Source organism: Carya illinoinensis, chromosome 4, assembly GCF_018687715.1.
Source record: "Carya illinoinensis cultivar Pawnee chromosome 4, C.illinoinensisPawnee_v1, whole genome shotgun sequence".
NCBI lineage: Eukaryota > Viridiplantae > Streptophyta > Magnoliopsida > Fagales > Juglandaceae > Carya > Carya illinoinensis.
This window is the reverse complement of record NC_056755.1, coordinates 6,446,988-6,556,714: the sequence shown is the minus strand read 5'-3', so window position 1 is coordinate 6,556,714 and position 109,727 is coordinate 6,446,988. Positions and strand designations below refer to the sequence as shown.

Below are 109,727 nucleotides of genomic sequence, written 5' to 3'. Positions count from 1 at the left end.
TATAAAAATCAGTCCTGAAGTTCATCCAATCCGCATCAAGTTTTCTTCTCATCTCTATAACTCATCTGCATTCCTTCAACATTCTCGTTTTAAATCTTCTATTCTTTTCTCAATGGCTCATTCTTCTAACATTTCTCTAGATCCATCCATGAGGCATTCTGCATCTCAATCTCCTGTCCTTTCTGCGGCTGCCATTGGTGCCATGTTGCAGCAGGAAAATAATAATCTGACTAATAAGTCAGATTCTGATGCTATTTATGACTTGGTGAGTCTTGGGATTCGCTACTCTTCCTCTATTGTTGCTTTTTCTCAGCGGCTACAAGCCAAAAATCATGAAGTTGAAAAGCTCAAAGAACAAATTGTTGTATTTCAACGAATTGTTCAAGAGTCTCACACAAGGGAATGAATCATTCGGCAGAAAAATAAACAGTTGAAATCTTTATTAGATTCTTCATTCCGCTTGCCGGTTCCCATGAATAAGAATGACATGATATTGTATGAAGAGAATGAGCGTTTCAAACATGAGGCTAAGAATCTCAAGTTTATGTAAAAGTATTTAAAAAATCTATCTCTATTTTTATTGACTCTAGTATATCTTTTAAGAGATATTTATAGCATGCATCATACCTATTTCTCTTCTGATCATACGTAATCTATCTTCTGGTAAAGGTTTTGTGAAAATATCTGCTAACTGATCGTGTGTGTTTGTGAATTCTAGTAGTATATCGCCTTTCTGCACATGATCTCGAAGAAAATGATATCTTATTTCAATATACTTAGTTCTAGAATGTTGTATTGGGTTCTTTGAAAGATTTATAGCACTTGTATTATCACATTTGATTGGAATGTGATTATACATGAGTTTAAAATCTTCAAGTTGTTGCTTCATGTAGAGAACTTGAGCACAACAACTACTCGCAGCAACATATTCTGCCTCAGCAGTAGATAGTGCAACATAATTTTATTTTTTACTAAACCAGGAAACTAGTGCATGACCTAAGAAATGACATGCTCCACTAGTGCTTTTTCGATCTCTTTTACAGCCAGCATAATTTGCATCTGTGTAGCTGATTAGATCGAAAGATGTGTGCTTAGGATACCATAACTCTAGGTTAATTGTACCACTAAGATATCTAAAAATGCGTTTAACTGCAATTAAATGTGATTCTTTTGGAGATGATTGAAAGCGTGCACATAAGCACACACTAAACATAATATCTGGTCTACTGGCTGTTAAATATAATAAGCTACTAATCATACCTCGATATATCTTCGAGTCAACTGGCTTACCGGATTCATCTTTATCAAGTTTAGTTGATGGGCTCATTAGTGTTCCAATTTCCTTAGCATTTTCCATCCCAAACTTTTTTCAGTAATTCCTTAATATATTTTGATTGATTGATGAATGTCCCACTTTTTACTTGCTTAATTTGCAATCCGAGAAAGAATGTAAGTTCTCCCATCATGCTCATTTCAAATTCTTCCTGCATAGTTTTAGTAAAAACTTGAGACATATTTTCATTAGTAGCACCGAATATTATATCATCAACATAAATCTGAATTAAAAGAATATCATCATTTTCATATTTAATGAAAAGAGTTGTGTCGATTTTTCCTCTTGAAAAACAATTTTCAACCAAGAAACTACTGATTCTCTCGTACCAAGCTCTAGGAGCTTGTTTAAGTCCATATAGTGCTTTTGTGAGTTTGAAAACATGATTTGGAGAAATATGATTTTCAAAACCTGGAGGTTGCTCAACATATACCTCTTCATTTATAAAACTATTTAAGAAAGCACTTTTAACATCCATTTGAAAAAGTTTGAAATCTTTATAACAAGCATATGCAAGTAGTATTCGAATAGCTTCTAATCTTGCGACAGGTGCATATGTCTCATCATAATTGATTCTTTCTTCTTGATTAAAATCTTGGGCTACAAGTCAAGACTTAATTTCTAGTAATGATTTCGAACTCATTTTTCTTATTTTTAAAAATCCATTTTGTTCCAATAATAGTATAATTTTTGGGTTTAGGAACAAGTGTCCAAACATCATTTCTTTCAAATTGATTCAACTCTTCTTGCATAGCTAGAATTCAAGATTCATCAAGAAGTGTGTCATCAATATTTTTGGGTTCAATTTGAGATAGAAAAGCAGTATAATTGCAAATATTTCTAAGAGATGATCGAGTACTTACATCTTGTGAAGGTTCTCCCAAAATTTGTTCCACTGGATGATTTTTCACAAATTTTCACTGTTTGGTTGCATCTTGTATTAAATTTTGATAATCTTTCCTGATGGCTCCATGTTGAATTTCCTCTATTGTTTTCTCTTTGTTGAGATTGAGACTTTCCGTGTTATTTATACCTCTTGTTTCTTTATCAATAGATTTCTTGGAGAGTGGAGAATTAGATTCATCAAATACTACATGCATAGATTCTTGTACAGTCAAAATCTTTTTATTGAATACTCTATAAGCTTTACTATTAGTAGAATACCCGAAAAAGATACCTTCATCAGATTTTACATCAAACTTGTCTAAATTATCTCTGTCATTTAAAATAAAACATTTGCATCCAAATACATGAAAGTAACCAATGTTGGGCTTTTTCTCATGTCAAAGCTCATAGGGGGTTTTATCTAACTTAGACCTTAGTATAACTCTATTTATAACATAACATGCAGTACTTACCGCTTTGGCCTAAAAATAACTAGACAAGTTGTTCTCATTGAGTATTGTTCTTGCCATCTCTTGAAGAGATCTATTTTTCCTCTCTACTACCCAATTTTGTTGAGGAGTTCGAGGAGCAGAAAAATTATACACAAAACCATTTTCATCACAAAATGTTTCAATATTTTTATTAACAAACTCTTTTCCCCTATCACTTCGAATACTTGAAATAGTATAACCCTTTTCATTTTGAATTCTCTTGCATAACTTGGTAAAAGCATTATGTGCCTCATCTTTATGAGTAAGAAAGATGACCCAAGTATATCAAGAGAAATCATCAATAATAACAAATGCATAATATTTTCCTCCTAGACTTGCAACTCTATTTGGTCCAAAAAGATCCATGTGTATTAGTTGCAATGGTCTAGTAGTAGAAATATGTTTCTTAGTTTTAAAAGAAGTTTTTTTTGTTTACCAAATTGACATGCATCACAAATTTTGTCTTTAAGAAAATTTGTTTTTGGTAAACCTCTCACAAGATCATTTTTTGAAAGTTTGGAAAAAAGTTCCATGTTGGCATGACCTAATCTTCTATGCCATAACCAACTAGTTTCATTTTGAGCTGAAAAGCAAATAGCATCTTGTGAGGTAATTTCTTCCAAATCGATTGTATAAACATTATTGTTTCTAAAAGTAATAAAACAAATATTACAATAATGATCATTCAAAATAATGCACTTATCCATTTTGAAAGTAACTGTAAATCTTTTATCACATAATTGACTTATGCTCAAAAGATTATGTTTTAGACATTCAACAAGTAGAACATATTCAATTATGAGAGAAGATTTATTACCAATTTTACCTATTCCCACGATCTTTCCTTTCGAGTTGTCTCCAAATGTCACGTGTCCTTCTTCTTTAAATTTAAGATCAAAGAACTTAGTCTTGTGTCCCATCATGTGTCTTGAACATTCACTATCTAAAAACCACTTGTTTTTGCTTGTGGATGACTTCATGCATACCTATAAAAACAATTAAAATGATTTTTCTTGGTACCCAAGTTCTTTGGGTCATTTATTTATTAGTATTAGAAGAAACAAGATTTTTAGGTACCCATATGACCCTAATAGTCATTGTATGATTTCTACTAATAGGACAAGGATGATAATTATGACCATTTCTATTACAGAAATTGCAAATAGCATGTGACATATATGAAGAACTTGAATGATTATAATAATATCTTTTTTTGACAAAATTATTTTTATGAAAAGAATTTTGATTATTGGTCTTTGATATAGAAGGATTATCAAAAATTTTTTTATAAGGTTTGTATTTTTGTTTTGGCATATATCCCAAGTCTGCCTTGTCAAAAACACATCTTTGACTACTAATAAGTTTTTCAAAATTTCTTTTTCCATTCGTAAAGTTTTCAACAATATTTTCTAAATCGGTTTTCTTCTTATTCAATTCAATATTTTCATCTTTCAAAATGATATTTTCTTTTCTTAAAATATCAATTTCATTTGTTAAAGAAAAATTTTTCTTTTTCAAAGCAGTATATTTGATACCCAATTTTTCAAATTCCTCATAAACCTCTTTTAAAACATTTTGCAATTCTTCATATGAAGGATCTTCAATATTATCAAGATTTGTTACCTCAATGTCATCTTTATCATAAGACAAAGATTTGCTGATTCTCCATTGCTTGCTTCACTATCTGAGCTACTTGAATTATCATCCCATGTAGCTTTCATTACTTTCTTGCCATTGTTTCGATCTTTCTTTAGCAGAGGACAATCTGGCTTGATATGACCAGACTTATTACATTTATAACAAATTAAAGTGTCATTTTTACCTAAATCTTTCTTGAAAAAATTTTTGAAGGATTTCTTCGAATGAATTTTATTTTTATTTAAGAACTTCTGAATTCTTCTTGTTATCATCGCAACTTCTTCATCTTTGTCTTCATTTTCTTTATCTTCATCACTTTCACTTTCATGAGAAATAGCTTTAAGTGTCAAGCTCTTTTTTGGCTTTCCTTCTTCTTCTGCTCTTTTCAATATGTACTCATAGGTGATAAGTGACCCGATGAGTTCATTCACTTCGAGCTTCTTGAGGTCTCTAACTTCAAGAATCGTTGTCACTTTTGATTCCCAGCATTTTGGTAGAGAGTTGAGAATTTTTCTTACTATCTCCACCTTGGAATAAACTTTGCCAAGAGCTGTCAAGCTGTTTATGATGTTAGTAAAACGAGTGTACATACTAGAAATAGATTCATCATCATTCATCTTAAACATTTCATATTCATGAGTAAGAATATAAATTTTTGATTCCTTGACTTGAGAAATTCCTTCATAAGTAACTTTCAAATTATCCCAAATTTCTTTTACCGTAGTACAAGTCATTATTTTATTAAACTCATTTCCATTGAGAGCATTAAATAATAAATTCATAGCAATTAAATTCAAAGTATAAAGTCTATCGTCTTCACGATCAAACTCTTCTTCTTCCTTTTTAACATTTACTCCATCAACCACTTTTGTTGGAATATAAGGTCCATTTACAATACATTTCCAGATTTCTCGACCTTGAGCCTGAATGAATATTCTCATTCTAACTTTCCAGAATGAGTAATTATCTCCACAAAAGAGTGGAGGCCGACTGCTAGATTGACCTTCACCAAATGAAACTGAAATGTTAGCCATAAGATCTTAACTCAAAAGATAGTTAATCTTATAATAGAACTCTTAACTCTGATACCAATTGTTGCCCAGATGACTAACACAAGAGGGGGGGTGAATTGAGTTGTATTAAAAAAATAACAATTATAAATCAAATATATAATATAAAATATAAACAAAATATGAAATAACAATAAATATAAAGAGTAAGGGTAAGAGAGAAGCAAACTCAGTATGTTAACGAGGTTCGACCCCACTGCCTACGTCCTCGCCTCAAGCTACCCCTCGAGAATTCCCAAATTCACTATTCAACCTCCTTTAGGTGGAGATAGAAACCTATTACATGTTTGAACAACACCGCTACAAAGGATCCGTGTAGAACACCCTCTACATTTGCAATCACCTTACACGTAGTGATTCAACTATTCCCTGTGTAGAATACTTTCTACACGCACAAGGGTTATACACACCCTTTTTCTGATATAAGAGCTGATAGTGGGTAGGTTATCAGAAAACACTCCTTAATGAGTGAAATAAGAATAATACAGCGCAAACTATATCTCTCAAAATGAACAAGGATTAAGGCTCAATGCTTAGAGAAGAGAGAATGGAAGCTTTGAATGAATGTTATATGCTCTTGGTGTTGTGAATGTGAAGCTCTCAAATGATCTATTTATAGGCATATGAGACTTCATATTCAAATTAAAAAATATTCACATGTCAAAAACAACATCATTCATTTTTTCAAAAAATTCAAATAAAAGGTTCTTCTTTTTCAATTGTCAAAAACAACATCATTAATTTTTTTTTAAAAAAAATCAAACCTAATATTTTACTTTTGACATATGACAAAAGGAGCACACTTTCATTTTCAAAAAATTCAAACCTAATCTTTTACTTTTTGCATATGACAAAAGGAGCACACTTTCCTTTTTAAAAAATTCAAACCTAATCTTTTACTTTTTGTATATGACAAAAGGAGCACACTTTACTTTTCAAATTTTTCAAAACAAAATCATCTACCTTTTGTATAAGTCTAAAAAAGCATCAATCACTTTTGAAAATATTCAAATAAAACATGCACATGTGAAAGATGACAATCAATCATCAAAGTTCAACCCTTTAATCAAGGCATGCACATGTAAAAAATGACAATCAATCATCTTTCAAAATTTTCAAATTTAATTTTCAAAAATATTAATGCACATGTGGAAAATGTATTTTAATGCTTTATGATAAAATATTAATTTTGAGCATTAATCATAATTTCGAATTTTAAGAGATTTACAACATTACTCTATGACTTTAATGTGAACTTATTTCCTTCTTGCTCATGCTTGGTTCTTTGATGTGCTTGACTCCATTATGTAGACAACTTGAGTTTGAAACTCCTTTATTCTTTGAATTCATTTGTTATCATCAAAATCCATGTGTAGATTTATAATCACATGAAACTTGAAACCTTGGGTTTAACAGTGTAGTCTGAATGGTTATTTCTGAGCTTGACCACCATAACTAAACTATGTAGCTGGGCGTGGTGGAAAACAGAGGGTCTCTAGTGTGGGCGGAGTCCGGGCGTTTTATTGTAAGAAGAGTTTGGTTTGCTTGCAAGATTGGTGTAATCCCATGGAGTTTAAGGTGTTCTGTTCCATCCGTGGAAAACAGAGGTGTTTCGGGATTCATGCTGAGGTGTGATGACTCGCTTTTACGTGTATTTTCACTGAATGGTTGTTTTTAATTTAATTAATATAGTGGTTTGTTTATTTTAAATTATTGCGTTTTAAATTGGTTTTTAATTTATTTGATATTGTGTTTAATTTATTTAATCGTTTTACGGTTTTTAATCTTGTTTTCAGCGGATATGTTTTGGTTTCTGGAGTGAAGACTGGATCTCATTTCTTTCCTCCATCTTTTCTTTTCTCTTTTTCCCTTTTCTCTTTTTCTCTTTTCTTTCTTTTTCTTTTTCTTTCTTTTTCCCTCCCATTTCTCTTTCTTTCTCCCTCCCCTTTCTTTCCCGTGCGTTTTCCCTCTTCCCTGTGCGTTTTTCTTTTTCTCTCTCCTCTCCTTCACACCGAAAGCTCCAACCACCTAGACCCACCACCGCCAGCCACCGTGTGGCACACCACCACCACCAATCTCTTCCCCTCCCTCCGGTGAACCACTCCACAACTTTCCACCGCCAACGGAGCCGCCGTTTAGCCGGAAAACTATCTTCAAGCCGAATGAATTTTGCTCCATTTTGCCGCCGTTGCTCCACCTCCGGCCACCACCTCTTCACCACTTCATCACTAACTCCTTGTCTTCTTAACCCACTCATTTCCGACCTCGATCCGTCGCTGGAACAGTCCCCACGAGCTAGCTTTTCGATTTGGGTATTTTGGCCTTCTTTCGCTGTTTTCGCCGCCACCCACGGCCAAACTCCACTTCCTTTAACTTCATAAACATCCTTAGGTCATTCCCTATCAATCCAGAGCTTTGGTTTGTCCATGTTCAAAAGTGGGTATTTTACAACCCACGGCCACAGTGAAATTTCATTGTTACGTTGCTTTTCTTCCGCCGTTTGCAACTCCGCGAGCTTTTAAAAAATACCATATAGCGCTGTAAGTATTTTTCAAACCCTACTTTTAGATTTAAATATATTTTGCTCATTCAATAAATATTTATTTGTTGGTTGGCTGATTCTTGACTGAATCCGAGGAGTTCGGGGGTCGGATGGTTTGAGGACGGAGTGCTTGGTTTTGGTTGTTTGTGATTACTTGATTATTTTTGCCATGAGGCGTGCGTTACATATTGCATACATGTGTATTTTATTTTACTTGAGAAAATCGTGTTTTGTTGGCGTAAATGGTTTTCGGGTGCATGTGTCTCACGAGCCCAAGTCGGGATGAGTTATTATCTCGGTGGAGCTCTTCTGGTCATTTGGGAGTGGATAATACTGAGTGACATTCCCTGGGTTGTCGCAGGGCGACGACTGGATCGCACGATACGGTAACGCTGTCGTGTTGACTCTGTGGTCCCTAGAGTGGTGGGGACTAGAGGATGGTCTGGCCAGGTATGCGCTGGGCGCGAATCTGGGCATCGCTCGTTTAGGTGTCACATGCGTAGTCGTTACCTGTGGTGTGGCACAGAGACTGGGTGTGTGGATGATCCCTAGGGGAGATCATGGTGCATGTATAATTGGATTGTTTTTATGGTTTTCGGATACAGGCCATTTTCTGAGAAAATGGTGAGGATGTGTTGAGGCTTTTGATCCATTTTCTGAGAAAATGGTGGTTTGGGCCATTATCTGGGATAATGACGAGACTTGGTTTTGAGCGATATGTTTTTGTGGGCCAAATGTGTTTTTGGCGTGTGTGGAAAAATTATGGTTTTATGGGACATGTGCACTGCATTCTTTCATACATATTATTTGAGTTAATATGTTTTTATCTATTGGTGTTTAGATTTTACTTACCTGCGGCACCATTTTTGGTTTCGTAGATTTTGGTGCAGGGTTTGAGGAGGAGGAGGAGGCTGAGCCCGAGGATGCGGCTCCGCTGGAGTTCTAAGTGGGTTATGTTTTGTTTCGGCTTTGAAAATATATTTGTGTTTTGTAATATTTTATTATGTATGTTTTAAACAGCTTTGTATTAAGAAAAATTCTAGTACTTAGTTATTGACTTTGCTTTTCGCTGCGTGTTTTTCGTGCACATTCGTTGCTCATGTACACACTTGGCACTCGTCGATAGGGTGATGACCCGTAATGTCATCATCCGGACGTCTCGATTTCCCCGTGTCTGTGCGTGGGGATTTGGGGGCGTCACATGAGGTGCATGGGAGGATAAGGTGATCTTCTGGGGTGGTGTCTGAACGTAACTCAGGGTGGAGATTCTCTTGGATGGCGGCCGGAGCGAGGGTGACGCAGCTTTTTGAGGTTTTGTTGGTTTCGATTATAGTTTTTTCGTCTCTGGAAATAAAGTTCTTAGTGTGCTTGGTCTCTGGTTTTGTCTATGTTTCCATCTCTTCTAGTCGAAGTGGAGTATGGTTTTATTTTGGTGGTTATGGACTGGCGACAATGACGATGATGGAGCTGGGGACGGTGAGAAGCCCATGTGCAGAAAGTGGTTATGTTTTGGTTGGTTTGCTGTCAGAAAATCCATGTGCAGGAAGTGTGTGGTGAAGCTACTTGCTGCATTGCAGGCTACCATCGTAGGTGCTAATAGAAACCCATGTGTAGAAAGTGGTTGGATGAAAGGTTAGTGGAGAGCATAGTGTGTTATCAGTTTGTTTTTTTCAGTGGTCTGTTAGGGTTGTTTTTATTTTAAGTTCTAATAAATATATTTTTGAAATAGGCAAGTACCTCTCATCTTTTGAGGATGATGGTTGTGAGTTTTCTTCTCTTATAAAGGGTGAATGTTGGGTAGTTTCTCTTCTGCCATGGAGGGTGGTGATGTATTGTGTTGTTTTCTCGCAGATAAGTCGAGATGGACACTTCTATTCAACAGAGTCTCACATCTTAGTATGATGTTGTCATTGGAGAGTTTATAAGTTTTAGACATAGTCCGGCGCAATGAAAGTTGTGCGCAGGGGAGCGTATAACTGATGAATAGTTAGCTTGTAATCGGAGCTTGTTAGCCGTAATTATTGGTCACAGCTTTTTGAGACATCAAAATATATAATAACTAGATTAATATTGAAAAATAATATAACTTTTTGAGATTTTTCATTAAATAGTACTATATATATATTCAATTATCAAGGTCGATCGAGATAGTTCTTAATTTCGAGTTCAAAAGGACCCACATTATGATCCAATGATCGATGAAAATTAATACACATGTCTAAGACGTTCCTGCTCATGATCATATTAATTATTATTGTTAATTTCTTGTTAAATTTATTGCATCTGAAATAAATACAATAAAACTTAATTTATATGTTTATTTTTCTTCCACTCTAAATTTAAAAGAATTATAATCTTATATAAAATTGCGACCTCACAACGAGTTCTAAATTTGGTTAATTAAACAACGCACGCAGAAGTACTAGCTAGGGAATTAAGCATCATATATATATAATATAGTGGACATATTGCATGAGGAGCCATACATCATGACTTCCCATGATATCCTTAGCAATGGCTTAATAAATTATATTTTAATATCCCAAGTTGTTCATACCCTGTTTTGGGAAAATATAAAATGTCAATTCTCACCTACTGGATCATATTGCCTCGATCTTCCTCCTTTCCTGTATCAATATCCAGCCATAATCTCTCTCTCCTTTCCATTATATATTAATTTCAAACCCAATTATCCTTCTTTTACCAAACTCCCACGTCTCCTTCCTCCCACCACTACCGTTTTAGAAAATTTGCATGCATATATTTATATATATAATTACAATTTACAAATGTCCAAAACCATTGGCAAATACTAATCATATATAAATCCCGGAAGCTGAGAAAGAAAGAAAGAAAGAGAGAGAGAGTCTTTCACAAGTCTTAGCGATATTGGCCATGGCTAGCTCTAACCAAGCGCCATATCATCCCACCGCCAAGCTCCCCAAGCCCACCAGTACCATCGCCTCTTTCTTCTCCTCATGGAAGATAACCAATCTCTACTCTCTAGTTGCCTGCCTCTGCGTCATCTCTTACTTCCTCGGTGTCTGGAAACGCGGCGGCACCTCCAATATCCCAATGATCATCACCAACAATAATTTAGTCTCAAAAGCATGCGCACCCGCGAACGACACCAACCTCGATTTCAACGCTCACCACAATCTCAACGAGGCAGGCCCCAGAGGTACTTTGAATACCCGTACATCCTACCCTCCATGCGATGTGAGTTACAGCGAGTATACTCCATGCCAGGACGCGAAGAGATCGCTTAGGTTTAGCAGAGAGAGGGTCATATATAGGGAGAGACACTGCCCCAAGAAGAGTGAGCTCTTGAAGTGCCGTGTGCCGGCCCCTTATGGGTACAAGAATCCGTTCAGGTGGCCGACTAGCAGGGATCTTGCGTGGTACGCTAACGTGCCGCATAAGGAGTTGACGGTGGAGAAGGCGGTGCAGAATTGGATCATATATGAAGGGGACAAGTTTAAGTTTCCGGGAGGGGGTACTATGTTCCCAAATGGAGCTGATGCTTACATTGATGATATTGGAAAATTGATCAATCTCAAAGATGGGTCTATTCGGACCGCCATTGATACAGGCTGTGGGGTAAGCTTTCTTGAATCTCTTTGTTAATTTGTTCCTTAATTTTCCTTTATTAAATATTGATCTTTTCTTGATTTTCTAGCTATATATATATTAACATATAGGAGTCAAAAGTCTTGATTTTCTTGATCTTTTCTTGATTTCCTCTGTGTTCAAGAATATTAATGTTTTGCGATATATATATTCAGATTAATACTCGTGCAAGTTTGTACAAAATCTAGTGGATTTTAACATTAGTTCTCATGTTCATGGTCAAATTTGTCATGTACTCGTTAATTTGGTAAGAAAATCCAAGTTAATTAAAACGGGTTGCTAAAGTTAATGGGATTCTATGATATACGTACCCACAGAATCTGGCCCATATTGTTTGATACCATGTAATATAATTAAGTTATATTTCATAATTCTTTGAAACAACAGGCTATCCCTTTCCTAGTTGTCCCATTTTCTGGTCACGGCAATTATTTCCATGCTGCGTTGATCATGCGAAGACGGTTCGGTTTGGTAATAAGATGAGAATTTTAAATTTTAAAATAAAATATTATTATTATTTTAAAATTTAAAAAAATTAAATTATTTATTATAATTTATATAAACATTTAAAAAAAATTATAATGATAAAATTAAAATTTTAATTTTGAAATGAGAATTTTAAACCACCAAACCAAACCAAATTAAGATTTTAAGATTTTAAGTCGTTCTTTTTAATGCTCTGACAGTTTGGACTCATCACCGCCGGACTTCATTGACAAATATAATATAAAGTTTTTTCTTTTTTTTTTTTTTAATTTTTTTGAAAGGAAATCTCTTTCACAACAATTTACAAGGTTAAAGACTCATCCCAACTTATAATATTATCTCTGTTCCTCTTATTTAATTAATATTGATTCCTAAATAGATGATAATCAAAAGTAGGAATAATAATACGTGATACAATCTGTTAATCTAATATAAACATGACACCATAATAATAGGTTTGAGTTTAATCTTAACGAATTCGGGTTAAAACAAGTTGATCCGTTAAGATATGATTATTTAACTGATTGATAACGGGTCGACCCATTTTGATACGTTATAACTCATTAAGAAAGTTAAAGTTATAATTATACCTTTATACCTAAAATTAACATTTTTAGGATTTAATTTCAATATTTTTATTATTTGAATTGTAATTTTAGATTTATAGTTAGTTTTATAATTTTTATGGATATTTTGATTTTAACATTTATATAAAATTATACTAAATTTAATCAGATTAAACCAATTAATTTTGGATCTATTTAATCCATTTACATAAATAGGTTGACACAATATGACTCGTTATGTTAATAAGTCGTATTAAAATTTGTCAAATTTTGACACGATAAATTTAACAAATCAAGATCGGGTTTATCCATATGATATAATATACATGATGTTTAGACATGACACGAGTAGAATCTGTTAACACGATTTGACAACCCTAATTAAAAGCCAATTGTTAGAGATTTTTATCTATTAAAAGAAATGATTTTTTCATCAAATACGAAATTTCTTAAAAGAACATTAAACAGTAAATTCAAATTTTTCAAAATTTGAAACAGCATCCTAATAATTATCTAATGATCGTCATCTTGCAGGTTGCAAGTTGGGGGGCATATCTTCTCTCCCGTGACATCCTGCCAATGTCGTTTGCACCAAGGGACACCCACGAAGCCCAAGTGCAATTTGCTCTGGAGCGAGGTGTTCCTGCTTTGATTGGAATTATTGCCTCCAAGCGACTTCCTTACCCGTCCAGAGCTTTTGACATGGCGCATTGCTCTCGCTGCCTCATTCCATGGGGAAATTATGGTACTAAAAAATAGCGAAACATTACAGTACGTGTTGATCATTTGATTTAAGTCATGTGCTTGGTAACCTTTTCCCGATTTGTTCTGTCATAGGAGGGCTCTACTTGATTGAAGTTGATCGCGTCCTACGCCCCGGGGGATACTGGATTTTGTCTGGTCCACCAATCCACTGGGAGAAACATTGGAAAGGCTGGGAAAGAACAAAGGAGGATTTGAATGCTGAACAGACAACCATTGAGAATGTTGCTAAAAGCCTTTGCTGGAAAAAGCTCATAGAGAAGGATGATATTGCTATATGGCAAAAGCCCTCCAACCACTTGAACTGCAAAGTCAACCGTAAACTCACCCAAAACACACCTTTCTGCCCGGCCGAAGATCCTGACAAGGCCTGGTTCGTGCTTTGATCTGAACTTTCTGAGATATTATTATAAGATTTTAACACCGATGCTAGCTGTCATTTTAGTTGATCATTTGTGTTCATTTTGACCATTTTCAGGTACACAGAAATGGAGACATGTCTGACACCCTTGCCTGAAGTTTCCAACGTGCAAGAAATAGCAGGTGGAGAGCTGGCAAAATGGCCTGAAAGACTACATGCGATACCACCTAGGATTAGTAGGAGAACTGTGAAAGGGATTACAGCTGATATTTTCCAACAAGATGTAGAACTATGGAAGAAGAGGGTGTCACATTATAAGAAGGTAAACGGTCAATTAGGACAAGCTGGGAGGTACCGCAACGTTTTAGACATGAATGCTTACTTGGGTGGATTTGCTGCTGCTCTTATTGATTACCCACTTTGGGTGATGAACGTTGTTCCTGTTGAGGCAAAGGTCAACACTCTTGGAGTTATATATGAAAGGGGATTGATTGGAACATATCAGAATTGGTAAAATTACTTAAACCCCCTATATATTTTCGTTTTGTTAGATTAAATCTTGCTTGCATGAGGCTGATCTATTAGTTTTGGTATTGCAGGTGTGAGGCCATGTCTACTTATCCAAGAACTTACGATCTTATCCACGCTGACTCGGTGTTTAGTCTCTACCAGGACAGGTAAACGTCTAAAATAATCAAGTATTATTATTACTACTTAAAATTTGCTTTTACATACTTACTAGGAAATAGTTTAGTGTTTTGACCTGCAATTTTTTTTTTTGGTGTGTTGCAGATGTGAAATGGAAGACATTCTACTGGAAATGGACAGAATTTTGAGGCCAGAAGGAAGTGTCATCCTTAGGGATGATGTTGATATGGTGATAAAGATCAAGAGTATTGCTGATGGATTGGAGTGGGACAGTCGAATTGTTGACCATGAAGATGGGCCTCATGAGAGGGAGAAACTTTTAGTTGCAGTGAAAAAATATTGGACAGCTCCTGCTTCTTCTGGGCGAGAAGAATCCCGAAAACATTCTTAATTAATTAAGGCTTACTTCTGTTCAATGTTCTTCTGCTTACTCTTTTTCTTTCCATTTTTTATTTACTAATTCTTTTTTTCCCTGGTTGGTTAGTACTTGATTTTTGGAATTGTAATGTTGAAGTAATGAAGTAATCAAAAAAAGGAAGAACTTCGATCGATGCCTTGCTATTCATGAATAAGTTGGTTAAGAAAGGTTACTATTTTCTACCCCTGGCTGGGAGATGTATTGGTAGGGCTGAGTACTGACTTTTCGAAGTCGGATTTGGTCTCTTCCGACTGTGACTCCAACTTTGTCGGAGGCCGAATTCGACCTCCGACTCTGATTGCACCCCACTCCGCTCCAACTCCGACTCCAACTCGTTGGAGCGGAGTCGGAGTGGAGTCAGAATTGAGCTTTTTTGTTGGGCCTTTTTATTGGGCTTTGTTTTTAGACTTTTTTCCTTGACCCAATTAACATTTCAATTTTACAATTTGCAATTCTAATCGGATTTGAACTTTTATATCAATTTTTTTAAAAAATATAATTTGAGATTTCTAATTTATCTAATCAAAATTATCACATTAGAAAATAAAACTAAATTCAAAATCCATCACTATAAAAAATAAAACTAAATTGAAATGTGCAATCAAAATTAAAAACTAAGTTAAAACTAAATACACATTAAAATTATATAACCAAAATTATAACCTAAAATTAAAAATATATAACCAAAATTAAAACTTAAAATTAAAAATACATAACCAAAGGTCCAAAATTACAACCTAAAATTAAAAATACATAACTAAAATTACAACATAAAATTAAAAATACATAACCAAAATTACAACCTAAAATCATTCATTTAAAATTACAAGTTAAAAAAACACAACCAAATCTAGCATCCCCATGCTATTGTCATTTCAACAACAACAACAAACAAAATAATATAGAGCCAAAAACACCAATCATCTAACCCATCCAGATTCCATCATCTATCCTCCCAAATTATCCAATCAACTCATGTCTCATCATCCATCAACAAGTTCTAATTCCAACATCAATAAGTTACAATTTACAACTTGCAATAATAGAACCAATACAAATTACAAAAAATGTCATTTTTCAACTTGTGCCTGAAAAAAAAAAGAACAAAATTAGTAAGGAAATAAGATACTATATAAATTTATAAAAATAAAGAAAGCAAAATTGAAATAAGATACCATAAATAACTAAACAAGATTGTCAATCATTTTCACGAAGTATGTTGGTCATAGAATTTGCTAATTCTGCATTAAGATGTTAAAGTATAGAAAATTAGTATTACAAAATGTTAAAATCAACTTATATAATAACTTAAAAAATCTCTAAGTACATTACCTGAATCTAACTTATAGCTCTCTGCATCATCAATGGCTTTCGAATAATTTTAACTCAAGCATATAGGAGTAGACTTCAACCAGTTTTGCGAGCACACAAGAGCTTCTACAGTAGGAGTCAAAGAACTCCTAAACGGATCCAGGACACGGCCTCCTGTACTAAATGCTGACTTAGATGCAACGGTGGTGATAGAAATGACCAAGATATCTCTTGCCATTAGAGCAAGAACTGGATTCTTGGTGGAGTTGACTATCTACCAAATTAAAATTTCGAAACTCCCCGTAGGAATCTCAATGTTCTTCGACAAATACCGCTCTAACTCTGACTTACAATCCATCAAGGATACTGTATGCTCTTTATGGAATTCTATAAAAAAATCCAAGGGATCATAATCTGTAACAGTACTACTACGCCCAATTGATGCACTAGCTTCACCGCTCTGAGTTTTGTTAGCACTAGTTACGCACCCACCACCAAACTCTACATATGCCTCATACAAATATTCCTTATCCCTCTTGAGAAGTGCAACAAATTCCTCACCCTTCTCTTCAACCAATGTTTTCTTGAACCAATATGCTTGAGTAATCAATTTGAACCACGGATCAAGAATAGCAGCAATAAACAACAACCAATTTATTTTTTCAAGATCACCCCAATATTTATTATACTTTGTCTTCATTCTGAAAGCCATTGAACTCAAACATCGATTACTATTGTCACAAAAATTATTTAAGTGTTTATGAATGACAATAAACTCTTGGACATAAATATTTGATATGACATATAGTGTATCAGAAATGTGCAATGTAACACCATAAAATATTTGAAGAAACTTAGAAAAGTTTCTTATGGTCTCCCAATCATCTAGCCCAGGAGCTCCTAGACCCTTTTTCCCATGTCCATCCTCAGACAAATAAACTCGTGAGTAGGGATCTTCATCAAGCAAAAGTTGGAAGATTTTTTGATACTTTTCAGCCACGTCCAACATAAAAAAAGTTGAATTCCATCTAGTAGGCATGTCAACAGTCAAAAAATTAGAGCATTGAACTTTTGACCTATCAACACAAGATTTGAAAATGGCAAGTCTTTGGGGAGAAGACTTCACATACTTAATCAAATTTCGAACCCTTACAATTGAGTCATCAACATCTTTCAAACCTTCACTCACAATAAGGTTTAAGATGTGTGCCGTATACCTCATGTGAATAAACTTGTAACTTGCAACAGAATTCGCAATTCCTATTTCCCTTGTTCTCAACCAATCAATAGTGGAATCGTTAGAGATAACATTACCCACTGTAATTGTGAGGATTTTGTTAATGTCCCAATCAAGCATACACTCCTCCAACTCCCTCCCAATCGTTGCCCCCTTATGGTCACTAATTCGAACAAATGAAATGATCCGCTTATGCAACTTCCAATTATTATTAATGAAGTGAGCGGTCACACACATGTAATTAATATTTTGGATAGAAGTCCAAGTGTCGGTGGTCAAACATACTCTTTGTTTGGTGGTCAAAAACATTTTCTTCAAACTATCATTCTCTCTCAAGAATACCCTTATACAGTCACGCATTACAGTAAATCGAGAAGTAATAGGAAGCCTTGGATCAAGGGCTTTAACAAATTCCCGAAACCCTTATCCCTCAACACATCTAAATGGTAGCTCATCCACTATCACCATCCTAGTAAGGGCAGCTCGAATTTTTTTCTCATTATATTTGGCCATCCCTAAGGTCTTCTCCCCTTCCCCTCCTTCACTTCTTACTTCCGGTACCAAGAATGTTTGACTCTTGTCCAACTTACTCTTACGATTTTTGGGGCAAAGTTGAATGTGTGTTCTCATAGCAGAAGTGCCTTGCCTTTTGAGATGGCATTTTCATTGCCTATGACAATGATTACAAGTAGCCACAGGCTCTTCAGAATCACAATCGTGCACTCTTGTGAAGTGGGACCATATTTCAGACCTATTCTTAGGATTTTTACTACCAGGTGGAGGACGAGAGGTAGAATGGAAGACACTAGGAGTGCCTACCGAAGAGTCTATTGATTCGCTAGAGTCATCAATTATTGGATTGAGAATATCAATCGGTTGTTCTGGGGTTGGGATGCCGAGACAAGATGCACCTATAGATGTAGGAGTGTTTATGCCTTCCATATCCATGATTTAATAACTAAAACTGTAAAACACAACAAAATATCCATTTAGCACAGCCTCACTTCATTATAGATATTCCAAAGCATCCTATACATAATATTTTATTTTCACAAATAGTATACTAATTAACAAACAGAACTAGTTTCACAAAATATATGCCATATAAAATAAATTGCATTAAACACAAAAATAATATCTATATGAACTTAGGCTTATTCACAATTCAAACTTCATTAGCATTATCATAAACAATGAAAAATCTAATACATCAACAAACAAACAAACTAATTAACAACGAAATCTGCCCATTCATAATATAAAAAAAAAAAACAAATCAACAACCAAATCTAAGTAATTCATTCATTCACTACCTGCCCATTCAAAAAAAAAAAAAAAAAAGGTTTTGTACAGGTTTTGAAGCTGTGAGATCAGGACCACATAATATAATTTCTTTCACACTATTTTTTGTCATTTTCAATATACTTGACCTTTGAAAACTTGATTAGTTATTAGAAAATGATATCTCTTGCACACATCTATGTGTCTAGTTTTCTATTCACACCACAAATGATAAGAGGTCATTTAGAGGTCTACAACTTTGCCGATAAAAAAAAAAAAAATGAAGATCAAGAAGAAGAGAGCTATAGTACATTAGCATTGATCAGCATGTCTGAGTTCCATAAAGACAAGGAAAGAAATTCATGTAATTAGGTTGTCCCAAGCATATATATATATTGATGAAAATCCGACATGTTTTCTTAATTATTGTATAATATAATATATATGGGCAGACGACACTTTGGGTCTTATATAAGAGAAATTTTAGTTCAAATAAATAAGCTTAACTCAAGTACACAGAATATATACAAATAAGAAACACATACTTACAAGCTAAAACAGAAAAATAACTAAAGCAAAACATTACAATCATTCCAGTTCCTTACAAGATTTTTGTTAAGGCTTTACTTCAACACAACATCCAAACTTACCGAAATGCACAACGAGAAGTGGGGAAAATTTATTTCATAGGTTCTATCCACCACAAATCAGCACACAACAATCCTAAAATCCATAACTATCCAGCGATTCCAGCACACAAATAATCCTAACATCTACAACTATCCAGCAATTTCAGCACACAAACAAGCTTAATATCCACAATTATCAAGAAAATGAACAAAAATAATGCAAAAATAGTTAAGATATAAAAAGTAGAGAGAGAGAGAGAGAGAGAGAGAGAGAGAGAGAGAGAGGCACGTCGGTTTTGCAAAGAATGGGCTTTCAGAGGGGCGACAGAGGTCGGAGGGGCGACGGCACGACAATGGGTTACGGGATGTCAGCCTGTTGCGTACAGTTCAGATGAGAGGTGAGAGTTCTGATTTCTGAAGAGTGAAGACTGAGATGAAAGGTGAGAGAGAGCGATTTGGCGAAGGGGAAGGGGAGGAAATTGGGGGGGAAGGCTAAAGGAGGAGGGAAACCTAATACAAAGCACTGAAACGGCCCCATTTGGGGTAATTTTAACCCTAAACGGCGCCGTTTCAGTGACAGATATTTGAAAAAAAATAAAGAGTTGCATGAAAACCCAGTTTCTAATAATGGCGCCGTTTACCACTTTCTATTTCTAAATTCTACTTCTAAACAATAAAAATAAATTAATAAGTAAGTAAAAATATATTTAAGTTAGTTAAAATAAAATTAAGTAACACTTTAATGTGTATTATTTAATTAACTCACTAAAAAAATCACTAGTTAATTGTTACTTTATTAATTATTACTAACTTAGAGAGTTAGTTATATATTAGAAATTTGACAATTTTTTTTTTATTGTTTTTATATCCAAGGGAATATATTTAATACTTATGTAATTATATTGTGATATTAATTTAATATATATATATAACTAATAGTATACTATTATATATATTATATTAGTAATATACTAATACTAATACTATTAGTCTATTAATATATAGTAAATTAGTAATATTTATTAACTTATTTACTATAGTCTAATAACTAGATAGTCTAGATGTAATAACTAGTAACTAATAATATGTAATAACACTAGTTACACTAGTACTAATAGATAATAACTTAAAGATATTAATTTAATATATATTAACTAATACTATACTATTATATATATTATATGTTAGTAATACACTAATACTAATACTATTAGTCTATTAATATATAGTAAATTAGTAATATTTATTAACTTATTTACTATAGTCTAATAACTAGATAGTCTAGATGTAATAACTAGTAACTAATAATATGTGATAACACTAGTTACACTAGTACTAATAGATAATAACTTAAAGATATTAATTTAATATATATAACTAATAGTATACTATTATATATATTAGTAATTTACTATATACTAATAGTCTAATACTATTAGTCTATTAGTATATAGTAAATTAGTAATATTTATTAACTTATTTACAATAAGTTTATAACTAATAACTAGTGCTAATTACTAGTATATTATTGAATTTAACTAATGATGTTACTACATAAGATATAGTTATATAAAATCTATATAATCAATTTTAATTTTTATACATTAGTATTACATGCTATTATAAATTTATTATTTATATATTAGTGTTATATGTTATATTATACATTAGTATTACAATGTTACATATTATTAAGCATTTTAGTATTTATACATTAATATTACATGTTATTATATTTATATTTATATGACTAATATATAGAAAAACACATATATATTTTATAAAATATGTACATTAGTGGAGTGAAGTTGGAGTCAGAGTCAGATTTTCAGATTTTTGCTCAATCCTATATATTAGCATCATTGATCCCCTTCAAACAAAAATCAAATTATCTTCTTTTATCTCATTTCGTATAATTATTATAATTTTTTTTTAATTTTCATATAAAATATAATAAATAATTTAAAATTTTTAAATAAAATTAATATTAAAAAATTATATCATAAAAATATTTTATTTAATTTTAATCTAACAAAATACGCTTTTGTCGGGTTGGGTGAAAACACCATGCAAGAGAAAAGATAAGTCAAACAAGAGGAAAAATTGTATGGTACTCAAGTCTCAGAGTAGGGGCGGGGGCGGGGTACTTTTCCCCCAAATTGAAAATTCGTCCGACATAATTTATAAATTTATAATTTGCCACATATCTTTAGAATATTGAAAAAGTACATACTTTTACATGTTCGAGAAACACACGTACAGGGCCAAATTTGACATTTGCTTTAAATCCAAGCTGCTAATGATCCCACGTAAACCTGCAGGTCAGGATCAGTAATTGTATGGGAATTGAAGGGGTTGATTTTGTTAATAATATGAATATCTCCTCATACAATATTAATCATGAATTCCATTGATTTGAGTCATACCAAAAGTACTTTTACTCCTAATTAATATAACGCATAACCCCAAGAGCATGGCGAACCTAATATATTGCAAATTAGGCGACTCATGCATGTAATGCCTCACCTTTTACCCTTCTTCAACACTTTAAGAGTACTATAAAATGGACCTAATACCCTAAAAACATTAAACGTAGAATCTAAAGAACATAGTGCTTGTAGTTGTCAAGAAGGCAAAAGTGATCAGTTATGGCAGTAGTCCTCAAGTCCCTCGTCTCTCTCAGCTCTCTGGTTGCAGTTCTGATGCTCGTGGCACTTGCTGTGCAGACCCAGACAGCTCAGGCACAGACGAGCTGCTCTGCTGAGCTAAGCAACCTCAACGTGTGCGCACCCTATGTGGTGCCAGGTGCAGCCAACGTGGTTCCTAGTTCTGACTGCTGCAGTGCACTCCAATCAGTGCAACACGACTGCCTCTGCAGCACTCTGAGGATCGCTTCCCAGCTTCCGGCTCAATGCAATGTCCCTGCCGTCTCTTGTGGTACGTACTAATTGATGATCTCCCAATAATTTCTTTCATATATATGCGGTTTCATAATCGACACACACTTCATACATATATTCTACATTTGATCCAAAATGCAGGTATAAACTAGAGAATTGGGTGCATGGACGCGAGACTTGAACGTCATCGATGGAATAATGTTGAAGTTTAACCATCTTGCCTTTATTTTCCTTTTTGTTTCTTTTTTCCTCTTTGTCCCTAGCTAGTGATGCCTTCTGACCAGCTTAATTGGATCACTCATCATCAGTCAGAAGCTGTATGGGCATCCAACAGATGATCAGAACTATGGCATTATAATGAAATAAAGAATTATATATACTTTTGCTTAAGAGGAATCATGAATTAATACTTTTTATTTTTTTATTTATAATTACCAATCAGGCGATCAGGGGGAAATTAAAAATACTAGTTGATTAATTATTATTTAATTCCGAGTAATAACTTAAAATAGTAAATAAACTATTGTCACGTTAGATAAATCAACAGCTAGCAGCAGCGTACGTATCTCATGATATGTTAGCACATAAGACCAGAAATTAAAAACCACAAACAAATGCAAAAGAGAAAAGAAAGGAAAAGAAAATGTGTACGCACAATTAATAAGTTTCTCGATCGTAGGTGTGAAAGCAAACTAGAATTACGAGACTTGAAGATCATATATATCGTCTACACGTACGGACTGCCTCTTATATTTTCTCCATATCTATGACTTCATTGATTGGATTGGCCCTACAATAAACGTAAGTAGTAATTATATGTATTGACATATATGATATATGAGAAATGATTCAATAGAGAAGTTTTATATAAATTTTTGTAAAAAAAGTACACTACTTAAAATAAAATATATAAATTTTATTTATTTATTAATGAGACTACTTTTTTTATAAAAAAATTTATATAGAATTTATGTATTTGAAACTTATATCTACCATTACTTATAATATATATATATATATACACATCCATGCACGCGGTATCTTAATTTTAAAATCACATGAACATTTTCCAAAAGTTCCAAATTCCGAGGGGCTTGATCCACGAGTAGGAATGTGAGAATTTCCTCGCAAACAAATTCAAAGGAATCCTGCGTATCTATGTGATCTGTCCGTGGGTTTGGAATCTTGGAGGTGAAGAAAACAGGAGATGGAAAAACAACTCGATCTTTCTCTGTGATGGGAAGAAAACATAAATTAATTAGTTGGTGGATGCGAATGGAAGTCATCCTTGCTTGCATAGGCTACGTGTGGATAAGAAAAAAGGATCGAAAATGACGTACGCGGCTACGTACGTGCCGAGTTTACAAGTAAAGTTTAGCAGTTGAAAATAGTCAACCAACAGTACCCTTCTGTTTTGACAGTCAACCTTCGATGCCGACCTCTGCCACCACGCCCGTCTTTCTTTGCCCTCGTCGGCAGGCAATTCCTTTTATGCTTTGATGTCGCTCGTCCCTTGTATTCATCGAGTCATGACTCATTACCCAATCAATTCCATCACCATCACCTTTCGCTCATATGATGTTGTGTATTAGAATATTTTCAAAATATTCTATTATTATTAATTATTAATTATTAATTATTTTATTATTGTTGGGAATGGACCGAATAAACAAAGGCTAAGTTGAAGCAAACAATAGCGGAAGCAACAAAAGAAATGACAATCACACAAAGAACACCAAGATTTAAGTGGTTCAGCTCAATGTGAGCCTACGTCCACTGTCGGGGTCGGTTTCAAACGATTTCACTATGAACAAAAGATGGAGTACAAGAGTATTGATCACACAAAATCCTTAATCCTAAAGCCCCAATACACTCAATGGACTCTTAGGATTGTATACAAAAGGATTCTCAAAACTCTCTCAAGCTGGCTGCTGAAGGGCTCTTCAAAATGAAGAGAAAATGATGTATTTATAGGACAAGGCGCTAGTCAGAATATTCGCTTGAGCGGACGTCGAGCGGAGTGTCGAGCGCACGTTAGGGTTGCATTCTCGCTCGAGCGGACAGTCGAGCGGAGGTCGAGCGAAACTCTCTGGAAGATTTCGCTCGAGCGGACTGTCGAGCGGAGGTCGAGCGGAACTCTCTGGATGAGTTCGCTCGAGCGTCGCTCGAGCGGAAGTCGAGCGGCACTGTAGCGGCACTGTAGCAAACCTCAAAAAACACATTTTCAACAGGAAATCAAGCCAAACTCAACAATTATTATTATTATTTATAAAATACCTCAAGTTATCTCACTACCCAGACGAAGGTGGGATCAACATTTGTAGCAAGGGATTGACAAGATTTGACTGACAATCAACTAAGTTTCAAATTCAATGTGACACTTAAATCCAACATGCAATATCCATTATTCACTGCACTGGAAACTGGTGCGCGTGCTACCCAACTCTTGAATCGCGCGTCTGTCGACCTCGTTACATCTCCCACTACCCCACTCGATGAGTACTATAAGCCGAGCCCAACTCTCAGAACTTGGTTGCCTTGCAGTCGTAAGCTACTTCCCCAATACTCGCCGTCTTCTTCTTCCTTAACGCCTTTTTCTCTTTGCTTTTGTATTAAGAACCAACTTCCCATATAAACCCCATGCTCTCTACTCCCATACCTTCGAAGCTCTGATCCCAAACCACCCCCCTTCCAAATGGGCTTTCTCCGACAACTCTTCGGCTTCCGCACCAGAAATCCCAAGAAGGAAAAGAAGAGGCGGAGCTTCAGCGTCGGATCCCCAGACCACGGTAATACCCAAGCGACGCCGTCTCGAATATATCTCGACTCTTCTTCCACCGACCTGGACCCCAACAAGCACGCCATAGCCGTTGCCGCAGCCACTGCTGCGGTGGCGGAGGCTGCGCTCGCGGCCGCCCATGCGGCAGCAGAGGTCGTCAGGCTTACAAGAACCACTAGCTCCGTCGGTTGTGGGAGTCGTCGGCGGTGGACGGAGGACTTTGCGGCCGTTAAGATACAATCAGCTTTCCGTGGCTATCTGGTTAGTAATCGTTTGCTTCTTTCCGTTTCGAATTGGTTTCATTATTTTCCTACTTTCGATTGAAAAAAAAAAACTGGTTTTAATTTTCCTCCCTGATTCTCTAATCAGCCAAACACGGATCAGGAAATATTTTTTGGAAGCTTCGTGCGCATTAGAGGAAATTTACTTAAAACAAATAAAAAATAAAATAAAAAGATGATAGAAATATTGGCATGGCATGTGGGCACAAGAGTTTTGCCGATAGATAGCAGTGGACGAGTCATTTCGCTATCAGACATGAGGATCCACTCTGTGCTTTACCGTCTTACATGAAGTGTACTTCGGTGAAGCTCAAATTTCGGGAGTTGTACGTGTGACCTTTTCTCACACGTGTGTACTCGGCCTTTTGTCCTGTTCGTCCATCTCACCCTAGTACCTTCCTAGGGCTGGACTCGTGGACGATTCAAATCTCTCATGTTACTTGCAGGTATTGTGTGTAAAAAAGCAGAGATCAAAATTATTGAGGTGCCGGTTTTGTTTTTTGGATTCTATCTCTGGGAGGCAGAGAATGTCTGTTACCTTAGAAAAGGTTGTCCCTGGTCCTGTACGTGAAAGTGTCTCATGCTCTTATCCCATCAATTCCAGCTTGGCTGATGGGCCTAGTGCTCAGTATATAAGAAGTGCAACGAGTAACACTTGTACTACTAGGAATGATTCCTTCGTTTTTTCATGTTTAGTTTTTGAATGTCAAGTTTACAATCAATTCTTTGTATTAAGCCCTAAATTCAAAGTTAGAACTTGACCTAGCTCGGTGTTGAATTTTGTGACCTATGACTTTACATCCATTTTTAAAAAGTGCGTTGGAATTAGAGTAATCATATGGCCTTTTTCCCGGTGTTTCTTTTCGTGGCTTGACGTTTCATTTACTTATTTATTTTTGGGTATGATTTTCCAATTGGATAAAGAGACTTGGTAGGTAATGCTTGAATAGTCGGTGGGCTTAGGGGTATTGATCAAGGTCCCTGAAATTTTTGGTGTTATTGCCTATGGTTTTGGATCACAAAATCGAAATACTAATTCCACTAGATTCTTCACTTTAGCTGTTAGCACTGCTGGCTCTTGCTGTGGATGTCACCTTGTGATCAGAGCTGATTTATAATAAATGCTTACTTTTAGCGAGGGTGTGTCCCCAAGAGAGAAAAGAGAGAGAGAATGATTTCATTCACAATACTCTGCCCTTTTAAATTTACGTGCTACTCTGGTTCAAGCTAGCCTTTTTCAAGTTTCTACTCTCCCGCCCCACCATTGCTTGACTTTGGAAGCTTTCCAGGCTTTTTTTTAATATATTTAATTGAGTGAGCGTTTTCAAGGGGAGAAAGAGAAGGAAATCTGAATCCCCAATAATTTTGTTACTTTTTTGAGGTTTGAATCTTTTACCAATCCCTAATAAAATGGTCACTGAGTTTTATTATTATGCATCATAGAGGTTTGATTTATTTAGTTTGGGGTGGTAGGTAATTAAGCTTTAGTTGTTGACTTTTGAGGAATTTGAAGGCAAGGAGGGCACTCAAGGCACTGAAAGCATTGGTGAAACTTCAAGCATTAGTAAGAGGGCACATGGTGAGAAAGCAAACTGCTGACATGCTGAAGCGCATGCAGACATTGGTCCGAGTGCAGGCCCGAGCACGTGCAAGTCGCGCACACCTGTCAGAATCCTTGCATTCTAGCAGCAAGTCCTCCCTCTTGCGGCGCCCTGTAAGTAAGCTTTTCATTCAGTTATTAGACTATAATAGAGAAATTTTGTTTATATGCTTCTCATGGGCTTACATCAGAGTTTCACATTTTGCAATAATTCATGGCATCTTTCAAACTGCAAATCCAGTTGAATTTGAAAATCTAATCAACTAGGATTCCATGAAAATAAAATAAAAAAAGACGAAAAAAATCCAAGAATGAATCAGTTTGTCCTCAGAATTTCATCTTTTGCAATTAATCATATCACTGATTTTGGATTGAAAGGGGAGCTTTCCAAAGAATATGGGGACAAATACTTGTATTTTTTTGAAAAAAGGAAAGGAATACGAGGATGGTTCTGTGCCTCTGGTCAACAGAAAGGTGCAAGTCAAATTGAGCATCAATCATGCTCATGCAATTAAAAATTCCTTTTGTTAGGTTAAAATTGATCAAATGAATTGTTTAGTGATTTGTACAAGTTCTTCAGAGCAAAATTAGTTGCTGACACTTGTGCATGTAAAAGTTGAGCATATCAGATCCATACTTATGAACATAGATAATGAAAGTAAAGATAAAGTTTCTGTACTCTTTCCACTGAATTATGAACATAGATAATGAAAGTAAAGATAAAGTTTCTGTAGCTCTTTCCACTGAAAGGAGTAATGTTTTCACTAGTAAATGTCAGGATTTGATTTCTGTGTGGTTTTAGGTGATGTTCATTTTCTGTTACATCTGTTTTCAGGTTCCTGCAACTCCTGACTTGAATGGTGGTCCCCTTCGTGCTTATAGTAGCAAATTTGATGGCTCGTCAATCTTTAAGGTATTTGGTTTGTGTAACAAATCTTGTAAAGACATCTGATGCTCTCCTATTAAATGTTTTTTTTAAGAGCAATTTCAAGACATTGTGAATTCAAATTACCATTATTTCCCTTCTATGAATTGGGACTTTCAGAATCAACAAAATTTTTATGTTTTGTTCCCCAAAGATTATTGCTCTTTTTGGCTCTGTGTTGATCTCGGTAATGATGAACGTAAGGGAAGAAAATATCATTACATTGCTCAAGAAATTACTCTTTTAGATTTTCTTTTAACAATACATAATACACATATATTTATATGTTGTTATCTTTATGCACTATTTCTGAACTCTAAATGGAGCTTAGCTTATCCTTGAGGGCAAGTATTGGATGACCAGCTTTGTATTGGAACAATTTTTAACTGTGAACTTTCCCAGGGTTTCTTTAGGGAAAAATTTGAAACTTGATGTTCAAATGGATACAATAGTTATAAAATTCTAGCATGAAGATTCAGTTTGGAATACTCTTGACTTTGCTTTTAATGATGGTCTGGATGGCTATAAAGCTTCTATCGCACTGAAAATTAATTGCACTCTTCTGTTCTACCCACACAGAGATGTAGTTCGAATTCAAACTTCAGGGACGTCATCGACCCAGACAAACCACATGTTGGTTCGAACTGGTTGGACCGTTGGATGGAAGAAAGCTTACGGAACAACCGTCGAGACATTTCATTAAGAAATGGGCATACTGATGATGAGAAGAGTGACAAGATTCTTGAAGTAGATACTTGGAAGCCGCATTTGAACTCCCAAAAAAGTAACAGAAACTTTCAGACATCACAGCATGCTTTTGCTTCTGATTTAAACAAAGACAGGTTTATGAGATACGACTCTCCATCAAAATACTCAACAAAAGCTTCAAACTCAGTTCCTTTTCAGGCTACAGGGGAGTTTATGTCTCTGAGCTCACTAAAAATAGGAAAAGACGGAGCAACAATAAGAACTGCTGAGAACAGCCCACAGGTGTATTCTGCGTCATCTAGGCCTGGACATAATGCCAGAAGAGGTCCTTTCACACCCACGAGGAGTGAGTGCGCGTGGGGCTTTTTTAGTGGGTACTCGGGTCATCCAAACTACATGGCAAATACAGAATCATCTCGGGCTAAAGTTAGATCACAGAGTGCCCCAAGGCAAAGGCTCGAGTTTGAAAATTTTGGTTCAACCAGGAGTTCTGTTCAGGGGTTTTGGGATGCAGGGAGTAACTCAGATAGAGCCTTTTCCCACCAAACTGACTACAGGAACAAAACTTATCCAGATTCTAGCCGCTTGAGCAGACTTTGGAGTTCTAATTTAAGGTGATGCCACATATTTCATAAATTTTTTGTTCAGTCGATGTATGGTCGAAATAACTAGATTTGTAACTGTGCGAACATGAGCTTGTATCTGTTCTTGCACGATCAAACATGTGGACGCTCAATGTTCTTACCTATGTATTCAAACATAATCTTAGCTGTGCTCCAACTTGTATACTTATTAATCTGTGCAATGAATGCTCTTTTCTTTTTTATATGTAAATATTGCCTCTAGAAATGCTAGCCTACTTGGAGACGTTTAATGTGTTCCAGACGGCTCTAACATTGTGGTTCTAACTTAAAATGCCTCTGGGATCACTACACCACTTTCCATTTCAGGCAATGACTGCTTTCTATCCATGTTTGTGATATCAATTCTGCTTCGATCACCAACTCAAGGTTTTTATTAAAGTTGCTTCAAATTCCTAGTTTTTATGTTGGCATGGAGGAAAGATTTTCCTTGTTCCATAAGTACTTTGGTATTTTCTCAATCAGAAATAAAAATTGGAGCTTATAAGCAATTGAAGATTATGCTAGTATTCTTGGCGCATAGGCACCGTAACTCATTTCTTTTGTTAAAGGGTGCAGTGATGCATTTAATCTAGGGGTGAGGAAGGGTTTAGCTAAGATGTAGACAAGGATCAAAGCGAGCTGGACGTGGGAGGGAAAAGAAAACTTTGTTTGGCTGACTAGAAACTCACACAGTCGTACATCAATCAAATAAGTAGTTGAAAGTAAGCATCGTACCTTACAGTGGTTTAAAACATCGTCGTACCTTACAGAGATGTTAAAGCCAGGAACTTCAGAAGACCAATGTTTTTGCATGTGGTAGCTAGGAATCCACGAGGAGAGCATATTTTTCATAAATTCTTCGGCCAATCCGTTCTGTTTTGTTGTTTTCCTGTTGTCCCATCTCATCAATTTAACGTCTGGAATGTGGGTACCACTTAGACTGAAACACACCATCAACGTCAGTATGTAATCAAATGATTATAAAGTTTTGAAACTTTACAAACATTTTTAGTATCGTTCCTTGAATTAAAGCTTTTTTTACTTAAATATTTTTTATTTATTTTTTTCATTTTTAATCCAATTTGCATTGGACCCCATTCTGATTTCATGAAGATTATATCCTCTCACCAATTTACTTTCGGTGGCCTATGTGGTTACTTGCCCCCATCACTAGTTTGTCCTGAATATAGCTAAACAGAGGGACAAGAAATTGCATTCCATTATAAGGACAACATTAATGTTGCAATATTTCTAGTGCGCAGATCGAAACAAATGCAACCTTGGATACTCGCTACAAGCCATACAGTTTTAAACTAATGATCTGGCTTGCTCATGAGAGTGATGTAGAAAGAAAAATTTAGGTACATCCCAAAACTGCGAAACATTGAGCGATGTTGCATGTATATTATATATATATATATATATATAATTATATTATACCCTTGTTGGCTCCTTCTGACTGCAATTTTGGCCCCTTTCAATTATAATAAAAAAAAAAAAAAAAAAAAAAAAAAAAAGCATATAGCTTTGCCTGTAGTGTTTGGATCACGTGAAAAATCAAAACTTTATTGGGTAACCTTAAGTTTGATGTTTTTTACTTCAAATTTGATTTGATATATCAGAATAGCATAATTGCTTATATGTCCCAAGATCACTTCACTTTTGCAATAATAATGAATTGAATCACTAAGCTTTAGAACTGTTTCCCATTATTTCTTGAAAGCAAACAGTTGAATTGGTTTTTTATTATTAGACGCAGATCGAGATAAGACCATGATGTTGTGCAATGTGGGTGGGGGGGCCAGCACGTACCGAATTGATTAGGATTGAGCTTGAGCCCAATTATCATTTTGTATAAAAGCTTGTTGGCATGGGTTCATGAATCAAACTCATGCACTTGTAAATTTGATTCTTTCGCAGTTAATCATATGTATTGTGATGAAGTCTAGCTATAATAATAAACTTTTACGAGACTTGCGTAAATATAATATTTCAATCTATAAAGCAGAAGGGTTACATAAGATCATGACCATATCATCAAATTCGCCATTTATACAAGCATGTCCTAGCAGCTGGTACATTACATAAGGCTACAAGCATCACTTATTATTTCAATCACTAACAGACGAGAAAATGAATAATCCTTCCTCTCTTCTTTCTTTCTATGCAGCTGAAGACAGCATTCCTTATTTGGTGTCTTCAGCATATTCTTCGATCCCACTTCATTTTTTATAACCACAAATCAAGGTACGCTGCATTATTCATGTAAGAAGCTAGCGTTAGAAACCCTTCAATAATAATAAGAAAATAATGCATTAAATGGCCTAGCTAGCAGTACAATTTATAAAATCATTTCCTTTTCTTTATATTGTCAAATTACTGTTGTCTGCTTACTTAATTGGTGCAGCAGTTATGGGCCAAAAGGTCAGACAGTGAGTGCATGCATGCACGTACGTACGTAAGTGTGTGCGTGCTCTGTGAGAGTGAAAGAAGAGAACAGATCAAGAGAGAAAAATCACAAGCTGCAATCGGTATTTGGATCGATTGTGAAGCCCAGAGAGACTCCGCAAGAGCCAGACAAGGTGGCAATAGCTGTGGCATTGGGATTGTAGGTGGTAATGAGGCCCATCATGCACCTACAAATCAATCTTCGATTATCCGTAGAGTCAGCAATCACGTTCAGGCTCATCATGGCATCGCAACATGGCGATCCAGGAAATGGGTCTGGAGAACCATAAGTCATGAAAGTAGAGCAAGATGAGGCTAGTCCTGTCACAGCTGAGCACTCAGACGTTGCAGCAGATACTGCTGATATTGCCAATGATATCACCATTAATAGCAACATAATCGCTTGTGCTTTTGGGCTAACCATTTGATTGATTCCCATGATCACTTTTCCGACTTGCTTTTACTGTATATTACTCATAAGTAATTGAGAATCCCAGAAAAATATAGAATGCTTCTTTATAGGAGAAATTGAAGATGTTGGGTGGTTGTGCAACGAAGAGTGCGTGCTCTTCATCAAGTTGGTGTGATTTCATCTATTGGTAAAAATTGTTATAATTGCAAATCCTGGCCCTGACACAGATATGGTGTCGTGGTGTAGTTGGTTATCACGTCAGTCTAACACACTGAAGGTCTCCCGTTCGAGTCCGGGCGACGCCATCTTTTTATTAAAAAATATTTCTGTTATTTCTAATACATACAGATGACGATTGGATGAACTAATGATGGCACAATCCAAATGTTGTGAGTAGAAGCACATAGAGGAATGACCAATTTCTACAACAGTCATGCATTTACAAAGGAGGACAAGCTTAATTTTCTCCACAATTCCGTCTACAGGTCTGGACACAGGACACGCAGTGACACCAATGGCAATTGTCATTCCCATTCTCTCCTCCCGGAAAAGCATCACCAATGCAACTCCAAACCTGCATCACTTTACGAACAGAAACAATTCAAGTTGGTTTTTGTTCAGTTCATCATAACTGACATTGATAATTGACAACAGAGAAGCCTTAAGAAAGAAAGAAGTTCAAGAACAGAGTTGACATGCAGAAATTCAAGAAATAGCAGCTCTTAGAAACAAAAGAAGAAGATTTTATTGAAAAAATAAAAATAAAAAATAAGAGAACACTTGTGTGAAAGAAGAATAGCAAGCAGAGAAACAGAGAGATGAGAGACTCAGAATCCTTTGACATTTGATCGAACATGCACCGGGCAAGCAAGACCACGTAAAGCCAGAAGATAAAATCTCCCAGCTGCATCCAACACACAATACGCCACCACATCTCTTTAGAGATCAAAAACCAGAAGCATCACTGACAAACGCAATAGCGAAAACAACAGAAACCTTTTCTAGTCATCAAGAACTCATCTACGGGTTAATCAATACCAAAAATTGCAGCGAACCAATTAGCTTGCCTCATTTACCTGAAGCAGCTTGCCCAGGGCCTCCACGTTATCTAGGTGACAACTTGGACATGCACATCTCCTCTGCAACTCCTCACCGAGGGAAGCACACGTGACTTCCAGTTCAGAAGTCTGCCTGGTCATGTCATGCAATGTTTTCGTTACTTCCAGTATTACTTCCATCAGAGATACCTTCTTCTCGTGATCAACCAACTCCTGCTGGAACTTCTTTTGAAGATCCTGCTCCGCTTGGTATTCTTCTTCCTCTTTACTTATTTGAGAGATTGTATGGGACAGTGTATCCTCCATAGTTTTTAAAGCAACTTCAGTGACTTCCTCCGCATGTTTGTGTTCTGCTTCTGCTGCAGTTCCAACATGATTTTCATAGTGAAAATTACAAGCAATTGTCTCTTGGAATTTCCTTATCATAGTGTTAAGCTTACACATTTGTCCTATAAACTCATCTCGCGAAGCTCCTTCTTTAACCTTAAGAGCATCTAGATCAGATCCAACAGAGGATATCTCGTCCTGAATCAGACATATTCTAGCGTCTAGGGTCTGAATCGAATGATCGTTCAAAGCATTTTCAACTTCGTAGCCTCTAAGCTCTTGCTCAACGGTTTCTTTCGCACGCTTGGCGTCTTCAAGCTCTGCATTTGCTACGTCGAGCTCAGAGCGAACCTCTTCGATTCGCTTCTTTAAGCCAATAACTCTTCTCTCTCCTTGCGATTTTTCAGTGGCAAAGTCTCGGATTAGAGTTAGGAGTTGCTTCCGAGTGTCGCCTCCCGCCATGGCTTTTGAGAGGTCAAGAAACAGAGTCGGGGGAGAGAGATTGCCGAGAGACGAAACGAAAATGGGGTGAAATTGGTACGGATGAGCTCTATTTATAGAAGAGCTAAAGCTAACTGCGATAGATTAAGTGATGGTCTGGTTTTACTGGAAGGAAAAAGGAGCAGGGCAACGATGGCGATGAAGAGAATTCTCGGTTATTTCATTACATTGCCTTCTTCGTAATCTGTACAGTAGCCTATACATACAAGAGAAATAAATCAACTGACTATACAATATTGCCCCCAATCATTTACACAGCCCAAAATATCACTATCTTGGGCATGTAGTGGTGTTGCGCTCTCTGTTCTATTCTTTTTGTGAAGCAGCTGATGTAGTGGTGTTGCGTTCTCTGTTCTGCTCTATTTGTGTGGCAGCTGATGTAGTGGTGTTGCTCTCTCAGTTTTGCTCTTTTTGTGTGGCAGCTGACTCATCATTTATCAATATCCCACGCATGATGGAGAATAGATGTTTTCTATTCCCATCTTGGACAAAAGAAAGCCAAGTTGAGTGGAAGGGAGTGCCTTGGCGAAGACATTTGCAAGTTGAAGTGAAGAATGAATATGGCAAATGCGTAAAAAATCAGATTGAATTTTGCCACGAATGAGATAACAATCGATCTCGATGTGTTTAGTATGCTTGTGAAACACCGGATTTGCTGCAATATGTATGGCAGCCTAATCGCAATAGAGATCAACTGGAAGAGAGATCAAGATGTGCAAGTCTTGTAAAATGTAAGAGAGCCATTGCAGTTCACAAGAAGTAGTTGTCATGACTCAATACTCAACTTCAGCATAGGAGCAAGAGACCACAATTTGCTTCTTTAAATGCCATGAGATCAATGAGGAGCCAAGGAAGATACAAAAGCCCGTGATGGAGTGGTGAGAATCGAGACAGGAGGCCCAATCTGAGTCGGTATATCCTTGGAGGATGAAAGGAGGAGCTGGAGGGAAAAAGGAGTCCCTGACCAGGTCTATTCTTGAGGTAGCGAAGAACCTAGTGAGTTGCATGTTGATGTGAGGAAATAGGAGAAGTCATAAATTGACTTAAAATGTGGACAATGTAGCTTATATATGGGCGAGTAATTGTGAGATAAATTAATCGGCCAATCAAACGTCGATAAGGGAGAGGATCCGAGAAAGGCTTTCCATCATCCATTCGAAGCTTCAAATTTTGTTTCATTGGCAACTTGAGTGATTGAGTATTGAGAACACCAGCATCATATAATATATCAAGAATATACTGCCGTTAACAAATATATATACCCTTGGAAGAACGAGCCACTTCAATTTCAAGGAAATAACGAAGATTACCAAGACATTTAATTCGAAAATGCTCACGGAGAAATGACTGAAGAGCAGCAATGCAGTCCATGTTTGAGCTGGCCACAATGATGTCATCAACATAGACGAGAAGTGCAATGAAAGAGCCATTTTGTAGCCGAGTAAAGAGGCTGTGATCAGCCTTAGATTGCTGGAATCCAAAAGTGAGTAAGGCTTGAGAAAACTTGGAATATAATTGTTGTGGGGCTTGTTTTAAGTCATAAAAACTCTTGTGTAAGTGGCACACCTGATTTGGGGATCCTTTGAAATAACCAAGGGGTTTGCGCATAAAAACTTCTTCTTCCAAATCACCATAGAGGAAGGCATTTTGAACATCAAATTGCCTAAGAAACCAGCCTTTGATAGAGGTAACTGCTAACAATTGGGAAAGGTAGCCTACTGCACATTCTCTATTATTTACACACAGAAGATATTTCACCTCAAGCTTTAGTCCATACTTTTTCACAGCATTTTATGGTTCCAAATATTTCAGCTTCGGTTCAACCACTCAACAATGCTCATAATTTATGACACTGTAGATTAGGTCACCCTTCCCATTCTCACATGTTACACATACATGATACCAATGTAACTACTCATATGAATATCAATGAAAATTTACCTTGTCTTACTTGTCCTCTTGCCAAACAAACACGGCTCTTATTTCCTTCTCGCACTAATTCTACTTGCTTTGATATTGTTCACTGTGATTTACAGGGACCACACCACATTTCATACCACAATGGTTCTTCATTTTTCCTCACAATTGTTGACGACTTCTCTCATTGCACTTGGGCGTATATTCTGAAAAATAAATATGATGCGCGTCCTTGTTTGAAATCATTTTGTAATCTGATTGTCACTCAATTTAATACAAGAATTTAAATCTTGCATAGTGACAATGGCCTGGAATTTTCCATGACTGACTTCTATTCTGAATATAACATAATTCATCAAACCTCTCGTGTCGAGACCCCCCAACATCAAAAGAAAGCATCGCCATGTCCTTCAAGTGGCTTGTGCATTGCGTTTCCAATCAAGAATACCATTAGAATTCTGGTTTGCTTGTGTTCTTACAGCCACCTACTTAATAAATCGTATTCCCACCCCTCTTCTTCACAACAAGACTCCTTATGAAGTCATATTCAATAAACGTCCCTCCTACTCACATCTTCATGTCTTTGGGTGTCTTGCCTTTGCTTCCACCACCTCCCACCATCATCATAAATTCGATCCTCGTAGTCGACATTGTGTCTTTATTGGCTATCCTTTTGGTGTAAAAGGGTATCGGCTCCTTGACCTCCGGCTACTTGACCTCAACACCCATAAAATTTTCATTTTAAGGGACGTTATCTTTCATGAAACTCTATTTCCTTTCCAAACTCTCTCTTTACTTCCCACGTCATCCACTCCCTCCCCTTCTTCCTTTTTCCCCAATTTTCAATTACTTGATCCAGACTCAATACCAGCAAACTCTCGACCCACTCAACAACACACAGCCACTCATACACCTGCTTCATCTCTCATTGACACATCCACAACACCCCATCCTCCTTCAATTCGTAGGTCTACTCGCTCTCATTGCCCTCCCCCTCATTTAAGTGACTTTATATGCTCTCCACCAATGGTCCCCCCACTTCCCAAACAATGTAGCTTAACTCAATGTCAAAGACATGTAACAATGCTGCCTCCTCATCTTTGTCCACGACAAGGCCCTGCAACTCATGTAAACCATTTCCTCTATCTTCTTCTATTTTCTTTCATAAACTTTCTTCATCTTATCATTCTTTTATTTCTACTTTGTCTGCCACACCTGAACCCATGTCTTATGGAGAAGCTGCCAAGTGTCCTCATTGGTGTGAGGCTATGAATTCTAAAATATCTGCCCTTGAACTCAATCACACTTGGTCACTTGTGAGAAAGGCCATGTATAAAGCAAACATTAGAGAAAAACATGAGACAACAATTCACTTGTTTGGCAAGTTTAGCCATACACAACAAACTAAAATAGAAATTGGGAGCACATAAAACGTCATGAAAGAGAAGAGTTGTTGTCACTTGCACGGTACCAATGTGAGTAACAGTAGCTACTTCACCATTTGGGAGTTTAACAAAATTGGACATGGTGGATGTTATTGTGGTGAAGAAGGAGGGCTTGCAGATCATATGGTCTGTAGCCCCCATGTCAATGATCCAAGGTTGAGAAGTAGAGGAAAAAGAAGACAAACACAAAAAGATACCAGCAGCTGATGAAATATAGTGTTGATTTAGAGGAGCTGTTTGAAGTTGGTTTACAGATGGAGAAGCAGTCGAGCTCTTATTGTGTAGCAAGGTTATAAACTCTTGATATTGCTCTTTAGTCAACACCATGTTTGGGTCATTGTTGGGTTGCCGAAGAAGGTGCTTCCTTGGAGACAGCATTGAGACGTGGCTTGTGATACTTGTGTCCAGGCGGATAGCCATGAAGCTTGTAGCAACGCTCGGCAGTGTGTCCAATCATCTCACAATGAGTACAGATGGAGGCTGTGGCATTTCTAGATTTGAAGCATTGGGCCAAAGTATGGCCTGTGATTTTACAATGAGTGCAGTAAGGCTTGTTTCGCTTGGGAGAAAATGGAAATGTTCTATGAGCAACCAACGCAATATTCTCAACTGGAGGAGCAGAAGTGATGAGATGATGACGCTCTTGTTGTAGAATGTAGGAAAATACCTTGTTGACAGGTGGTAGAGGTTCAATTATAATAATCTAGTCACGAACATTTGTAAACGAGTCATGGAGACCCATTAGAAATTGGATCACACAATCTCGTTGCTATCGTCAGAAATGACTTCCGTTGAGACACACAAGCAAATAGGTAGGGGCTCATAAAGGGAGAGTTCATCTCAGATGGATTTAAGTTTGCCATAGTAGGTGTTGACCGTATCTGTTTCTTGCTACAAATTGGCAAGGGTTTTCTTCAATTCATAGATACGAGAACCATTTTGAGGGGAGAAACGCTCTTGCAGTTGAAGCCACAATTCATATGCATCATCAACAAATGCAACCGATGGACAAAGGGGTAGACTGATAGCATTGTGAAGCTAGGGCACAAGCATATTGTTCCCACAATGAGAGAAGGATTGCAAAGGTAGAGGGAGGTTTGGCAATGGTTCCATCAAGAAATCCGAGTTTATTCTTTGCTCGAAGTGCTTGTTGAATGGATCTGGACCAAGTGGAGTAATTCTCGGTAGTGAGGTGTTTCATGACCAGAAAAGTACTTGGATTATCAGAGGTTTCTAGTCAGTATGGTTTGTTTGGGTTGCTGAAATCGGTAAGGTTGAGAGTGGAAGTTTTGCCCTGGGGCTCTGATGCCATGATAGATTAAGTGAAAGTCTGGTTTTACAGTAAGGAAAAAGGAGTAGAGCAACGATGGTGATGAAGAGAATTCTCTGTTATTTCATTACACTGCCTTCTTTGTAATCTGTACAATAGCCTATATAAACAAGAGAAATAATAACAATCTATACATGAAAATCAACTGAATATACAATATTGCCCCCAAGCATTTATACAACCCAAAATATCACTATCCTTCTGTTGAGAATCTATTGGGCATGTAGTGGTTTTGTGCTCTCTGTTTTGCTCTTTTTGTGTGGCAGCTGACTCATCATTCATCAATAAACTGACTAACGAATTATACAACCAAACCAACAAACTTTACAGCTAATAGCTTGAAGCAAAGATAATAATGGCAGCTCTATTATTCCCCGTTATCGTTAGACAACAAAGTAGATTATCGTATCTATACGCTTTATAGTTTTTATTAATCATATCTTATAAGCTCAAATTTGAATTTTTGAATCATATTATTAAAATTTGATTGCATATCTGTCTTCTTTTTCAATTCAATTTCTGGCATTACTTTTTGATTTTGCGTCCGATTCAATTCCTGATTAGGCTACTTTATCACCTGGGAAATATATGTCTCTGAGCTCCAAAACTAGTTCCTGTTTAGGAGGTCTATCCCACAAAAAGATCAAGATCTTAAACCAAACAAGCAGATACAACAAAAATGGCTGACACTCGGATAACGATTCCATAAACCATGCCACAATACAAATGTTGAGTAGAAGCATATATATTACACTCTTTAATGCCCAAGGTGCTATGAAGTATACATAGAGGAAAGATCAATTTCTAAAACAGCTATGCATTTACTTTACATAAGAGGAAGAAAGGCCCCATAGGAGGGGGAAGGCCATCCTAAGAAGCTTAATTTTCTCCACAATTCCATCTGGAGGTCGGGACACAGGACAAGTAGTGACACCAGTGGCAATGATCATTCCCATTCTCACCCCGGAAAAGCATCACCAATGCGACTGCAAACCTGCATCATTTAAGAACACAAACAGTTCAAGTTGGTTCAACATAACTACCATTGATGGTTGATAACATTGAAAAATGAAAGTAAAGTCCTGGCTACTTTTTGTCCTATTATTTTTAGTTTTTATGTATAATTGGATTACATAGCTAGGTAAGCCCAGAATAAAATGTGAGCTCCTACAAAAATATAAAAGGAACAGTCAACAGAGTATCGAATGAATGGTTAGCAGAATGGAATAGCTTCTGTCTTTGTGATCCCCTATTGCCACCCAAAACACCAATATTCAATGAGATGATTAGCTTCTAATGGAAGTGCACATTCAGATGATATGGTCAAAAGTCTTTTATCTTTCATTTCCCCACATCCTCAAAACCTTACGAATTGATAAGTATCAATTATTTTAATTATTGGAAGAATAACTTACCCAACAATCAGTAGAGCAAGGGAAATAAGCCACAATACATATTGGTAAGCCTTGTATTTGGATTTGACATGAAGATTCCGCTGCTCTAACCACCCAAACTGAGGACGAGGAAGCAATACAAAGCCAAGGAGGAAACCTGACAGAAATCCACCGATGTGCGCGTAATTATCAACATGTGGCAATATCCCAATGCCAAGGTTGATGACAATGATGACCAGAAGTGTGATCAGCGCTGCAGCCTATAGAAGAACTTAAGTAGGGAGAATTAGAAAGAGAAACTGAACATGATTACTTGAACAAAGATGCAAAGCCATTAGCCCTTTCAAGCTAGGTTCAAAGTATGCCAGCTTGCTAGTAACATCTAGCAAAGGCCAAATATTATGGAAAAATTTGAAAGCATAACCATGACTAACTTAGATCTTGTATGTAACCAGCTCTGCAATATACAGGAGCAATTGGCTAACCTTGTTGCTATAAATAGTCCAGTTTGTAATAAGTTCAGAGAGCATCGCTCCAAGAAGCCCAAAAAGAGCGCCAGAGGCACCAACAGAGATGTTGTTTCTAATGAATAGAGAAGAAATTATGCTCCCACCAAAACCTGATAACATGTAAACTATTCCGATCCGAACTGCCAATTCCAAAACAATATATCAGCAGTCATTGGATTGTTGAAAAAACAATAAATAAAAAAAATACTTATAAGGTTGGATAAACTCCTTCCTGTAAATAACTTTAAGAGCGCATATACATCAAGGGCAAGACCTTATTTAACGAATACCATATTTGCAAAATCAATTCTGTAGATTTTAATGGAAAAGCAAATGAAAAAGGAACAAATAAGAAGCAAAAAAGCATTCGTCTTGGATGGGTGGTCTAATATAAAAGATAATGGATTGCTTTGGTGACATAAGCTATTGATAATCACACAATGTTTTCGGAATTTAATTTACTCTCCGGTAGTCAGCAATAATATGTTACTTATGTAAAAGCCTCAGCATTAATTTAAAACACAATAATGAGCAACATACCAAACCCAAATTGTTGTTCTAGGCGTATGCCAATGAACACCAGGCTCAACATGTTTGCAACCAGATGAATAACACCAGCATGCAACCAGATGCAGGTGACAAGTCTCCATCCTTGATGTTTCTGGACGACCCTAGTCCACTTAAGTGCCCCCATCTTCTCCAATCTTCAAGAATTAGAAAGAGTAAAAGGGCAAAAAAAAAAAGGTTCAGCTGAACCATTTTCTTCCCAAATGAAGGAAAGAACATGGAGATAATTGAAAATGTCAGTATTTTGATCAGAAATTCTATCTAATGCAACCAAAATCTCATCCGTGGTTCTTTGAAGATTGAAACTTCCACCTCACGATGCACAAGAATATGATTTACTGCTTGAAAATATAGAGGAAAAGAAAACATCCTGCAAATTATTTCAATCAGAAATTCTATCTAGTAATACCCAAAACTTCCTGTAACCCACAAAGAAATTGCATAACAGTGATTCTACCGCAGAGGAGTCAAGGAGAGCCGTTGCTGTGAAGTCAGCAAATTTCCATCCAAATCATTTAACCAAATCATAGACGCTTACAGTTTAAGCAGGTAAGGGATCATACGGTATTGAGAAAACAAGGAGATTTGAGTACCAATGTATTACCAAAACACAACTGCACAAGATTCCACTAACTCCACCAAAAGTTTCACATTTTCACGAACAAAAGTCAAAACAGTAAAAAACCTTTGAAAATGGCACTCCAAGTCCAAGTAATTTAAATTCACGCCACATAGACGGAATTAAACTAAAAAATCCTGAAAGAACAAACATCTATAAAAAAAAAAGGCGGACAGAGCTACCGGTAGCCACCGAAGATCACTTCATTAAAGAAGAGACACAGTTTACTGTTCGGTCAAAAATCGAAAAGACTAACAAGCACTAACAATCCCAATTTCATTCCAGAGCAATCCCCAATATACAAATATCAGAAACTGAAACAAAAATATAGATTTTATCAATAAAAACCAGAAAATCTGTCATGGGTTAGAAGCATCAGCAGGAGAAGAGAACCTATTCTATAACTTCACCCTAATACAGCGCCCCCCCCCCCAAAACCCCAACCACACCACCACCCACCCAAGTTGATCGATCACACACAGCAGGAGTGTCAATTTTTTAGCAGAATGACAACCCATGCGGAAAAAACCAGAAATTCAGAGTTGGGTGACAAAAAATAGATCACAAAATCACGCTCATACAAACAAACTAAGATATGATTTTTTTTTTTTTTTTTTAAGAAATTACATCCTTACGTTGCAGAAGAAGGTCCAAATAACGGATTCTCCTTGATAGGCTGGAACGAGAAGCGCCCAAGAAACCTGGCCACGCACTTCCCCTGAAAGCCAAGATTGTGCTTGGGACAATTGTTTATGTACATGACCACAAGGAACATGGCCACGTTCGCCACCACAAACATGGGGATCAGCCAAGAGGTCCATTGGGTCTCCGAATCATCAATCAGAAAGGAAGAAGAAGGGGCTGAGTAGCCGCTGTCGTTTACTCTGCTTTTCACTTCCCCAGTTCGTCCTCCTCCTCTGTTTTCAGGATCTTCACCACGCATTCTCTCTCTCTCTCTCTCTCTCTCTCTCTCTCTCTCTCTCTCTCTACAATTCTGCGTCAGGAGTGTGGGTTCGAGAATATTGGAGAGGTTGGATGGAGTTGGTGTGAAGGGTTTAATGGAGGAGTTGGAGATGTGTGAGTGGGCGAGGAATTTCTGGTTTTCTTAACCGTTACTGTTAGTGGGAGGAGCTGCTTATATTTGCTTTGGCATGGGAACAAGCTGTCATACTCTCTCGGTCTTATAACTTTTTTATTTAAATATTTTTTACAATTTAAACAAATTTATGAGGAACTAATATCAAATAAAATTTAATATTATTTTCTAATTTAAAAAAGATTAATAATAGGATTAAGAGTTACACACAATTAGCATCGAAAATTAAAATTTTCACTTATTAGCTATTAATTATTTTAAAAAATATTATTTTTTTTTTAAATTTTAGCTGTATATATAAATCTATAATTTTTTTTTAATAAAAAATATTTGTTTGGAACCTTTTTAATAGCTGGCAACAAATAATGTGATAATACATGCAAAGTGACGTGCGGTTGGCATTAATGTTATTCCTTTTCAGGGACAAATGGACTGCCACGCAAACTATGTATTATATTGTATATCGAAGTTAATTCCATTCTCAAGGAATAACATGCTTTTCCTTTTTCCAAATCTCATTGGAAATTCCTCTATAAATTCCTATAAGAACTGCTCTTTCTTGATGCCTAACTATTGCACTATAATATCAGCATATGCTCCTCCCAAACTTGCACAAAAATGGACAATTCCGGATTTTATTCTCTCTTTGTTTCATCTTTCTTTGTAATAATATCTTTTACGCATTTTTTTTTTTTATGAAATATCAGTATAGATGTGCTCCACATCATTGATATGACATAATTTAATTTATAAGATAAGTTTAATTAGTTGTATCGACTTGCAAGTAGAAAGATTCCAGGCATAAATTGATCTCACTAAAAACTCAAAACCCTTATTCTTTTGAACCCATTAACCTTTACTCTTTTGAAATAGCTAGCTGCGTGCTGCATGCTTCTCTTTCCTATTGGTGACATGAACCCATGAGTTGAGAGTATATTTATTCTTGGGTGCATTTATGTGATTTGCCTAAACCAAGAAACGTTGATAATTAATGATGGATGTTGGACATGCCAAATTACGGAATCATGCGCGCATCTTCCTCCATTTTCCTTTAGGGTGTGCTTAGTTAGTAGGCAAGAATATTTCAAGTAATTGGGAGGCATCACTAAACCGTGATTTTCGATCAACTGAAAACAAACGCAATATTATTACAGAAATTCGTAATATATATATATATTAAAAGTAAAATAGACTAAAATATATAGAAAAAAAATCAAATAATATGTTAAGATGACCTTTAAAAGAAGAGAAAATAAATCATAGAAAATTGTAAAATTATTCCGATTGCATTTTCTCAAATGTCTCATCTCAATTTAATCTAATTATTTTAAATTAAGTCTAACATCTAAACACACAACTCTTAAATAACTAAAATCATCTCAACTTAAAATTTCTTTATACATGGGACCTAAAACATTTTTCAACTAAACATATCTTTATATGTAGGACCTATAATATCATTTTTCAACTTTTTATAAATACATTTAAATTCATCTTAACATCCAAACACATTTAAACTCATCTTAAGTGGACTCCATAAATTCACTTTACCATCTCAACTCATCACTATTTATAAAGAACTCAACTCATTTCAACTCAGCTTAATATCCAAACGAAGCTATCACGTAAATAATATTCTATTTAATTACTATATTTCTAACTCTTCCTCAATCATGCAAGAAATGATGTAGAATAAAGTGAGAAAGCAAATATTGGTTCAATGAAAGCTAGAATAACAATATTACATGCATGAAAGCTTTTATTTTTTGAAAAAGAAGGTAGACTTTCTTTTATTTATCAATGCATGAGTTTCCTAATATTTATCATTATAATAGGAATACATGAATAACTTTTATCCTCAGCTACTTAGGGGATCTTTTTCACTTCTTTTTATTTTTCTCAAATTAAAACATTTACCATTTTAAAGGCTTTGAACTTTGGGAATTACAGACTATGATAATTTGAGTGGGCTATATATATCTATGATAACGAATATTATTATATATTATCTCATATATTTTATCCTTAAAAATCACTAAATTAATTAAACTTTCCACCGATCATAAGGATATGTTATAGGTTTTACTTCATTCATAAAAGCTAAGGACGTTTTTTATATCGAGAAATCATCTAGATATCATCTCTAAATAGACAAGTTTTGAGTAGGTTCTTTGTAAATAAGTTGATCCCAATAACAAAAAACTATTTTTTTAAATATAATTTACATTTTTACAAAAACTTACATGAGATTTATCTATTTAAGATTTGTACTAATTAAAATAAAAACCATAAGGGAAGATGACAGAATTTACGTGTGTTTAGGCGGGCTTCATTAACTTCCGACAATCTGTGGAAATTGAGGGTCATGATGCGTACAGTTTTTGTTTTGTTTTTTTTTTTTTTTCGGCATCCAAACAAAGAATGCGTGTAAATTAACCTTTTCTACCTTCTAAGTAGTAGTTGTTTCTGCCATGAGGGTGGAGTAGTACTAGTACTCGATCGGCCGATTGTTGGTTGAGATGGCCGTTGGGTTAGTTATGTCTGTTGCTTTTAAGTAACTCTCCTATCTTGCCACGTGGAAATTAACTACCGTTTGTTGTCACCTGGCCTCCCCATTACCAGCTAGCTGCATCTTGTTAAATTGTCTTTGCGGCTTTGCCTCTCTCTGGCTTGCATGGGAATTATAATCACATGTATGTCTCACATAAGATTTTCGATAACTCTTAGATATTAAATTCATAAATTTTTTTTTTTTTTTGTGCATATAGGTAAGATATATAGAATAATTATGTTGCATGTTGACAAGGTGACGCCAGCTATCATATATACTAAGATTGAACTCTGAGAATTATTAAAAAAAAATTAAAAAATAAAAAAGGTAAGAGAGAGAGAGAATAATTAAAACTCTGATATTTCATGCCCTACCTAACATATATATATATTTTTTATATCGATCCATGCCGACATGGTCAATGCCGTTTATATCAAGCTGTTTGAGGAATTAACATTTACATTTACCTAACAAGATGATGATATGTCCTTTTCAAGTTTTTGCCTCCAAATTCATGAATCAGACCGTCTCTAATTCCTTGCCTGTATACCTTCATTTGTTTTCAAAAAAGAAAAAAGAAAAGATGACATGGCCGGAAGTAGTGCTAGCATATATATTCATTTATTTCCATACAAAATTTAAAAAAATAATAATAAAAAAGTTATGTCCTCTTGGCCGGATATGTATAGACTTTTTATTTAATTTAAAATTTAAGAAGATCACAAAGAAGGTGGAAATTCCAATATCCTATTAAACAGCCATTTTGGTTTTGAGTTTGTGAGTTTAAAGAAAGATTATATTAGTCATGATATGTTTTATAAATTTATAAAAAAAAAAAAATATTTTAAGTGGAAAAGTACTAAATCTGGTTCTTTCTCGGTCAGAAATGCATATCATCTTCAAATGAAGAGTTAGCGTTGGAGATGGTGGTAGTTCTTCCACCATTTGAAGTAGTACCTATTGGCACACAATTTGGAATTTGGATGATCCTGATACAGTTAAAAACTTTTATCTGGAAGTCTATGGATGACATTCTGCCTACTCTAAATCTCTTTCTATGGATGAAATATTTTGCAAACCTCTATACACTTGTGGATGCTGACTGTAACTCTATTTAATTAATGCTAATATATGTCTGTTTAAAAATAAAAATAAAAATAAAGCAAAACTATGGATATTGCCAATAATCGTATAATCATTTTGAAAAAGAATAAGATTTATTATTAAAAAATTAATTTTTATATATAAAATTTATATTTATTTATTTTTTAAAATAATTATATGATATTTATACATTCACAATTATAACTATTATTTCTCTATTTATTAAGGATAAATCACTTGTGTTCAAGGACAGACCTGGGCTAACCCACCCACCTTTGAGTTTACGTGTTTGGATAAGGGCCCGATATTATGGGCTTATACAAAATTTTCTGTGAGCTTCCCTTATTGTCCTTTATATGTTCAGTTGTGTTTTTAGATTTTTCATTTATTTATAAGAGTTTTATTATATATAAGCATAAGTTTTAATTTATATATTTAATTTATTTATATTTAAAATTTAAATTAATATTATTTTTAATAAAATTTACTTTTTAACCAATTTAATATATAGATTAGTATATAATTATATTTGTAACTATATTTTTCTAATTTATAATTAACCATTTAATTCTTATTAGTCGAATGTTTTCTTGATTGACTAATCAAATACCAAATAATTTAAACCGAAAAAACTCTGATTTCGCCCGCCCCGTCGACCGTCGTACGTCATTTCTCTCTGCAAAAATCCATAAACCCTAAAACCCTACCCATATAACCCACAGCCCCAAAAAAATGCTCCTCCTAATCGGTCCTTTCAAACACAAAACCCCAACCATCAAAACCCTAGCATCTCTCCTTTTAAATCTCTCGTCCGCCAGATCATTGTCCCATTCCACCTCCATCCCCAAAAAGCAGCAACGCGTACGCGACCATGGCTACGACAACTACATGGAAATCGAGAAGAAGACCCGCAAGGTCCTCAAGTTCCAGGACCTCATCCTATCCCAGCCCAACCAAACCCTCCCCGTCTCTCGCCTGGATCTCCTCGCTCGCCGCCTCGGCTTCAAACAACACGAATCCGGCGCTTTCGTTCTCAAATTCCCTCACGTTTTCGATATTTACGAGCACCCGGTTCAAAGAATACTCTACATTCGATTATCCCGGAAAGCCCTTTTGCAAATTGAGCAAGAAAAGCAAGCTCTCGATGCTCAAATCCCCGACGCCGTGATCCGCCTCCGGAAGCTTGTAATGATGTCGAGTACGGGTCGGATCCGCCTCGAGCACGTGCGTATTGCGAGGAAAGAGTTTGGCTTGCCTGAAGATTTCGAGTACTCGGTAATTCTCAAATACCCCCAATACTTTCGATTATTCGATGCTAAGGAGACTAGGAATAAGTACATTGCGATTGTTGAGAGGGATGAGAGTTTAGCGGTGTGTGCTATAGAGAAAGCTAGGGAGAGAGAATATAGGGAAAAGGGGATTGATGCCGAGGATATAAGGTTTTCTTTTATCGTGAATTTCCCACCTGGATTTAAGATCGGCAAGTATTACAGGATTGCAGTGTGGAAATGGCAACGAGTTCCGTATTGGTCGCCTTATGAGGATGTGTCGGGTTACGATTTAAGGTCGCTGGAGGCCCAGAAGCGGATGGAAAAGAGGGCGGTGGCAGCAATTCATGAATTGTTGTCATTGACTGTGGAGAAGAAAATCACGTTGGAAAGGATTGCACATTTCAGGTTGGCGATGAATTTGCCAAAGAGATTGAAGGAGTTTCTTCTTCAGCATCAGGGGATATTTTATATTTCAACGAGAGGTAATCAAGGGAAGCTGCATACGGTTTTTCTTAGGGAGGCATATAAGAGGGGTGATTTGATAGAGCCAAATGATTTGTATTTGGCAAGGAGGAAGTTGGCTGATTTAGTCTTGTTGAGCCCTAGGAAGGCAAATGTGGATCGGGAATTGGTTAATTATAGGAGAGATAGAGAAGATCATGAAACAGGGCGCTTTAGAACTGAGTTTGTGGATGATGATTTTCATAATTCTGCAGTTGAGGATAATGTTGGGAAAGATAGGGAGGGGGGGGATAATTTGGACTCCGATATGGGTTGTGATGATGGCTCTGATTTTCTAGATGAGAATGATGATTGCCTTGAAACTCCAGAGGATATCCATGTAGATGAGAGAGCGAACTAAAACCAGTGGCCTGAGGCTAATTTCAGATGTTATTGGCCAATGAAGAAGTGATGCACTACAGAACAAAAGCACTGTCTCGAAAGACGAATGATTTATATTAATGGGCTAGAAGCACCTCTCCTATAGGAATTAGTTTTTGGAGAAGATCTAATGCTTTGGAGTACGTTGTTTCGACTCGAGAGGGTTTATTTGCTTTCTCCATGGAATGAAATTGAGGCCCCTTTAGTTTGAATGCGGGGTTAACAGATACCAGTTTGGAATAAATGATTGGCATATAAGTTCCAAGCGATTGAAGAAATTAAGCATGAAGTTTCAAGCTTATGGAAAAGAGTTGCTTCAGTTTAACCACTCATGCCGTGATGTCACTTTACCCTGATGATCGTCCTCATTCAGATTGTCTAGACTTTCTGATTTGGGAATGTTGAGCTGCAATGAAGCTTCAATCCATGGGATTCTTCCTTCATATCCATTCACTTGATCAAATATATCTGAGAAAATCAGCAAAATAGATGTTATCATCATGTTGGTTGGCTTGGTTGTCTCCATGAGTTTACATTCCAATGTTAAGCGGTGTTGCTCTCCCTGCTGCACTTACATATATGTCCAATTTTCGAATACAATTGTGATGGTTGCCATTTTTCCAGGCTTCCTTTTGATGGTTATTTATTTAATTTAAAACCCTTTAACTTCTTTTCATCTGCATCTAACTCATTCCCTCTGACCACTTTTGTCTCCTTACCAATAACATGAAGTCCCTACTAAGAAATAAACAATAAATTTATGTTGCTTAGGCTAAGCAGCACATCACCTGCTGCTAAACTCGATTGCAAACTGGCTTTGATATTTTAATTGCTTATGAGATAATACTGTTAACGTAAAGTGAGAGATAAAATGAGATTCTAGGTAAACCTAGGTGTGAAGAATCACAGCGTTTCAAGTGAAAGCATCAACTTAGATCATTTCCCAACCATCCGATGATGTTTGAAGATAACTGCGGGACTTCCCATGCTCTGACTGGTTCCATTCCTGGGCCACTGCCCATGTCCCACGTTTCATATTTCCGATGATCGCAATATACCATTATCCAAGATGTCTGCTGGCCTTTATTACTTTATGGTGGGGCAATGGGCACATGATTATCGTGATATTTTTTGACGTTGAAAAGTTGGACTCTGTGGGTCCTAGCATCAATTACCAACGGTCCCTTGCCTTCAGAGTGGGTGATGATCACCAATGTCCCATTTTAAAAGTAATTATTATTGACTCGCTATATAAAACATATTTAATAAAATAATTATATGATATAATTATATTTTTTATAAATGAAATTTTACTATCCATTACCTATCAACTTGAAAATAAAATAATAACTCTTTACAGTCTTAGTTACACGTATCTTTTTTTATAATAAAGTTTATAAATTTGATATTCATATAAAAATTAATTAATTTTTAATGAAAAATCCAATTTTAAAAAGAAATATGTAAATTTAGTCATGTTATCTCTAATTGGATGAAGGATGAGCATTGAGACGAGACATTGGAAACTTAGCACTTTCATATTTCATATTCACATTCAAAAGTAACATGTCAAATTCATGCTTTGTTTTCAAATTCAAGTTAGACATCAATTCAATCAATATCTCATTTTCTGTTTAGCGGTTTGTTCTGCGTACTAACACTTACAAAATTAGAAACAAAAAAAAAGAAAAATGGGTTAAAGCAAGTTGTGCCACTCTGGATTCTCTACCTCACTAAGCCCCATGCTCATCGAACTTTATGCGTTCCACTTTCTCTTGTTCAAAAAAAGGATAAGTATAATTATAAATACGTAAGTATCGAATAATTATTTTTAAAAAAAATAAAATTTATTATTAAAAAATAATTTTTTTATATAAATATTATATTTACTCAATTTTAAAAATACACAAGATTTATATAATTTAAAATTGTATTTAACAACTAAAAAATGAAACTTAAATCCTAGGTAGAAACTTGTAAGAACAGCACATTCCTAAAACATAATACCCAAACCAAGAAAGGAAAAGTACCAAGAGTTTTTTTCGGCTGCATTGGCAATATATATAGAGCTTGTCCTTCGGGACTTCGCACCAAGGCACCAGTTCTCTCTCTCTCTCTCTTCCTTCTTCTTTTGTATCCTTCAAACCATAACAATAATCGCCGCAGCATAAATCCACAAGAACACAAAAGCAGCTCATCCGGGTGCCACGTCATCATGTCCTGCTCCCCACTTCAATCTGAAAATCTGGTGTGTTGTGCCTCCCGTTGAATTTCTTAGATGCTGTCTTTGAATCTGTGCTACGACGGTTGACCTATATATAGTCGTTACCATACGACGCTGTACATACAAAGAAGCTAAAGTGAGAGAAAGAGAGACCGACGGAAATGGGTAATTCGTTTGGGTGCTCTGCGTCCGGTGAGAGGCTGGTATCTGCCGCTCGAGACGGGGACTTGATCGAGGCCAAAATGCTATTGGAATGCAATCCATGTCTAGCCAAGTACTCCACCTTCGGGGGCCTTAATTCCCCTCTCCATTTTGCCGCCGCCAAGGGCCACAAAGAGGTCCGTTTTCTTCTTCTTTTTCATTTTTTTTTTTTTTTTTTGTTTTGTTTTGTTTTGTTATTTTCATCTAGCAGCTACCTATCGATTCCTTTTTCTTTTTCCTTACTTTTTTTTTTTTCTTTTCTTTTTGCATTCTTCTGTGTTGGTTTTAAATAGATTGTGGCGTTGTTACTTGAGAATGGAGGTGATGTCAATTCGAGGAATTACTGTGGGCAGGTATGAGATTTGGTGGTTTTCTCATCTGGGTTCTGTTTGTCGCTGATTCTCTATTAGATAACACTTGTTTTCGTATTTACGGATTGGGTTCTCATTTTGGTATTGAACGCAATTTCGGAGATGGGTATGAATTTTCTTGATTGCCTTCAATTTTCTGGCTTTGATGGTTCTTGGACTTTGAAATTCGAAGTGGAAGCCTTGGATAGATTTGAGATGAATTTAAGTTTAGCAGTCGGAGACCCGCACATATAATACCGCTCTAGCTTTTTTCCCCCTCCTCTGATTTGTCTAATTCAGAACTTAGGATTGGATAAAATTGTGTGCAAGCAAACGCTGCCTTTTGAAACCCGTAGCTTGCTCTTCAATACGTAACATATTACTGGATCTTTGTTGAATCTCATCGATTAAGAGCGTTTAATATGAAATGCTGCTGAATCAATTAAGAATAAATTTTAGCAGTCCCGTAATCTAAACTGATGTGATTAATAATGCCACTTATCTTGTTGAAATGACTAACTAATGTGATCAATAATGCCACTGATCTTGTTGAAATGACTTGTGTCACTGCCATGACTATTGTTTGCATTTGTATTTGAAGACGGCTCTAATGCAAGCATGCAGATATGGGCACTGGGAAGTTGTGCAGACTCTTCTTCTCTTCAGATGCAATGTGAGTTTAGTTTGTACTTTTAAACTTAGAACTATATCAGAGCTTTCGAAAATTTTCCGTTTCGTTAATTTGCTAGTGTAATCCTAAGCCCATGGGGCTGGTCAAAGCTTCGATATGGGATTTAATGATTTTATCCTTAAAAGTTGTGTTCTTTTCTGCTCATATTTGCCGCCATTCATCAAGAATAAATTGACTTTGAAACATTGTTTTGAACTGTCACTTATTACAGGTGACAAGGTCAGACTATCTCAGTGGGAGGACAGCTCTCCATTTTGCTGCTGTAAGTGGCCATGCAAGATGCATAAGACTTGTTGTGGCCGACTTTGTTCCAAGTGCTCCTTATGAAGCAATAAATGCACAGACAGACAGTGATAGAGGTGACGGCACAGATGTCAAGAACAAATATGACCAAAGGTGTGGGGCTTGAACTGATTCATTATATATATAGATATTGCTGAGGATTTTAAAACTGCAATTGGTAATAAAATGAGTTTCTTTCTGTTTGTAAAGATTTTTGAAAGCTTAGCAGCAATAGAAGACTACCCACTGAACAAGAAAATACCCGAGGCATGCCCTTATCTGAATTCCTACTGGAAGCTTTTATCGCATAGATTTATTGAATGGGATTTTGTAATATTGCTTTTTGTTTCTATGGTTTTTCATGTCTGATCCTGTACAACCTTTAATATCACCAATTTTCCCATTGTTCAAGCTATCATCAGATAAGATCTCTCTGGCCATTCATGATTATTATGGATGCTATAGACTCGTTCTGCTGTAGCTTTTATTCCTACTATTTATTTATTTTTGTCCTCTGCAGTGCTTTATCAAAGTTTGTAAATAAGGCAGCTGATGGTGGTATCACCGGTCTTCACATGGCTGCATTGAATGGGTATTTCGATTGTGTACAACTCCTTCTCGACCTTCATGCAAATGTTTCAGCTGTGACATGTCATTATGGAACGTCCATGGATTTGATAGGTAGGTATGCCCTGTGCTGAATTTTAGTACCTTATATCTCTGTGGTTTCTTCTTGTCCATGCTTCAAACTGAAGTAGAAGTACATATTTCCAGGAGCCGGAAGCACTCCATTGCACTATGCTGCTTGTGGGGGAAATTTGAAATGCTGTCAGGCAAGATTATAATAGCCTTGATGGTTACTTATTTGTGGTCTCTCTTGAATTTCAATGATGTTGTTCTCTCTCTTCTGCAGGTCCTCCTTGCAAGAGGTGCCAGTAGGATTACCTTGAATTGCAATGGGTATAATTTCTGAGCTGGGTCTTCTGGTGTTTAGTCTTAGTGTTATGTAGTCTATACGATCTGAATGAAGGAAACTTATCTATTCTTTCAGATGGCTTCCTATTGACGTCGCCAGGATGTGGGGGCGTCATTGGCTTGAACCTCTACTGGCACCTGATTCTAACTTGATAGTACCAACATTCCCTTCTTCTATATACCTATCCTTGCCTCTCTCGAGTGTACTTAACATAGCAAGGTAATATTGCAATTCGATATACCTATGGATGCATCTCATGACTTGGAAAGGTGCTGTATTATAATTTATGTGAACAAATTGTGGAGTTTGGCATTGAATAATCCACTTTATAGAGGTTTCTTTGGTTTTAGCTGGATGTCATTCATGGTCTTCAATGGGTAATTGGTAGCTGACAATGAGGTATTTAGCTCTGGGTGGAATTCTTCTTTATGTCAGTAGTATAAGACATATATGATGGTAGCAGGGAAGTCCCTTGTCTTCAAATCATGAAAGTTTGAAGATTAGGAATCTTCCTTCATTTGCAGATATTAGATGAATCTCATTGTGTGCCTGCAGATAATGCTAATTGGTTCTGCAGCTTAGACGGGTCCAATAATCTTTCTAACTGATCTAACCAGAAAATCTGAAAACAGTTGACCTTATTTTTTGTTTTTGTTTTTTCTTTTTTCTTTTTGGTTTTTTCAAATGGTAACTAAAAAGAATGTCTGGGAAGCTTTACCAAATTCGAATACTTGAAATTGGCATACGTAAGCTCATAGTATCTGAGGTGTTGTTTGGACTTCTATCTGTTGGAAAATTGTATATCTTATAATCACTTTGTGGGGATTTTTTTTCCTGTTTTTTGTTTGTGTGGGGGGGGGGGGGGGGGGGGGGGGGGGGGGGGGGGGGTTGGTGTAATTATAGACCACATCTTTTGTTTCCTGGCAACTAACAAGAAAGCAACCTGCTCTTCACCACTGAGACGCCAATATTATGATGTTGAAGATTCACTGATCAATAATGAAATTAAGATGATACCTTCTGAATCCTCTGCAGAGAGTGTGGATTGCAGTCCTCAACAACCTCCTCTGATGACACTGATGTCTGTGCTGTCTGCTTGGAGAGAGCATGTTCTGTGGCTGCCGAAGGTCTGTTTCCTTTTCTCCTTGTCCTTCTTCTTTATTATTCTTTTAAATGCACACCCATACATTGAATACTAAGTCATATAAGTATGAAACTATAGAAGTTGTTGATCTGAGGTAGGAAAATTAGAATTTCCACCTTGGTCCTTTCACTCTTTTGCTTGGAGCTGAAGCCCTTCTCAGCTACTTTGAGGATATATTATGATGGAAAAGGATAGTAATACAGATTCATCTTGCAGCTTCTATTTATTCAGAATACGCAACAAATTATAGTTAAATCTTTTAAGATAGATGAGTGAGTTTATCATCAAGGTTGGCTAATCTCTAGCTGGCCAACTGATTGTTGGTTTGATCGTATAACTGTGATCAGATCAATGCAAAATATTTAATTGGTTAAAGCAGTGAGGAAGATCTCATTAAAGAATTTTATATATATATATATATATATATATATATATTTTATATCTCTTCCTAAGAAGGTATACCTAATGCCTATTGTGCCTTCCACTATCATTGATATCGTTTGTGATTTAGAGAAGTGAAATCAAATTTCTTTTACATATGATTTTCCAAATCTGTGTTGGGACTAACTATTAAAATGTCGAAACATGCAGTTCTTTCAGTCCATAAGGTCAAATATTAACCAGCTAAGATAAATTAATCCTATCAATTACTTTGTGGCACTTGCACTTAATTATTGGTGGATGTAAAATTTCAGGATGTGGACATGAGCTTTGTGTGAAATGCGCTCTCTATCTTTGCTCGACATGCAACATTCCTTCTGAATTGGTGGGCCCACCTGGGTCCATTCCTTGCCCTCTCTGTAGATATGGAATTATCTCTTTCAACAAATTGCCAGGTTCCCCACCAAAAGAAAATAAACTACATATTTCCCTTGGCCTCTGTAACCCATGCATGCTTCCCTCTCGTGACCCTGACTGTCAATCTCCAGTTCGTACACCGGAGATCCGAAAAAACCGTGTGGCTTCAGTTTCTTCAGATCTATTATGTCCAGTCACTTGTAGCCCATTTCCTTCTGTTGCCATTCCTTTATGTACCTGCAATGATGGTCCATGCCCATCATTTGAACCGCGGGAGGTGGAAACACAAGATCAATCGCCCCATCGTTCACAAGCAATGTCAATGGATCAAGAAAAGATGGATGGGTCAAGATTGCAGAGAACTAGTTGTTCAAGCATGTTTTGGGGTAGAAGAAGCTGTAGCAGAGAGCATCAGTGCAACTCTGAAATTAATGCTTGACAAGTTCAGTTGTTGGAGGATGGTCCATACTCATGGATAGATTTTTTTTTTAAAACATAATTTGCAGTGGTGCAATCCAAGGTTGTGTCTGATCTCATCTGTCCCAAAAATGATGATTATACATAAATCCATGTTTGCATCCGGTATTTGTTCGGTTGGCTACATGGTGACAGATGGGTCTTGCATCATTGTCTTTTTTACCACATTTTGGGATTGCTTCTTTTTAGTGGAGGGGTTGTGAAAATTATACGTTGGAATTGTAATCGAGTGTAATTGAATGTCATGGAAGAACAGAAATGATTTTCTTACCAAAAGAAATTACGTTACAATCAACATTTGTTTTTGTCAAACAAGGTAATTACGAGCAGTTGATTTCATTATCTCCATTGCTATTTAATTTGAAGCATTTTTCCTTTGAACTGGACTCCTCAACACTCAGATTATTGATCAATACTCACTTGCTTTGTTCAATTCTATTGAAATCGAAGTAATTCCAGCATCCTCTGGAATTTGGTGCTGAAGCTTTTACACAACTAAAATAGTAAAATGCACCAACACCTGTGTATTATTCCTCAAAGGAATTTTGTTCGAGTTTTTGAGGTCATAGAATCTAATAAAACCATAACAATTAAAAAAAAAAAATCATTTCAAAAACTTAAATATTTTAAGGGAAAAAAAAAACCAAAATTGTCTGCTTATCGCAATATTTTCTTTTATTTCTCATGTAACATTCCGAATATACGAGGAATAATAAAAAAAATAAATCAAATAAAGAAAAAGATCAAAAAAGAAAATAGAGAAGAAGATCCTCTGCTCTGACGATACAATCGAGTTGGGTCCAACATTACGAAATAACTTCTCTTTCCAACAAATACTTGAAATGTTGTTTTAAAAAAAGAATATTAGTTACAATTTTAAAATGTGTAAGTCAGTATATTTATTTAAAAAAATAATTTATTATCAAAAGAATAATTTTTTTATGTGAATTTCAGATTTATCCATTTTTTTCAAAAGAAATATGAAGAATTGCATACTCTTTTACTGCTATTATCATTTTTCTTTTTCTTTTTTTTAAAAAAAACCCTTTAAGAACCACCAAAACTTTGACACAAAGCAATGAGATCTTTCTTTCTTTTTTTCTTTTTTACATGACATCTAATTAAAGCAGGTCTTATGGAATCATGGCTACTAAGTAAATTTGGATAAAAGATTTCACCCATTAGATTATTTTTCTAATGTTTTGTCCACGACCAATCGAGAAGTGCTACAAATTTAAAGAAATTTTATAAAATTAAATTTAAACATTAACACAATTTTATGTAAACTCGTTAGAAATATTTTATAATAAAAATAATTTTATAATATAATATACTGTTAAGACACGTTAATTTATAAAAGAAAAAAAATGTGCGATTGAGTTATAGTTAAAGTATTTCTCCAACCGATATTTAAAGTGGCTTCAAATTATGTAGCATAATTGATAAATTTTTGCTCGAATACAGCTAAAAAATTTCGTGTGATGTCATATTTCTGTAGACGATTGGTAACGAGTACCTTAAAATTCTCGTTTCAGATCAAAGCAAGTAATGATATAGCATAATTAGAACGCACCAATTCATGCCACGTGCCCGCTACCTTCAACAGTTTGATGTCAGACTTTTGTTACATATAAATACAGTCGCGCACTAATCTTTGTACCAATACTGATTTATTCATACTTAAAATTTAAATCAACACCGTTTTCAATAAAATTTACTTTTTGACCAACTACATCATATTAGCATATAAATTAGTACATAATTATACTTATAATTATATTTTTCCTTGATACCATCTCTGATCAAACTTTATAAGCGATGGATCATAAACTCACAAAAATCTAAGTAGCAGAGAAAAAAAAAATAGAGAAAGAGATAAAAATTCTAGATGTATAGGTCTCACGCGGATTCTTTATAAAAAAGTAAATCGTATTTTTCTTAATAAGACCTACATTTTTGTAAAATATTTGTACAAAATTTAAATAAAAAATAGAGAAATATATATAAGTTCTAGATGTATAAATCTCACGCCAACTCTTTATTAAAAAAGTAAATCATACCATAAAAAAGTATAAGACAGCAGCACTATATATATACCTCGTGCCAGACTCTGAAACTACAGTAGTTAGGAAAATGATAGAGCTAGATAGATCGAGTTTGTTCCCGACATAAGTCTCGACACTTTTTTTTTTTTTTTTACTTGGTGATTAACAATGTATATTTTTAATGATGTTGAGAATTTTTTATTTTTTTTAAAAAAACGTTAAGGATATAAAAATAATTAAAAAATAAAAATTGGACTTCTCGGAAACCATCGCTACAACCCTCGGTGGGTGTGGTGTAGGACTATACTTACGGTGCTTATAATTCTCGTTACATGGAAACTGAAAACAATCTTTATATATATATATATATATATATATATGGCTGATGGAGGAAAGACACGTCCCATAATTATTCTTAATGATTTATTCTATATTCTTTGCTTGAATCATCTTCTTCTTGCAGCAGTTTCTCTCCGTGCATTGAAGTACACTGCAGCCACTGGTAGACCCAAACCATTTTCTTCTGAGAATCTTCTTGTGTTGAAATGGTCTCTTGTGGCTGGAGGCCTCACTGTTTGTCTTCCTCTCTGTTTGAACAACAGGAAGACGTACCTATGGATGCCGACTGCTGGCTTCGGAGACTCATAGCCCATATTTTCTTTTCCTGTTTAAATCGAAAGCGATTAGCATTGGCGCGCTGTTGATTTTAAGTAATAACTAACCATTCTTCAATGATCATGCAATGTCATAGAATAGTAAATAAAAGAAAACTCACCAAAAGAAGCATCAGTGGTGCCAGGAATATCTGTAACCATCCTGAAAGATATATATATATATATATATATATATATATATATTTATTTAAGGAACATATCAAAAAAATTAGCAAATCTGATATTGAAGGAAGTGCATAAAGAGAACTAGAGCCGATTATACAAACCAGTGGAGATGTTCTCTTAAATATGGATCACTAGGGTTTGGAGCATCCGGATCTGTCATAATCTTCAAGAAAAGAAAGAAGAAAGAGGTTGATATGAACAGAATCAGTAGCATTAGAAGTAGAGCAGGAAAAAAACAACAAAAAAGAATGCATCATATATATATATATATATAATGGCCAATTAGTTTTGAACTCACTAGTGTATAAGCAATCCTCATGTCGTCCCCACCAATCTCTGCTCGGGGTTTAGAGATAATGACAGAAGGCATGAGCTCATGGCCATTGGCAACATTTTTGCTAGAGTTGTAGATTACTTCCATTCTAACACTTGGGGTGAAACTGTCAACCACCTCTCCCACCACTTTCCCTATAGTTAATGGTTCCATGAGCTTTGACATGATTAAGACAAAAAATGCTACCTTTTAAGTGTGTGTGTGTGGCAGAGGGTGCGGGAGAAGTGCTTTGTGGTAATGTCGATGCAATAATAATGTCAATATGAGAGGGGTTTTTATAGGCACGATGAAGAGATAAAGGGCGCTTAGATTTGAGGTCTCATATGAGATAAAAAATCTTCATCTGAACCTCATTTCATTTCATCTCATTTTATTCTCAATCATAATTTAAATAAAAAATTTTCAAATTAATTATTATAACTTTATCAAATTTTTAAATAAAAAAAATCAACTTTTTCAAATTTTCAAACAAAAATAAAATTATACAATTATATTATAACAATATTTTAATTTTATAATATTTTTTATTCAACTTTTTTTTTCTTATTTTACAAAATTTATAAAATATTCAATTCAAACTATCTTACTACTATTCACAAATTATTTTATTATTATTTATAGAATTATCATCTCAGATGACTCTTCAATCCCACCCCTCTTGAATTCATAAAAAAGGGGAAAGAAAAAACTTAAAAGCTGTCTCTGTATAGGGTGAGGACATGTGTCGAGCTTCCAAACCGTGGTGTCTTTTTTCAGGAATGTGGGAAAGGATATGGCATATAATTGCCACTAGAGATCGAAGAGGGTTAATTCGCAGAGTTTGTACTAATTAAGATATCCCTGAACTCAAAATGCTAAGCTATACGTATTTGTTCAGCTCATGGAGTAGTCTTGCAGAATCTAAACATGTCTTTCGCTTATGGGTAGCACTACGGCCACGAGTATTTTTATTTTTGGTCTTTTTTTTCTTAATGTATTTTTTTAACACTTTTAAAAATTTTACTTTTAAAAAAAATTTACAATATTATTAAAAAATACTTAATCATTAAACAAATTTACGGACAAGTGAATTTGCTATATACAAGTGTATTCACGTATAAATCTATATATCAATGTTAATACCTTCATATTTAAAATTTAAATTAACAATATTTTTAATAAAGTCTATTTTCTGATCAATTACATTGGATGGATGCACGTATTGGTATGCAGAATTATTTACAACTAGATTTTTCTTAAAAATAAAAAATAAAAAGAAGAAGAAGCCAGCAGTAGCCCCGAGTGGTCTAAGCATTTCCCATTGCTTATTGGTGATTAAGTACGTGAACGGAGAATAATGCAACTTTTGAATTCCCTGACCACTAAATTAAAAAAATATCTTGGCCGGCGAAGGGGATCGAATTCGGGCTTTTCTTTTGAGATGTGCGCGCTGGCTAATAATCTATGTACTAATCTACGTATTAATATTGATGTATTTATATTTAAAATTTAAATTAGTACTGTTTTCAATAAAATTTACTTTCTGAGCAATCACATTGGATAGATATACTTATTGATGCACATAATCGCTTACAACTAAATTTTTTTTTTTAAAAAAAAAAATTCAAATTGGCACGTGAATTTTGATTGATTGAAAGGATTAATTTTGATTAAGTGCAAGTGCCACAAAGTAATTGGAAGGATTAATTTGTCTTAGCTGGTTAATATTTGACCTTATGGACTGAAAGAACTGCATGTTTCAACATTTTAATAGTTAATCCCAAAACAGATTTGGAAAATCATATGTAAAAGAAATTTTATTTCACTTCTCTAAATCACAAACGATATCAATGGTAATGAAGGTACAATAGGCATATTAGGTATACCTCCTTAGGAAGAGATATAAAATATATGTATATATATATATAATTCTTTAATGAGGTCTTCCTCACTGCCTTAACCAATTAAATATTTTGCATTGATCTGATCACAGTTACACGATCACACCAAAAATCAGTTGGCCGGCCAGCTAGAGATTAGCCAACCTTGATGATAAACTCACTCGTCTATCTTAAAAGATATAACTATAATTCGTTGCATGCGTATTCTGAATAAGTAGAAGCTGCAAGATGAATCTGTATTACTATCTTTTTCCATCATAATATATCCTCAAAATAGCTGAGAAGGGCTTCAGCTCCAAACAAAAGAGTGAAATGACCAAGGTGGAAATTGTAATTTTCCTACCTCAGATCAACAACTTCTATAGTTTCATACTTAATTATATGACTTAGTATTCAGATGTATGGGTGCGCATTTAAAAGAATAATAAAGAAGAAGGACAAGGAGAAAAGGAAACAGACCTTCGGCAGCCACAGAACATGCTCTCTCCAAGCAGACAGCACAGACATCAGTGTCATCAGAGGAGGTTGTTGAGGACTGCAATCCATACTCCCTGCAGAGGATTCAGAAGGTATCCATCTTAGTTACATTATTGATAAGTAACAAGTGAATTCGCATATCAATTTACGTATTAATATTGAAGTCTTTATATTCAAAATTTAAATTAATATTATTTTTAATAAAGTCTACTTTTTAAATAATTACATTAGATAAATATACTTATTGATACACAAAATTACTTACAACTAGATCTAAAAATAAAAAAATAAAAAGCGGTAGCCTCCGCTATCAGCATGAGTGCCGTGAGCATTTCGGCATTTCCCTTCGCTTATTGGTGATTACGTACGTGAATGGAGAATGATGCAACTTTCGAATTCCCCGGCCACTAAAAAACAATATCTTGGCCGGCGAATGGGAATTCGGGCTTTTCTTTTGAGGTGCGCGCGCTTGCTAATGATCTACAGGCACATGCTTTCTCGATCTCTCCCGTTAAAAAGCAAAGCATCGTACAAGAATTGCTCGATCGATCGGGGACGTACGTACGTGTCTGCAACTGAATGATCCGAGAAAGACGACAAGCAACGTCGTACGTACTAGAGTTGTAATAGTTATAAATTATTATCTAGAGTGTGGCTTAAAATCGTGGTGTGCTCACAGCATAATATTCATGAGAACCAGCTGGCCAAGACATTTTTTCTTTGCTAACCCGGGCGGGGGCCTGCCTCATGCAGCTGCCACGGTGTAGCACTCATTTTCCAGCTTGTCCAATAAACGTAGACAACTGAATCTCTTCAGTCTTGTAGATCGATCACAACTCCATTTGCGCCATTATCCAACTTCTGTAGTTGACTAGACATACCCCGCAAACAAGAAAACTTTAATCTATAACTATAAAAAAATTAATTTTTTATTAATAAATTTTAATTTTATTAAAAAATTACACAATACATGTATACTTTACGAGAATATGTAACTTTAATATCCAATTAGACCCCCTCAATAATTAGGACGTATATGTCTTGATCTCATAATATCTTGCACCGATCCAAATGCATCAAATAAAACATTAAGCAGATCAGTCAGATAATGTAGCTAGGTACGTCGTACGTAACTCCACATGACAAATAGAAGTTCAAAGGTCATCGATGAGGAGAAACCCAGCCACACAAAACATGATGCATGCATGCGCGCATTGTCATCCCTTATAATAATTATTCCTCCCCGGCCCTCCCCAACCATAGGATAGAGCAGGCCTCCTTTTCTATCTGTGTCTCAAACGTACGTATAGGATTCACGATCGAGCATCATTGTCAGTTTTTGATGAGGCTAGACTACTTTTAATTTGTCGCCGGCGGAAAACGAAAAAAGTAGAGAACTTCCACGCAAAAGCAGCACGTGCAAAAAGAGCAAAGGAATTTGGAGAGTGCAGATCACAGAGGTACGTATAGCTTAGTCCGATATTGGTCTGAAATGGGTGAATGCAGGAATAAACCTGTATGACTGACACGTCTTCGATCCAGCTTCAGATAATTATAATAATGTCTGCCAAAAATTTCATGCTTAATGCAAAAGAGCTTTCCTGTTATTCCTCAACCAATCGACACAATGTTTTCACTTCCTCAATCATCAGCGTAAAAACAAGGGGGAAAATCTGGCGTTCGACATGATGACGTACGTCCCTCTCACTTTTAATAACAGGTTTGAATATTACGATGATCATTTGAGTTTAATTGTAAAATATAGTCGTACGTATTCTGTGGATCTTATTAAAATGACTTCTACTTTTTTTACATTGAGATGTGTTTAATTTTTTAGATTAAAATGTATTAAATAAGTTGAAATAAATATATAATAAATCTTATTAATGATTAATTTGATATGAGTTAGTTTATTTCGATAATAAAATACAACCGTTTTCCTGTCAAATTAGCCATGTGTCGTTCTATTAGACCCGAAGAATAATTGACAGTGAAAATAAAAGTAACGGCAATTACTTATCCAGTTTTAGCATAAGTAAGAGTACCTCACTTTTTTTTTTTTTAATAAAAAAAAATATTAGTTACAAATTTTAAATAGGCAAATTTCGCATAGGTTTTTTTCATAAAAAAATGAAGTTCACTACAAAATATATATATATATATATATATATTTTATACATTTTCAAAGTGAGATCTACTTTTTTACAAAAACTTACACATAACTTATCTATTTGATACTCATACAAATCATTTCTCATCTATGTGATTTGGGAGCTATATCAATGTGTGCTTATTTGATTGCATTGAAAGAAAGGAATTTTTTGAATATATTCTATGTTTTCTTGTTTGAACACTATAATCATTTTCTCAATATTCTAAGCACGTTGATTATTGGTTATGATATAAAAAACTTTTAAGTTTTTAACAAGAGATATACATTGTTCATGTTCTGGATAGGCTTTGGCTTGAAATCTTCCATGTCTGGTATCCAAGGTTCTGTCCACGTTTACTAATAGACCATCGAATATTTGGAAGCATGAGCCTTTTGCTAATAGATCTCTTGTCTTGAGAAATCTCTTCCATAGCCACCAGTTAGATACTTTTGGAGCCACACTTTTGAATGTGACTAAGCTTAGGTATTTTTGATTTTTTTTTATAGGAGCTTGTGCCATAATCCATTGTTTCTCTAACTTAATTCCTAGCCTATTTTTGCTAATAATGCTAGATTCATCATTTCCATTAGTATGAGGCCCAATCAACCTAGGTATTTTGGCTGGCATATTGATTTCCATAATTTCGTAGACAGGTTATGAATTTTTCCCTTTGGGAATCCCCACCAAAAATTTTTAAAGCTCCTATTCATAGTCTTGCACACTAAGTTTGGCAATAAAAATGATTGCATTTCATAAGTTGGAATCGAGCTAGCGACTAATCTGATTAACATTCTACGTCCAATTTGAAAAAGTACTTTAGATTTCCAGCCTTCTAGCTCGCTATTGATTTTTTCTATGACATCTTTGAAGCTCTACTTTTTTTTCTTCTTGAGATGGACGCCCTAAGTACTTCATTCTATCTGAGAATGGTCTATATGATAGAATCTGAGTGATTATTGATTTAGTTGATGAGCTAGCATTTCTAGTAATGAAGATGACGATTTATTAAGGTTGATTCGTTGTCTTGACCATGCCATGTATTTTTCAATGCTATCATATAAAGCTTGGGCACTTCGCTTGTTTGCTTTTGTCGAAAACAATGAGGTCATCTGCAAATAATAAGCGAGAGATTGGAGGACAACATCTACATATTCAGGTTTCCTTGAATTTATCTTGTGCTTCTATTAAGATATCAATAGAGATAATACCTCTGTGCATAATGTAAATAAGAATTGTGAGATTGGATCAGCTTGTCTGAGTCCTTTCTGAGCATGGAAAAAACCTTTAGGGGTTCCATTTATAATAATAGAGACTGACGCTATCGTTATGCATTCTCTGATGAGATTAATCCAAGTACTTCCATCACTTGTAACAAAAAATCTCATTCGACATAATTGAAAGCCTTTTCCATGTCAAATTTAATTGCCATTAATCCTTATCTCCCTGTCTTTTTCTTCAGGTGATGATAGCTCATGAGCTATTAGAGTATTTTCTTTTATGTTCTTAACAGGCACAAAGGTGTCTATAGTGGGGAAATGATGTGAGGGAGAGTAGATTTTAGGTGGACGGCCAGAATTTTGATAATGATTTTGTATATCACATTGATCAAGCTGATAGACCTATAGTGTTGGGGTTGGTTTGGATTTGGGGTTTTTAGGATGAGTGCAATATTGGTGTGGTTAATTTGCTTCAGCAATTTACCGCTTTGAAAAAAATTTTGCACCGTTTTGATGACTTCACTTTTGATAATATCTCAATAGTGCTTGTAGAAGAGAGCAGTCATTTCATCCGGTCCAAGAGCTTTTTGGTAAGGGATTTGTTTTAGTGCTATGAATATTTCTATTTCATTGGGTATAGCACTAAGGAAGTTGTTTTCTAGGTCCGATATCTCTACCTTTCAAAAAGATTTTATAGATGTCCCAAAATTATTAGATTTGAAGATGCATATATGTTCTGAAAATAATCAAGAAAAGTGGTTTCAATTAAAGCTTGATCCATCGACCAGTTACCTAGGCCTAATTTGATAGAGTCGATTGCATTCCTCATTCTTCGGATAATTGTTGAGAGATGATAGAATTCGGTGTTGAGATATGTTGTTATCAGCCAAGAGATTTTGGATTTTTGCTACAATAAAAGTTCTTCATTTTTCAATTACTTTTGAAGATCATGTTGGAGTCGTTGTTCTCTTATATGATTTTGTGGAGTTGAGGATAAACTCTGTACTTCAAGGAGCTCCTTTTTGATGCTGTGAATGAATTGAATTTTTTCAAAGTGAACTTTATTCCAATGTTTTTAAGCTACTTTGGTTGCCTGAATCTTTCTGCACAAGATGTAGGTCAGAGTTCTTCTGAATTACTTGTTCCACGCTTCTTGAATATTTATCCGACTGAGAGGTTCATGTATCCAAAGTTCTTCAAATTTAAAAGAATGCGGCCAACTCTGATAGACTGTTGTATTTAGATGGAAATGACTATAATCTGAAGTAGTAGAAATCAGGTTTTGTGCAGTGGCATCCGGGAAAAGCATTCTCCATTCTTGGTTAACAATACCTTGATCCAATCTTTTTCTAATGAGTGCTCCACCATGCCTGTTATTACTCAAAGTGAAAGATGGGCCTGAATATCCAATGTCAATTAATTCTTGGCTATCCATTAAGTTTTTCAATCCTCCATTTGAAGTTGTTGCCGCTAGGCATCCCATAAATTTTTCTAATTGTTTGAGTAGTTGATTGAAATCTCCAATACAACACTATGGTCTTGGAAATGATATAGTTATGGATTCCATGTGTTTCCAGAAGTTTGCTTTGAGTTGCCATTATGCCAGGACATAAACAAAAGTTATGAGCTATGGGTGATAACAAGGATCAAAGTAGATTAAAATAGAGATTGCATTCATATTAAGATTGACCAGTTTAATATATATATACCCGGTCTCCATACAAGCAGAATGCCTCCTTTGTTGTCTGACGCCGGAAAATTCACAAAATAATGGAAATACAATAGTTAAGATACGATCAATCAACATCATGGTTTCTAAAAAAAGATTTCATCCGGATTATAATTCTTAATATTGGCCCTTAAGGATCTAATTGCGGTTGGACGGACCAGTCTCCTGCAATTCCAAACTAGCATCTTCATATGGATGGGGGAGGCATGTTGGAGCTTGCCTCTTCAGTTTTTTTGGAGCCAGATTTATCTAAGATATGGGATGCTTCTTGATACTTCTCTTTTTTTCTTGATATTCCCCACTAGTTCTATTTTAAGTTTCAAAAGCATGAAAGCCAAGTCTGCATCATTTGGTGAGTGTGCGGGTTGATCTTGCTTATATTCCCTCTTTGGACTTTTCAGTTTTTTCTTTACAAGAAGCTGCTCTTCAGAAATAAGGGAAGGTGGGTGTTGCCTTTTGACATTAATTGTTGACTCGAGTTAGGGATGAGGCTCGTTTAAAACAGCTTATTAAACTACTTGTGTGGGGTTCTAACGTTTGACTCTGTATTAGTGGCGTCAGTACCACTAGGGAGGTTTTTATGGCTTAAGTGGACTTGCATTTTAATAAATGGACCCTGCTGAATAAGATGGGGATGAGAGGAGTTGAGAGCCGATGCGTGACGAGCCCGCTGTTCAATGCGCAGTAAAGTCTTGACGTAGTACATGATTATAAGTTTCTATGTTACTGTTAGAGTTCTGATTCATTTATGTATTAAAATGTCTTGTCCTCATTTACGCAATCAGCATGATTAGGAATAGCGGTTTCGGCAATCTGTTCACAAGTCCAAGTGATTTGATCCGAATTAATAGGGAGGGAAGCCAATTTCTAAGCTGTTCGTCATCTGCAACATGTGCTAATTAGAGAGCCGGGCCTAATTGCATTTTTTGTTGTTTTTTCTCTTTATTTATTTAGTGCGAAACCCTAAGACTATGTTTTTGCTTAGATAATTTATAGCTTTTTGGTACGCAAGCAGCCCCATCATGTTTGATTTCCTATTGACGTACTAAACTCTTTTAATATAGAAATTATCCGAAGTGTATGTCGAGCCAACTCCATACCTCGATGACCAATAGATGGGCTTAAAGTGATGCCACTTCTTAATTTTGTTTATTTCATTGGGCTTTCCTTTTCTTTTAATATAGAAATTGTTCGTGGATGGATTGACAATGACAAATGAAACTCTCCACCACAACCAAAAAAAAACCAGCCCTTTGGTAATGTCCTAGACCAGATAAAATTGTTAGTGGTTTAGTAGTATGGTATTATCGAGATTTAAGGCTAGTTTGGATTTAGAGATGAGATAGTTTTATATGAAAGATGAAAATTGAATAAAATATTATTTTTTAATACTATTATTATTTTAGGATTTAAAAAAATTGAATTATTTATTAAATTTTGAGTAATGTTATACACCACATCACCATCTCACTCACATCGTAATATAAATGATGTAGCATATTTATCACTATTTAATAATAAATAAGCATGCAATAAATAATTATTTAATAATAATAAATGTACCGCATCTTATATTAATGAGATGTAAATAGAATGACAATATATTGTATAGAATTTTCCTAAAAATAATTATGTTTTGCGACAGTGTAAGATAACTATATCACTCGTTTTGATGTGATAAGACATTATACTTCTTCCATAAATTAAATCAATACTTTTTTTAAATGTCCAAGCCCCATTTAAAAAATTAAAAAAAAAAAAAACTATATGGTTTCTATTAAAAAAATAAAAGCTTTTTCACGCCCTCCTCCATTTTATCTTCTAAAAAGGAAGCATAGATAATTTTTCCAATTAATTGTCTCTAAACAAAAAAAGAATATCATTCAAAATATTGTTGAATAGGGCTATATAGTTAAAAAGAAAACCTTAAAAGTGGATAAGGTGAACTCACCCCCAGTAAGAGGGAGACACGTCAGCAGTCTCATATGTTTATTGTAGACTAAGAGACTGTCAAATAAAACTAACTATTTTCTCCCGTTAGAACATTGTTAATGAATTATGCATATGTAAAGAATAATTTTAATAAATATAAGATGAATTTAGATTTTGACTATTCCATTTACATAAGTCTCTACATTGGAATAATTATTTTTTATTATATAACAATAAAATAATATAATATGAATTTAACTATAGCTATTCACATTAAATCTCTACATTGGATTATCTATTTATTTATTATATAGTAATGAGTAATTAATAATTTAAAAATTAATAATTAATAATTTTTTTAATTATTAATTTATTCTATTTTATCATATTTTACTATTTAATTTAAAGAAACTAATGAAAGTTAATAGATGTAGATAGAGAGAAAAGAGAGTGTGTTATAAAAAAAATAAAAAAATAAGTATTTGATCTATAAATAGTAGATATCAAATTTCGTATTCTGATATTTACAATTATTGTAACTAAAAAGCTATAAAATTTACTATTGGTTAATCTATTGCAAGTGAATTTTATGTCTAATAGTTATAAAGTAAAGTTTATTTTAGATATAGATAATCCGGTGAGAGTGATCCTAGAGACAAACCCTAGCCCTCACTCACACACACACACACACTCTCTCTCTCTCTCTCTCTCTCTCTCTCTCTCTCTCTCTCTCTCTCTCTCATCAAGCCCGAAACTCTCTCAATTAAGCCTTGGTCTGTCACATTGTCCTCAAGCCCCCGGACCGTAAATGGCTCTCCATCCTCAACCTCTTTCTTTTGAGAAATTTTTCCAAGTGCTCTCTCTCTCTCTCTCTCTCTCTCTCTCTCTCTCTCTCTCTCTCTCTCTCTCTCTCTCTCTCTCTCTCTCTCTCTCTCTCTCTCTCTCTCTCTCATAGATTGAGATGCCTGATGAAAGAGATTGAATATTAGGTTAATTTTGTTCAATGGAGTGTTGCGGATGGAGACAAAAAAAATAAAAATAAAAAGAGAAAATGGTGAGTCATGCACCATTTGTCCCCTTGTCATATTAGGCACCGATTGCACAGAAAAATATTGTAGGCTACTCTCTCCTATAAATAGGAGAGAGCTCAGTTGAGAGAAGTGCAGCGGACAGAGTGCAGCAGAGAGAAACAGAGTGGGTGAGCAGAGAGAGATTTCTGTAAAAATTATTTTCATAGTGAAATTACAGCATCTGTGGACGTAGGCAATTGTCGAACCACATTAAATTTCGTCTCTCCTTTATTTATAATCATCTCTGTGTCAGAATAGCTCCTAACAACTGGTATCAAAGCACTGGTTCGAGCTGTCTGAAAATTCAAGTTATTCAAAATCAATTTTTGACAACTCCACAGTATTCCTCGCATCGAGACGAATCCGTTGCCGCAAACGGAATCGAAAACGGAGGTCGGATCAGCCCACACGCACCCCTAGAAGATCGGCGCGTGCATCTGCTGCAACCCACGCGCCCCCACGCGCTCCAGAGTTTGAAGACGCGTGATCCACACGTGCCCACGCGCCCTCAAGCGCTCCAAAGGTTGAAGACGCGTGACGGATACGCGCCCACTTGTCGTACAGAGGTTCGGCGCGTGTGACACACGCGCCTCACTCTCTCCCACGCGCACACAGTGCTGTAGCGCGTGTAATACACGCTCCAAACAGATCAGAACTGTCCGTTTTTTAGATCTGTTTTGGGCTAGATCTAAGCCATTCGGAATCCGATTTCAACGATCAAATAGTGGTTTCCAACTATTTGGATCATTCCAGACTCATCTGTATGGTCAAAATTTTGAGATTCACCATTAGTACATTGGATCTGAACCATCCACGTGTTGCAGATCATTTTGGGCTAGATCACGCCTGTTGGAGTTCCATCGCGACAATCAAATAGTGCTGACAAACTATTTGGACCATTCCGAACTCGTTTTCAGCTAATTCGAGTGTTTCGGACGCAGCGGTAATCTTTGTTTGTTTAAATTTGAACTCATTTGTAAAGTTATGGCTGGAGAAGAAGCTAAAGGTGTTGGTATCGAGAAATTTGACGGTACAGACTTTGGCTATTGGAGAAGGCAGATAGAAGATTATCTCTATGGGAAGAAACTACATCTTCCACTCTTAGGAAGAAAGCCAGATGACATGAGCAATGAAGATTGGAGTTTCCTTGATAGACAAGTGTTGGGAGTCATTCGACTAACACTGTCAAGATCAGTTACACACAATGTGGGAAAGGAAAAGACCACAACGGATTTGATGAAAGCTCTATCAGACATGTACGAGCAGCCATCAGCCAATAACAAAGTGCATTTGATGTACAAGCTATTCTACTTGAGAATGGCAGAAGGAACTCCAGTTATTCAACATCTGAATGAGTTCAACACCATCATCAATCAATTAGCTTCAGTGGGGATTGAATTTGATGATGAAGTACATGCACTGATTGCTCTAGCTCAATTGCCAAAAAGTTGGGAGGCCATGAGAACAGCTGTTAGCAATTCTTATGGCAAAACAAAGATAAACTATCAAGATATCCGGGACCATATTCTTAGCAAGGAAGTTCGCAGAAGAGATACAGGAGAAGCATCAACTTCTAGTTCTGCCTTAAACCTCGAGACGAGAGGTAGAGGAGCTAGTAGAAGTTCAAATCAGGGCAGGTCAAAGTCCCGAAGAGGCAGAAGTAAATCTAGATCCGGAAAACAAGTACAGTGCTGGAATTGTGGCAAGATTGACCACTTCAAAAATAATTGCAATGAAGCAAAGAAGAAGAATGAGCATGACTCTGCTAATGCCACAACAGAAGATCTCCGAGATGCCTTACTCCTTTCAGTCGACAACCAAATTGAATTTTAGGTGTTAGATTCAGGAGCCTCGTTCCACACTACAGCACACCGAGAAATCATGCAGAATTATGTCACTGGTGATTTCAGAAAGGTGTACTTAGCAGATGGTGAAGCGTTGGAAATCGAAAGCATGAGAGATGTACCAATCAATCTACCCAATGGAAGTGCATGGTTGCTACAGAAAGTGCGACATGTTCCCAAACTCATGAGGAACCTGATTTCTGTAGGACAACTTGATGCTGATGGGCATTCGGTACTATTTACCGGTGGCACGTAGAAGATAACAAGAGGAGTTATGGTAGTAGCTCGAGGCACAAAAACAGATACTCTATATATGACTTCAAGCATTAGAGATACTGTTGCAATTTCTGACGCAAATGCCAACCTATGGCATCAAAGGCTTCGTCACATGAGTGAGAAAGGAATGAAAGTACTATTATCCAAGGGGAAGTTACCAAAGTTGGAATCAACTGATTTCGACATGTGTGAAGGTTGCATTTTTGGGAAGCAGAAAAATGTTAGTTTTCTGAAAAATAGTAGAACTCCAAAATTTACAAAGTTGGAGTTGGTGCAGACAGATTTGTGGGGGCCATCCTCAGTCCCTTCTCTTGGAGGATCGCGGTACTATATTTCATTTATTGATGAATCAAGCAGGAAAGTATGGGTTTATTTTTTGAAAAATAAATCTGACACATTTGATACTTTCAAGAAGTGGAAAGCCATTGTTGAAAATGAAACAGGCTTGAAGTTAAAATGTCTGAGGTCAGACAATGAAGGAGAGTACATCGACGAAGGGTTCAAAGAATTCTGTGCTGCAAATGGGATTAGATTTCAGAAGACTATTCCCGAGACACCGCAGCAGAATGGCGTAGCTGAACGCATGAACAGAACTCTCAACGAACGTGCCAGAAGCATGAGGCTGAATTCAGGATTGTCTGAATGTTTTTGGGCTGATGCAGTTAACACTGCAGCCTATTTGATTAATCAGGGACCTTCAGTTCCCTTAAAGTTCGATCTACCAGAGGAAGTCTGGAGCGAAAAGAAGGTAAATCTTTCCCATTTGAAAGTTTTTGGTTGTTTATCATATGTTCACATAGATTCTACTGATCGTAACAAGTTAGAAGACAAATCTAGAAAATGTTTTTTCATCTGTTATGGTGATGAAGAATTTGGCTATCGATTTTGGGATGATAAAAATCGCAAAATCATCAGAAGTAGAAATGTGATATTTAATGAATATATTCTGTACAAAGCTAAGTCACAAGCTGAATCTGAAGAGCAGCCAAAGAAACCTGAGGTCTTTGACTTTGATGTTACTCGAGTCAACACTGATCAGAACGAGGATCAAGAGAATGATGATACACAGATCGAACAACATACACCACTCACTGCTATTCGAAGATCTTCAAGGACAATCAGGCCACCACAACGGTTCTCACCATCTCTACACTACATCTTGCTAACAGATAGTGGTAAACCGGAAAGTTATGATAAAGCTCTACAAATTGAAGATTCAATCAAGTGGGAGAAAGCCATGCAAGATGAGATGGAGTCACTGATGTCAAATCAGACATGGGAGCTAACTAAGCTTTCAAAAGGCAAGAATGCTTTGCACAATTAATGGGTGTACAGAATTAAGGAAGAGCATAATGGTAGCAAGCGCTACAAAACTAGAATGGTCGTGAAGGGGTTTCAACAAAAGGAAGGTGTCGACTACACAAACATTTTCTCTCCAGTTATAAAATTGACAACGATCAGGCTAGTGTTGGCAATTGTGGCTGCAGAGAATCTACATCTTGAGCAGTTAGATGTGAAGACTGCATTCCTTCTTGGTTGTTGAACCCAAGGTTTTAAGTTTCATGTGATTATAAATCTACACATGGATTTTGATGATAACAAATGAATTCAAAGAATAAATGAGTTTCAAGCTCAAGTTGTCCACACAATGGAGTCAAGCACATTAAAGAACCAAGCATGAGCAATAAGGAAACAAGTTCACATTAAAGTCATAGAGTAATGTTGTAAATCTCTTAAAATTCGAAATTAGGATTAATGCTCAAAATTAATATTTTATCATAAAACATTAAAATACATTTTCCACATGTGCATGAATATTTTTGAAAATTAAATTTGAAAAATTTGAAAGATGATTGATTGTCATCTTTTACATGTGTATGCCTTGATTAAAGGGTTGAATTTTGAAAATATTAAAGATGATTGATTGTCATTTTTTACATATGCATGCCTTGATTAAAGGGTTGAACTTTGAAAATATTAAAGATGATTGATTGTCATCTTTCATATGTGCATGTTTTATTTGAATATTTTCAAAAGTGATTGATGCTTTTTTAGACTTATACAAAAGGTAGATGATTTTGTTTGAAAAATTTGAAAAGTAAAGTGTGCTTCTTTTATCATATACAAAAAGTAAAAGATTAGGTTTGAATTTTTTAAAAAAGAAAGTGTGCTCCTTTTATCATATGCCAAAAGTAAAAGATTAGGTTTGATTTTTTTTTGAAAAGTGAGTGATGCTGTCTTTGACATGTGAATCTTTTTAAATTTGAATATAAAGTCTCATATATCTATAAATAGATCATTTGAGAGCTTCACATTCACAACACTAAAAGCATACAACATTCATTCAAAACTTTCATTCTCTCTTCTCTAAGCATTGAGCCTTAATCCTTGTTCATTTTGAAAGATATAGTTTGCGTTGTACTGTTCTTATTTCACTCATTGAGGAGTGTTTTCTGATAACCTACCCACTATCAGCTTTTGTATCAGAAAAAGGGTGTGTATAACCTTTGTGCGTGTAAAAAGTATTCTACACGGGGAATAGTTGAATCACCACGTGTAAGGTGATTGCAAGTGTAGAGGGTGTTCTACAAGGATCCTTTGTAGCGGTGTTGTTCAAAGGTGTAATAGGTTTCTATCTCCACCTGAAGGAGGTTAAATAGTGAATTTGGGAATCCTCAAGGGGTAACTTGAGGCGAGGACGTAGGCAGTGGGGCCGAACCTCGTTAACATACTGAGTTTGCTTCTCTCTTACCCTTACTCTTTATATTTATTGTTATTTTATACTTTGTTTATATTTTATATTATATATTTGATTTATAATTGTTATTTTTTTAATACAACTCAATTTACTCTCCCTCTTGTGTTAGTCATCTGGGCAACAATGGTGATTTGGGGAAGACATCTATATGCACCAGCCACAAGGATTCTCAGTGAAGGGAAAAGAGAATCTAGTTTGCAAACTGAAGAATAGCTTGTATGGCCTAAAACAAGCTCCACGACAATGGTACCGGAAGTTTGACAACTTCATGTGCAGTAATGGATTTACAAGATTGCAGGCTGACCATTGTTGCTATATGAAGAACTTTGACAACTCTTATATTATCCTACTGTTGTATGTGGATGATATGCTCGTTGCAGGGTCAAGCATTGAGGAGATCAATAAACTGAAGAAGCAGTTGTCAAAGTGATTTGAGATGAAGGATTTGAGTGCTGCAAAACAAATCCTTGGTATGAGAATTATTAGAGACAGGTTTAATGATACTCTCAAGCTCTTGCAGGAGGAGTATGTAAAAAAGGTGCTCAGAAGGTTTAACATGGACAAGGCGAAACCAGTGAGCACACCCTTAGCTAGTCACTTTCGACTAACTAAGGATCAGTCGCCAAAGACGGAGGAAGAGCAAGAATGCATGAACAGAATACCCTATGCATCTGCTATTGGTAGTCTTATGTACGCCATGGTCTGTACAAGGCTAGATATTGCACAAGCAATGGGAGCTGTGAGCAGGTACATGTAGGGCTACAAACGAACCGAATCGAGTCGAATTTGAGCGGGGGGTCAAGAGCTCGTTTAGCATATATATCCGCTCGAACTCGACTCGAGCTCGAAAAATATTGAAAATTTCTGATCGAGCTCGACTCGTATAAAATAAATAATGATCAAACTCGACTCGAACTCGAGTACAAAAAATATACGAGTTTATACGAGCTCGAGTAGCTCGACTCGAACTCGGTTAAAATTTGATCCACAATTTTATTTTATTTTTGGTTGGCTGAAGCACAAATGAGATTTTTTTTTTAATAAATAAATGAGATTATTTCTTTTAATCAATTTTAACTAGATATCAATGTAACATTGATTCATTATCACTTTCCAATACATATGGCATCAAGAATGCCTAATATATTAAAGTCATTTAAAAAATTACATAATTAAACTATTAATTTAATATTAAATATTCGATTATCATTGATATAATATTAAATATGGCCAAATAATCAAAATATGATTAGTTAAGAAAGTGTCGCAATCAATTAGAGTTGTTTATTTTTATAAAATTTTTATATTTGACTCAATAATTCTTTTATGAACTAGATAAATTATTATTGTAAAATATAAAACATGTTACTTATACATAAACTTAAAATAACAACATATATTATTTTTTATATATATTACTTATACAAAGTATACAAAATAATATACATAGCATATAAAATATATATAATAAAAGAATACATGTAAGTATATATGTAAATATATATATATATATATAAATATTACGAGTATTGTGACGAGTTCAAAACAAGTCGAATCGAGTTTATACGAATATTGTTCATGAGCCTAAATTGAATCGAGTCAAGATTATACGAGTTTTGCTCGTTTAATATTCGAACCAATATTAATGTTCACGAACAACTCATTTATTAAATGAACCGAGTCTGAGTCGAGTTTATACGAGTCGATCTCGAATTGTTCACAAGCGACTCTGTTCATTTGCAGCCCTAGGTACATGAGTAATCCAGGAAAGCAGCATTGGGAAGCAGTCAAGTGGATTTTAAGATATCTACAAGGCTCTTCAGATACGTCACTATGCTTTACAAAAGCAGGTTTAAAACTACAGGGATATGTAGATGCTGATTTAGCAGGTGACGTTGACAGCATAAAAAGTACTACTGGATTTGTGTATATGCTGGGTGGTACAGCTGTATCGTGGGCTTCTAAGTTATAGAAGATTGTTGCTCTCTCGACTACAGAAGTGGAATACGTTACTATAACTGAAGTAGAGAAGGAAATGATTTGGTTGCAGCCATTCTTGGAGGAATTGGGAAAGAAGAATGAAAAAGGTATTCTGCACAATGATAGTCAGAGTGCTATTTTTCTTGCAAAGAATCCAGCCTTTCATTCCAGAACAAAACACATACAGTTGCGATAGCATTTTATCCGATCTCTTCTCGATAGTGGACAACTGATACTTGAGAAGATTCGAGGAACAGAGAACCCAGCAGACATGTTCACAAAAGTAGTTACTGTTGACAAACTGAAGCTGTATGTAGCTTCAGTTGGCCTCCGTACTTAAAGGCATGACTTGAAATTGCTGTGATAGTTGCTATGAAGATATGTAGACTCATTTGTCTCCAAGTGGGAGATTGTTGCGGATGAAGACAAAAAATAAAAAATAAAATAAAAAGAGAAAACGGTGAGTCATGCACCGTTTGTCCCCTTGTCATATTAGGCACCGATTGCACCGAAAAATATTGTAGGCTGCTCTCTCATATAAATAGGAGAGAGCTCAGTTGAGAGAAGTGCAGCGGACAGAGTGCAGAAGAGAGAAACAGAGTGGGTGAGCAGAGAGAGATTTCTGTAAAAATTATTTTCATAGTGAAATTACAGCATCTGTGGACGTAGACAATTGCCAAATCACGTTAAATTTCGTCTCTCCTTTATTTATAATCATCTCTGTGTCAGAACAACTCCCAACATGGAGTAGTTGACCAAGGCTCTGCATGTGTAATGTGCAATGGAATAGTTTTATGTTTTGACCGATGGTTTGGCTTGGTGGGTTTGGATATTAAGAAGTGTTGAGAAGAATTGTGAATAATAATAAAGTAATAAATAGTAATAAAAGTAGATGAAAAATAATAATAAAGTAATGAATAGTAGTGAAAAGTGTTGATAGTCTCTAAGGCACTCTCAGTATCCAAAGCAGCCTTAGTCCTATGTTTTGAAGAGAGACAACTAGAGGAGAGAGAGAACTTGAGAGAGACGGGGGTAGTGAGAGCTTGAGTAATGGGCTCAATACTTAATCGAGGCTTTCCATTTGCTCCATTGCGTTTGGTTCACTATAACAAATTTAGACAATGAACATAGCTATATCTCAATTTTATGTTGCATTCAGCCCAAAAATGCTCTCGCAATTAATTGATTAGGCTGCATTTGAATGTATAGATGTTTGGTGATTTCAAATGATTTGAATTGATATGTAAATAATAATATTTTGTGACTCGTATTGAAATGTACTTGAATGTAAATAAATTTAGATATGTGTTTGAATTTAAATAATTTGAGAGATATTTTGAAAATATAAAATAGATTAAAATAAGTTTGAATGTAAAAAGTAGATCGAAATAAATTTAATTTTTTTTATATATAAAAAGTTTATGAAAAAAGTTCAAAAAATAACGAGTTATAACAATAATTAATTTGTAATGAATTGTGCTCCCTTCATCTATCAAAGAGAGTCTAATGATATTAAGGTAGTGTTAGGGTACTATTTATCTACTACTACTCAAGTTCATTTCAATTTTTTTTTTTTAATTTTTTTATCATTTCCTTCTAAATATTTTTTTAACATATTTAATCATTAAAAAAAAATTTTAAAAATATAAAACTTTACTAATATTCACTTATTTAATTATTAAGTAAAATAAAAATTAAATAAAAAATAATAATAAATGAGTAGTAGTATTGTAGTATACCTATCATTATGCGTAATTTTCACCCAACATAACTACAGTCCAACTAATTACAGTTCAGAGAAACAAAAAGTGACTAAAAATATCTAGTTCAATCCAGCGTGAAACAAACAACGGAGGAATCTTGCCTCTCTCTCTCTCTCTCTCTCTCTCTCTCTCTCTCCACATCTGTTTCATGTATCAGTTCAGTTCACTTACCGCTGTCTACTGAGAGTTTTCTGGTTACCACTTATGTATTAAGAAGAGAGAGAGAGGGAGAGAGGGGTTCAGTGCAGAGAAAGCAGGAGTCACTTGGCAGATTTGGGTTGGCTCAGTCACGCAAAGTATCTTTATGAATCTTCCATTTTTGGCATTTACTTTTCAGTTTTCACGGTTCCGAACTTGCCATCATAAAAAGCTTCCTTCATTTTCAGAGCTCGACCTGTGTTCTTCTTTTCACATTTTTGTTTGTCATCTATCTGTAGTAGGCGTGCACGCATCGATGCCCTTTGGCTTGGGAATATAGTTGTTAGAGCAAGCAATCTTTTTTCAAATGTTTAACCCTTTGGATTGGGATAAAAAAATATACGTTTGGAAAGACAAATTTTAAAAAGAATAATTCTATTTAGTGTATTACACTTCTTTTTATTATTTTTTTCTTTTTTTGCAAAACAAATATATGTTATATTGATGTTAAATAAAACAATTCAATTAGTTTAACAGTAATAAAATAAAATATTTACTTGTCTAAAATTTGTGTAAATATCAAATATTTATCTTCTTATAATAGCATTCCATCATATTTTTAAATTTTAATTAAAAATCACTTAAAAACTTTCTCAATTTAAACGAACTACCTTCCATTACTTCCACGGTTCTACCAGAAATTTTTCAAAAAAGCAATTGAAACTTACCTGAGATAAGCCGTTGATGGGTTGCTCGATGTGAAGAGACAGCTAGCAGCTGAGGCCTTGGGCCACAGTACCCCCTTCGGGTTCTTCTGCTTCTCATGTCTCATCAAATATCTGACCCATTCTGAGAGTGAAGTTGAAGAATCAAAACTTTAAAAACCCGTCATCATGACGAAAACAGCCCTCATCTGTATCAATCCATCCGCATCTGCTTGGTTTCAGTCTTCCCCTCCTTCTTCTTTAAAATCCCAACCCCGTGACTTGTGAGGATTTTTTCGTCAATTCATCAATCATGGGGAACTGGGGCCAAAAAAATCTGCATCTCGGAGTCTGACTGTACTAAGATGTTTGCATGTTGGAGTCTGACTGGGGCCCAAATAATGTTTGCATGATGGAAGCTAATAAATCAAGTATTTACGTGTCAGAGATTAGGGGGGTCCCCATTCTGGAGGGGCTACTTTTTATAAATTTTGGATTTTGTATGCGCAATAAACAATTTTGACTCAAGAGTTCAAATAATCCATGCTCTTCAACCAGCATACAAACTCACTCTTTTGTACCACTGTCCCCATCTGCCCAATAATGCATTTATGCACTGTTTTTATTTTTATAATTTTTGTTGCATTTTCATTATCAATGAGAAATAAGAGAAAGGAGTGCAGTTCATCCCGTTTATACAGTCTTCAACGGTAACTTACTTTCTGAACATCTTTTAAGATGATACATTCTTTGTAGAGCTTGGTAGAGACCATGAGCAATCTCACCATTATCATCTTTTATTTTAATAAAATTTACTTACTTAAAGAAAAATAAAAGATAATACCCGAGACTCTCTCCACCCTCAACTGTATCTTTGTAGTTGTATGCTTAGCATTAAGCCTTTTTTTTTTTTCAAAAAATGGAAAATAAAAAATAAAATAGATTATTCTCAGGGACATTCACACAACTCACGTTAAACGTCGAAAAGCATGGCTGCTTTTTCATTTGCTTTTGTGACCCGAATCATCCGGGACCACATGGCAATTATAAACTTAGTAATAATAATAATGACGACGACGATGATAATAAAAGTTGCACCATGCATGCATTAGTTTCATTAAAGTTAATTATAGGTTACACGAAAATAAAGTATAAAAAAAATAAGTAGAAGATCGATCATCAAAATATTGTCTCGTGAAACTTGGGTCAAGATAAGGAAAGGAATGGTCAATATAGACAGACAATTCGCATTAATAGTCCAAAGTACTTGTATATTGGGGAGTTGCGGTTGGCCGTTACAGTTTATTAATGGGCATTGAAGCTGACTTTTGGATACTTACATATATGGAGACATATGCACCTGATACCTCTCATGAATTGCACTAAAGAAAAGCATGGCACCAGTAGCAAAGAGGAGATGAGCTTCATTGATCCCTTAACAGATGGTGCCCACACATATGGGAATGGAGGTGGGGTACGTACGTCCTTGGACAATGGGCAGATATTGAAGGTATAAGGTTGAAGAGTACTCCAGATGTTGTACATGATCGAGTGTGTTACTGTTAGAGGTAGAAAACTTCCATCCCCTTTGGAGGGGTAGATATCCTTAAGATATAGAGGTTAAAAAGGGAATCAGCAGAGTGATTCTTGAGGGTGAAAGAACAACTTAACATTAAAAGAAACAAAAATCATTGGCTATGATCATAACAAAGAAGTACTGTCTGCATATATATGCAGAAATGGGATCAGGCCAATCCAACCTGCATGTAATGGCTTTTGAATCTAAATTGGCACAAAAAATATAAACATGTGGTTGATTTCTCCATCTCAGGCCATGCACCCTGGATTTTTCCTACTTTAATGGGATAATATTCGTCTTCATTCAACATATAAAATAGTGGCAGGGTTGTGAGATTCCATTCCACTCAACCACGAAGCTAGAACCATGCAAAGTGCAAAAGTCACGAGAGTGATCATGCAGAGTATTCATTCATTCATGAACCAACACACGAACAAAATTTATAAAGATCAAAAACAACCAAAAAAGGGAGGAGGATTCCAACATACAGTTTGGGTGATGGATTTACATTATTGTCACTATCACAATTTTTTTTTTATATGGATTTTGGTCTAAAAGGATAAATAGCAAGGCCTTCTTTTAGTTTTTTTTTTGTTTTTTTGGGGGGGGGGGAATGGTTCCGGAATCAAAAGCTGAGTTGCCGGTACATTGGTGCAACGTCTCAAAGTCACGTGAGCTGCGTGCCCTTCTCTGACACATGTACCTTCTTTTGGCCCATTCAGCACCGTACCTCTCCGCCTGCGTTAATTTTGTGTGTGTAATCGGAAATGCATTGGCCATGGCCTTCAAGCTTCCCAACCTCCATCCCTCTCTTTATATTGATGGACTCCTTTCTTCGTGTGTTAGAAAAGTCAATTTCCTCACACGATAAACCCTAACAGTTATGGCTTTCAAGCTTCAGATTCTCACCCTCTTTGTGCTCTATTATTTCCTTTTGGCCGTTTCAAACAGCAATGAACAAATACCAGAAAGAAACGCTCTCCTGGCTTTCAAAACCTCTCTTGAGGACCCACATGTTCTTTTTCAATGGAACCCATCTACCCCTCACTGCAACTGGGTCGGCGTGTCCTGCCACCTTGGCCGAATCGTCCAACTCGCCCTTCCAACACGGTCCCTCAAAGGTCCACTCCCTTCTTCTCTGTTCTCTCTCTCCAGCCTCATTTCTCTCGACCTCTCCTCCAACTTCCTCTACGGAAAAATCCCGTCCCATATATCCAATCTTCAAAGCCTGACAGAGCTCTCTCTAGGCGGCAACGAGTTGTCCGGGGAGATCCCGCCTCAACTCACTGAGTTAACTCAGCTTCAGACCCTCAAACTCGGGCCCAACTCTCTCACTGGGAAAATCCCAGAACAGCTTGGAGAACTGACCCAGCTGAGAACCCTCGACCTCTCCGGCAATGCACTCACCGGAAACGTCCCGCCCCACATCGGGAGCTTGACCCGGCTCCAGTTCCTGGACGTTGGAAACAATCTCCTCTCAGGTTCTCTCCCACCAATACTTTTTACGAATCTTCAGTCTCTAACTTCATTGGACATATCGAACAATTCCTTTTCTGGGACAATCCCACCGGAAATTCGTTACTTGAAGAACCTCACTGACCTTTATATCGGAATTAACAAGATTTCTGGCCAGGTTCCTAAAGATATTGGCGAGCTGCAAAAGCTCGAAAACTTTTTTTCACCGTCCTGTTTAATAACGGGTCCATTGCCTGATGAATTTTCTCAGTTAGAATCACTCAGCAAACTCGACCTTTCATATAACCCGTTAAGGTGTTCAATACCAAAGTCTATTGGGAAGTTGCAGAGTTTGAGTATTTTGAATCTCGTATTTGCTGAGCTGAATGGGTCCATTCCGGCCGAGCTTGGAAACTGCAGTAACTTGAAAACTTTGATGCTTTCGTTTAATTCGTTATCCGGGTCATTGCCAGAGGAGCTATCTGAGCTCCCCATGTTGACATTTTCTGCTGAAAAGAATGAACTTTCGGGGCCATTGCCTTCTTGGCTAGGAAAGTGGGAAATGATGGAGTCGCTTTTGCTTTCAAGCAATCAGTTCACCGGGGAAATCCCGCCCGAGATTGGGAATTTCTCTATGCTCAACCATCTTAGTTTGAGCAATAACTTGTTGACGGGTTCGATACCAGAGGAGTTGTGTAATGCGTTATCGCTTACAGAGATTGATCTTGATAGTAATTTCCTGTCAGGGACGATTGAAAACACGTTTCTGAAGTGCAGGAATCTTACCCAGTTGGTTTTGGTGAATAATGAGATCGTTGGTTCGATACCGGGCTACCTTTTTGAGCTTCCACTGATGGTACTTGACCTTGACTCCAATAACTTCACGGGTACAATACCTGCGAATCTATGGAATTCAACGAGTTTGATGGAATTCTCTGCTGGGAATAATCTGTTGGAGGGCTCTCTTCCTATGGAGATTGGCAGCGCAGTTGCTTTGCAAAGGCTCGTTCTCAGTAATAACCAGTTGAGAGGCGGTATACCAAAGGAGTTTGGAAATCTCACAGCTCTTTCTGTTCTTAATTTAAATTCGAATCTCCTGGAAGGGAACATTCCAACGGAGCTTGGAGACTGCACTTCACTTACGACTTTGGACCTTGGAAACAATCTTCTTGATGGCTCTATTCCGGAGAAACTTGCTAACCTGGCTCAGCTGCAATGCCTGGTCCTTTCTCACAACAATCTGTCTGGGTCCATTCCTTCAAATCCGTCCTTGTATTTTCGTCAGGCCACCATGCCTGATTTGAGCTTTGTTCAACACCACGGGGTGTTTGATCTGTCTTTCAATGGATTTTCTGGCCCAATCCCTGAAGAGTTGGGAAACTGTTTGGTGGTGGTGGATCTTTTAATCAGCAACAACATGCTTTCTGGAGGAATTCCAAGATCCCTCTTTCGCTTAACAAACCTTACAACGTTGGATTTGTCAGGGAATTTACTAACTGGCTCCATTCCACGGGAATTTGGTGATACCCTCAAGCTTCAAGGATTGTATCTTGGAAACAATCTGCTCACAGGCATGATCCCTGGAAGCTTAGGTCGTTTGAGTAGTTTGGTGAAGCTCAACTTGACTGGTAATAAGTTATCTGGCTCACTTCCAATGAGTTTGGGGAACTTAACAGAGCTGACCCACTTAGATTTGAGCTCTAACGATCTCAGTGGTGAGCTTCCTGCATCTTTATCAAGCATGCTGAACCTTGTGGGTCTTTATGTTCAGCAGAACAGGCTTTCTGGTCAGGTTGATGAGCTGTTCTCCAATTCCATGTCCTGGAAGATTGAAACTATGAATTTCAGTAATAATTTCTTTGGTGGGGAGTTGCCAAGATCTTTGGGCAATTTGTCCTACTTGACACGTTTGGATCTACATGGAAATTTGTTTGCTGGGTATATTCCACCAGACCTTGGGAATCTGGTGCAACTTGAGTATTTTGATCTTTCGAGGAATAGGCTTTCTGGACATATACCAGAAAAAATATGCGGCCTAATGAACCTGTTTTTCCTGAATTTAGAGGAAAATAGATTGGAAGGGCCTGTTCCCAGAAACGGTATTTGCCTGAACCTATCAAGAATTCTACTTGCGGGGAACAAAAACCTGTGTGGTAGAATAATGGGTTTGGACTGCCAGAGTAGAAGCTCTGAGAAGTCAGCATCGTTAAATGCCTGGGGGCTGGCTGGAATTGTAGTTGGAGTTACCCTCATCACTCTCACTGTAGTTTTTTCTATGCGGAGATGGATTCCTGGAAACTGCTGGCAGAATGGTCCTGAGGAGATCGAGGAAAGCAAATTAGACAGTTTTATAGGTCAAAATCTCTATTTCTTAAGCAGCAGCAGATCAAAGGAACCTTTGAGCATCAATATAGCCATGTTTGAGCAGCCTCTCCTGAAACTAACCTTGGTTGATATTCTTGAAGCCACAAACAATTTCTGCAAGACAAACATAATTGGAGATGGAGGTTTTGGAACTGTATACAAAGCAACCTTGCCCAATGGTAAAACCGTTGCTGTTAAGAAGCTAAGCGAAGCTAAAACACAGGGTAATCGGGAATTTATTGCTGAAATGGAAACTTTGGGAAAGGTTAAGCACCACAATCTCGTCCAATTGCTTGGGTACTGCTCCATCGGGGAGGAGAAGCTCCTTGTGTATGAATATATGGTCAATGGGAGCCTAGATCTTTGGCTGAGAAATCGGACAGGGGCTCTTGAAATCCTCAACTGGGACAGACGCTTCAAGATTGCAACTGGTGCTGCTCGTGGGCTTGCGTTTCTTCACCATGGGTTCGTCCCCCATATAATTCACAGGGATATTAAAGCCAGCAACATCTTACTCGATGAAGACTTTGAACCAAAGGTTGCAGACTTTGGGCTTGCAAGATTGATCAGTGCTTGTGAGACTCATGTTACAACTGATATTGCAGGAACATTTGGCTACATTCCTCCCGAGTATGGGCAGAGTGGAAGGTCCACTTCAAGGGGAGATGTTTACAGTTTTGGGGTAATTTTACTTGAATTAGTGACCGGGAAAGAGCCAACTGGACCTGTTTTTAAAGAGATTGAAGGCGGGAATCTGGTCGGTTGGGTGTTTCAAAAGATCAATCGCCGGCAGGCCATTGATGTTCTTGATCCCGTTGTTCTTAATGCTGATTCAAAGCAGATGATGCTTCAAATGCTGCAGATTGCTTGTGTATGCCTGTCTGACATTCCTGCCAACAGGCCTTCCATGCTTCAAGTATTAAAGCTACTGAAAGCGCTCAAAGAGTAGCACAGATGTAGAGTTTCGATCTGTTTGATTCCGGGTAATAGGTTTATTGTTACAATAATTTACTGTCTACTAACTAGGGAGAAGTTAGAATCTTCAGTTGTAAGAGTTTCAGTTCAGTAAAATCTAACTGCAATTTGGTGTTTCAAACACGATTATGAGTAATTTGATATCTCTGCAAGTACTTTAAAAAAGCTTTACGTATCGATTCTGGGACTTGCATCATTTAGTAGTTTGGAATTTCATGATTGCATCAAAAATAGGAGGATGAAAGTCAGTCCATTATGTGTAGCATTGTCGTGATCCAGGGCGCCAAAATGATATCATTTTCAACACTTTAATCCGTTACTTTATGGTTTGGGCAACTCTCATTCCAATTCACAATGAATACAACGGTACTATAAGGTTGGAAAAGAGAAATCCAACCCAACACATTTCGTGGGCTCTCCATTAATCTGTTCATTTTCTGTCTTTGAATTCTTGCTGAGTAAAGTTTGCAAACAGCTTTAGGCTTACAGGTGGGGGTATCTTTCTCGTCTAACAACCATTGGTTCTTTTGTTTGATCCATTATTAAAGAGCTTACAACCACAGCACTTGCGTATTTTACGTCTACATCATTAAAAACAATCTATAACTTAATAATAAAAAGTGAATGAATATTCAAATTCGAACTCAAGGCCTAATAAATACTAAATCACTTCAGAGTAATCTACCTTTTGTGGTTATAAATTATACTTATTGACACTACTTCCCTCTATAAAGTCCTCTTTGAGAAAGAAAAAAAACCAAAATATTAACATTAAAATAGAGAAAAATATAATTACAAGTATAATTGTGCACTAATCTGTGCACCAATGTGATGTGATTGGTCAAAAAATAGATTTTATTAAAAATAATGTTAATTTAAATTTTAAGTATGAATAAATCAGTATTGATACACAAATTAATGCACAACTGTATTTGTATATAGTAAAACTCTTAAAATAGAAAAGGTGGAAACAGAAAAAAATCTTCCCTTGACCTTCTCTTGTGTAGAGATAAGCTTCAAAGGGAAACAAATCCATTGGACTGGATTGCATTATATAACATGAAAGGATAGCACAACAAACTTTATTATTAAAATGTGATTTGACCAACAGATCGATATGACAACTCTCCGTCTGGATCATGTCCTTGTCTCCTATCTCCTTTACCCCTTTTACAACATCTTCGGCCATGCACTAAATTTCACAATAATTATTGATTGAGAAGTGCTGTAATTTTTTTCATTATAATAAATTTATAAATTAATATAAATATATTTTATCATAAAAATAATTTTAAAAATAAACGCACTATATCAAATTATTAATTTTTTTATTGACACTAAATATTCAAGATCAATGTGCCGACTAATCTTAAATATGCACAAGCTCTCGTCAAAGAATTTTTTACAAATATATCTCAAATAATTCAAGAAAAAAACCATTCAATTTGATGGCCTCTAATTTTTTTTTTAAAAAAAATTCAAGGAGATTTAAACTTTATATATGAGAAACATACCCTCAACCTAAGACTTTTATCACTTGAGCCAATTCTCTTAATTTATAAATTTATTTTTATAAAATTACTTCCGCAAAAGGCATAACCACGAAATTCAACTCCCAAACACCCCTACCCAAAGCAAGTTAAGCAACCTATCTCATATAAACAATCTTTAAAGCAAAGGTCATAAAGGGAACAAGTTAATAGCAAACTTTACTAGGAATACTAAAAAGAAGAAAACACTATTTTTCAACCTAAAACACACCGTGGCACTGAACCAAATTGACGATCCAGAAGAATATACAAAATGGGTGTGACACCTATATCTAAAATGGCCACTAGCACAGCACATTCAGTCCTTTAAAGTGCACTAAAATGGTGCTCCCATGCACAAACCTTCCAGCCATAGAGATAAGGGTGAAAAAAAACACAGCAGAAAAGAAAAAATTTACTACAGAAAGAATCTTTCACAGATGACAGGTGCCACCGGTACATTAAAGGGTCTCCCTCATGTCCCATCTTGATCACCACCTGTTTTACTTTCCAGCTGCGGGACCACCTGTTGGGACACAAAAATCTTTAATTCTATCATAAAGATCAACTGCATTATACCCTTCTCAAACAGACTCCGATAAGAAATACATAACCCAGAAAAAAAGGATGCAATTTCGGCGACCTCTCCCTTGCCGTGGAAGTAATGATAAACCCATGTATACATATAGCAGAAGAACGTATAAAATCAAAGGCTTTTGACTACCAGGTCGTTCATTGTAATCAATAGCTCACAAAGATCTGCACTTTTGGGTTGAAGAGGAACCTATAAGCTGAGAGGGTTCAGGTTAAATTTCTTCAGATTTATAGAATCAGGATCGGGTAGTTGAGTACTTCAAACTCTTAATTACACTGCCCATTAAGCATTCGTAGACAAGTTCACATCTTTCACACCCAGTCCAAAATAAAAAAACCTATAAATAACAAACTGCGACATGTTGATTACAAAAATGTGTAACCAACCTGATCTTTTGATGGATTGCAGGGGCGGGATGACACTCTAGTCCTTGGTCTCTTGTCAGCTCTAGGGCTGTCTATTCTGGATCCCCCGCCTACTGCAAGAAAACCAAAACAAATTATAACTAACGTGATTGACTCAAAAGAACTCCGAAAAGAGCACAGAGAGAATAAGACCAAAAAGGATATCATAATGTCACAAATATCCCAAGGCATATTCGACAACAATACCCATATTTCTGCCGGTTGTGTTTGTTTGGCATGTCGAAACCCATTAATTTTACAAGTTTAAAACATTAATATTTCATCGGGAAAATGTTCTTCACCTCTCGAAATGGTAATAAAGATTCGTTCTTTCTAGACAAACAGAAATGTGCACCAAATAAAGAATTTTAGTTAGCAACTTCACATAAAACCCATCGACAAGAACATGCGCCACTTGCACCACCGGTGCACGATAGATCGCAGCAGTTAACATTACCGGAGGTGCCGTACTGCTTTTCTCTCCTCTGTGCCTTCGAATCTAAGGTCGACTCCGAGCTGTCCGGTAAGTGACGGTCCAGACGGAGAACATTCCGATCGTTGCTCTCAAACATTGAACGCACAAACGAGGCCTCCATGGTGTTCAAGAAGCGCACGTGCTTCTCGTTGGTCCATGAACCAGTTTGATGGGATGGTACGTGTGAGTCCATGACAACCGGAAAAGCACGTCCGAAGCCGCCGGTAAACAGCCCGGTGGTTTTGATGCGAGTATGAATAGCTAGGATGAGGATGGGAAACTCTCGTGGTTCTTTATAGAGGGTGTGCAGTTCGGTAGGGTAGCGTTCCCACGTTTTTGGATCCATGAAAGGGTAGTAGACTGGAGAGTATAGGAAGGATATACTCGCTGCCGTTCAAGCACATGTGGATTTAAAAAATAACTTTCTTCCATCTAGATTATTGAATGAAATTCAATAAATATTTCATGGAAGAACGCGAGTACCAAAGATTTTAGGTAGACGAGCGGCTGCCGGTACGGATCTGGTGGGTTAAAAATATCTGATAGCTTTTGAAGGTTCTTGAAAGCAAAGCATCAGGTTCGACAATCTGCAAATAAATATCTGAACGGGGGATTTTTTTTTTTTAATATGTTATCTTTTTTTTCCTGAATTAAATTTGAACAAGTAATTTTAGTAATATCAAATGAAAATATTAATTATAAGAATAACTGTATATTAATATATATATTAATTTAATATGATTGATTAAAAAATAAATTTTATTAAAAATAATATTAATTTAAATTTTAAATATAAATAAATTAGTATTGATATGTAAATTAATATACGACTTCATTTTTATGTAATAAAATATATATTAAATATTATTTTAATATCTATTTTTTTAAAAAGATAAATTTAGATAAATAATTAAATAATATTAGATACAATTTGAATATCTGTACATACTCTCGTCATAAAAATAGTAAGATTTATTATTAAAAAATAACTTTTTTTATTATATATATAATGTAAATCTTCTATTTACATATTTTTTAATAAAAATACTAGTTTGTCAGAGGTTTTGCCCCCGTAGAATTTGACTGTTAGTGTATTTTAATATTTTAATTTTTTTCAAATGTTTAAACAAGTTACTGCTAATATATTTGTATAGTTTTTAAAGAAATTTTAAAGATGTTTAAAAAATATAGATAAAAAAAAAAAAAGTGAAATTGCATTAGGGCAATACATGCTGGAGGAAGAGTAGCAGGATTTTATTTTAAAGAATTTGTATACCTTATAACTATAAAAATCATATTCGATTGTAATTAATTTGTGATGAGAAATTGTATTTATATTTTTAAACATAAATGATATTTGTAGTTGTAGTTATGCAAGCACCATACAGTCTTTTTAAAAAAATAAATTAATATGAGATCTACATGAAAAAAATAACTTTTTAATTGTGAATCTTATTATTTTTCAAAGTGATTGCACGGTATTTATATATTCAACACTATATGTAGAATTACTTATTTTAAAAATATGCAAGCTCGTAGACTTATATTGAAAAAGGTCGATAAATATGAGATCCATGTTAAATTTTTTTTTTTTTAATAATGGATTACATTTTTCTTAAAAAAAAATAATAAAAGTGCAAAAATTTTGAAAAAATCTAATTGTAAGCACAACTACATATTAATATGTGCACTAATATAATGTAATTGATCAAAAAGTAGATTTTATTAAAAATAATGTTAATTTAAATTTTGAATATGAAAGAATCAGTTTTAATATACAAATTAGTACACGACTTTACTTATACGTAGTAAAACTTAAAAATCTTACTCATCTCATAACTGTATCTATGATTGCTATATTATATATTCAACATTTGTATATGTTAGCAGTGAAGAAAAAAGGGCACAATTTGGATAAGTTTTGACGTAAAACTAGCTTGATGGTTTTAAAAAAGCTGAATTAATGTAGAATTACAAAAGAAATACAAATATGAAGAATTTCCGGGTTCATCAATCATTATTCTCAATTGTTATATCTTAATTTTAAGAAAAAAAAAAAAAACCAAAAATATAGACAATGGTCACGATTTTCACGAAATGGTTGCCTCTAGAATGGCAACATCGACGGAATTTATTCGACACAAAAGGTAGCAAAGTGCATTCCAGGAGACTCTCTTTTTGTGTGGGCTACTACTTGTGGACCAAAAGTATGGCTGCTTCCCAAAATATCTGTTGAATTTTTGGTCAATATCTGTTAGTTTTCTTTGCTTCTTTCTTTTTTTTTTTTTTTTTTTTTTTTCAGTAAAAACTTATGAGTAAAAACTTATCATTTCATATAAGGAACTTCTATAATCACGTGCAAAGAGAATAATTACGCTAATTACCCCACCTCTTATTTTGTTTAAAAAATAAAGAAAAAAAAGGAAAACTTTTTATCCTCCCTATTTCCATAACTCACGAGTTAAAACAGATTTGTCTGTTCATAACAATGACAAAAGAGCAGAGCAGCAAATACTGTAGGCTAAGGCCACCCTGTCAAAAGAAGAGTTGGATACTGTGATGGAGTATTTATACCAAGATAAGGAAACATAGATAGTGACTGAAGAACAGTACTTTTGCTCGTGCTGGCCGCTGGGTCCCAAAATCCAGTCCTCGCAAATGCTCGAGTTCGAGTGATTTATATCAGGTTCTGTTTTTGTTTTGTTTTATTTTTATTTCTTTTTGAAAATTCACAATATCGCAGAGGATAAGGCCGAGCTGCAAAGAGAGAGATATCAAGAGCATATTCGGAAAGCAAGGGAGTCCATTGAAGTCTCTCTCTGTCTCTGATTTGAACATTTACATTATTGTTTTAAAGTTAAATGAAATGGGTTGGGTAATGCCATAAGGAAGAATAATATTCACGATGGTACACAGGCCATGTGGGTTGTAGCGTGGGCAAACTTTGTCTGCTTTTGCCAAAAGGAGGAAGACGGTATTGGTGTCCAAGGTTGGTGATAGCAATTGCCCATTGAACGAGTGGGCGTGGGCACGACATTTGGAGAAGATGGATGACACACACAGACACGAATACTCAACAATTCAAAACTCGACTCAACTCAAAAAGAATAATGACCATATAAAATAGGCTCGATTCGTAACATATATGTAGTAGGAATTACAGCCTAATTCATGATGTAATGAATCAGTTTATGATAAGAAGATCCTCAGTCACACAGATTTCGGGTTTTTGGAATTATATATCGACACTCAGTAAACGTACTTTGGCTAGGCTACCCAAGGTAAAGATCCAAGATTGGATCCCATTCCGTAATTAAATAAGTGATTAACCAATAAAGCAACGAAAAACATAACAAAAATGACCTTCAGACAAGCCATATATCTGTTCAACAAAAACCCTACTGCTGCACGAGGCTTGGATACACTACTGCAAACACTATTGCCAACACTAATCCGCTCAAACAGCCACAAAAAATTTAAAAAATAAAACAAAAAGAAAAAAAATAAAAAGTGGTAGGGCTTAGATCAGAAAGAAGCTGCTCTTAGCTCATACCTAATTGGGACCACACAGTTGGGTAGTTACTACTAGAATAGGATAAATTGCTTAGTCAAGTGAATGGGCTAAGATGGTTCAAGGAACAGTCACATTAACATGTCATAATGTAAAAAATAAATTATTCACAAAAGCAATGACAGAAACTAGCCATACAAGTTTGTTCTTACCAGAAAACCACAAAACTGTTAACAATATGCAGTGACATTTTCAGTTTCTTAAGCCATGACTGTCTTGATTAAGCTCCATTAGCCGGAGGTGCAGAAGATTTTTGGGGCAAAGTTGCAGTACCTTCTTCATCGATGTCTATTTCCTTCACACCAGCAGTTAACGATGAAGATGCATCACATTTCCCAATCCTTTCCATATCACCTTCGCCGTCCTCATCAACTTCGTCCTCAATAAACGAACCATTATGCCGAAGTTCTTTTATTTTCCGAAATTCATCATAGTGAGCTCTTCTGTGCTCCCTAAAACTCATACCATTCCTCTCGGTCTCAGAATCTGAGTTTTTCCCACAAATATAGACAACAGAGGGCATATATCATAAAGGGGAGAGGTATATGCAAAATTAAGTATTCAATTTCAAACTACAAAAGTGTTCCAAGAGGGACCGCCAGGAAAGAAGAGAAATATTTTGATGATTTTATATCCTTTAGAACTAGCCAACTGCTATCATTGAACAAGATTAGAACTAAAGTACTCAAAATTTTTTGACCAAATTGTTAACAGAAGAATATTACATAAGAATATGTTCAAGACTGATAGATGGCACCCTCCTAAATCTCAGCAACAATCTTAGATGTCTTTTAAGAACAATCAACATATGCTGTGAATATTATAACATATGCAACTCCAACTAAATCCATCTATTAGGTCATGTTTCAATAAATAAGCATGGGATATGGTTCCTACCTGCTCTGTTTTGAATACCTTGAACATTGTGATCAATTAAGATGATTAAGCACAAAATAGATCCAACACTTAATTAAAAAATATGGAAATGAAGATTAATAAGAGTGGATGAATAAAAAGGTGAAAACTGAAGAGAAGCACATCATGAAAACCTTCATCATCCTGCTCCATAGCATCTCCCTCATCCTCAGATGATGTCCAGCCACCTGACTTCTGGCCATCGCTTGTACTTGAAGATGAAGCCACATCACTCAAAGCAGTTCGTATTGCTTCAGCATGCATTGCATTGCCAACACATTCGTCAAATCTACTCCGTACAGGAGACAAAGATCCTACGCCGTTCAACGTAATCCAAATAGCATTGATTTAGAAAAATGGAAAAACCTTTCTTAAAGCAGGTATAAGCTCTCAGATGCTAGAATAAATCAACTTGATTTGGTCCTTCAAGCATTTGAAATCCTTTACATAGTGGTGCTTAGAGCAAGAATGGCATCACTCGTTGCTTTTAGTATATATACATCAATATACATAGATGATTAGTTTGACGGGGAATCTGTGGAAGGGATTCCCTTTTTTTAGGGGGATTCCAAAATGTAACTCGGACTCACCATCATCATCAATCATGGGGTGATATGGTGTCTTGGGTTCAGTGATTTTCTGCCTCACAGGCTTATTTGCTTCAATATCCTCCAAATTAGCCTCATCCCATCTCACACGGCCCCTGTTATCCAAATGGGAAGAAATGCTAAGATATTAGTATATATTGAAATTAAAATTCATAATATAGAACAGTTAAAAACTCAATAACAAAGAATACATAATACTATACAGAAATAGAAGGGCACAAACTGAATATCCTACTGGAAAACGTGGAAAGTAAAACTGGAAAGTACAATCCCCAAAAAGATCTTGCACCCACTGTACCAATTAGTCCCATGGGCCATAAACTATGGCTGCTGAATCCAGATAACTATGGTAGTGCACTTTGGGATGTTAAGCTGATTTTTGAAATAGAAAAAGCAAAATTTTCTTCTAATAAATTAAACAAAAATTGCAATAACACTTGTTCATGCTTTGCTTCTACAACTTCCAGACACACTCTATGGTTGTAAGGAAATAAACCTTCCACTTTGATGTCTTTATATTTTAAGACAAACCCAAATACACAATCTCACCCGCCCAAACCCCGGATGTCTGAGTCTACAGCTCATTCCAACCCTGCCTTTTGGCCGCATCCTAACAAGTTATAATTTATCTCTCTTTTCATGAAAATTTGTTTAATGAGTTTCCAGAGTTTTCATAAATTTAGTTTTTCTAAAAATTTTTCCTCTAAAATAATGAGTATCTGTAACATCTATATAATTCATATTGTAACATCCACTTCATCCCTATCATCATCTAAAATAATCCTAATCACTGAACACCTCACTTCTGAAGATCTGATGATAATCAACTTCTTGATTGATTATTATCTCCAAAATTCTATATCTAAAGGTGAACACAAAATCCTTTCTTACCATGTTTCAAGAAACAAAATCATTTACAACTTTTGATAAAATCTCAAGAGAATGTGTAAATTACTTCATTTTGCTGATGTCCTCAGATGGCAAACAGCAGCACAATCACCTAATTCCCCTGAAAAAAACAAATTGTCAAAACCTCTAGTTAAATTCTCAACACTAAACACCAGTGGTATTGATTATAACGGGGTATCTACAGAAATATGAGAAAGGAGGGAGAAAATTTAAGCATTAATGAGTGAAAGTGACACGCGGAAGAGATATTATCAAACCATTTACAAAAAGGGGAAATCACAAGCAGAAACGCAGCAAGAAGCAATGCATATAAGAAATCTCATGATATTCACCTTCCAAGTAGCCCATCAACATAAAATCTTCAAGTAAGGAATAGGATCACATAGAAGCAAAAATGAATATTCTCACTCAAATCTATCTTACGGAAAATAAGTCTTATCATAAAACTTGTTATTGTATCTGAATCTAAGACACCATTTCCTTAAAGTACTCGGTCAACACTCGAAGGCAAAGAGGATTCTAAAAAACAAAAGAAGCAGGTACAAACACGAGCACATCTAAGATTGCAAAAAATTGAAAAAATCCTTCTGCGAAAACAGCAGCGAGTCGACGAAACCTAAGTATGAATTTTACAAAACTCAAACACAATTAATTGAACCGCGAAATCCAACAAAGACGAAATTCACAGGCTAAAACCATGTAACCTATCAATTTAGAAAAAAATCGGTGGAGCCACAGATCAACAATGTATAATAGCATCAAACACAACGTTGACAATATTGAAAACATAAATCTCTACATCCAAGAAGAGATGGATGCCTTACACTCCGTTTTGATCGCTCGAGAAAAAACGGGGTCATCTCAATGTTATATTATGGAAGGAATCCATATTTTTTTTAGGGTTCTGGAGAATCAAACAGATGATAGAATATATAAATTTAAGGAGTGAAAAACGTTAAAATCAAGATTAACGAGTTTAACCTGTTAGAGAACGAAATTTTGCGAGCGAGTTTGTTCGAACTTTTAGACGAGCGAAAAGGAGAAAGGGAGAGGGCGTTCGTTCAGTTTTTTTATTACATTTTCCTAAGTGTTTTTTCGCTTTCCGTGATTACCCTTCTTCTGACTATAACCGTATATTATGCATGGAAATAAATTATGAAAAAAGCTGTTTGTTATTTCTACATTACATATTAATTAATATGTAATTTATTATTTTTAATATATAAATACATATATATTTATACATCAATATGAATATTTAAATATAAAAATAAAAAGATAAATCATATGTTAGTGTATGAAGTAGGAGGTGATCAGTATAATTTCTCATTAATTAATATTAGAACAACAAAGATAAGTGAAATAATAAAAAATTTCATAAAAATAAATTTATAAATTAACATATTTTTATATTAGATCTATTTTATAATATAATTATTTTTATAATCTCAATTAAGACATCAAACTATGCTAATTTTTGAATTTATTTTTATAAAATCTTTATATAGTTAAAGTATTTCTCTTTAACAAAATACTTTGAAATGAAAGAAAGATAAATGTATATAAAACATTTTATAATATTTATATTATTTAAAACTTTATAAGATAGTAATAAATATTTCAAGGTCTATTTCATACATTTATTTCTCCCATTTTAGGTTTAGATTCGAATAAAAACTTTTAAAAATTTGATATTGTTATGTATACCTAAAATGGTTAATGTAGAGATATATATTATTAAAATAAATGTTTCAATTACAAATTTTTTTTATAAAAATAAATTTAAAATTTACAAACTGACTTGATTTGATATCATATGTCAAATTATAAAATTATATTTATTATAAAATAAATATAATGTATTATATAAGATTACGTCAAATCTTTAAATATAATTTTATAAAATATTTTTGTAGTTATAGTATCTCTTGTTATTAAAAGAGACTACACAATACAAATACATAAGAGATATTTTGATCTTTTTGTTTTTAAAAATAATAAAATAAAATTAACAATATTAAGTTAGAAAGAATGTTTATTGGATGTAAAAAAAATGTTATTGTTTTTATTTAAGTTGTGAGAAAAATTTATTGGTTCGAAATTTTGTTATAAGAAATAAATATAAACATCCAATGAGACATGGCCAATCAGATCTAACCACATCAACTATCCGACAGTAGATGGTCAGTTTCTATCAATGGCCACTAACATGAAGTGAAAACTTTCAGAAAGGGTAAAATGGGTATCAGGGTAAAAAAATAAGAGGAAGGGGGACACGTCACCGACACATTGCTTGAGAAAAAAAGTAAAAGTTGTCGCTCAGGAGCTCATTTTGCAGGCAACGAAGTCAGAAAGAATCACAGCTGCTCTTCGACGCCGCTACAGGTTTCGACTTCGATCCTTCGTTCGACTATTCTATCTTGTTTTGTCTTTTCCAACCTTGACATCATTTATGAATTCAACTTTCATTTATCTTAATAGATGAAACCCATGCATGATGATTCTTTCTTGATCTGGTTCTTTTTTTATTACGGCTTTTATTTTCAGCAGGGAAAAATGACTAGGTATCTGCCGATTGTCAAAATTTATCACTGTATAAGATTGTGGTGGAAGTTAGTTTCGCGATGTTGAGGAACAAAAATACATTTTCGATGATAATAAACCCCTAGGGGTTGACTCAAGTGGTAAAAGCCTTGGTCTTTGTGGTGTGCTCCTTCTAAGATCCAAGGTCTGAATCTCACCGAGTGCAAACAATCTCTAGGACCATCGAAACGAGCAATTTTTTCCTTAAATTACTTGAGGTGCACTTGCGAAAACTTATTGTCCAGAGCCTGTGCATCTTGGGATTGGTCGGAATGCTGTTCCCGGACCACCCGGTGCCAATAAAAAAAATAATCACAATTTTTGCTATCTTGATTTGCTCATATTCTAATTTTTCAGATTGTGCTTGTATATTTATCTTCTGTTCTTTGGGGTTACTTCGGCGTTTGTGCCTTTGTAGGTTTGTTAATTGGGTTTAGAATGTTAGGCGTTCCAAAAACAGTATTATGTAATTTTCTTTCATAGAAAAGTGTGGGGAGCAAAAAATTGTTGATTGGAATGAACTCAATCGATTGTAACCTTCTTAGATGTACTTTGAAAAGGCAAAGTGAAAATGATTTGGCTGAAACTTGATAACTTGGGGAAGAAAATGAACAACAACTACAGTTCTGCCAAAATTTCACACCATGGGACCCTAGGCAATGCAGACGGCCTAACCAGCAAATCAATAGTAGTAATGCAATGAGAGATTGGGCCCTTAAAACTTGAATCTTCGTTTCTGTTCTATTTGCCACGTAATATTTACCATATCTATTCCTTCTCCAGGGGGCATCAAACTGAGAGTGAAAGCCGGATCAAATAAGCTGTTATGACTTCCTTTTCTTTCTGCCCTTGAAGGTTAGAAGGAACAGGCGATAAGGAAGAGAAAACAAATCAGAGATGTTCTCATTGTTTTATGGGCTTTGGAAGTATATGTTTAGTAAGATTGAGTTTCATATCCTCATTCTTGGAATTGACAAGGCTGGGAAAACAGTAATGCGTCATCTTCTTATTTTCTGTTTAGACTTTAGAATACTTAACTCTTTTGGATGGTTTTAAATAATAGTCCTCAACTTAACCTTTATCTATGTTGAAACTATCTGCTGGATTTCACTCATAATCCCTGTATAATCTATTCAATTGTAGGCTTTGTTGGAAAAGTTGAAGTCGGTGTATTCAAACTTGGAAGGCCTCCCTCCTGATCGAATTGTTCCTACCGTAGGACTCAATATAGGTCGTATTGAAGCATCAAATACAAAACTTGTGTTCTGGGACCTTGGAGGTCAGGTATGCCAAATTCACACATAAAAAGTATGCAATTTTTTACTATTTTTGCACACAGAGGCATGCCCACACCCATTACCTGAGAAATAACATTTTGTTTGAAGCAGTGTAAGACTATCGCGAATGGTGCAATTGTTTATACTAGTGCAATTGTTTTTTTGTTTTTGGTTTTATTTTTTTGGGTTTGGGTGTTCTTTCCTCTTTTTGTGTGTGTTGGGGGTGGGGGTGTTGTTTATGGATTAGTCCCTGATGCAAGATTTTGATCCTATCAGCCTGGTCTACGTTCTATTTGGGAGAAATATTATGAAGAAGCACATGCCGTGATATATGTAATTGATGCTGCTTGTCCGGCACGCTTTGAAGATTCAAAATCTGCACTGGGTAAGTGATGCTCCTTTTGACTTGTCAATGCATATTGCTGACTGAATCAACCACAATTTTAATAGTAGTGAAGATTTGTTGGAGTTACCACTTCAATTATGCACTAATACCTTTAATTTAATACCAGAAAAGGCTCTTCGACATGAAGATTTGCAAGGAGCCCCTCTTTTGATATTAGCAAACAAGCAGGTGAGATCAGCTGTTGCTCAAAATAGATTCCAAATCTTGTTCTCAAATTCCCAACAATATGATGGAAATTTTTAGCATATTGCACTTGCATTTTCTTTAAGTTAATGAAGAATGCTGGCTATGTTGGAAATTGGAAAACATTGTGTATGATTTATTCTTCAGGTGAATATCTTATTCTAATTCACAATGTCTCTGTCTTCCTCTCTCTGAGTTGGGATTCTTTACTATGACATAGTAAAACCTTTATTGTCTATGAATCATTTTTCTGTTCCTCTTCTGCTGTACTTGCATCATTGATCTTTTGATGTAGTTTCATTTTGTCTCTTAAGAACTTTGGCCTCTGATGAAACTATTATATCCATTCTATTTTGCTTTATATGGAGAACTAGGAAATACTTGATGAGGGCATGATATCTTGAGAATGAAAACGTTCTCTACATTGCCTTTTCTTTCTTTGTAAGAAATGAATGGAGAGTCATGGGTTTCTCGTCTTTCATCTTCTTAGTGTTTTTAAATGACTGGTCTTAGCCACTTAGTAAATGATGGTAATATTCACTTAGTTACATAACATTTTGATGGCAGGATCTTGCTGAAGCCGTATCAGCCGAAGAACTTGCCCGATACTTTGATCTTAAAAAATTGGATGAAAGGGTTTACATGTTTGAAGGTGTTTCAGCATATGATGGGTAAGTAGATGTATCAAACTGGTTGCCGTGTGATTCCAGTTTTTTATATTCTTTACTAGCATGGTTTCTCAGATTCATCAAATGTTAAAAGTGCACAACCACCAAATTTCTGAAATTTGATTACAGGATGGGGATTAAAGAAAGTGTAGAATGGCTAGTGGGTGCAATGGAGAGAAGCAAGAGAACTGAAACGTTAAGAGTTCGTGCAGGCGTAACTGGCTCTGCTACTGCATAGAAGAGGTTATATCACATTGAAGTTGTATTTATTATTTATTTTTATTTTTTTTGCCTCACTTTTAAATTCTGGAGATAAATCAGGTTTTAGTATTAGATTCTAAATGATTACAAATTAGTTTTCTTTTAAATACATAGTTGGCCTAGTAGTGCTTATTGTAATTTCACCAACAGAATTGCAAATAATACTTATTATTACTCGTTTTATCTTCTGATTTGTATTACAGTAAAGAGAAATTTGGATGGGCAATGGGTAGTGGGTAGTGGGTACCTTACCTTTATATTCTCTCTCTCTATTTTTGTGTAATTGTTGATTTATTGATGACTGATGAGAACTCATCTTCCCTATCTTTACGCTAGGACAGAATTGAGCACCGTGCTTGTAATTTCGTAAAGAGAAACTTGAAAAAGAATAACTTAATTCTGGTTCGTTCTTCTCTGCTTTCTCACCAACCAAGCAGGTTAACATCACATCATACCTTCTGGCCTCCACAAATTAGTCACGTCAGCGACTTTTGGTCTTAGACCCTTATTTCACTTCTCCAACCAATTCTTGTACTCGAAGACCAATTTGTATTACGTAAAAGCTTGTATGCCGCTCGGCAGCTACAGTGTATTGGTATAGGTATATTGCTACAGTGTATTATTAATGATTAAAAAATAATTTTTAGTCTATTGGTATTTTTTTTTAAATATATTAAAAAATGTGATAGAAAGGAAAAATAAAAAGGTGACTAGCGGTATAAACCAGCGCTGCACCCTTTGTATATATCATCTTCGGTTTGATTAAAGGGATTAAACCCATTTAATCTCCATTAATTCCATGCTGGATTGTATTGGGTTCGTTGGTTATAATAAAAGATGTCAAACTCTAAATACGAGTGTTGGATTCAAGTTGTGTCAAGTCGAACGAGTCAGATCCCTCATTCCTTTGAAATAACCAAATAATAAGACAAGGATATGAACAGTGAAGTGGGTAAATTCAGTAACTATGGACCTACCAAGATGTTATCATCTCCCAACAACACACCAATTATACCTTTGCCCTTTGGCTTGAATGCAAGCCTTCCTAATTTCCCAGTTTCAAGATAGCGAGATACATCCTTCATAGAGCGGAAGACATATCCACTGACAGGATCGGTGTAGAGCTGCAGAAAGCAAAATATTGATCAGGACGTATTCTTTTCTCTGGCAGAAGTAGATAATATCTAGAGCACAACAATTTGTGGATAATAGATGATGAAGCCAAGCTCATCAAGAAACTAAAAATATAAGGTGACCCATGAAAAAGACATACAGAAGACTTCCAATTAAATGACCCTGAAAAGTATTGCGAACTAGAAAAATATAATTATGATGCCAGAAAAGGGAATTAGAGTTTAAGCACCGCATCTCTTCTGATCTTATGACCTTTTTTTGTTATCGTTTTCTTTGATCCATCCTGAAGGCATACGAATTAGATCATCTTGTGAAGATAAAATGGAGCTCCTGTATACTAAATGATATTTTCTGTGTGCTGGTGTCTTCATTTTAATAATAATCAAAAGTAAAGGAGAATAATATGCTAAAAATGTGTTGGCATATTACATACCATATCTTATTTTTTCTATTGACTTATTGGAATGACATATCACTTCATGTAAGTTTTATATATATATATATATATATATATATATTTATATTTCTTATTAAGTTCAGTTGACAGGAGGTTTTCTATATTAGACCTCCCAAGCAACTATAAGGCTTCCCCACAATTTTGCCCGTACAGATGAGGTAGGGAAGGGGAGGGAGGGAGGGATAGCATGCAGATCCAAAGTCCAAACACAAAAACCCTCTACAAAATCTTTACAGAGTCCCGAATCCAACATTAATGGACCAAGGGCATCAAATAGGCATGCCGGGTATGTAGCATCGTTTGTGGTCGCTATCATAAAGAGATCTCCTTAAGGAATACATGCCACTGAAAATTTGTGAGCATCCGCATTGGAAGGATACTTCACCACCAGTACCAGCACTCAGTCACACTGCAAGGCCTCCCTTTTTTTGATAAGCAAATGTATTCTTGAAGGTAATTGCCGTCGGGAAATGGCACAAAAAACACATCAGAAACAAATTGGGAACTCTTTCATAATATTTCTATTAAGAAAAAACTTATTTCCAAAACCAAGGAGGCACAAATTTCTGTTCTGTATTTTTATTCTCTATGATTCCTAAGAGGAACTCTCTAAGGTCCTATCCAGCATAAGAACATCGATTTTCTTTTAATCTTACTGTAGTCATCCACATTCTTCTATGATCTCTATTCTTGATATTACATTTGTAATCACAACATACACACCAAAACTTTCCATCTTTTGGCTTTGAGAAATCTCCAAGTAATACAGTTCCTTAAATCAGACAGCAAGTTTTCCATGTAACATATATGGAATCTATAAACACGTCTTCCATTCTCTATACTGCATCGCCCCAGTAGGAAACTCAAACTCAGCGATAAATGAATTTGAATAATGTCAGTAGCTTAACGTTCACAAAGAAACTGTCATTTCTGAAAGCACAAAAATTCTCTTTTTCAAAGCTGTCTATAAACCAGAAATAGAAACTTATCAGAGAAATCAAAAGCTAAAATAAATAGTCCCAACAGAAACCTTATATAGAAGATCTAGCAAATTTATGAAACATCAAGCTTGAAATGGGAGAGGGTAAGTTATAATCTTGTGACTCAAAATAACGCCTTATTTTTTTTTTATCTCCCTCTCTTTACCTTCTCTCTTTTGCCGTTCTTTCTCAACCTCACTTCCACGTTCCAACCCGGTGGAAGGCAGTCCACAGAACTCCGGTCCGTCATTTTCCTCCGGAATCTAGCTTTCTTCGTCTACGATCTTCGAAAAATGACTACCTCTCTCACTCACTCTCTCTCTCTCTCTCTCTGTGAGTCTGTTTGTGTCTAGACTCTAGAGTCGAGCCCTCAAGAGCAGAGCATGGTGAGAGCGTTGGGTTTGACCAATGGTGAACTCCGGAACCACGTGTTCCTAAACTCCAGAGTTCCAAATTCCAATGCAATCGGTGCGGCCCAAAAACTTGCCTGAGACCTGCACTTTGTCCTCTGCAGTCACTTTTCCATGCTGTTCCCTGACACGTGCTGCTTCCTTCTGTACAACATCTGTGTTTGAAACTATTCTGTTGATAATTAATAACCTACATGGTATTTAGACGTGGAAAATTGGATATATCGTGAGTCTAATCGCCATGAATCATGATGCTGCATAGGACAATTTTTTTTAATATAAAAAAAAAAAAATTAAGAATAAAATGAGACATGCTTTTAAATTACATCAATGTAGATGTGGTTTACAGAGTCGCAGAACTCTTCCCATATATTACACCTATTTTACCAGTTTTATGGACTGAAAAGAATTTATAATGTAGAGACGGTTACAAATAAAAGATTGATGCAAGAAAAAGAAACTGAAATGAATAGAAAAATTCTTATTGAATTCGTGCCTTGCCTCTTACATGTATCTTTATTTTTATACAAGTAAATAACTAAGGGTATATTGGTAAGCTAACAACAATTACACTGTAACAGAAACAATTACACTGTAACAGAAATAACAGAATTATATCTAATTGAAAATTAACTATCTAATAGTCTCCCTCAAGATGATGTGTATATATTGTGCACATTCATCTTGGACAAAAGGGAGAAGAAAGAATTAGAACCCAATGGTTTAGTTAGCATGTCTGCAACTTGATGAGATGAAGAGATGTGCAAAGTTTTGATTATTCCAGCCTGCACTTTCTCTCTTACAAGATGACAATCCAACTCTATATACTTGGTCCTTTCATGAAAGACTCGATTAGAAGCTATATGCAATGTAGCTTGATTATCACAAAATAATAATGATGTTTTGGAAAATGTTTGATGAAAATCTACAAGTAAAGAATGAATCCATGTAATTTCACAGACTGCACACGCCATAGACCTGTACTCAGCTTCAGCAGATGACCTTGAGATTGTCTTCTATTTCTTTGATTTCCAAGATACAAGAGAATCTCCAATGAACACACAAAAACCAGAAACTGATCTTCTTGTGTCAGGGCAGCTAGCCCAATCTGAATCAGCAAATGCTTTGATGTGTATAGAAGAGGATGCTGAGAAGAAAAGTCCTTGTCCTGGAGCCTTTTTGATATATCTTAATACCCTCAAAGCAGCTTGCATGTGTGGCATTCGTGGTTGATCTAGAAACTGACTTAGGTGATGAACAGAAAATGTAATATTTGGTCGTGTGTTTGTAAGATATATCAATCTGCCAATAAGTCTTCTATAGGTTATAGGATCTTCTAATAACTCTCCATCTTCCTTACTGAGTTTAGAATGAGTATCCATAGGAAAGTTTACTGGTTTAGAACCAAGTAAGCCAGTGTCATCCAACAATTCTAAGGCATACTTTATTTGACAGATTGAAATGCCTTGTTTTGTTCTAGCAACCTCCATCCCCAAAAAATATGTAACAGGTCCAAGCTCCTTTAGTTTAAATTGATTATTGAGATCAGTTTTAATAGTTTCCACTGTCAACATATCATTGCTAGCTAGGAGTATATCATCAACATATACTAACAAGGCTACAAAAACATTTCCTTCTTTCCTTGTGAATAAGGAATAGTCTGACTTGGACTGCTGAAAACCAAGTTGAACTAAAGCTGATGTGAATTTTGAATTCCACTGTCTAGATGCATGTCTTAGGCCATAGAGTGATTTCTGCAATTTACACACTCTAGTGTCCTCCTTTCGAAGATAGCCAGGTGGTAACTTCATGTAAACCTCTTCATCTAACTCTCCATATAAAAATGCATTGTTGACATCAAGATGAATAAGATGCCAACCATGTATTGCAGCTAGGGACAAAATACATCTTACTGTCACCATCTTAGCAACAGGAGAAAAAGTTTCAAAAAAATCAAGACCCTCCTTTTGAGTATACCCTTTTGCTACTAATCTTGCCTTATATCTCTCAATGGAACCATCAGCATTATATTTGATTTTATAGATCCACTTGCAGCCTATAGGAACTTTATTTGGTGGAAGGTCAGTGAGTTTCCAAGTATTGTTTGATTCTAGAGCAGCTAGTTCAAGAGATATAGCTTCTATCCAATGGCTGTGATGTACAGCCTGATGATAGAATTCAGGCTCTACTTGAGATGAAATAGAAACACTAAATGCACGATGAGAGGTTGACAGTTTGGAATATGAAACAAAATCAGAAATGTTATAAGGAGTTTTAGAATGCTTACAGGACATACCTTCAGAAGAGTTGTTAGAGGTAGAAGCTGCTATATTACAATGATAATTCTGCAAGTACCCAGGGGCTTTATGCTGTCTAGTAGATTTTCTCAAACAAGGGAATTGAATCTCATCTTGAATATCAAGTTGAGGGGAAGAAGTGTTTGGGGAATTGTTAGGCTCAGATTGGGAAGGAATACTTGTTGAAGAATTATCTAAAAAATTATTAGAAGCAGCAATATTTTCAGATTGAGATGGATATGGAGGTTGAGTATTTGTAATGGAAACTGTGTCATGAATGTATTGAGGTATGACAACTTGAGATGAGGTGAAACTGGATTGAAGGTTAGAATAGAAATGAAATATGCCCTCTTGAAAAACATCTTTGGAAATGAAAAAAGATTTATTCTCAAGATCAAACAATTTGTATCCTTTTGTGCCAAAAAGATATCCAATGAATATACATTTTCTAGCTCTAGGTGCAAACTTAGACCTATTTTGAGTGAGAGTTGAAGCATAACACAGTGAGCCAAAGACCTTTAAGGTTTTATATGATGGAGTGATTCCATGTAAAATTTCATGGGGAGACTTATTATTTAAAATAGGAGAATGAATCCTATTGATTATATATGTAGCTGTAAGTATGCATTCACCCCAGAAATTTAAAAGAACATTTGATTGAAACCTTAAAGCCCTAGCTACATTGAGAAGATGTTGGTGTTTGCGTTCAACTATTGAATTTTGTTGTGGTGTTTCTACACAAAATTTTTGGTGAACTATTCCTTTTGAAGAGAAAAACTCTATCATGTTAAATTCTGGACCATTATTAGTTCTTACAGTTTTAATTCTTGTTTTGAACTATGTAAGAACTAGATTATAAAATGATATGAATATAGGTCTTACATCTGATTTAGATTTCATAAGATATACCCATGTTGATCGAGAATGATCATCAACTATTGTAAGGAAATATTGAAAATTATCATGAGTAGAAACTGAGAAGGGGCCCCATATATCACAATGTAAGAGATGGAAATGAAAAGTGGCAGTGTATTTATGATTGGGAAATGACAGCCTTTTTTGTTTTGCTATAGGACATACATGACAATGTTTCATTTGTACATCTTTATTTGAACAAACAACCTCTGGAATTGATTTAGAAAGTACTAGCAATCTAGATAGAGATGGATGGCCAAGTCTACAATGCCAAAGATGAAGTTTGGAGTCTATTACTGAATTAATATTTGGCAAATTAGAAAAGCTACAAACAACATTAGCCTGTGGTTGTTGCAGTAGATATAGACCAGTAATTCTTCTACCCTTCCCAATCATCCTCCATGGGGTAAGGCCCTGAATATAGCACTCATTAGTCATAAAAATAAAACAACATTTCTGATGATTTGTTAATTTGGTAACAGAAATCGGATTATAAGAAAAGGATGGTACACAAAGTACATCCTTTAGAATTAAGTTTTCAGATACTCGAACACTACCAATATGTGTAACTGGAGCACTGTCACCATTTGGAAGTTTCACAGATGAATTAACTTTCTGAGTGATGTTTGTAAAGAAATCAACAGAATGTATGATGTGGTCTGTGGCACCTGTATCTATGATCCAGGTGGTTTGATTGAATTTGTTTGGAATACTGAAAATTGATAGGCATGTATGTGATGGATTTATACCTGCTGAAGAAGATAGCAGATTTGGATTTGAAAAAACAGTTGCTGCTTGATGATTGGAAATTTGACTGTTGTGGATTAAAGCAAGTAGTTGCTGACATTCTTCTTGAGAGAAAGGTAGTGAATTTGTTGAATCAATGGGAGTACTCTCAGGTTGAATCATGACATGATTTGCTGTAGAAAACTTTCCTCTCTGTTGCTTATAATTTGGAGGATAGCCATGGATCTTGTAGCACTTGTCTACTGTGTGATTGGTCATTCCACAGTGAGTGCATAACAATTTCTCTTTTCTACTGTTGAACTCAAGATTTCAAGTTTTGTGTAATTATATATTTACACATGGATTTTGATGATAACAAATGAATTCAAAGAATGAAGAAGTCTCAAGCTCAAGTTGTCTACACAATGGAGTCAAGCACATCAAGGAAACAAGCATGAACAAGAAGGGAACAAGTTCACATTAAAATTATAGAGTAATATTGTAAATCTCTTCAAAATTCGAAATTAGGATTAATGTTCAAAATTAATATTTTATCATAAAGCATTAAAATACATTTTTCACATGTGCATGAATATTTTTGAAAATTAAATTTGAAAATTTTAAAAGATGATTGATTGTCATCTTTTACATGTGCATGCCTTGATTAAAGGGTTGAACTTTGAAAATATTAAAGATGATTAATTATCATCTTTCACATGTGCATGTTTTATTTGAATATTTTCAAAAGTGATTGATGCTTTTTTAGACTTATACAAAAGGTAGATGATTTTGTTTGAAAAATTTGAAAAGTAAAGTGTGCTCATTTTGTCATATACAAAAAGTAAAAGATTAGGTTTGAATTTTTTAAAAAGGAAAGTGTGCTCATTTTGTCATATGCCAAAAGTAAAAGATTAAGTTTGATTTTTTTGAAAAAGTGAATGATGTTGTTTTTGACAATTGAAAAAGAAGAACCTTTTATTTGAATTTTTTGAAAAAGTGAATGATGTTGTCTTTGACATGTGAATCTTTTTAAATTTGAATATGAAGTCTCATATGCCTATAAATAGATAATTTGAGAGCTTCAAATTCACAACACCAAGAGCATACAACATTCATTCAAATCTTTCATTCTCTCTTCTCTAAGCATTGAGCCTTAATCCTTGTTCATTTTGAGAGATATAGTTTGCACTGTATTGTTCTTATTTCACTCATTGAGGAGTGTTTTCTGATAACCTACCCACTATCAGCTCTTATATCAAAAAAATGGTGTGTATAACCCTTGTGTGTGTAGAAAGTATTCTACACGGGGAATAGTTGAATCAACACGTGTAAGGTGATTGCAAGTGTAGAGGGTGTTCTACACGGATCCTTTGTAGCGGTGTTGTTCAAAGGTGTAATAGGTTTCTATCTCCACCTGAAGGAGGTTGAATAGTGAATTTGGGAATCCTCAAGGGGTAGCTTGAGGCGAGGACGTAGGCAGTGGGGCCGAACCTCATTAACATACTGAGTTTGCTTCTCTCTTACCCTTACTCTTTATATTTATTGTTATTTCATATTTTGTTTATATTTTATATTATATATTTGATTTATAATTGTTATTTTTTTTTAATACAACTCAATTCACACCCCCTCTTGTGTTAGTCAACTGGGCAACAATTGGTATCAGAGCTAAGAGCTCTATTATAAGATTAACTATCTTTTGAGTTAAGATCTTATGGCTAACATTGCAGCTTCATTTGGTGAAGGTCAATCTAGTAGTCGGCCTCCACTCTTTTGTGGAGATAATTACTCATTCTGGAAAGTTAGAATGAGAATATTTCTTCAAGCTCAAGGTAGAGAAATCTGGAAATGTATTGTAAATGGACCTTATATTCCAACAAAAGTGGTTGATGGAGTAAAGGTCAAAAAAGAAGAAGAAGAGTTTGATCGTGAAGACGATAGACTTTATACTTTAAATTTAACTGCTATGAATTTGTTATATAATGCTCTTAATGGAAATGAGTTTAATAGAATAATGAATTGCGTTACGGCAAAAGAAATTTGGGATAATTTGGAAGTAACTTATGATGGAACTTCGCAAGTCAAGGAATCAAAAATTTATATTCTTACTCATAAATATGAAACGTTTAAGATGAATGATGATGAATCTATTTGTAGTATGCACACTCGTTTTACTAACATCATAAACAGCTTGACAGCTCTTGGCAAAGTTTATTCCAAGGTGGAGATAGTAAGAAAAATTCTCAACTCTTTACCAAAACGTTGGGAATCAAAAGTTGCAGCGATTCTTGAAGCTAGAGACCTCAAGAAGCTCGAAGTCAATGAACTCATCGGGTCACTTATCACCCATGAGTACACATTGAAAAGAGGAGAAGAAGAATGAAAGCCAAAGAAGAGCTTAGCACTTAAAGTTGTTCCTCATGAAAGTGAAAGTGATGAAGATGAGAAAAATGACGATAAAAGTGAAGAAGTTACAATGATAACAAGAAGAATTCAGAGGTTCTTGAAGAAAAATAGAACTCCTCCGAGGAAATCCTTCAAAAAGTTTTTCAAGAAAGATTCAGGTAAAAATGACACTTTAATTTGTTATAAATGCAATAAACCTGGTCATATCAAGCCAGATTGTCCTCTGCTAAAGAAAGATCGAAACAAGGGCAAGAAAACAATGAAAGCTACATGGGATGATGATTCAAGTAACTCAGATAGTGAAGCAAGCAATGAAGAATCAGCAAATCTTTGTCTTATGGCTAAAGATGACATTGAGGTAACAAATCTTGATAATATTGAAAATCCTTTATATGAAGAATTGCAAAATGTTTTAGAAGAGATTTATGAGGAATTTGAAAAATTGGGTATCAAGTATACTGCTTTGAAAAAGAAAAATTCTTCTTTAACAAACGAAATTGAAATTTTAAGAAAAGAAAGTATCATTTTGAAAGATGAAAATCTTGAATTGAATAAGAAGAAAACTGATTTAGAAAATATTGTTCAAAACTTTACGAATGGAAAAAGAAATTTTGAAAAACTTCTTGGTAGTCAAAGATGTGTTTTTGACAAGGCAGGTTTGGGATATATGCCAAAACAAAAATACAAACCTTATAAAAATTTCTTTGATAATCATTCTACATCAAAGACTAATATTCAAAAATTTTTTCATAAAAATAATTTTGTCAAAAAAGGATATTATTATAATCATTCAAGCTTTTCATATATGTCACATGCTATTTGTAATTT

General features: G+C 35.4%; 14 protein-coding genes and 1 non-coding gene across 28 annotated transcripts; 8 read left to right on the top strand and 7 right to left on the bottom strand.

Annotated features, from left to right (window-relative positions):
• The first annotated feature begins 10,771 nt into the window (after window positions 1-10,771).
• On the top strand, window positions 10,772-14,963 carry LOC122307000 (probable methyltransferase PMT16). The gene is made up of 6 exons (XM_043119588.1): window positions 10,772-11,559; window positions 13,176-13,386; window positions 13,479-13,776; window positions 13,882-14,274; window positions 14,364-14,441; window positions 14,557-14,963. Exons 1-6 carry the CDS (start codon window positions 10,855-10,857, stop codon window positions 14,801-14,803), a joined length of 1,932 nt encoding a protein of 643 aa, XP_042975522.1. The 5' UTR covers window positions 10,772-10,854; the 3' UTR covers window positions 14,804-14,963.
• A 6,921-nt stretch (window positions 14,964-21,884) lies between these two features.
• Window positions 21,885-22,578, top strand: LOC122308254 (stamen-specific protein FIL1-like). Its single transcript, XM_043121474.1, has 2 exons — window positions 21,885-22,225; window positions 22,330-22,578. The coding sequence occupies exons 1-2, from the start codon at window positions 21,937-21,939 to the stop codon at window positions 22,338-22,340; spliced, it is 300 nt and encodes a 99-aa protein (XP_042977408.1). The 5' UTR covers window positions 21,885-21,936; the 3' UTR covers window positions 22,341-22,578.
• Window positions 22,579-24,704: 2,126 nt separating this feature from the next.
• Window positions 24,705-29,309, top strand: LOC122307664 (protein IQ-DOMAIN 23-like). The gene is made up of 4 exons (XM_043120695.1): window positions 24,705-25,228; window positions 26,762-26,962; window positions 27,684-27,761; window positions 28,353-29,309. The coding sequence occupies exons 1-4, from the start codon at window positions 24,884-24,886 to the stop codon at window positions 29,097-29,099; spliced, it is 1,371 nt and encodes a 456-aa protein (XP_042976629.1). The 5' UTR covers window positions 24,705-24,883; the 3' UTR covers window positions 29,100-29,309.
• Window positions 29,310-31,078: 1,769 nt separating this feature from the next.
• Window positions 31,079-32,136, bottom strand: LOC122306944 (putative non-specific lipid-transfer protein 14). Its single transcript, XM_043119524.1, has 2 exons — window positions 31,624-32,136; window positions 31,079-31,356 (listed from the first exon to the last, which is right to left on the bottom strand). The coding sequence occupies exons 1-2, from the start codon at window positions 31,989-31,991 to the stop codon at window positions 31,347-31,349; spliced, it is 378 nt and encodes a 125-aa protein (XP_042975458.1). The 5' UTR covers window positions 31,992-32,136; the 3' UTR covers window positions 31,079-31,346.
• Window positions 32,137-32,195: 59 nt separating this feature from the next.
• On the top strand, window positions 32,196-32,269 carry TRNAV-AAC. Its single transcript has one exon. It is a non-coding gene; the product is annotated as a tRNA-Val (tRNA).
• LOC122306943 lies at window positions 32,229-34,346 on the bottom strand. 3 transcript variants are annotated; one of them, XM_043119521.1, is made up of 2 exons: window positions 33,041-34,346; window positions 32,229-32,538 (listed from the first exon to the last, which is right to left on the bottom strand). In XM_043119521.1, the coding sequence occupies exons 1-2, from the start codon at window positions 33,809-33,811 to the stop codon at window positions 32,422-32,424; spliced, it is 888 nt and encodes a 295-aa protein (XP_042975455.1). In that variant the 5' UTR covers window positions 33,812-34,346; the 3' UTR covers window positions 32,229-32,421. The 3 variants fall into 3 exon arrangements, with proteins under 3 accessions (XP_042975455.1, XP_042975456.1, XP_042975457.1); XM_043119522.1 differs by having other exon boundaries at window positions 32,229-32,546; window positions 33,041-34,337; XM_043119523.1 differs by lacking the exon at window positions 32,229-32,538 and adding an exon at window positions 32,553-32,928 and having other exon boundaries at window positions 33,041-34,341.
• A 4,865-nt stretch (window positions 34,347-39,211) lies between these two features.
• LOC122308345 (RHOMBOID-like protein 2) lies at window positions 39,212-42,754 on the bottom strand. Its single transcript, XM_043121616.1, has 5 exons — window positions 42,267-42,754; window positions 40,986-41,149; window positions 40,422-40,585; window positions 39,958-40,196; window positions 39,212-39,536 (listed from the first exon to the last, which is right to left on the bottom strand). The coding sequence occupies exons 1-5, from the start codon at window positions 42,572-42,574 to the stop codon at window positions 39,422-39,424; spliced, it is 990 nt and encodes a 329-aa protein (XP_042977550.1). The 5' UTR covers window positions 42,575-42,754; the 3' UTR covers window positions 39,212-39,421.
• Window positions 42,755-47,021: 4,267 nt separating this feature from the next.
• Window positions 47,022-49,158, top strand: LOC122308480 (protein ROOT PRIMORDIUM DEFECTIVE 1). The gene has a single exon (XM_043121831.1). The coding sequence runs from the start codon at window positions 47,115-47,117 to the stop codon at window positions 48,513-48,515; it is 1,401 nt and encodes a 466-aa protein (XP_042977765.1). The 5' UTR covers window positions 47,022-47,114; the 3' UTR covers window positions 48,516-49,158.
• A 1,452-nt stretch (window positions 49,159-50,610) lies between these two features.
• LOC122307679 (E3 ubiquitin-protein ligase XBAT33-like) lies at window positions 50,611-56,020 on the top strand. Its single transcript, XM_043120712.1, has 10 exons — window positions 50,611-51,097; window positions 51,254-51,313; window positions 51,912-51,983; window positions 52,213-52,397; window positions 52,804-52,964; window positions 53,058-53,116; window positions 53,197-53,243; window positions 53,335-53,478; window positions 54,295-54,386; window positions 55,099-56,020. Exons 1-10 carry the CDS (start codon window positions 50,921-50,923, stop codon window positions 55,638-55,640), a joined length of 1,539 nt encoding a protein of 512 aa, XP_042976646.1. The 5' UTR covers window positions 50,611-50,920; the 3' UTR covers window positions 55,641-56,020.
• Window positions 56,021-57,857: 1,837 nt separating this feature from the next.
• Window positions 57,858-59,129, bottom strand: LOC122308000 (CEN-like protein 1). Its single transcript, XM_043121150.1, has 4 exons — window positions 58,861-59,129; window positions 58,664-58,725; window positions 58,499-58,539; window positions 57,858-58,387 (listed from the first exon to the last, which is right to left on the bottom strand). Exons 1-4 carry the CDS (start codon window positions 59,059-59,061, stop codon window positions 58,170-58,172), a joined length of 522 nt encoding a protein of 173 aa, XP_042977084.1. The 5' UTR covers window positions 59,062-59,129; the 3' UTR covers window positions 57,858-58,169.
• Window positions 59,130-81,027: 21,898 nt separating this feature from the next.
• LOC122308212 (leucine-rich repeat receptor protein kinase EMS1-like) lies at window positions 81,028-85,367 on the top strand. The gene has a single exon (XM_043121406.1). It carries the CDS (start codon window positions 81,280-81,282, stop codon window positions 85,162-85,164), a length of 3,885 nt encoding a protein of 1,294 aa, XP_042977340.1. The 5' UTR covers window positions 81,028-81,279; the 3' UTR covers window positions 85,165-85,367.
• A 1,462-nt stretch (window positions 85,368-86,829) lies between these two features.
• Window positions 86,830-88,685, bottom strand: LOC122306891. Of its 4 annotated transcripts, none has more exons than XM_043119444.1 (3): window positions 88,176-88,685; window positions 87,701-87,789; window positions 86,830-87,263 (listed from the first exon to the last, which is right to left on the bottom strand). In XM_043119444.1, exons 1-3 carry the CDS (start codon window positions 88,537-88,539, stop codon window positions 87,195-87,197), a joined length of 522 nt encoding a protein of 173 aa, XP_042975378.1. In that variant the 5' UTR covers window positions 88,540-88,685; the 3' UTR covers window positions 86,830-87,194. The 4 variants fall into 4 exon arrangements, with proteins under 4 accessions (XP_042975378.1, XP_042975380.1, XP_042975376.1 ...); XM_043119446.1 differs by having other exon boundaries at window positions 86,830-87,245; window positions 88,176-88,657; XM_043119442.1 differs by having other exon boundaries at window positions 87,701-87,792; window positions 88,176-88,648.
• Window positions 88,686-91,820: 3,135 nt separating this feature from the next.
• Window positions 91,821-95,311, bottom strand: LOC122306596 (protein phosphatase inhibitor 2-like). 3 transcript variants are annotated; one of them, XM_043119023.1, is made up of 5 exons: window positions 95,178-95,311; window positions 94,179-94,296; window positions 93,270-93,382; window positions 92,814-92,993; window positions 91,821-92,250 (listed from the first exon to the last, which is right to left on the bottom strand). In XM_043119023.1, the coding sequence occupies exons 2-5, from the start codon at window positions 94,199-94,201 to the stop codon at window positions 91,985-91,987; spliced, it is 582 nt and encodes a 193-aa protein (XP_042974957.1). In that variant the 5' UTR covers window positions 94,202-94,296; window positions 95,178-95,311; the 3' UTR covers window positions 91,821-91,984. The 3 variants fall into 3 exon arrangements, with proteins under 3 accessions (XP_042974957.1, XP_042974958.1, XP_042974959.1); XM_043119024.1 differs by having other exon boundaries at window positions 94,243-94,296; XM_043119025.1 differs by lacking the exon at window positions 95,178-95,311 and adding an exon at window positions 95,021-95,155 and having other exon boundaries at window positions 94,243-94,296.
• A 1,134-nt stretch (window positions 95,312-96,445) lies between these two features.
• LOC122306589 (ADP-ribosylation factor-related protein 1-like) lies at window positions 96,446-100,225 on the top strand. 7 transcript variants are annotated; one of them, XM_043119015.1, is made up of 8 exons: window positions 96,446-96,581; window positions 97,563-97,769; window positions 97,923-98,063; window positions 98,333-98,441; window positions 98,569-98,630; window positions 99,213-99,316; window positions 99,443-99,556; window positions 100,012-100,225. In XM_043119015.1, exons 2-7 carry the CDS (start codon window positions 97,677-97,679, stop codon window positions 99,549-99,551), a joined length of 618 nt encoding a protein of 205 aa, XP_042974949.1. In that variant the 5' UTR covers window positions 96,446-96,581; window positions 97,563-97,676; the 3' UTR covers window positions 99,552-99,556; window positions 100,012-100,225. The 7 variants fall into 7 exon arrangements, with proteins under 7 accessions (XP_042974949.1, XP_042974948.1, XP_042974951.1 ...); XM_043119014.1 differs by having other exon boundaries at window positions 99,916-100,225; XM_043119017.1 differs by having other exon boundaries at window positions 99,911-100,225.
• A 187-nt stretch (window positions 100,226-100,412) lies between these two features.
• On the bottom strand, window positions 100,413-102,695 carry LOC122308028 (methyl-CpG-binding domain-containing protein 13-like). The gene is made up of 2 exons (XM_043121185.1): window positions 102,312-102,695; window positions 100,413-100,698 (listed from the first exon to the last, which is right to left on the bottom strand). Exons 1-2 carry the CDS (start codon window positions 102,393-102,395, stop codon window positions 100,540-100,542), a joined length of 243 nt encoding a protein of 80 aa, XP_042977119.1. The 5' UTR covers window positions 102,396-102,695; the 3' UTR covers window positions 100,413-100,539.
• Window positions 102,696-109,727: the final 7,032 nt, after the last annotated feature.

Excerpts from the sequence above, each read along its gene's own strand:
- LOC122307000 (XM_043119588.1), top strand. The coding sequence starts at position 10,855 with ATGGCTAGCTCTAACCAAGCGCCATATCATCCCACCGCCAAGCTCCCC. Across the intron at positions 11,560-13,175 it reads CCATTGATACAGGCTGTGGG|GTTGCAAGTTGGGGGGCATA; the intron begins GTAAGCTTTCTT and ends GTCATCTTGCAG. Across the intron at positions 14,442-14,556 it reads TTTAGTCTCTACCAGGACAG|ATGTGAAATGGAAGACATTC; the intron begins GTAAACGTCTAA and ends GGTGTGTTGCAG.
- LOC122308254 (XM_043121474.1), top strand. The coding sequence starts at position 21,937 with ATGGCAGTAGTCCTCAAGTCCCTCGTCTCTCTCAGCTCTCTGGTTGCA.
- LOC122307664 (XM_043120695.1), top strand. The coding sequence starts at position 24,884 with ATGGGCTTTCTCCGACAACTCTTCGGCTTCCGCACCAGAAATCCCAAG. Across the intron at positions 26,963-27,683 it reads CCTCCCTCTTGCGGCGCCCT|GTTCCTGCAACTCCTGACTT; the intron begins GTAAGTAAGCTT and ends ATCTGTTTTCAG. Across the intron at positions 27,762-28,352 it reads ATGGCTCGTCAATCTTTAAG|AGATGTAGTTCGAATTCAAA; the intron begins GTATTTGGTTTG and ends CTACCCACACAG.
- LOC122306944 (XM_043119524.1), bottom strand. The coding sequence starts at position 31,991 with ATGGGAATCAATCAAATGGTTAGCCCAAAAGCACAAGCGATTATGTTG.
- LOC122306943 (XM_043119521.1), bottom strand. The coding sequence starts at position 33,811 with ATGGCGGGAGGCGACACTCGGAAGCAACTCCTAACTCTAATCCGAGAC. Across the intron at positions 32,539-33,040 it reads CCCTGGGCAAGCTGCTTCAG|GTTTGGAGTTGCATTGGTGA; the intron begins GTAAATGAGGCA and ends AAAGTGATGCAG.
- LOC122308345 (XM_043121616.1), bottom strand. The coding sequence starts at position 42,574 with ATGCGTGGTGAAGATCCTGAAAACAGAGGAGGAGGACGAACTGGGGAA. Across the intron at positions 41,150-42,266 it reads TTTGGACCTTCTTCTGCAAC|ATTGGAGAAGATGGGGGCAC; the intron begins GTAAGGATGTAA and ends TAATTCTTGAAG. Across the intron at positions 40,197-40,421 it reads GGACTATTTATAGCAACAAG|GCTGCAGCGCTGATCACACT; the intron begins GTTAGCCAATTG and ends GTTCTTCTATAG.
- LOC122308480 (XM_043121831.1), top strand. The coding sequence starts at position 47,115 with ATGCTCCTCCTAATCGGTCCTTTCAAACACAAAACCCCAACCATCAAA.
- LOC122307679 (XM_043120712.1), top strand. The coding sequence starts at position 50,921 with ATGGGTAATTCGTTTGGGTGCTCTGCGTCCGGTGAGAGGCTGGTATCT. Across the intron at positions 51,984-52,212 it reads TTCTTCTCTTCAGATGCAAT|GTGACAAGGTCAGACTATCT; the intron begins GTGAGTTTAGTT and ends CACTTATTACAG. Across the intron at positions 54,387-55,098 it reads ATGTTCTGTGGCTGCCGAAG|GATGTGGACATGAGCTTTGT; the intron begins GTCTGTTTCCTT and ends GTAAAATTTCAG.
- LOC122308000 (XM_043121150.1), bottom strand. The coding sequence starts at position 59,061 with ATGTCAAAGCTCATGGAACCATTAACTATAGGGAAAGTGGTGGGAGAG. Across the intron at positions 58,726-58,860 it reads TGAGGATTGCTTATACACTA|ATTATGACAGATCCGGATGC; the intron begins GTGAGTTCAAAA and ends CTTTTCTTGAAG. Across the intron at positions 58,540-58,663 it reads TTAAGAGAACATCTCCACTG|GATGGTTACAGATATTCCTG; the intron begins GTTTGTATAATC and ends TATATCTTTCAG.
- LOC122308212 (XM_043121406.1), top strand. The coding sequence starts at position 81,280 with ATGGCTTTCAAGCTTCAGATTCTCACCCTCTTTGTGCTCTATTATTTC.
- LOC122306891 (XM_043119442.1), bottom strand. The coding sequence starts at position 88,539 with ATGGATCCAAAAACGTGGGAACGCTACCCTACCGAACTGCACACCCTC. Across the intron at positions 87,793-88,175 it reads AAAGCAGTACGGCACCTCCG|TAGGCGGGGGATCCAGAATA; the intron begins GTAATGTTAACT and ends GTTTTCTTGCAG. Across the intron at positions 87,264-87,700 it reads GCAATCCATCAAAAGATCAG|ATTTTTGTGTCCCAACAGGT; the intron begins GTTGGTTACACA and ends ATAGAATTAAAG.
- LOC122306596 (XM_043119023.1), bottom strand. The coding sequence starts at position 94,201 with ATGATTTTGTTTCTTGAAACATG. Across the intron at positions 92,994-93,269 it reads CCCCATGATTGATGATGATG|GATCTTTGTCTCCTGTACGG; the intron begins GTGAGTCCGAGT and ends TGAACGGCGTAG. Across the intron at positions 92,251-92,813 it reads TATGGAGCAGGATGATGAAG|ATTCTGAGACCGAGAGGAAT; the intron begins GTTTTCATGATG and ends GGAAAAACTCAG.
- LOC122306589 (XM_043119015.1), top strand. The coding sequence starts at position 97,677 with ATGTTCTCATTGTTTTATGGGCTTTGGAAGTATATGTTTAGTAAGATT. Across the intron at positions 97,770-97,922 it reads TTGACAAGGCTGGGAAAACA|GCTTTGTTGGAAAAGTTGAA; the intron begins GTAATGCGTCAT and ends ATTCAATTGTAG. Across the intron at positions 99,317-99,442 it reads GGTGTTTCAGCATATGATGG|GATGGGGATTAAAGAAAGTG; the intron begins GTAAGTAGATGT and ends ATTTGATTACAG.
- LOC122308028 (XM_043121185.1), bottom strand. The coding sequence starts at position 102,395 with ATGACGGACCGGAGTTCTGTGGACTGCCTTCCACCGGGTTGGAACGTG. Across the intron at positions 100,699-102,311 it reads AGAACGGCAAAAGAGAGAAG|CTCTACACCGATCCTGTCAG; the intron begins GTAAAGAGAGGG and ends TGCTTTCTGCAG.